Source organism: Eublepharis macularius, chromosome 8 (genome assembly GCF_028583425.1).
Source record: "Eublepharis macularius isolate TG4126 chromosome 8, MPM_Emac_v1.0, whole genome shotgun sequence".
Lineage (NCBI taxonomy): Eukaryota > Metazoa > Chordata > Lepidosauria > Squamata > Eublepharidae > Eublepharis > Eublepharis macularius.
In genome coordinates this window covers 21,654,444-21,798,622 of record NC_072797.1, presented here as the reverse complement: position 1 = coordinate 21,798,622, position 144,179 = coordinate 21,654,444, and the positions used below count along the sequence as shown (strand labels likewise).

The window sequence follows — 144,179 nt, the reverse complement described above, 5'->3', positions numbered from 1 at the left end:
TGCTAGAGTGGGCCAACTGGGTGTGTGTTGGTGTTCATGCATGCTCGGGCTGGCCTGCCTAGGGCATGGAAAGCCCTTGGGCAAGCCCTCAGCATACTATGTTCAGCTGTAGCAACATACATGAGCTGATGAGCGGGGTGGTGGTGGTGGTGGCTTAGCACTGAACTGCTCAAAACACCTGCCAAACAGATCTGCACAGGGTTTTTAAAGAACTGCACATGTGCAAAAACACTGCAAATCTCCTAATGGCAAGAAGACTAATTTATCAGTCACTTTAGACAATTGCCAGCTTAGTGGAGTAGTGCTGTGGCAAGGAATGGAGGCAATAGAACACTAATTGCCTGAGCGAGAAGGTGCATGAGCAAAAAGCCAATTGTGCTGTTAGGAAGGAACAGTTGGAGCAATTTGCCGAACAGCATGGATGGGTTGACAAAAAGGTGGAGAGTCCATCAAAAAATCACCTCCCTATTCCTGACTGACCCGACATGAAATGAACTGGCAGTTGATTGAGCATCCCAGTTTGAAACACTACTGAGAGGTGCCGTGGCCTGGGGGGTGAAAGAGAAAAACAGGATTGCCATGAAGAGGTTAACCTCTTGTTCCCACTGCCTCTCTGTCTCAAGGGGTTTAACAGAGGATTCCAGAAAGGAAGTTGTGGTGTTGTTGCAGATGCCTGCAGCATTAAATGTAATTTGCCTCTTACCTGGCGGGGCTTCTAATTTACCTTTGTGCCCATACAGGATTTGGTGATAGGGACTTCATATGACATATTTTTATAAGTCTACAGCCCTACCAGATGTACTTAAAAGCCATCCCCAATTATTCGGGTGGTATGCTACCTTACACTGGAGGAATATCCCCTTAATGCAATGGAAGACTTGTTTAAATTAGAGGAAGACTCCTGAGATTGGAAGAAGGCTTTGGACTTTGCTTAGATGCAGACTATTATGTCCTAATAGTCTGGGCACTTCAGCGCTTGCCCATCAGATTCCTCAGTCTAACTTTTCTGGGAGACCAATTGTATATATTCATACACACACACACACGGTAGAAAAAATAAAATTGTCCTGATCTGGATAGCCCAGGCTAAACTGATCTTATCAGATCTCAGAAGTTAAGCAGGGTCAGCCCTGGTTAGTATTTGGATGGGAGACCACCAAGGAAAACCAGGGTCATGTGCAGAAACAGGCCATGGCAAATGACCTCTGAACACTTCTTAACAACAACAGCAACATTCAATTTATATACCGCCCTTCAGGACAACTTAACATCCACTCAGAGCGGTTTAAAAAGTATGTCATTATGTCATTATTATCTCCATAACAAACAAACACCCTGTGAGGTGGATGGGGCTGAGAGAGCTCCTAGAAGCTGTGACTGTTCCAAGGTCACCCAGCTGGCTTCAAGTGGAGGGGTGGGGAATCAAACCTGGTTCTTCAGAGTCCCACACTCGTAGCCACGACACCAAACTGGCTCTCCTTGAAACTTGCCTTGAAAACCCTGTGGGGTCTCCATAAGTCAGCTGTTAATTGATGCGGAGGAGGGAAAGTAAAATTATATCGTGGGAAGGACTACAGCTTCTGTGAACTGAAGAACATAGAACTTCCATAACTGACTCACAATCAAGACAGATGCATCGATATACCTAAAACCAAGGATTCTTGAATCACATCCACCATGTTCTCATCAGACGTACGAGTTCTTTCAGGGCTGAATTCAAGCCAAGGTCGGTTCTACAGTATCAAAGTAGATGCCCTCTATGAATAGTGCTGGTGGCTGTGATGGAATGATCCTATCTCCTAGAGCAGTTTTACAACTTAAAAAAATAAAATTACAAAAATGTGTAGCTTTTTAATCATAATAATTTTTATAAGGATGGCCAGAATTCCTGAGGCATGGAGGGAGCAGCAAAACAAACAACTAACTCAGCACTGGAAGCAAAAGTAAGCTGTTAACTGCACCATGAAAACAGGATAGTAAAGCTTGCACACACGCCCTCTCCCCCCACACACACACATACACACACCAGGCCAGTGCCGTTTTTAAGTCTTACCCAAAGTTGCCTGTTAAAGATACAGCATGATGAAGGGAGCTTTAACTCTCAAAAGCTCACGCCCTGGAAATCTAGTTGGTTTCTAAGGTGCTACTGGACCCGAATCTTGCTCTTCTCCAGACCCACACAGCTACTCACCTGAAAACATCCCTTTTATTGTAAAAACACTGTTCTCAACCAGGTGGGAGGCAGCTATCCTATATCCATGTTGGGGAGAGGGGAGTGTCCAAAGAAATAAAAGAACCCGTGGTTTGCCCACACCTCAACAGAAAATTCTTGGTTGCTTATGTTCCTCTTGTGCTAGACATTTTTTGGCTCCAGGGAAGACATTAGACTTGCCTGAGCAGATACGCCTAGTCAAATAGGAAATGCAGGCCGCAGCAGATGACCACATTACAACAAAGAGGAACTGAAATGTAAGAAAGGTATAGGATCCAAGCTGCAATATCACTTACCAAGATATGCCCCTTTTCTCACCTTGCGGTATAGGTTTATTTCCCCACTTTACTTTTAAAAACAAAATACTGTACTTTATTTTTAAAAGATTTGCCTCTCCAAAGTTCTTGTGGGGAGCCATGGGGAGATCTGCTGTAGTGTAGTGGTTGGACTGCAAATCAGTACTCTGCTGGTTTGACTCCCAATAATGCCATGACTTCAGCAGGTGGCCTTGAATAAGCCACTCCTTTCAGCCCAGCTCCCCAGCTGTATTGCAGGGATAATAACAACTCTGACTTTGTTTATTGCTCTGTGCAGGGCACTAATTTGTCTAGAAGTGCAGTATATCTCTTTTTGCTCTTTTGTGATGGATGAGGGCACCAGCTTGGGGAGTTGCCCTATAATCAGCCCGTTTGTCATGATGTCTTGTGTATAGCCATTACTGACATGGTCTGCGATAAAGCTGAATGGAAGAGGCAGCCACACTATACATTAGAGCCAAGCTACAAGTGACGCCTGACACAGGTTGGACACTTGTCAGCTTACCTCAAGTTTTGATGGGAAATGTAAGCGTCCTGGTTTTACAGCTTGGCTCTCCATTACAGCTGCAAGACCAGGATGCCTACATTTCCCATCGAAACTTGAGGGAAGCTGACAAGTGTCCAACCTGTGTCAGGCGTCACTTGGAGCTTGGCTCTTAGTTAGCCTTTTGGAAGCAAGCAGTGTTCGCTCTTTCTCCTGTTTATTTGCAGGCATCGCACTGCCATCTGTTGGTCAAAGAGGCAAACAGGCTTTTAAATATCTAGAAATACGAATTTTTAAAAAATCATTCCTTTTATTGATACATCAGTTTTATCACTACAAGTATCAGGTCCAAAATTATAAATAAATTAAAAAAACCAGGATGCATTTAGCCATCATGGCAAGATGTCCTTAAACGGCAGCGGAGCATAAATTGCTGGCTGCACTCACGGGCTTCCTCTTTATCTCCTGCATGGTGTTCAATTGAACACTTCCTGGTTTAATGAAACTCCAGTCAGCCATGACATTCATATAAAGGTAGCTTGACGAATGAGAATTTGCCTACAGGCCCAGCGCATCCATTAGGCGCACCAAGACAATGGCCTAGAGCCTGGCTGAATATTAGTGGTATTTTATCTCCATCTGCATGTTGGAGGAAATCATTAAAAACACATGCTGGCAGTAGGCATGAGAACCAGACATAGGAAGGAAATCATACATATACCCCCAACATACATTTTAGTTTGCCCTATCGCACTACCATAAAGAGGACATTAGGCTATTTTAATAAGAGTTAGGCGAGTCGATATGGCGTAGTGGATAGAGTGTCAGACTAGGATCGGGTATGACCTGGGTTTAAATCCCCACTCTGCCATGGAAACTTGCTGGGTGACCTTGGGCCTGACCTACCTCACAGGGCTGTTGTGAGAATAAAATGGAGGTGAGGAGAACAATATTCTAAGCAGCTTTGAGTCCCAACTGGGGGGGAAAGCAGGAGCTAGATAAATAAAATACAATGCCATGCATATTTCTACCAAAAAAGTCCTATATGGGTTTCTCACACACTAGAAAATAACCCATGTTTACCCTAAAAGCCACCTTCTTCTCTTGTTCTGACACAGAGCGACCCTTGAATAGGCACTGTGTTGTCACCATGTCTGTGAGGGTCTGAGGACGGAACCACAGGAGGCTGCAGCGGCTTTTGTGTGTGTGAAAATGAAATCCACCCTCCATAATTTACCCCGTTTATGCCTGATCGCTTTCTTCCTTGCCCTCCTCAAGCCCTGCCAAACTCTACAAAACTCCAAATATTGACAGAATTATACAACTACACATAGATCACATAGTTTATCATAATGCTGATTTTTTAAATATTGCTGAAGGGACCAGGCTAAAGGAGCTGTCAATCAAGTACTTTTTCTAGCCCTAGTTATTAGATGTACTATCTTAACGATTTCTCCGATTAAAAGCTTTTCTTCTAAATTGCTAAAGCTGTCAGTACATACACAAAAAGGCTGAAGTCTAACACTGGAACAAGGGTTTGCAAAACTTTTTTTTTGAGTGCTTATGAAAAAGACTAGCATTTCCGTAAACCTGCTTGCCACTTCCAAACTTATGGCAGAAAACCAGCTGAATCACCCTCCCACACCCTGTTCTGCCCACTCAGGACAAGATGCACAACTCCAGTCCCATGTTCCTAACACATGATACATGCATGATTGCTTAAGTCACCAGCCCCAAATGAAGATGGCAAACCCTGGAAAGAAGGGGAAAGTTATAAGGTACTTCACTGTGCCTACATGCTGCACCAACTTTTCCATAGATGCACAGATTATCACACACAGAGAGTGATTTTTTTGTGCCTCCCCGCTCCTGTAGCAGCCCGAAATGCCCTCCCAAAGCCTCTTTCTGAGGGTCTCCAGACAGAAATGGCAGTAATGGAACCACATCCACCTAGAAGAGGACTGGCAGCTAAACACCACTCTAGTCCTGAATACATTACATAGAACTGACTCAGACAATTCCCACCAAAGATGTACAGGATGTCAGAAATCCTAAATTCGTAACTTGAAGTAAAATCAAGTCAATAAAGAGATGGTGACAGCAGTGAAGGTAATGGAATCAAGGGAATAAGAGTGTGCTAGCTTACTGGCAAAATTGTTTAAATTGAATCTTCAAGATATCATTTTCAAACTTTGTCAGCTATGTCTACAAGTAGAGCTTACTTTCAGGCATAAAGGAGAGCAAAGAGGTGGTGCAAATTAGAAGTCTGTTAAGGTTGTCGAGCTGTTTATTTCAAAGTTACTTGTACAGTAAATATTCAGTGTAGTGAAATTGTGTTTGCCTTCCTGAAGTACAGTGCAAGTTGCTTTCTTTAATGATTTTATAGCGTTGCCTTGCAGTACAGTTAGCATAACAAGATAATCTTGCTGGCTATAGGGAGGGCACAGATTTGTGCTTTCACTTCATTCTGTGACTCCTAGAATCTCAGACTCCATATAGTTACATTCTGTATAGCCTAACACCCCAGACTGAAAACTGTAGACCATATGCTGTAGACTCAAATATCACCTCAGCTCCAAACACCCTTATCTGGATTCAGCCATAGTCCCTTATCTGTAATACAGGGATACTAACATTTTACAGAGTTAATGTAAAGAGGTATATAAAGCAGTTAAACACATTACCTACAGATGTACTTAATATGTTATCCCTTCAGCTGCAAAGAAATCATTCTTCATAAAGCAAAGTTCTTTATGAAGCCTCTTATTACAAGTAATGTTTGTTTTGAGAAGTGTCTATGGAGGCTGGTCTTGTTAGATATGCCTCAGGGCTATACTTGACAGATATCAACTATTGTAACTGGAAGAGCCTCAGGAACTTTGGTAATGAACAGCTGCAGGAAAAAGTTGCTCCATGCAGTTGATCCATGACAAAAAAAAACCCAGGAAAAAAGAGGTTTTCTTGCATTTGCACTCGTAATTGCAGGGCAGGAGGCTGGGACAGGGGCAGTCTAATTCCAGGCAATGTAATATAAGGGTGTGCAACAACAACAACAAAAATCCGGGAAATCCAGATCTGGGTTTTAGGGAAACAAAATCCAGGTTCCCTGAAATCCAGGTAGGATTCTTGAATCCAGTTTAGCAAGTTTAGAGAATCCCAGATTTATTTGGCCATTATTTTCTATAGGTAAACCTATCCAGAGTTTATGGGGGGGGGGTCATTTTTCAAGCAAACTCTACCACATTTGCAGGGAACCTACTCCTGACTGTCCTTTAGAGGCCTCCTGAGTTTCAGGAAAACTGGACCCTGAGGTCCAATTCTATGGGCCCATGAACAAGGTGCCCCTAGCCACACGCCACTGTTTCCTATGGGAAAAAAAATCAAAGCTGACTCCCAGTGCAGAAACGCACTGGGGCAAGGCTGCCACGGCCAAGGCGCACTCCTAGATGCAAGCTCAACACACAGGAATCCCAGGAGAGCCAAACTGATGCCACACTCCCCCACCCACCCCCAAAATCAAGCATCACCCGAGCAAGCTAGCCAACTCTGTTGTTTCCTGTGGCAGGAAAGTTTCCAAGCTGGCTCCCAAGGAGAAACAGAGGCAAGACTGCCACTGGCCAGAGGCACACTCCGAAATACAAGCTCAACCCAGAGAAATTCCAACAGAACCAAAGTGAGGCAAGGGAATGGAATCAACCCAGAATCAAAGTGAACCAAGGGGGCCAACATCAAACGAGAGAATCATGTCAAATCAGCAAATTCCAGCCAAGCCAAACTAAAGGGACACTGTTGCAACTTAGTCCAACTGAACGAGTGTCACGCACAGAAGCCGGGCAGACACGAGAGCTCCTGCACAGATGGGCCACTCACCCCCCCCCTTCCTTCCCTCTTGGAAAAAACTGCAGATGCCCAGGAAGGAGCCAGGCTCAGGTTGAAGCTATGTTTACCGGTTTAGTCCATATTTATCCAGGGGTCTGGATCCGGATTCCAGGATCAGATTCGGGATTCTCAGATTTGATTTGGGAAAGCCAGATATAGCCAAATCAGCAAAAATTCAGTTTTTCCTCCAACTCCCAGACTGGGATGACACAGCCCTAATTGCGTAATGGCTAGAACTGGGTAGGGACTGCGGAATAGCTCTGCCCTCTCATGATTCCCCGTACATGCCCAGTTTGATCTAAGAGTCAAAGTGATGGCAGCAATGGAGTCAACTGCAAGAAAGAGGGGGTTCTTCTGCCCACAAGTAGGAAAATCCTATTTTTCAGTGTAATTCACCCTGGAAAGAGGGGCTGGGGAAGTTTTCAAGAACTAAACAAGCACAGACCTGACTCTGTAGTTTAAACAGGCTGAAAGAGAAGCAAACAGATTATCACTTGCCATTTAGCCCACTGGGCACTAGGAGAAATCCCATACGGTTTTGCTTTGGGAGGGCGAGTGTGGTAAGCTCCCTCCGAAGTTCTCCCCAGTCCCTTTACAGTATGAGCACTATGGAGCTACAGGCTTACAAAGACTGGATCAGAACTCAGGAATTCAAGCTCCAAACAAGCCCTTTGAAACTGCCCACACAACACAGGCAGTGGTTATTCCCAGTCTATCAGCTAATTCAATGAACTGCTGTGCTGGCCTGCACTGGCACTCAAAAAAAATTAGGCAGCATGTTGGTCTCCGTGCCCACAAGATCCCATTCCATTGGTGTGATGCCCTGAGACCAATAAATAAGAAATTTGCACTGCCTGTAGATTCAGAAAAAAAACAAGTTAGGACCTACACACTCTAGAGGGGGGGAAAGCAAAGCTAATGAAGAACAAATCCAAATGGATAAAAGACCTGTGTCACAGAAGCTGTTGAGACTAGAAAACAGTCTAGACATAGCCTGGAAAACGTTACTATAAAAGCAGGCAACTCTTATGCTTTGAATGCTCTGAGCCTCCCGCCTCGCTTAAAATAGTACTGGGGAGAGTATTCAATAACCACTTTCAGAACAGCATCTCTACTGACTTTACGAGCACCTGTTGATCGCTTTTCAGCATTTTAAAAAACAAGTGGCGAGCCACAAGAACTTGCAGGGGGCATCCAGTTTTCCCATCACCCCCATAGCCTCTCCCCCCTTTTCTTGTTTCCTTCCCTCCCACTTGTCTGTCTGTCCCATTTTCATCTTTCCCTCCTCCCCCTGGTAGCCTCTCCCTTATGGCCCAGTTGTATGGTGGGGAACCTGAAAGGACCTGCAAGGGGGGGGGGGCGGCGGCGGCAGCGGGGTACTTCACTTTCCCCTGTATCCCATTTCCGATACTACTTCCTCTTTCCCTCCTCCTGGCAGCCTCCATATGCTCACCTTTCCTTATGTCCTTCTCTCCTTCAAACCTAGTAAGCTACTTACCTTTTATCTGCCCCTTATTTTCATTTGTATTCATTAATTTATTCCATTTATATACGGCCTTTCTCCACAGGGGAACCCAAAGCAGCTGACATCATTCTCCTTGCCTCTATATTATCCTCACAACAACCCCAAGAGGTAGGTTAGGTCGAGTGTGTAACTGGATCAAAGTCACCGGTGGTGCTTGAAACCTAGGTCCCCCACATCTGCCTTGTCCCAATGAGTCTTCCTTCAAAGACCAAAACAACCTTGGAAAGTGCTCTTCCCCCTTCTCCTGCTTTTTACTGAAAGACACCAAGCCTTCAACAGTGACTAAAATGTTCGGGTTGCCTAGCAACAGCCACTGAGGGCATCAGGTTAAAGCTACAGCTGATCCCTTTATCATTTGGGTTTTTTTTTTAAAAAAAGCCATTCATTTTATTAGAGTGCAGATTTTTCTGCAAACCTGGGTCATTTTTCAGGTGTGTAGGAAGATCAATCTCCCTTGCTCTTTGTTCAAAACTCCAGATTTAAGTATCCACAGACCAGGGCCACTTGGCTATTAGTATATAAGGTAAAACAATAAAGTCCTCTTTTTCATTTCCCTGCATAATCCTTTTGGTTTTTCCTGACTGATACTTGGCTCACAGCTAAATCACTTCCTAATTCCTCCTCATCTTGTTTTACTTGATTGTAAATCTGTAGGGAGGGCCAATCCCTCTACATTTTCAGACAGTGCCAACATACCAATAATCATGGTATAACAAAAACTGATGCTTTAAAAGCAGTTCCTTTAACAGAGGAATCAAAACCTTAGTATTGCAACTTCTAGAGAGACTGAACTCAAAAACCCAGAACTCTTCATAATCTAACACAGAAGGGGAACCGGGTGTGTGTGTGTGTGTGTGCGTGCGTGCGTGCGCGGGTGCAGAGAAATGTCCAATAAAATAGTCGGGCACTGATAAGCTGAAAAGCAATTCAACAAGGACACAGACATTTAAAAAAAAACTCCATCACATGGTCTTGTTGAAAATTAGGAGATGTGTACAAATTTATTTTCTTAACAGGTAAGAGTGGCTATATTGGTATTTTTAATCCCTGATCATCATTCCACTGTCCCTTTAATCTTCACAACCCTACTGCATGCAGCTTCAACCACTGGCACTCAGGCGTCAAAGCAACTGCACTCTTTGTTCAAAGGAGTCCTTCAAATCCTCTGCTTAATCCCCAAACATACAGAACATACAAAATCCAGTTTCAAACGCAATCACAGTGCAAAGGTGATGTTCAGCAGGGCTAACCTGCTTCAGGAAAGAAAGAAAAACCAGGGCTCTAAACCCAGCTGAAAGCGGCCAAGGAGCTAAAACTCTTCTTCAGAATTTTTGCAACGGGAGGCCTTCAGCTGCAGCAGCCTTTCCACTGTTCCAGCCACCGTGAGTTCACCATGAACCTTGTTGTCTCGGGTGCGAATATTAACATTTCCACTTGCTTTCTCTTTTTCACCAACAACTGCAAGACAAAAATGCATAAAACGTTACAAAATGGGTTTGTAAGAGTTATTCCCCCCTCCCATACACACTAAAAATTAACCAATTATACTGCTTAATATGCAAGAACCATGCAATGATGTCAGCGTAAAGCATCAATAATTTGGGACGCTTGGAGAACTGTGCAGTGTTTTGGGCAGGAAACTTAAAGAAAAACTGACAAATTGGAAAAAAGAATCACATGGATAATGTGGAGTGTGTGGAGAGTGCCCTCAAGTCACAGCTGACTTATGGAAACCCCGGGTGGGGTTTTCATGGCAAGAGACTAACAAAGGTGGTTTGCCATTGCCTGCCTCTGCAATCCTGGTCTTCTTTGGAGGTTTCCCATCCAATTAATACCAGGAAGGAAATGGGCATAACTGCCTAAAGAAACGGAGATTTAAGAAGAAGCTACATTGGGACAGCCAGCTGATAGTCAAAGATCCAAGAGACTCGGGTTAAAGGTTCCACTCTACCACGGAAGCTCACTGGGTGACTCTTATCCTGACCTACCTCACAAGGACGTTGTGTGGATAAAATAGATCAAGAGGGAACCACGTAACCTAATCAAGCTCCTTGGAGGAAAGATAGAAATGTACTAAATACAGTATCAGAAAAATGTTATAGGCTAAATGAGTTATGTTAAATGACTATTTGGTTCAGCGAAAGATTAAATAAAGAATTCAAAGAGTCTTCTATTCCCTGAACATTCTCCCCAAGAACATCGGGGCATCAATGTAACTGGAGATGCTTTAGGCAGAGACCATCCACCAGCAGGCCCCTGGTCAAGGTCACCTGTATTTACAGCCAGTTGCAGGCTAGCACTGAAGGGGAGGGAAGAGCTGGGGGGCAAGGTGACAATACACACCAGACAACCATGATGAAGTTGAAAGAGGCCACAACTTTATTGATTTACAGCTTGTGGAGCATTGGTGCTGCACAGGGCAGAGATCTGAGCATCAGCTGACCTGCTTGCCAGCCAATGACCTCCATGACCCCTCAGACCCTAGCTGAGGCCACAAGGCAAGTGCCAAGGGGAGGGGTGAGCTTCCCCTAGCAAGGGCTGGCGGCAAACGTGAGAGGAGACCATGCCTCCCAGGTCCGCAGCCCTTTCCCCGCCCCGCCCCCCCACTACCACCCAGGCTGGCCAGCTCTGATTGGCCGGCCTCGGCACAGCGTGGGCTGTCCTGCAGAAGCTGCTGGGAGCCCCACCGCCCTTTAAACATGGTGGTTGCCATGTGTCCCCATTCCCCCTGCAACCAGGTCCCCCGGGTGAGTCTGGAGGCCAGCGTTTCTCTGCTCTCGCCTCCGCTTCATTCTAGTCACAATGGCTACACATTTCAGTCAAGTGTGATTAAACCACTCTAGAACCAAAGCATAAGCAACAGTCAGTGGGACTTCAGCCTATCCCAAAAAACACTGGCCATAATGCAGGCTTGTTACAGAAAGGATTTATCGTTCAACTCAATTTCCACATTTGGAAGAGGAGAATAAGTGGCTTGTAAGAGTATAAAAATTATGCCTGCGCTCTTTGCATTTGGGCATATATGAGGAAAAAATACAATACAAGTAGTAATTACATCAAGTATAAATAATCACACCTACACTCTCTCTTTCATCATCCAAAACTATAAAAGCTGCGATGAGGAAGAAATCTGCTCCTCTTGGAGCCTTGCATGGTAAAAAGGATGAATACTACATGCACTGATCTTTGGCATGGTCTGCAGATCTTCTCTCTTCAGGTAGGTACAACAAGTACAACTAACAGCCTAAGAAACGGTCCCAAGTGTTTCCAGGGCAACTGCCTGGTGACACGGAATGAATGTGGCAGAGTCCTCAACATCCTATAGAAAACGGACGAGGAAACGTATCGCGCTGCTGGGAATGGTGACATGTCTCTCAGCCATTCTGTGCTGCTACCAAAGGAGACCTAAGCCAATTTACTGGGTTATTGTTCTTATGAGCAAGAAGACCAAAGATTTTTCCTCAGCTGGCACTGACATGCAACAAAGCAGTCACAGCAGTCACTCCAGCTAATGAGACAGCCCAGACAGGCTCCAGAGGGAACTGCTTTCTCCCCAAGTTGGAAGGCAGCTGGCTGCAGCAGAAAAGTTTTGACTGGTGAGAGATCTGACTTATCTTGTGTTCGTGTCCCCAGAGAAATGTTTTAGGAGTATTTTGCCCGGCACCAAAAATGACATTATTTTTACCTAAAATAAAGTTGTACTGTGCAAGCTGTGCATTTCTTATCTTCTTGTTCAACGTGCAGCCGGGATCCACATCAACATCGGCCATTAACCCGGCATCATGGAATTGTTGCTTCACCTTGGCAAAAGAAACATCAGCATATAAAGCTTGCATTGGGGCTGAAATGCTGGAGAAATTATTCAAAACCTATCTGCGAAATCTGAGTAGCATCAAGAGCAGCATGAGACTCAGTCGCCAATGACATTAACCTGTGAGACGGCACAGAACGATGTGTTTGGAGCATGTAAAAATCATAACAGGGTGGCCAGGAAGAAGTCTCATGGCTCAAGTACAGAAGTATTTTCAGCAGTGCAACAGCATTTTGTTCCATTGAGACTTTCAAGCACACACGCACACAGGCCTGGATACGCTGTTTTTCACAACACACTAGGTGCACGAAGAATGAAAAGTGTTATTGCCTGCGCAGGACCATTTCCATTGTAGGGAGGCAGCAGCAGGAATAATCTTTACTTCAAACATCGGGGCTGAAATATTGTGTGTGGAATGTTTTTTGCTTCGGTTCAGTCAGTTATCATTGCAAAGCAATAACCAGAAGCTCCAGCTGCAATACATCCTACCAGACTGGCATGGGCTGGGTATCCAAGAGGAGGCCGCCCTTAGGGCTCCTCATTGGCTGGGGGCTGCTTTACAATTCCAGATATAACCCCCAAAAGCCTGCCAAACTGCAGCAGTATACAGAATTGCATACATAAGGCAGAGCTTTTTCCCCCAAGGGCAATAAAGCAGGGCAACAGTGTTTTCCTGCCAATTAAAACTAGCACAAAACATTAAGAGCATTGTAAATACTGCAGTAGGTCCACGCACTCAGAGGATTCGGAACGCTGCTTCTTGGACAGGCGGTCCCATCCTAGGCTGCACAGAAAGCCAATTTTGAAACTAAGGGAACCTGGCACTAGCAATCTGAGACGAGGAAGCATCTCCCGTTCAGTGAAGAGGGTCAAAAATCCCACTGGGCCCATGCAAGCCCTTGGGCATGCCTGATTTGACTGACTTGCAGCCAATACAGTGGAGGGGCTACTCTGTTGCCGATGCACGAGCTCAAAAGGATTTCACTGCAATGCTGAGACCTTTCAAAGATATCCTTACCTTTTGTGCATACTCATCACACGTTGGACCAACAGGTATCACCATTACTTGCTGAGGGGACAGCCAGAGAGGCCTGGGGCAAGGAAAGAAACGGTATAAATAGAAGCCACAGTTTTGAATGGTGCTCTGTGCTCGAACCACCAAGGACCATCTAGTGGAAGTTTTGGCCACTCCAAAAGGCTGATTTGAAAGTAAACATGAAGGCAGCAACCCTGCAAGGTTTAGTAGCTGCATGCTTCCTCCCAAGCCACAAAGCTTCCCCCTCCCCCAGTAAAGACTTTATATATCTTCCCACTGTGGCCCGGGCACTACAGGGCAACTACCTCTCAATGTTTTCACCAAATCGTGTATGTGTCATTATCAATTCTATCGAATGGCTTTTTCTATAGTGCGTCAACACACTTTCTGAGATCCATTCTAGTTCATCCCAGGGATTTATTTTTCATTTCCTTCTGCCTCTTGCCCTCTCACACTGTGTCTTTCTCTAGCGTTAGGACGTGTGAACAAGGATTTGTAGCGTGCAAGAAATGGAAGAGTACGACGCTTATGTTGTGATTCAGAAGGAAAAATGCACAATATATTAAAAGCTCTAGAGACAGAACAGAGACGAAAAATGCCACACTAGCTTCATAATGGTTATATTGTCATGGCAGCTCTGGCCGTGAGCCAATTTCTGGCTTCTGGGCACAATCTGCCAAGCAGCATCAAGCAAGATTTTTTTTTCTTTTTCATTGGGTGAATTCCACACCAGTAACGGGCAAAACCAGAAACAAAAAGATGTACGTAATACCATTTGCCTCCATAGTTTTCCGTCAAAATAGCGATCATCCTCTCCACGGATCCCAGGATAGCACGATGAATAATCACGGGCCTGTTCTTGTCATTGCCATCATGGCTAGGTAAACACAAAAAGAATCAGCAAAAGCCATTCTTGTAAAAATGAAACAAAAACTAATCTGAGAATAAGAGGTAAAGTGAAGCATAACGTACTCTCACCTCACATACGTGAGATTAAATCTTATTGGAAGCTGGAAATCTAGCTGGATTGTAGCACACTGGTGGTACCGGCCAATGGCGTCTTTAATCTGAATATCAATCTTTATTACGAGGGCAGGAAACAAGGAGGAGAAGAGACACACACACATGTTAACTGACTTATCAAAGAATTCCTGGACACATGACATCTTAAAGGGCAGCCCACTTCTTCCTTTATTAGATAAATAATAAAAACCCAGAAGGCAACAAGTTTACCATTCTGAGGAGGAGGGAACACCTATGAGTATTTAACTGATTAGCAAACTGCACCTGCCTGTGGCATTTCTATCCCAGCCGTGCCGTTCAGATTTCTCTCTTTACGGCATCTGCATTTATAGCTTCCTGTCATCGGGCCTTTGGCAACCACCAAGCATGTCTTGCACAGCACTGTGATGTGTTTGCTAGCAGTGGAAGAACAGCACAATGCTAGAGTGGTCTGACAACCAATAGATGCTGCTTGGACAACCAGCACCTGCCATTAACACTGCTTATTGCCCTGGATGAGGAATGTCCGCCCTCACTCATCTTTTTCTCCTTTCTGTCACTAAGGCCAGAGTTTAAAGTCTTGACAACTGTCAGCAGAAAGAGAGACAACCTTGTACTAAGAGAAACAGCAGAACATCCAGGTTTTGCAAGGCACGAATGAACCCAGCCCAGGTGCTGAAGTGCAAGGCTGCCTGGCTCTCCCCATCACATCTCGATTCCCCTCGCCGTGGATTATTTTCTGAGCTTGCTCCTCCCGGCTGATCATAAACATTTTCTCTGCAAGCAAATGCTTTTAGCAACCTACTAGATTATGCTGGACAGCTCCTTCCAAGGGGAAGAAACAATCCGCCAATTATCTCAGTGGACATTCAGTTAGGCTCTCCTCTTCTCCTCTTATTCTAGGACCCAGTCCATAGCTTTCACAAGGCCAGCAAACCTCTCCACATGAAGTAAAAGCAGGCAGGCATTTTTCCCTCTCCACCACACAGAGGATCACCAGAATGGGAAGGGGTATGAAGAAGGCAGTTACAAAATAAAAAGGGTTTTTTTATGCAACGCATAACATAATATGGGATCTATCCCTCACCTTTGCTACCCTAAACCTGGATTCAAGTAACTAGGTCTGCCCCTTCAATGTGTCCAGACATCTGCAGTTAACATGAATCAAATACAATCAAGCTGAAGAGAGTCCAGTGTACTCTTTCTCCACAACCAACACTCGTGGGGAAAGGCACGGAGTTGAGTACTTATTGGGGAGAAGGGGGGGGGGCAACCATTCCAGCTCCATTTAAGTGGCAATTTACTAACCTTGGGGCCATAGAAAGCTCCATCTCCGGGGTTCAATTCCCATTTCTCACCAAATTCATTCAGGCTATTTTCAAGTTGCTAGTGCAAAAAGATACACAAGAGATGAGCTATTCTGTGTTGTAAAATACACTTGATGTGTAATTTTCTCTTCCTCGAAATGTTCATGACTGAATCCTGTCCATGCTGTTCTTGATAAATTTGTGCAGAATATCTACCAGTTTTATCATCACAGTCACTTAAGAACTAGATGCACTACCCCAAATATAATCTTGCACTAAGTAGAAAAAGTACACGCTTAACTGCTTTAACAAGGTTTGTCCACTTTTAACTGAAACAGAAATTAAGGAAATTAAAAGACAGCCTACAAAATTATCTTGAAAATGTGCCTTTAGATACCAACTCTAAACTCGTATTTGTAAGCACACCCTCAGTGAAATTATGATCTATTTGCCTTAAGCCCCCATTTCGACTGATGTTAGAAGCGAACCAGCGCCCTTATTTTGATTGGCAACTAATTTCTTTGGGCAGAGGACTCAAATGCAGCAAACAGAATCCCAAGTCTTGGATGGTGGTTTCACGGGACTGTCTCCCTGTCACCCAAAAAACATGCAAAATAGGAAGTTTTACTGTTAGGAGAGAGAAAATGTATACGCTGTCCCCGAATCTCTGGCCTGCTGGTCTGAAATCAGAACCCAAACCAGTTTTCTTTCGACAGATACCAGTTACCTTTTCAGCTTGATTCCACACTTCAATGTCTCCAAGATACTTTTCAGGACGGGTGGAGAGGTGGAGTTTGAAGGAAAAGCCAAACACATCATAAACAGTACGCAAGAACTCCAGACAGTTTTTTATCTCACTTTCAATCTGTATTTGAAACAAAAAAGCCACAGTCAAAAGAAGTGCATTTGCATGAGCTCATTTTCTTTCCGACTGTGCAGTTATCTCGTACCTGCTCCATGGCACAGAATATGTGAGCATCATCCTGCTGAAACCGCCTCACTCTGGTGAGCCCTGTAAGTGTCCCTGACAGTTCATTACGGTGGAGAACTCCAAAGTCAGCCAGCCGCAGTGGCAGCTCCCGCCAGGATCTCGGCCGATGATCAAACATGAGGCTGGAAGAAATACAGCGGTTTTCAGAAAGTCATCCATGACTGCACTGAGAATGTCTCTACAAAGCATTCACAGCTTCCTCGGAAACAGGTTCAGAATATTAGAACAGAATACAGTAGGTTGTTTAGCCTGGAGGGAAGACAACTGAGATGATATGATAGCCATCTTCAAGTATTTGAAGGGCTGTCAGAAAAAGGATGAAGTGTTGTTGTTTTCTGTTGCCCCAGAGGGTTAAAAATTAAACCAAAAGAGTATTGAGCTAAATATCAAGAGATACTTCCTGAAAGTTAAAGTGGTTCTTCAGTTTAACAGACTTCCTCCAGAGGTGGTGAGCTCTCCTCCTTTGGAGGTTTTTAAGCAGAGGCTAGATGGCCATCTGGCAGCAATGATGATTCTCTGACTGAGTATAAATTTAGGCAGACCAGGAGAGGGAAGGCAAGAAGGGATGAGCTGGTACTAGGCTCTTGAGGGCCTTTTTTATATGCCCAGGGTAATGCCAATCACCACTTTGCAGTCAGGAAGGAATGTTCACCGAGGCCAGAGATCCTGAAGTTTTTTGTCTACCTCTGGGCCTTGAGCAGGGGTCACTGGAGGAGTAGCTGTTAATTTCCTGCATTGTGCAGGCAGTTGGACTAGATGACCCTTGAGATCCCTTCCAGCTCTACATTTCTATGAGTGCTGTCCTGTTTCCTAGAAGTGCATTTCAGCCTCCTTTGTGGACTAACATTAAGCCTTGCTGTACCAGCACAAAATCTGCCACCACCACCCCACCCTAAACAGAGACAAGGTAACATGTTTTCTAAGACCATTAGGCGGAATTAAAGAGTGGTTGGCTACAGGCGGCACATCCGTCTGACCTGGCTCAGAGGAACAAGCCCGACACACTCGTGTACATGCCTGGCCCAAGATGCCCAGTTAAGGAACTATTTATCAGATCAATTCAAGCCAAAGAAATCAGAATACACCCCTATCCGGGTTTATAAAACAAAACTTTATCACTGCAGGATATTATAGTGAATATCCTCCTCTGCTCGTTTCTGTTCATTCTCCCAAAATTGCAACACGTGAAACTGATCAATTGTACCTTGAGTGATTCAAACAAGACTTGAGAGGAGGTGGGCGGACAATTCGTAAATCAAAACAGGTCTGAAGTAGGAAACAGGATTCTGAGATATAGACTTAGGATAGGTCAAGACTGTAAAACACAGCTCACAGAGAAGTGGTCCCAGCAGAAACTCTAGGTATGAATCAGGCCAAATGACATTTAAGGAGCAAAATGGAAAGAAGCAATAGCTTGATGTGTCCCCTTTCTTTAGCTCTATTGCATGAAATACCAAAGCACATACAGAAACTCTGTCCCCATTATGTCAGATCACAGAACTGAGTTAAATGGGATGGATGATTAATATAAAGACTCAGACTTCTGCACTGCATGTGTTTGTATAAAAAGAATATTCATCTTCAGCTCTACTTGAATGTTGGTCTTCCAATACTGAGTACGACATAAACATTCAGAAGGATGGGAGCAAATTAAGCTAAGCTAAAGGTTGGCTCTGGCTCATATTAAGGCAGTACCAGTGTCCAGGGCAGTTCATCGGTTTCAGAGCAAAGATTTCTTTTTCAACTTCAAAGGAAAACATGTTGTCACTGTAATGCTGCCAGTGTCCCGAAGTCACCCAGAGCTTGCTGTTGTAGATATTTGGAGACACAACTTCCTGGAATCCCCGTTTTCGATATTCACTCTGGAAGAGGAGAATTCAAAATCAGAAACACACCAGAAAAGATTGAGAATCTGAAGCTTAAATTTCCATGCACGTGTCAAAGTCTACACTACAAGAAAAATGAACAGAGTGTTTAATAAGGGAACTTAAACTGAAGCTATTGAACTGTTTTTTCCCTGTGATAGCAAACGGGAAGAGAAGGGAATATGGAATTGTAGGTAGAAGAAATGCATGCATCAGTAACAAATAGTTTTCTTAAGGGTAGAGGCCCCTAACCCAAATTCTCCAGAGCTTTAGCAAACATACAAAGCTCAGACAGAAATGATAACTGATGTTTATAGGCAGGTGGTTCAAAAGGACCAGAGACTTTGTTAAGAGTGCAAAGTCTAGGCAACAGTGCAAATTCTAGTGGTACTCTCAATGAACTGCAATACAATATTTATGCCTTGACAGGGAGAAACCAAGTTTTACAGCACCTGTCAAAGCCTGTGCTTTTCAAAGCACATCTCAGGAGTGCCTCATTCTGCCCAAAGAGGTAACTACGCCTCCATCTAGGCATCTGTTACAAGGCATTGCCAAGAAGTTCACTGGTGCCAAGGTGCGCATGAATCACAAGTTCGGGTTTTCTTTGTGCGGGAACACTGAGCTTAGTCTGAAGTGCTCTTCTCAGACAGCCTATTGTGTCAAATCATTCACTGATGCTTTCTCTTTCAGCAGTGCACTCCTTTCTCTAGTTCAGAAATAATGAATATGGCAAAACGTTATTCATCTTGGTCCACACAAGAGAAACTGGAAGACAAGCCTCACAGCGACAAATATGCATTGAACCACTGAGTGCATCTGTATTACTCATGAGCCGCTAACTATACGGGACGCTGAGGGTGATCGCTAGCTCTATGTTTCTACTGTTGCAATTAATTATCAAGCAAGCCTGCACAGCCTGCCACCCACCATCTGTGAGCTGTGTCCCCATTTCATTGCTGGGAGGGCAGCCCAAGTAATTTATTAAGCCCTTCATGGGCAGCTGGTACTTGGCTTGCAAGCTGCTGTGTGGTAATGCATTCTAGAACAGGCAGGTGAGCCAAAGGAGCTGGAAACTCCGTGCAAGGGTTGGAAATGCAGTCCGTGTGATTTCTGTAACGGCGTCAGCATTTCCTTGAGCCTCCATCAAAGCTGTCTTAGTAGTGAATATACTCTGTGCAAGCAAGTCAACAGCTACACCACATGCAAAACAATCATACGATGGTGGGAAGTATTAGACGTTATATAGCTAAGCTTCAGAATCATAGAAAGAGGTTTTACTTACCCTGATAAATTCTATCAGCGTATTATAGATGTAAGCCCCCTTTGGTAAGAAAAAACAGCTACCAGGACTGAGTTCATGGAAGAAATATAGTTCTTGATCCTATTTGGAGGGAGGAAATAATACCTTGGTTTTTCCATGCACAACATTTTGCCTGGAAGGTTTCCTTCCTATAGTACAAATGTAACTATCACAAGTGTGTGGTTTTGGGCTAACAATGTAATGAATATTAACATCATCCTAAACGAAGTGGGAGTCAATCATTCCCAACTCAGAAACCACCTCTATTCTTCTATGAACTGCAAGAATGTGCCAGGAAGTCACCTGTCCTCAGTCATAGGACAGGAAGAGGAGGTGCCAGTTATGACCTCAAGGGAGGGGGGGGGTCCTCTCTACACCCAAAGTGCCGTGAGAACTGGAGGACTGACTGGCTGCGGAGGCCAAGCCAGATGGGTAAGGAGCAACGGGAGGGAACAGAGAACTTTTAAAGGTTCAAAATATCACACTGCTCCTCTCAGAACATGTGCGAAGAGAAGCAAGAGGCACAGACCTCTTACTCTCTATGCATGCACACTAACAAGCAGGTCCTTCCAAAAGTGGCAAAGACCCACAGTAGTTATGTGGGGCTCATGACCATTCTGAGCATGGTGGTCAATAAGGTGGAGACCACTGAGCAAAAGAAGACTGCTGTTAAGAAAGAACCCAGAGAAGCATAGAAATAAGGGAGAAAGTTCTGTTTCAATACAGCGTAAAGAAAAAGTATAAAGGAAACAGAAAAACTTCAAAACAATTAGAAATATATCAATTCATCTCCCCCCTGAAGGATCACAGTGCAGTTGTACACATGCAACAGTTTTAATAACACTTTCTTGAGGCAAGTTAGTTTTCATGCACAGTAGTTGCTAACTGCCTCCATAGCGAATCATAAACAGGCCTTGCGAGTTACTTCTGCTAACACTGATAAATACAGCTCAGTAGGGCAGCTACCAAGGGCTAAATCCCAGTAAGTGCACTAACTTTTGACCCAGTAGTTAACATGGAAAGTGGATTCAGAAGTAACGTTTCAGGGCCAATAAATTTTATACTCTGAAGCCAAACTGCCTATACATGTCCTATTAAAGCCAGGCTATGGAGAAGTTAAAGCCTCACCCGTCCAATTTTCCTATGATCTCTGTTCTTTGCTTCCTCTTGGAACTTTTCCCATTCTTTCAGCATTTTTGCATCTGGAAATGAAATTCCATAAATCCTCTGTAGGGTTTCCATATCAGATTTTCCTTCCCAATATGTAGAGGAATTCTGAAGTCACATATAAGGAAATAGTCAGCATTGTGGCAGAACAAATGACAGCAGTTTTGAATCCAATTGGGAGATTCCACTCTCTCTAAAACCTGTCTTTAAAATCCAGTAATAAGATTCGCAGATAATTAAAAACATCCAGTGTAATTAAGCAGTATTTTTATGAAGCACAACTCATTAGGACACACACAAAAGTGTCATTATTAATTTAGTTTTTAACCAAACATTGCAATAAGAATTATACATGCATTAAAAAGACAGCCCCTTCTTTGCACAAGACAGTGGGCACAAAATCAGTGAAGGAGCTCAAATCTTCATGGACATCAATGAAGCTCACTGAGGCTCAAGCACACTTTTCAGTTTCTGGATGGTGTGTGCCAGTCCAGAACACGCAGGCAGCCTCCCATCCTTATTCCTGCATGAACTTCATTTCAGTAAGGGACCCCTGGGTGTTGCTTTAACATCTCTCAACTGCTACCATCACAACCTAGACACGTGTGTGTGTGTGTGCGCGTGTGTCCGTCCGTCCACACACAGTCGTCCCAATGGTACTGCATAGGACAAGCATGAGCCAAACGGCTCCTGCATTGGCTCGACCGCAGCATCCCTCTTTCCCAGTGAAACAGGTTTCATAACCCTAGCACATGTCCCACCACTGAGAACCTGGCCCAACATACATACATGCGTTTGACAAAACATCTGCAGTGTAGAGCTGGCTTACTTTCTTACCTTGTGTATTTTTAAAGCCTTGATTTTACCAGTATGTCTAACGTGAGGTCCCCTGCAGAGATCAATCAATGGGCCACACCTAAAACACAAGGATAATCCTCAGGCCCACAAAATTCTGTGTGTCATGCAGTATGCAAGAGTTGGAGTGTTATAGGCATGCAGGGGGAGAGGGAGTTACCTGTATACAGTAGTAGTTGGAGTGTTGACTTTTTCATTCAAGATCCGACACTTGAACTTATTATACTTTGGAAAAGAGAAAAGAGCACAAGTAAATCCTATGCCACCTCAAGATAAAACTGTCTTCCCATATAAATATTGCTACAAAAATATTTACTTCTCTATCCCAGAGGCAAAAAATCTCAAATGTCGATTCAAGTGGAAAAACAGCAGTTGGCTTTGCAGCCGTATGTTTTATTTTGGGACAGATCTTCAGCTTTAGCTGCATTATCTATTACAGCTGACCTTACGTATAACGGAAGCATAGTGTCCACAGACCCCTCAGACACTGGGTCCCTTCAAGACAGCCTCAGTTATACAGGAATACTACCTCGCAGTAACTGCTAGAATCATGACTTAAGGATCAAACCACCGGTTCTCACAAACCAAGAAATGTCGATATTAGCAAACTAGACCAAGGCGGAAAGGGAGAGAGAACGATCAGGATTCTGCACCACAATTCCCTCTTTAACCTTGCAGCATTCTTGTAGAAGAGGTTCCTGTGCTTTAACTGTTTTCAAACACTGACACTAAGCTATTTAGTTCTGAAATATGATCAATTTGACTTGGAGGGAAGACATGAAGCGCAGTGGGACAGAACACAGTTTGCACACACGGGATCCCCTAGCCAGTCTGCAACATCTCCAATTAAGGGCTTTCAGATAACAGCACAAGAAAATAAAAAGAAGCTTTCTTTCTCTGAAAACATCAAATTGATGTTTCCTAATTATCAAGCACGGCAAAACTGGCCCGGGCAGACAAAATTAACACACCTAGAATGATCAAAGCAAATTATTCTAGGTGATTTGTGCCTATTAAACATGCAACGAGGGCAATGTAGTAATTACAGGCAACATTAAGCAAGTTATTTTAGAACCTACCTTAAACATTTCAAGTAAAGTTTCCTTTTTAACTTCCAGCCGCTCAAAAAGTTGCTTCTCCTTCATTATTTTCTTGCACAGTGCCTCCAAAGCAGGGAAATCATTGCTAGACACACCCCTAGAGCATATGAAGAGAAAATCTGCAGTCTTTTGGAGTAATGCTGGTGCTCTGCTTCGCAACTGTTTGCATGTTTGCAACTGCAAAAAGCCTTAATGTAGACTTATTCGCTCCTCCAGGCCCCGAGTGAACAGATTCTGGCTTAAAGCATTAGACTCCCACAGCATTGAGGATTTATGATTTAAGTCTTGTTTGTACCAAGTTTCAAGATTATATCCCCCACCCCACCAGCCCTCTTAGGCTAAGCTCTAACATGACAACCCAAGTGCCTACATAAAAAAGCAAGGAGAAAAAAGCAAGACCGTACCCGTCTTGAAGGAACATATCATAATAAAATCCATTCTCTATAGGTGGACCATAACACAAGCAGCCACCATATACTCTTTCCATGGCTTCACCCATTATGTGAGCACTGGAATGCCAGTATACCTAGCAAGAAAGGAGAGATCAGATTAATACGTCTGGGCTGCAATTTTCTGCCAGCTTTGTTCTCCATAGTATTCCAGAGTAGTTTGAGAGCTGAAACTAGAGAATGTTATTCAAACCTCCAGAAGTCCATGCTGTGCTGTTAACAATGCAATCCTATGCAGAGTTACTCCTAGGCCCACTGATTTCAACAGGCTTAGACTGGAGTGGCTCTGCACAGGACTGCACTGTAAGTGTAACTTTCCTACACTTTTCATCCAGTCCTAAACTCCATCTTCAGGGGAAAGGAGCTTTAAACAAGCAAAAATGCCCTGCATTTTTTGATCTACCCTTATGCTTCTAGAGTAAGCTGCATAAGAACATGAAGAGGCTTCTTCCAACACAAAGGGATAACCAGAAAACTCATTTGGCTAGCCCTACATACTGGAGCAAGAAGGAATGACTCACTTTCAAGGAAATCCACTACCCACAGATAGACAATCATCTTGTTTCTATAGTCTGTCAGTGGTCAAATGCATTAGGTACTATAGTGATGTGGAAGTTCAAAAACAAATACTGTGCTTGAAACATCAAGACTTGCACCCATTTCTTGCTATACTTACATGAAGTATAAAAATCAATAGAGAAAAATGTGTTTTAAAAAGCATTCCTTGTACATTTAAGGCTACGTTTTTGTCATTTATATTCTTCTAAAGTTACAATTTTTTTAAAAACCCCAAATGCATTTTTCGCCCTATGACAAATGCTTTCATTCTTAAATTTTGCAAGGCTGTTATCCCTTTAGCTAGTTTACCTAAAAAGTGAATCAACGTGTGATACCAAGAATCTCTCCCAATATATGCCGCATATGCCATGCAGAAAAACCAGCCATACGTCAACTGCTCTCAAAAATTTAATCTCAGTTGTAACAGTTAACTAAACCATTCAGTCTGAAAGAGATACCAAAAATAATGGGTAGCTCAAACAACCATTTCCAAATGGAAAGGTAAGCACAATCAGGAAAGGTTTTCACTCAAGTTTAAACAGCTGCTGGGATATTGCTTGCTACATGTGATTAATGCAGACAATGAAATACTAGGTATTTCTGATTTCAACAGCTAATTTCCTCAGAATTATGTGATTACTTCAAATTGCAAACTTATCATGAGTTTAGTTATTTTAAAGTTTCACTTCCCTACTAGGTAGTTCACAAATAAGAGTTTTAGTGATTAATAGATTACCGCTTGCGCTTCTTCCTCATCAAATTTCAGCAGTTCCAAGGCACAGTCACCCTCCAAAGGACGATCTAGATCCCAAACCACTTTGTTCACTCGAGCAATGATAGTGTTGTCAGCCAAACCTTGACTGAAAATGTAAAATCAATAGTCTCGCAAGCCTTTGGTACACAGCAAGAAAAAACATAGCTTGTGCTTTGGCTTTTAACTGCCATTAAACAGTGCTTCACCATTTATTCACGGGCCTGGTACACACATGATGTTTGCCAATTTCTTATTTACAGCCTCTCATGTGCAGCCAGCAGTTTGTAAAATACTATCTCAGGACTCTCAGGATTACTTACAGCGCCACCTTAAGCAGAGTCACACTCTTCTAAATACACCAAAGTCAACAGGTTCAGAAGGGTGTAACTCTGTTTAGGACGGCAGTACTAGAGCTGCAAAGTTAGCCATTTCCGGAGATGCTATCCACATCTGGAAAACTAACTAACTAAAACTAGCATATCACTGTCAGGTTTACTGAATTCTTTTATTTGTGGGGTCAAAGTACAAATAAAGTTTCCTATAAAATATAGATTCTTCTCTTACCCAAATACAAAATTATACTCCAATTATTATCACCAAGGTGCATTAAACTGCACAAACAGCTACGACGCTCATTAAAAATTATCCCTTATTAAATAATTTTGTAAATTGTGTTTGAAGCCATGCTGAAAATTGATGGCATCGTTTCAAGTTTAAAAAGCAGAAGCGCCACAAAGAAACGTAGAAGTTGGAGAGTGGATGCACCCAGTCTTCCTTTGCAACCTGTCGAGGGGTCCTCTAAGAGCAAGCTCACCTGATTCCACAAGCTATTTGGTACGGTGTCGTCTTCCAGGACTCGGCATCAACGACCTTGCCATCAGGTAAGGTAACTTTAATGGGGTGGCTTTCTTTAGCAGCTCGCTCTGCCAGAAGCAAGTCATGTTCTGCTTTAAGTTTATGGTACATCTCTAGACGCTGGTTAATATAGTCAGGCCATGGATTCAGCTGCGTATAAACAAGAATGGTGAAGGGAAAGCGTCCCTCTAGTCCAGATTAAATCAATTACTTCTAAAAACGTTACTTGCAAGATTGATTTACTTCGTTACTTTCTCACCGAGACCCAGCAAATTTGCCGCTGCTCAAGAACCAGCGAAAGCATTCCTGCATGCTAATCGGCACGCACCTCCCAACTAAATCCCAGAACGTTTTCCAGTCCGAGCCTGCGCAGAATCCCTGCAGCCCCATCCACCCGGTTCAAGGAGCCTGGACCGGACTAATTTTTGCACAGGATTGCAGTGTTAATTTCACAGTGAGCAACTAAAGATGCATCAGTGTCTGCATGAACTTGCAGAAGCTGAATCTTGTGGAACAACTTTTTGAGATGCCCTCGCAGTACATTGAAAATCAAGTCAGTAGTCTGTTACGGATGAAAAGGGCATGGCTGGGGTGGGGGAGCTCAGGAAAGACTGGCCACCTGGCTAGCAGCTTGGTCCCTTTGAACTCAGACTGTGGAAAGATCCGGGAGAGAGAAAAATTAACTTCGTTTATACCAATGGGGACACCCAAAGTGGCTCACATCATTTCCCTTTCCTCCATTTTCTCCTCATAACAACCCTGTGAGGTAGGTTAGACTGAGAGTGACCGACCCACGGTCACCCATGGCAGAGTAGGGGGTTTGAACCTGGGTTACCCAGACCCTAATCCAGCACTCAAACCATTACACCTCACTGGCTCTCAGTTAAATGAACACTCCAAACACCTTCAACGGGATGTAAGCGCCACTGAATCTAGGACAACTTTCTTACAAGTAAACTTGCTCAGATTCAAATAAAAGTATCCCCTTGTATAAAAATATACCCCTCCCACTCCCCTTGAATTCCACAAAATATGTAAAACCTAATTATTTTGTACAAGTAATAGGGCCACATTAGAACAGAACAGTACAAATAGATGCATTAATAAAGAGAAAGGAACTGAATACATACTATTACACAGCAGTACCATCCAATGTGCTGCTGTATCTAGTATGTAATTTCTGCAGCATTTAATAACAACAACAGCAACATTATTCAATTTATATACCGCCCTTCAGGATGACTTAATACCCACTCAGAGCAGTCTACAAAGTATATTATTATTATCCCCCCAACAAACACCCTGTGAGGTGGGTGGGGCTGAGATAGCTCTGAAGAGCTGTGACTGACCCAAGGTCACCCAGCTGGTTATTCAAGTGGAGGAGTGGGGAATCAAACCAGGTTCTCCAGATTAGAGTCCCGCTGTTCTTAACCACTACACCAAACGGGTGTACACATCATGTTAATGCTTTCATTTTTGTTTCAGATTTCTGCAGTCCTAATCCTACTGCACTGCTTTCTGGATGTTCCCCCTCTCTCTGTCTTACACTGTATTGACTTACACTGTGTAACCCTCCTCAAGTCCCAATGACAAAGGCAGACTGCATACAATGTAAATAAATATAAAGTGCATATTCATTTTTTTTCTTTTAAATCAAGCAGATACTTACCTCTGTGCAACCACCATCAACAGCTACATCCTTGTTCTTCTTCTTTCCCCCTTCCTTTTGCTTCCCTTCTCCAGCAGCAACCTGAATGATGAAAAGCAAGTCAGTGGGTTCAGTGCCTGGAACTAGAGAAGCCTTATTGTGTCCAGAAAATGAAAGACTTCTGAGCAAGGCCTCAGGTGCTACCTTGCATCAGTGAGACTTGGGCTCACAGTCCTAATACATCATTAGGATAGGCCCACTAAGTGACTTTGGGCAAGTCACCATCTCTCAGCTTCCACTTCCATCACATGGTGGTTGTTAGGTGGATAAAAAGGATATACTTAACTGAGGGAGGTCCGCCTGGCCTCTACCAGAGCCAGGGCCTTTTCGGTCCTGGCTCCGACCTGGTGGAACTCTCTGTCTGAGGAAACTAGGGCCCGGCAGGATTTATCATCTTTCCGCCAGGCATTTAGTGAGGGCTAGGCTGTCCTCTCACCGGCCATACCACTGAAGACCGTCCACCACCCATGCAGGAGCTCATAAGTGTGATGCAGGGCATGATGCAAGAGCCAAGCCCTGCATCTAAAATGCTGTATTTTAATATTTATATCTGCCAATTGAGAAAGTTTAATTGTATATGGAATAGTGTTTTAATGTTTTTTATAATGTTCAAGACAACTCTATAGCAGATTTCTCAGAGCACTTGACAGCATAAGTAAATTAAAACATCCAATGATACAGAAGTAAGTAACACCAGGAAGATGATTCTGGAGATTAAAAAGTTCTCTGGAACTACATTATAAAGCCAACAGGAAAGATTGCCAGGTGAACTTCCCTAAGGCATGAAAGCTGTGGAACAACTTTGACAGACCTATCCTTTTACCTATTCCCCATCTATGCTATCCCCAAATGCCACAAATGAATACAAACGTAATCATTAGGTATCTAAACAAATAGTTTACTTATATACCACTTTTCTTCCAGTGCAGCTTTACTTCATATTCCCCCTCCTCAACAACCACCATGAGAAGTGGATTAGGCTGACAGAGGATGATGGCCCAAAGTCACCTATCAAGCTACCACGTCAAAGTGGCCATGCGAGTCTGAGTCTCCTAGATCCTAGTTTAACAGTCAAACCACTACCACATCGGCTGGAGAGTAAAAACATGACAGAGACAAAAGTTGATTCATGCAAGGAAAAAACCCTTGGCAATTAGGGTGGGGAGGCAGTGACTAAAAGCGAAGTAGCAGTAACAAAAGTTTCTGCCCAGCTGTTAAATCCACACTGGATTTTAAAGATTCCTCTGAAGAAGAAAATTGGATGGCTGAGGGTGAAAGGGACACCTAGAAGTGGGCACTGGTTCCTCCAAAGGGATATTCCAGTCCTGTTTCCTGAATTTTCAGCCATCCCTAAAGGTAAAGGAAAAGGAAGCATATACAGTCCTTTCACTATCTAGTCACCCTAGAAAAATGAAAAGCTTCTCCTGTCAGTATTATTAATGCACAATTAGGTATTCAGAGTTCATCTCTTGCTGTAGCCCTTACACAAACCGCATAAATTAAGCCAGTATTATTATAATACTGCAGATGCCGAGGAGAGGGGAGAACTGTCAAGGCCTGTCAAACATGAGATCTGAACCAGGCAGTTCCTGATTTTTAGTTAATCAGCACAACTAGCAGAACACAACTAGTGTTCTCTTCTCCCCCCACCCCCAAAACAGTAATGTGAACTTCAAATCCAAAACTACAGCCTCCCCAGCTAAACCTGCGAGTTCTGGACTTCCACTTCAAGGCCCAGCGCCAACAGCACTACAGGTGTAACTCTGCGCTTTCTCAGAATTAAACTTCATTTATTCAATAAGGCTTACTTACTAGCATTCAATATGCTAGTTGTGCTAAATATTCTGTAGTGTAAAGAGTTTAAGACTGGGCCAAGGGGGAGGGGGGACTCATATTCAAATCCCAACTCAACCATTTATTTTGTGTTATTACTATTATTATTAAAGCATTTCTACTCCACCTTTCCACATAGTTCAAGGCAGCTTACAAAATGATTTTAAAAACTCCAAATTAAAACCAGTAAAATCTCTTGCTCCTCCTTCTACTCTTTTTTTCAGCATTTCTTAAACTCTGTATTAGATTTCTGCTGGTTTTAAACCTTTGTAAATTTACATTTATAGACCCCATTTACATTGTTTTATTGAAATGTCTTTGAAATTGACTGTACTGAACCCCACTGCGTAATCCTCCTTGAGTCTCAGTGAGAAAGGGGACTATAAATGGCATAAATGAATAAAAAATGCCCGCCCTTCACAACCCCTCCAAAGCCCTTGTATGTTTTCTCTGCCGTGTGAAACAAAACAAGCGGACATAAAGTCTTCTGAGACTCGTATAGTCTCTCTCGCCTCTCCGCCTAGCCTACCTAACAGGGTTGTTGGAAGGACGCAGGAGAGGTAGGAACAAAATGTATCAGAAGCCCCTTATTTCCATTAGCCCACATTGCACGAATCCTGCCCCCACCACAAAGCACCCGAGGTGGCCACAACCGCCGCCGGCCGGGCGCCCCCGACCGAGAGAAGCGGGCTGAGGCCTCACCTGCTCCCCGGGCGACGCCTCCATCCTCTTCTCCCCGCTCAAGCCGAGCCAAACCCGTCTAGTCCCGTCAGGCGACGCAGCGCCAATGGCCGCACCGGCACCCGGAGCAAGCAGAAAGCTGGCGCGAGTGCGGCCAACGCGCAGGCGCAAGCGGCTGATGCAAGGCGACGGCAACGTGTCTCCTGAGTTCCGCCTGGCCATAGAGAGAGAATAGCTAGACCAACCCACACAGAAAGAGACGCGCCGCACGCCGCGACTGGGTGCCTTTATGGTGCAAAGGCGGCCTGCGGGCGAGCCAATAGGAGCGCGCGGAGAGATTGCGTTGGGCGGGGCGTTGAGGCAGGTGGTCCATTCATTCAGTTATCTCTAGGCTGGAATTTGCGGTTAAAGTGTGTGTACATAATTTATTATATTATGTATATTATATTACATATTAACAGTTAATTAAATTATGTACATTATTATACACACATAATTTAACAAATTATGCATATAATATAAAATTTAAACTGTACAATATATGTGATATAAATGACACATTATATATATAAAATGAATGCTATGTAAAACATATGTATTATATATGTGTGATCTGGATAGCCCAGGTGAGCCTGATCTCGTCATATCTCGGAAGCTAAGCAGGGTCAGCCTTGTGGTTAGTAACTGAGTGGGAGACCTCTAGTGAAGACCAGGGCTGCAAAGACAGAGAACGGCAAACCACCTCAGATAGTCTCTTGCCATGAAAACCCCACCAGGGGTCGCTATAAGTCAGCTATGATATGAGAGCAGCATGTACGTGTGTATATGTATGCATATACACATTTATTCATTTATTTACATTATAGTCCACCTTTCTCACTGGAACTCAAGGTGGATTACACAGTATAGTCAGTACAGTCGATTTCAAGGGTGTTTCAGTTAACAACGTATTTGGCAGATATCTAACACAGAGTTGAAGAAATGCTAAAACAGAGCATAAGCCTAAGACTGAAACGTTAAGCAACATAGAACTAACAATATATAATATGTGTGTGTATATATTTTTGCGGGGAATATCTTTTGCTAGAAATTCAAAATAACCAAGAACAAAAAAAGTCTGTGTTTATGTATGTATATTAGGACGGCCAGTACCTGGAGTATGTGTGTGTGTGTCATGTCCCCTTTAATAGAGACTTAATAAGATGTTATGGGCCAGGTGATGTTATTTACTTACCTGCCATGAAAAGGCTTCAGCTATCCATTTTCACGCACTAACAGTCAATGGGCTTAGACTGGTGTAACTGTTTAGGATTGCCCTGTAAGCCTTTCTGTTCAAGGGACATGACATTTTTCCTCTGAGTTATTGGCAGCCCAAGAGTGTGTCTTTTCCACTATTATTATATTTTAAACACAACCCAGGCCTGAATTTGGGTGCAAAGGAATGGCCACAGGATGCATGTTTACTTGTAAGTAAGGCCCATGATGCTCAGCAGGGTCACAGCATGTAGGACTGCAGCCTTATCATAGCTGTGGATGATAATGGACCACAGCGTTGCCAAACTACTCTCCCTTTCTCTGTGCCTGTTTGCAATATGAAAATAATTGTCCTGGACTACATAGCAGGGTTGTTGTAAGCACATTCTTCATTATCACCCCTCCCCTCCAACCTGTGAAGTAGGATTTAGGAACGCTGGACAATGTTGCAAGGTTGTTGTAAACTAGCCAACATGCCCCATCTGAACTGGTAATATGGTAATAATTACTGTGGACTGTGTTAGGATTTGTAACATGATTTTAAGACGTTTGAAAGCTTTTTAAAAATTATATTTCCACACAATATAAAGCATGAGTTAGAAATAAATAAATAAAACTGGCAGGTGTCAAATTCATCGTAGCCAGCAGATGGCAGCAAAGGTACAAATTTCAATCTGTGTCACTGATTTCTGGTTAGATTCACAGGACAATTTTGTCCACTGCAAATTTTTTAAAAAACACTCACATACAGTTATAAGCAAACATTTTTTTAAAAAAACAGTCACATACAAGTAACATACATGTTATGTCCTTTCATAATTGTTTTTGCCTGTATAACCTTTGGGCTGGATCATCTTATATATTAAGGGTTGTCTTCATTATAATCTGATTGCAAAATATCAGCTAGCAACAAAAAAGCCAGTTTTTGAACTGATGTTGTTTATTTTTTGATGACAACATTTAATTGCTTTACTTGATTTACCTTTTGTGGAAGCTGCTATTGCAAATAAGAAAGCCATCTGTGCTGATTTTCTGTGCATTGAGATATTTATTACATACATCCCATTTTACTTCCATTGTGGGACTGAAGGCAATGTACATTTTATTTATAGCCCACCTTTCTCTGAAACCAGACTCCTGGCAGGTTACATATGGTTCCCTGTAAGTCTCCCAGGTGAGCCTGATCTCATCAGATCTCAGAAGCTAAGCAGGGTCGGCCTTGGTTAGTAATTGAGATGGTTAGTGATTGAGACAGAGATGTTCCGCCAGGCATATGGTTGAGGCCAGCACTGGATCCATCTAATTAGCCTCCCTGCCGGTCTCCTGTCAGTGGGGGGGGGGCGGAGCATATGGTCCATCTGCCTCCCCATGCTTGAAGAGTTAGAGGTTCACCAACCCACACCTCCACCCTTTTCTTCCCTTGTGTATGGTGGGCAGGGAAAGGGGGAAGGGTATCCCATTTGGAACGTGGATATCCATGAGATGCTATTTTATTGGTTTTACTTATTGTATCTTATTTATGATTGTGACCCACCCTGAGCCTGCTTGCGGGGAGGGAGGGCTAAAAATCCAATAAATAAATAATAATAATAACAACATTCAATTTATATACCGCCCTTCAGGATGACTTAACACCCACTCAGAGCGGTTTACAAAGTATGTTACTATTATCCCCACAACAAAACACCCTGTGAGATAGGTGAGGCTGAGAGAGCTCCAGAGAGCTGTGACTAGCCCAAGGTCACCCAGCTGGCTTCAAGTGGAGGAGCGGGGAATCAAACCCGGTTCTCCAGATTAGAGTCCCGCACTCTTAGCCACTACATCAAACTGTACATAAATACATAACTAACTAACTAACTAACTAAATTGGATGGGAGACCTCCAAGGAAGACCAGAGCTGCAGAGGCAGGCAATGGCAAATCACCTCTGTTAGCCTCTTGCCATGAAAACCCCACCTGGAGTTGCCATACGTCAGCCATGACTTGAGGGCACTCTCCACCACCTCCAAGTCTCCCAGGCACTGACCAGAGGACGATCTTGGCTTCAGCAAAGTCGCGGCATTGGTGGCTTCAGTACATACGCTGCTCATTTGTATAATCAGCCCTACACTTGGCACCATGGGTGAAAAATCAGGCCCATTAAAGACCATGGCTGCCAAGCACATGAAGTTTGGCAAGCCCAAACCCCTTATGGATAAGAATTTTGGTTGCAGACTGGTGTAAATATTGATTGACATCCATTTCTACTGCTTGAGGATCTGATTTGGTTGGTCTCTCAATCTGCTTGAAACTGTGGTTGGAAAGACTGGCTGGAATTAAAAGAGTTATTGAGTTCACATTCTTCTTAAAACAGACTATAAAGAAAGCAGCCAGGAAAATACAATCCAAGGAAATAACAGTGTGAAAAATGGAAACTAGCATGCCAAACAAATGCTAGGACCTTGCAACAGGACAATAAAACAATGCAGAAATGGGGCAATAAGTCAATATTAAAATCAGGATGACATATATTTAGTGGGGGGGGTTGTACCAGATTTCTATTGATGCTAAGTTTAGCTAAAACTGACCCAGGAAAACTCCCCTTAAGCTACAATGTGAAGTGCCTTTCACTGTTTGTTTTCAATTAACATTTTCTTTGGTAAGGACATCATCAGGAAATTCAGAAATAGAGTTTCTTGATTTCAGTCTGGCTTTTCAAACCCAAGAACTAGTTGGGAAATCTGCAGAACTTCAAAGATCATGAAATTAATTGCCTGTGTTTACCTACAGTTATGAAAGATTTAATCTGAGAGTTATTTTTTCCTGTGGTTTTAAAGTATTATGGTTGGGCTCTAGAAAATGCATCATGAGGTATTTTGGAGAAAATTAGGGTGAATGCAGATGTAACAAAAATAGAAGGGTTTTCTTTTGAGGGGTAAGTCTAGCTTCTGCCCACCTTTTCACTGAAAAGAGAGGTGTGCATACCAATGAAGAGAACACTGAATGAATTAAGGGAATGTAGCATAGTGGTTAAGTGGTTGGGATGTGAATTGACACTCTGCTGGTTTGAATCCCAGCGGGAATCCCATTCCACCCCCACCCCCCAACTTCAGAAAAACCTGACTCCTGAATCAGTTTCCCAGTTTGGTATTATTCGGTATTATTCGGTAAGGTTCAGCCATTGTTTCCAATGGGAAATGCCAGAGAAGGCGCCCTCTGCCACCTCCAATCTCCATTATTCCCTATGGGGAAACTATGGAGGCTATTCAGGGGGATGGGGGTGGCATTTTGCAAAAGAAATCTATACATTTCTACAAATTTCAGATTTTGGACCTTGGGGACCTATTTTATGCCCCCCCCAAAGAAGGTGCTCCCAGCCACCCCATTTGTTTCTATTGTGGAAAAAAACTGACTACCACTACAGAAACACATGAATCATGGTTTCCCCAGGGTCCAGCCTCCCTGAAACTTGAGGGGTCTTTAGAGGACAATTAGGAGTAGATCTCCTGCAAATTTGGTGGATTTGGGACTGTGGGGAGCCATTTTATGGGCCCCCCAAAGAAGGTGCCCCCAGCCACCTCCAATCTCCATTATTCCCTAGAGGGAAGGCTATGGGGGCTATCCAGGGGGATGGGGGTGGCATTTTGCAAAAGAAGCCTACAAATTTTTCAGTGGACATACCCCTGACTGTCTTCTAAAGACCCCCAAGTTTCATGAAAATTGGACTTCAGGGGCCATTTTATGCCTCCCAAAAGTGCCCCCAGCCACCTCCAATCTCCATTATTCCCTACTGAGAAAACTAGGGGAGCTATCTATGGGAGCAATCTAGAAAGCAATCTAGGGGGCTGGGGTGGCATTTTGCAAGCAAAATCCACCAAATTTGCAAGGGACCTAGTACTAACTGTCCTCTAAAGACCCCTGAAGTTTCATGGAGATTGGACCCTGGGGGGGGGGACATGATAGTGCAGTGGGATTCATTATTCCCCACAATAGAAACTAATGAAGAGTGGCTAGTCAGCCTGCTCAGGGGGTCCTAGTTTTTTTGGGGGGGGGCTTTATTTTGGCTCTGTTGGGCTGTCTGGTGTGGAGATTGTAATTGGGAATGTGCCTGTGGCCCTGGCAGCCATGATCTATTTGTTTCTGCAGCTGGAGTCAGTTTTCTCCCACAATAGAAAAAAATGGGGTGCCTGGGGGCACCTTCTTTGCGGGGGCATAAAATGGGCCCCTGAAGTCTAATCTTCATCAATCTGGGGGGGGGGGGCTTTAAGGGTATGTCCACAGAAAGTTTTGCAGATTTCTTTTGCAAAATGCAAAGCCCCTCAAAAAAAACCCCAGCACCCCCTATGCAAGCTGACCAGCCACTCTACATTCGTTTCTATTGTGTGGAAAAATTAATCCTGCTGCAAAATCATATGGATCATGCTCCCCGCAGGGTTCAATGTCCCAGAAACTTGGGTTTAGAGGACAGTTAGGACTAGGTCCCCTGCAAATTGGGTAGATTTTGCTTCAAAATGCCATCCCAACCCCACGTTTAGCTCCCCTAGATACCTCTATTGGTTAGTTTTCTCCATAGGGAATAATGGAGATTGGAGGTGGATAGAGGCACCTTCTTTGGGGGACTATAAAATGGCCCCCCAACGTCCAATCTTCATTAAACTTGGGGGTTGTTAGAGGGCAGTAAGGAGTAGGTCCGCCGAAAATTTGGTAAAATTCGGTCCAAAAATGCCCCCCCCCCGGCCCCTGGAAAGCCCAAATTGTGTTTCCCATTGGAAACAGGCAGGAAGCAGTGATTTTTGCTGCCATGGCTCCTGAAGTTTACTGAAGCTTTCTGAAGTCCTTCGGTAAACTTAAGTTTGGTATTATGTTTTTTTAAAGGGGTATTTTTATTTTATTAATAGAAATAAAAGCACATAGAAAGGCAGAAAACAAGAATAAAGAAAAAGTAGACAGTAACAGAACTTGGCACTTAGAAAGGAAAAAGAACAATAATACATATTTCATTTCCATTCTTCTCAACGACACTTATCTTTTTTTTTAGCAAAATTACAGCCTCTCCAAAATTTTCTTTTCCACTCCTGTCTCCCTTCTACTTGTTTTATATTCCCCCATTTATCTTCTTAATGATCAAAACCACAAATCATCAAATCACTATTCCTCATTTCGTGCAGAAAGTCAATAAAGGTTTTCCAGTTAGCCAAAAAGATAGACAATGTTTTGTCTCTGATCAAAGCTGCCAGTTTCGCCGTCTCCACTAACTCGGTCATTTTCATAGTCCAGTCCTCTATTGAAGGTAATTCCGTATTTTTCCATTTCTGTGCATACAACAGCCTAGCTGCAGTGATCATATATAGAAATAAAATCCCATGCTGATTTTCCAACTGTTTGTCCATTAATCCCAACACAAAGGCTTCTGGTTTAAACTGTATGGTAGTCTTTAGTGTTTTTTTTATGACCATATGAATCTGGGTCCAAAATTTTCTACCTTTACGGAAAGTCCACCAGAGATGATAAAATGTTCCTTCTTGTTTCTCACATTTCCAACACTTATTTGACATACCTTTGCTCATTTTGGCTAATCTATCAGGAGACATAGACCACCGATACATCATTTTATAAAAATTTTCTTTAAGTCTAACACTCAACGTATATTTATGCCCCTTTCCCCCACATATTTTCCCATTGGTCCATCATTATATTATACCCCCTTTTTTTTGCCCATTTTACCATACAGTCTTTCACAGATTCTCCTTCCATTTCAAATTTCAGTAACAACTTATACATTTTGGAAACAACATGTTCATCATTTGAACAAAGCTCTTTTTCAAACTCTGTCTTTTCCTGCTCAAAGCCCCATAGTTTTTAAATCTAATTTAAATCTTTCTAAATGCTGAGCATATGCAAACCATTGACAATTATAACCCTTAGCTACTAACTCCTCCCTAGTCTTCAACTTGCAAGCTTCTTGTGAAAATTCTATTAAATCTCCATAAGTCAACCATCCTTGTTTGAAAGTCATCTCCCTTCTGCAGAACGCTTCCTGTGTCAAAATCCAAAGTGGTGTCTTCTGTGTTAGTCTCAATTGATATTTATTCCAAATTCTCAAAATAGCTCTCCTAATATAATGATTTTTGAAATCTGCATTGACCTTTACTTTGTCATAAATAGGCATGTCATCCAAATCTCAAGTCATATCCTTCCAACATCAAGAGTCTCTCATTTCTCAAAAGCATCCATTCTTTCATCCACGTTAGACATGCAGAGGCATAATACACTTTCAAGTCCGGTAGACCAAGTCAGCTTCTCCGCATCCTGTAGAATTTTATATTTGACCTTGGTTTTTTCCCTTGCCATATAAATGTTGAAATATCCTTTTGCCACTGCTTAAATGGTGCATCTGAAATTAACACAGGTAATGTCTGGAAGAGGAATAACATTCTAAGTAAAACATTCATTTTGATAACTGATATTCTTCCCAGCAAGGATAACTGCACTCCATCCCATCTTAATATATCTTTTAAAATTTCTTTCCATGTCTTAACATAATTGTTTTGTATATTGTAAATATATATATTTTAAAACCTGCCAGAGCACCAAACTCTCTTAATTTCTCCATCAGTATTTCAATTCCATCTAACAGGTCCTCCAGAAACAAAACTAATTGAAGGCTCTTAATTTATATGACTCTTTTTAAATTTTAACAGCCTTGATCCTTTCATCTTGTCTAATATCTCTATTCAAAACCTCCAATACCAAAATAAAAAGGAGCAGAGACAAAGGGCAACCTTGACTTATTCCTTTCTGAATCTTACATGGTTTAGTTAATTCTCCATTTACAATAATTTTGTTGTTCTGTGAAGTATAAATCGATTTCACCCATTTTATAAAATTCTCCTCAAAAAATCATCTTTTCTAAGACTTCAAACAGGAAAACCCAGTTCAACTTGTCAAAGGCCTTTTCAGCATCCCAAAAAATGAGAGCTGCTTGTTTTTCATTATGTTTATCCAGTTCTGACATTGTCTTTCAACTGTCTTTTGAGTAGAAAGCCGCTTTGATCCTCGTGGATAAAGTCTTTAAGCAAGTACTTAAGTCTTTCTGCTAAGATCAAGGTAAATAATTTATCATCATTATTCAGCAGTGATATAGGTCTATAGTTTTTTGTTAATGTCAAATCTTGTCCTCCTTTAGGGCTCAGTGTAATATTTGCGTCTTTCCAGGTCGCTGGCATCTTGCCTCCCAATAAAATTGAATTCATTGTATTTTGCAAGGGTACCCAAAATCTCATCTTCAAAGCATTTACAATACCGACCTGGCAGTCCATCTGGGCCTGGTGTCTTCCCTATTTTCATCTTCTTAATTGCTTCCACCACCTCTTGAATCGTTATTGGGCCATTCATCACTTGATGTTGTTGCTCCATGATTTTAGGGAAATTCTGTTTAATTAAATACTCATTTTCTTTAAGGAAACTTCCTGTCTTCTATACAAATTAGAATAGTATTTAAAAAGAGTCTTTTGGATGGTCCAATTATCTATTAACATAGCATTCCCATCTTGCAATTTTAAAATCAATTTCTTCTCTCCCTCTTTTCTCAGTTTATAAGCTAACCATCTTCCCGGTTTGTTAGATAATTTGAAATTTTTCTGTTTGACCTATTTCAATTTTTTCTCTAAATCTGTTACTGTTATCATTGATAGTTGTTGTTGCAGGTATTTTATCTCCTGTTGCACGTTAACATCCCCTGGCACAGTTCTTAAAACTTCCTCCTTTTTCTTAATTTCTTGCAAAATACCTTGCATTTTTCCTGCCACTTTCTCTTTCATTCTGAATTATGATGTATAAAATGGCCTCTTATAAATGCTTTGCTTGCATCCCAAACCATTCTCAAATCTGTACCCTTGATCAAATTTAATTCAAAAAATTCTTTCAGCCTTTTTTTTTACAGTCCTCAACAATTACCTCTTTATGTAATAAAGATTCATTTAGTTCAAATCAATTACCTTTATTGGCATTAGAAATAATAATAGTCTACAGTCAGAGATAGGAACAAGATTCATTTAGTTGTCACCTGAATGTATTAGATTTGGTCCTGTAATTAACTCTTACAGGGTTATGGTCTGAGAAAGACTTTGGTAATATCTCTACTTTGGTTATTTTGGTCACCAAATTTTTCAACACCCAGACCATATCTATATGTGATAAAGAATTGTGTCTGTCCGAGTAGAATGAATATTCTCTTGAGTTAACATTTTCTGTCTCCAAACATCCACCAGACTCATATTATCAAACATGTCAAAACAAACCTATGATAATTTACCTTGAGTATCTTTTATATTTTTATCAGAGCATCTATCTATTTGTGGAGAAACAACACCATTCCAATCACCTATCAACCAACAACTTTCATAAGGCAGATCAGCCAATTTTTCCTTCTCATTTGCTTCATAGATTCCCATCATCAAGATTTTATAATAATAATAACATAATAACATTTGATTTATATATCGCCCTTCAGGATGACTTAACACCCACTCAGAGCAGTTTACAAAATATGTCATTATTATGCCCACAACAAAACACCCTGTGAGGTGGGTAGGGCTGAGAGAGCTCCAGAGAACTGTGACTAGCCTAAGGTCACCCAGCTGGCTTCAATTGGAGGAGTGGGGAATCAAACCCGTCTCTCCAGATTAGAGTCCCACACTCTTAACCACTACACCAAATTTTACTCCTATTCAATGTAACCTCAACCCCCACAAATCTACCCTGGTTATCAGAAATAACCAGTTCTGGTTTCAATACAGTCTTTAAATACAATACCACCCCATTTTTCTTTTTGTTACCTGTTACAAGTTTCTTGTAAGCAGATGATATCAACTCTCAGCTTTTTCAGATAATGAAATATTTTCTGTCTTTTTTGAGGAGCATTAGCTCCATTTATATTCCACATTATGCATTTGTAATCCATGCTTGAAATGTTAGTTATTGTCTGAGTCCATATCATCTTGTTCTTTCGGATCCGGTACAAGTTGTTTTGAGTCTTCTGGAGATTCTTCTAGGTCTTTCTTGTATCTTTCCATACATTCTCTTGCCTTTGGGATCGAATTCAGCCTAAATCTCTGTTGTTTAAAGGTAAAAATCACTCCTTCCAGCTTGTCCCATCGAAATTGGATTTTCTTCGGTTTCAGCTTTTCAGTTAAAAAGATATAGCCCTTGCGTTTCCTCAGAATTCTGAGTGATATATCCTTTAACACAATGACTGGAACTTCCTGTATGTCAATTTCTTCCTGTAGTGTTATTGTAAAATTTAATTTTTTTATCGACTTTCTGACAAAATGCACCAGGATGTCCTTTGGGAGTTTATTCTGTGTCACATATCTGGTGGGAATTCTATATACTTTATCTAGTTCGATCTCTACTTTTGGGATGTCCCACTGCATAAATTCTGCCAAGGCTTCTACCATCCTGTATTGAACATTTTCATCTCGTGTCTCCTCCACACCTCTCAGGCAGAGCACATATTCTTACTCCCTTAGTTCCAGTAAGGCTAAGTTGTCTTGGTGCTTCTCAAACTCTTTATCAAGCACTGCTGTTTTACAGTCCAAAGTCTGCACCTGATTATTCAGATCTTTTACCTCCTCAGAGGTTTTCTTGACAACACCTTCAATATTTTTAATTTGCTCAGTTAAATCTGCTTTGAATTTTGTAAACTTATCTTCCATTTTCTTCTCAAAAGAATCTAGTTTATCACTTAATTGGTCAAGAAATTTTTGCATTAAATCTGTGGATGAGGAAATTTCAATTGAACGTTTTCTCGTGCCTTGTGACACTGCTCCACTAGATGGTTCTGTAAGACCTTTAGTTAAACTGTTATGCCAAGTATCAGCAGTTGGCAAGTTCTCTTACAGTTCCCTTGTTTTCCTTTTGTTTTCATTTGTTTACATTTCAAGTTTTGAAGGTCATAAATTCAGCCTTAGTTTCTAGTACGGAAGTTTTAATCAGTCCAGCAAATATGGCAAATGTACTCTTCAAATTTCAGTTCAAAAATTACTGAGACAAACCAAAGCTTTTAGATCCCCTTTAGTCCAATAAAAACTTTCCTTCTCATATACACTTCAAAGGCTTCCTGCCGGCACTATACTTCCACCACTCAATTCCAAAGAAAGAAGGAAACATCCAGGAAAGCAGTTTATCCTCTCAACACTCAGTGAGTAATTGCCTCTGAGAGTGGAGGTTCCCTTTAGTCATCATGGCTAGTAGCCCCTGATAGACATACCCTCCATGACTGTCTAGAGATCCCGTTCCCCCAGTGGGGGCAGGGGATCCCCCGTTCCCATCTTTTGCCCCCAACCACCACTTACCTGGCCAGCAGAGTGAAAGGTGGGGAATGGGCCTCCCAGGTGTGCTTCCAGGGCTGATGTGATGATGTCACTGGGCCCGTTTGGGGCCTAAATTGGCCCACTGCGGAGCGCACTTCCTGCCTTGCATGATGACATCACTTTTGGGAAGTGATGTTATCGCACTGGTGCATGAGATGCATGCCAAGGCAGCAGGAAGGTAAGTGCTGGGTCCCCCCTCCCACCGGGAGGTAAGGGGAACTGGGAACCCTGTCTAATCCATTTGCCCGTAGCCATCACTATATCCTCTGGCAGCAAATTCCACATTTTAATCACTCATTGTTCAGCTTTTTGAGTGACAGATGCAAGGCCATACCAACAATCTCCAGATAAGTGGACAGCAAAGAGATGCCGACCTTCCATCCATGAAACCATCAGAGGGAAGGCAAGGCAGGAGCTGCACATCTCTTCCTTGGGCCCAGAACCTGCTCAGCTGGGAATCCTGTTTGTATTTAATTTTATTTGCATTTTTCTCTTATGATCTGTTTTGGGATTGAGTATGGCTGAAAAACAAGATAGAAATGTATGAAATGAATCCCCAAAACTCTTTTGCTGAGGTAAACCTTTGGAGAGATCATGTTTTGCTGTTGCTGTTTGAAGGAGTGACTAGAAAACAATATGCCAAGAAGAAATCTCTGGACCAGCTTTGGTGCAGAGAGACTAGCACTGAAGAGGAGGCTAAATGCTTCACACCTGGAGCTCTTTTGGCATTCTGCTTGCTGGCTGGCCCTACATGGCCACAAAGAACCCTCTATTAACCTTTTTTTAAAAAAGACTTAAGTAATAATCAATAATAAAATAGCAGGAACAGAACTAAATCCCAACGGCGTTCTTATGAATGGTCACATTTCTCTCTCCTTTGTGTATGCTTGATGGAGAAATGGTTGACCCCTGCTCTAAAAAAATAAGAAGAGAAGCTGGCAGAGGGGTAAGGCTTTTCTCCATCACTGCAAGGAGGCCCAGTTCATATTGTAGGAATGGGTGAAAGAGCAAAGAGATACCAAGGAACATCCAAATTTTCCACTTCCCAAACCAGAACTTTGGCCCACAAGAAACTGCGTGCTGGCATTTGCACTTTCTGTTGCAAGCCCCACTGCCCTATGTCATTGGTGACCACAAGGTCCACTATTTGAAAAATTCTTGAGACGGATTTCAGCAAAGTTGGCTAATGCGTGAGATGCTTGTGTAATTCCCAGGGTAGGAGTTGAGGTCTCTTCTGTGTGCCAGCTGTGGGGCTAAGGGAGTCTGGTGGCAGGCAGTCGCATTCCAAAGGCTGCTTTGGCGAGTAGCTGCCTGGCACCCAGTTTTGCTACCTTCGTCTCCCAAACTGCCATCTGAATACTTTGGCCCAAAGAAGGAAATGAACTTTGTGTTCTCTGAGCCCACACAGGTAAGTGCTCAAGTCAGCCATTTCTCACATCAACAAGATTCTCTGTACGCTTGTGATGTGGTACTGGTAACCTTCCTGCGATGTATGCGTGGCCTCGCAAACTAGTTTCTGTTTCCCTGCATCAAGGTATGTGTGGGAGGGACTCACCTGGGTTCAGTTCAGTGTGTATGAGTTAGTTGTAGCAGCCTATGCATGCAAGTGTTCTTCCCTGTTGGGAGCAATAAAGAAGCCTATTGTTGGAACTGCATCTCCTGTGTGCTGATAGTGTGGGGAGGTAAGTCCATTCTTGCATGCTTGAGCCCAGGGAATGCTACACTGCCTATATACCTGTACAGGCAATCTTTCTTCCTCCCTCCCTCTGGAGCTGTGTAGGCTACACAAACAGCCCGTCTGTGAATGGCTGGGCAATCTAATGGATGGGCATAGGTTATGCCCTTATCAAGGACAAGAAGGAGGGGCGTTTCATGCTTTAGAAAAACGCTGAAGCTAGGAAAGGCTTCCAGGTTTGCAGCTGCTGGCACCAGACATGAAAAGAAGCACCATAGATCAGGTTTTCTAGCAAGGAAAGGAGGAGAAAGGAAAGCCTTGGATCAACCTAATTTAAGATGGTCGCTGACCAAGCTAGGATTCTTTCTCCTACAAGGGAGAACATGGCCTGAAACAGACCCTCACCAGTTGTCAGCCAGAGACCCCAGCAAAATCTTCTCTGGCACATCAACAAAGCAGGGCTGGTTAGAAGCAGGGCTGGTTCCTGGTTTTGGGGGGGCCTGGTCAGAGTGCCTGCTACTAGTAGGGTTGCCAGGTCCAGGTTGGAGATATTGGGGGTGGAACCTGGAGAGGGTGGGGTTTGGGGAGGGGAGGGGCCTCAGTGGGGTATGATGCCATAGAGTTTACCCTTCAGAGCAGCCATTATCTCCAGGGGAACTGGTCGCTGTTGCCTGGATATCAGTTGTAATTCCAGGAGATCTTGAGCTACTACCCGGACCCTGGCAACCCTAGCTGCTAGGCTCCCATTCTTGCCCTCCCACCCACTTGCCTGTGCATCCTTCCTTTGCCCACTCACATGGTCTCTTGCCACATGCAGTCCCAGCTGCCCATATTGCCTGCATGCTCTTTCCCCAATTCTGCTGGTGGTGGGTGTAGCTAGGAGTGCTGCTGCCATGGCTTCCAAGAGTGTTGATGCTTTGTGCACCACCTACAGCAGTGCTAGGCAGTAGGGATGTGCGCTTCGGGTATCCGATTCCCAATTCATAAAGATTTGGGGTTCCCAAATCAGGGCTGGCAAACCTCGAATAAAAGCTTCCCAAAGCAATTTGGTTCACTTTGGGAAGCTTCGGGAACCTTTTTAAAGGGACTCCCTCCCACCACCCTACTTACCTGGGCCTTCCCAATGGAGGCAGTGGTGCAGGTGGCAAAGGCGATGGCTCCAGCCTTCCCCGCCACCCAGCTGGCTGCTGTGGCAGCGCAGGCAGAGGAGGCACCAGCTCCGGGCCTTCCCCGCTGCCTTGCTGGCCACCGCTCCAGAGGAGGAGGCAGTACGGGCACTGGCTCCAGGCCTTCCCCGCCACCTTGCTGGCCGCCATAGCAGCAAAGGCAGCGGGAGTGTGCCCTCGTGTTGCCCAACTGGCCATGGAAGTGGCGGCTCCAGGCCTTCCCACCTCCTAGCTGGTTGGCACGGTGGCGGAGGTGGCGGCAGCGTGCCCTTCCACCACCCAGCTGGTAAGTGAGGTAAGTGGGTGGGGGTAAGTGGGGTAGGGGGGGCTAGGTGGGGTGGGGCAAAGCTTCTCCCTCACTTCGGTATGCTCTGAATCTTTACAAAGCATACCAAAGCGATTTAAAGATCCGACCCCCGAAGCAGCTTGTCTCTTCAGGATTCGGGTTATTCTGGACCAGTTTCCCATTTTGGGTAAACTCAAAGCGGGAAACTTGAATTTTTCCCCAGTGCACACCCCTACTAGGCAGCATATACAGCTGGGAGCAGAGGTGATGAAGCACTCACAAGCAGGCAGTGGGAATGTGTGAGTGCAGGAATCAGAGGAGATGCATGAGCAGGGGGTCAGCAGCATCAGGTCCTACCAGAAACGACGAGTCCTGGCAATTCCCCACCTTTCTGCATTCTGATGCTAGCCCATCTCACAAACCATGAGATCTCTGGCTGTCTTTGCTTAGAAACAGGCCCCGACTCACCAGTAGTAATGGACCAGCCAAAGGAGACAATATCCAGGAACTGCGGCCAAGTTTGCCAGTTCGCATCGTTCACCAGCACATCTGATAAGCTGATACTAGCTGCCATTCCCCTTTACAATGGCTCAATTGAATTCAATAGAATAACTTGACACAAATCAGCCATTAGGGATAGAAGTACGTAGAAAGTAGCAGGGAAACATTTCAACCACTTTGGACATTTAACAAAATGTAAAGGTTGGGATAATTCAGCAAAACAAAACAAAAAATGTCAAAGGTAGTTGGAAACTGCTGAGCTGGAATCCATATAGTTCTCAAACTTAAGACATAATAGAGACTGGGAGTGGATAGCTCACGGCAGAAAGTAATTGGTCCTCTGTTTATTTTATTGATTCACTTATCCTGACTTGGATAGCCCATGTGAACCTGATCTTGTCAGATCTCAGAAGCTAAGCAGGGTCAGCCTTGGATAATAACTGGATGGGAGACCTCCAAAGAAGACCAGGGTTGCAGAGGCAAGCAATGGCAAACCACCTCTGTTAGTCTCTTGCCTTGAAAACTGCAGTAGGGGTTGCCATAAGTTAGCTATGACTTGAGGGCACTCTCCAACACTTGGTTTATACTCTGCCTTTCTCCCCAAGGTGACCCAGAAGGGGCTTACATCATTCTCCTACCCTCCATTTTTTTGTCAATATATCAGCATTTGGGAATGTTCCACACGCACTCTGATTGAACCCTTACTCTTTTGACTAGATCCTTTTGCCATCTGTACTCTGCAATGTAAAACACTTATGTCTCGAAATGCCTGGCCTCCTTTGTCTTCTATTTGAAAATCTCTCCACATTTCCACTCTGATTGTACTATTGGGTGTATATAGATATACAGCTGCCACCTGAGCATAATGTTTCATACATCTGATGAAGTAAGCTGTGACTCTTTAAAGCTTATGCCATAATAAATGTGTTCTTCTTTAAGGATGCCGCAAGTCTCTTGGCTGTATTGCCCCATGCAACTGTTTTCCTTAGCATTTTGTGTACAGTTTGCACTGCGATGTTGTATGACCTCTTCTGCAACACATCTACATCATCTAAAAAAGAGCCCAGTAGAACTCACAAACGGGTGGTGTGCTTTTCCCAGCACAAGCCACTCTAGTTAAAAAGGTTTAACCCTCCATACTTGGTAGTAATGCTCCATTCTACAGCGTTCCTGAGACTCCACACCTCTACCACCACTTCCATTTTAGAGCAGCACGTCATCACCACATTTTTCTTTTAATATGTTTGCTTTTCTAACCAGGAACTCCCCCCTCCCCCCCACCGCCAACACATTTTAAATTAAGAAATGAACAATGAAAAAAAGAGAACGGGAAGAAAATATTTGTTTATTGGAAAACATCTGTTTGCTTTTAAAGCAATGTAAAAAGTTTACAGGGGAGCGCTAAGTGGTGCCTTGTGTCTTTACAGCTTTGCTTCGTTTTCCCACACACGGAATTAGAGATTCCGTGACAAACACCACAACTGTGTGTATAGATGACGTTGCTTTTCACCCTGAGCTGAATTTTAGAAAGAATTTTAAACAAAAAAATTAAAGAAGGCATCTGCAGAATGCCACATTTGTAGAAGCAGCCTGAGGAGATGGTGCCTGATAAAGGCCGACATTTTTTCCGGTATGGGAACTATGGCTGTGCCCTTTTTGCCTTGCAGCATCCAGAGTTCTCTTGCAGCTCTTCGTTCTGGCTTTAATTGCTGGGGTTCCCAAGAGGATCAATGGTAATTGGGGGAACTTTTATAGACTAATAATCCTGCATCTGATAGTTGATGGTTGGGGTCTGCCACGCTGCACCTTCCAACACACTTTCCTGGTGGCCACCAAACGTTTTTAGAAAGTGGGTGGGGCCTGGTGGGGCTTTTGCCCACCAAGGATTCTGATTGGCTGTGTAGATTTTTAAAAAGTTGCTTCAGCAGCAGCTGACACTGCAGCACAAAGATCTTCACTGAGTGACTGAAGGGAAAGGAGCATGCATGCAATGTTTTAAAAGTCATTGTGTTACACAGAACCTCTTCGTGAAATGCTAAGAGTGACTATTAGAGTTATGTAGGACCTCACTCCCAGATATTTTGTGGTTGGCTGCACCTCTTGTGGGAACTGTTTTGTAATAGCGCCCACCACCTGTGTCAGAATTTCAAATGTACCTGCAGGATGAAAAAGACTGGGACCCCTGATTTATGGAAAGGTGGTATTCTAACAGTATCCTTACTGAAAGCTCTCCCCACCCACTGGAATGCATGAATTTCAACTAACAGATGGATTCTTTCTAACCTTGGTCAAAGATTAACAAAGATTAACATGGTGTGCAGAGAGAGCATACCCACCATGTGTACCTTTTCATCAAGAAAAAGATTTCTGAAAATTAGTTGCTAATCCATAAAGTGACAATAGATCCAGAGGAGTTAGCCTTGTTAGTCTGTAGTAGCAAAATAGTAAAGAGTCCAGTAGCACCTTAAAGACTAACCAAATTTATTGTAGCATAAGCTTTTGAGAACTGCGTCTGACGAAGAGAGCTGTGGCTCTTGACAGCTTATGCTACAATAAAGTTGGTTAGTCTTAAAGGTGCTACTGTTTATCATAAAGTGACAATGAAATTTAGTATATGCATTTAATACAACTAAAAAGAAAATTACCACTGATGTTTCCTGTCTCACATGTATAAAACAGGAATTGCCATTCAAGATGATCAAATACCTTTTCAAAATCTGAAAAAAAACATTGCAGATCCCTTTTTATTAGTTAAATATTAGATTGGATCCAGCCAGCTTTTTTGCTCATTCTCACCAAGTTCCCCTCCTTCCTACAGCCCCCATGGCTTTTGATTCCCAGAACAGCCTTTTGGGTGGTCAAAAGGACCCCTCACTCTTTTCTTGCCAATGGAAAGGCTGGATAGATCTAGTCCATTAAGTGTTCTTCCCATACCTTCAGCTACTCGGCTTCCAGTAGTAAAGCCTGACCCAAAAAACAGCATCTATATTTAATAACCAAATCAAAGACAAATTCTCTCTCTCATGTGTACGCTGAAATAGAATAAAAGGTATATTTTCCTTGGTATTGTTATTTGTTGTTGAACCTTGTCCAACTATAATCAGAGCTACTGTCAACAAAACAGGGATTGGTGCTGTTCAACAAAAGTTCACCATCAGGAGATATCTTCACCTTGCTGGTCAGCAAATGCTGCTTGACCAAATGGCAAGGGTATCGAGATCTCCGTTTTAGGAGTTCATGCTGATGGACAAACTCAGGACTTCATAGCTGCCCTAACAAACATGAAGCTATCTCAATATGCAAACAAACAACATGAGGCAAGCACTGCTGTCAGTGTGGGTTGACTCCACCTGCATTATCTGGTGATATTTGTGGCCCCTGTAGTGGTGGGGGTCTATTTAGAGCAGTGGTCCCCAACCTTTTTGGCACCAGGGACTGGTTTTGTGGAAGACAATTTTTCCACGGACTGGGGGGGAAGTGGGCTGCCTCACCGCTTGCCTTCCCACCCCTTTGCCGGCACTGCCAGGTGGCCTGGCAGAGCGGCAGGCGGGGAAGTGGGGAGGCAAGTGGGGAAGTGGGCTGCCTCACCGCTCGCCTTCCCACCCCTTCACCGGCACTGGTATGACCCAGTTGCTAAGAGGCCACAGACCAGTACTGGTCTGTGGCCCGAGGGTTGGGGACCACTGATTTAGACAGTCCGTTCTGGTTCTTCGAATTCTCTGAGGGATTCTTCAGCTGATTAAACTGTGTTCTTGTCAAAGCTTTGCTTGTTTGTTGCAAACAGGAGCTGTCCCGGTCAGTTGGGAAAAATTGCTTCAGGGTTTCCCTTTCTGCTGACTAGAGTTCTTTTAGCTTCTTGATATAACAAGGAACTGCAACCAATGGGAGACAATAAAATATAAGTGGAGAAAACTTCAGAAAGTCTTACCAAATATAAGCTGAATTCCATATTAAGGCCAACTATGTGGCAGTGATGGCAGCTAACTATTCTTACCCCACCATCATAATAAAATGAACATAGCCATTCAGAGTGAAGCTGCGTGTGTTCTTTGCAGAATGCAGCTCCTGTAAACATTTTAAAAGTTGCATTTAAAAGTTTCTTTTTCAGCGCTATGATATCTGCCTTTTGAACATTTGTTGTGAATTATATAGGTGGCATGCATTCTGGGAGAGAGAGAGAGAGGCAGAGGAAGGAAGGAAATAAATATTACCCCAATGTAATGCCTAATAACACAGTCCTTGCTAGTGGAGAACTGTGGGGATCTTGAAAGCTTGCATGTTATTATGTGGCATTGGATTGGTCATAATAAAAAGTATTGTATGGATTGTGGTTTGGGATTTTTCTTTTTGACCAACACAGCTGCAAACAACTTGTCTACTTGTATGATACTGGAATTCAGACAAATAAGAAATGTATGCAACATCTGGAATTGAATGGCAATAGTAAGAGTATGTGAATGTGGAAATGCAGCACAAGATAATAACTACCAATTTGGCTTTAATTGGTTATATACCTTGCAACATCATAAATTTACTGCCTAAATTCAATTGCTTTCAAACAATATACAGCTCTCTTTTCTGAAAAAGAGACTGGAGTCTTGTTGGATAACTGGGAAAACAGAAACTGTGGAGTTTAATCGCCTCTTGCTTTTATGGCCCTTCACTTACAGCAACTTGACACCGTAACCTTTGTTGCCTGCCAGAATATCTATCATGCACTGGCAAGAGGAGGTCTTTTTATCAGGATTTCAAAAATATGTTTAAAATCTACTTTGTTTAAAATCTATTTTATTTTAAATATATTTAAAAATATTTTTAAACATATTTTAAATATGTTAAATATGTTTAAAATCTATTTTGCAACATCTGGCCCGATAAAGAGTTCTAGGGAACTCAAAAACTTGCATGTTGCTTTGTATCATTAGGTTATTCCTAATAAAAAGTCTTACACGGATTGTGTTTCTTGCTATTTATGCCTTTCTTCTCATCAGCCGCTAGGTGGAGCTCTGTTTTCAGTAAACCCTTTATAAATTTGGGAATAGATTTTCAAGATTATATGACAGTACAATTTGGAGAAGAAAGGGTACCTGCCATATCTTATTGATGCCAAAGCCAGTTTCAATGCCAATAATAAAACATCTGCATTGCCCTTTAGAACAAAAGCAACACAACCTGATGAAATTTCCTTCTGTTCCTTTACAGCAATTGCAACTAGAGAAAGCTGTTGGGCTAATTCATTCATTCATTTGCTTAGAGAATTTATATGCCACTTCTCCAAAGACTTGCCTGTAATACTTGGCCTTGCCACCTGCTTCGGGCATCTTCTGAAATTGATCCACTAGTATCAACCAGGCGGGAATGTTTCATGAATTACTGGACTTTGATGAAAAAATTAGTTTAAAAAAGATCAGCTTGTTTTCAACAGCAGTTGCTTCTAGGTAAAGGATTACAGCCCAAATAACTGGGGAAAGCATAAAACAGTATTAATCCATACACAAAAACAATTAAACGGCTAAAAAACAACTATTATGCAGAAAAATATTCTAAATAAAACCAAATCTCAGTAAAGTGACTACATAAAGCTTAAGTAATTTACTTTGGGTCTTACATACATAATTATTTTGACAATATTTATACCAGTAGTACTGTCACCTCCTATTGACGGAGAATACAAAAGCAAGTACCACAATGATTATCAACAACGGTTGCACGGGATACCATGTAAACCAAAAGTACTTGCAAAATCCTACCAGTAAGAGAATACTATTATATACATAAGCAAGGATCATTGATCTGACATCGGCTGATTCCGCACACGTTGGATAATGCACTTTCAATGCACTTTGGCAATCGTTTGAAAGTGGATTTTTTGTTTCACATATGAAAAATTCAGTTCCAAATGATCTCTAAAAAGGATTGGAAGTGCATTATCCAACGTGTGCAGAATCAGCCACAATATTGTCTGTTAACTCTTTTAGTATGGATTTGGCATTGCAACATATAGATGCTTTAAATCTTTAAATCACCTTGGAGCTTCTGAAAAGAGGGAGTGGGTAATGAAAATGGCCTCTCCAGTCTGTGCCAGATGCACGTTTTCATTACAAACTGAAATGCAAGAGATGACTGAAGCCTAATATCAGAAAACCCCAGCATCTTTGCTATGTGCTGCTTTGAGTATCTATCACTGCCTAACAAATCTGAAAGTGCCAGAGGGAGAGTCCTGTTAATCTGCGGCAACCAGACTAAGAGAGTTTTGTGGCCCCTTAACGTTGATTGAATTTATTCTGGCATAAGCTGTCGTGAACAAATGCCAATTCAGTTGGTCGTTTTAGGGTGTCATGAAATTGTACTCAAGTTGAAAAGGTGTATATGCTGAACAAAGGAAAAAGGAGGGCTCTGTCTGCTTTCCTTTGAAGTATTGTTACTTGGTTGATGGCAGGCAGCCGAATCGTCCAATGGATCAAGAGCAGCATTCAGGTCCGGTAGCACCTTAAAGACAAACTAGATTACCAGAAGCAGAAAAGAACAAGAGTCCAGTAGCACCTATAAGACTAACAAAATTTGTTGTACCTGGTACTGGTATCTGATGAAGTGAGCTGTGACTCTCACCCTACCACAAATTTTGTTAGTCTTATAGGTGCTACTGGACTCTTGTTCTTTTCTACAGCTACAGACAGACTAACACGGCTACCCATCTTGATAGATTTCCAGAGTATGAGTTTTTGAGAGTCTAAGCTCAGCTATCCACCTGAAAAGATCAGCATATTGTCTACTGTGACTGGCAGGGGCTACCCAGGCTCTCAGGTATGGATTTCCACATCAGCGAATGTCTGCTGGAAATGCCAGGGACTGAACTGGGGACCTTCTGTGTGCAAAGCAGATGCCCTACCACTGTGCTACAGCCCTCTTCCCTTAACAGATGTTGAATGGAGAAGAAGACAGACTCTGGGGCTCCAGATAGAGACACTTCTGTAATAGTTCTTCCCTTCCTTCCAGGGCTTTGCATGTTCCTCCAGTCAACCAGCATTGCCTCTGCTGAGAACAATTTTTGCAACATCTGCTGTGATAGTAGAGCAAGAAAGGGCAATAGAGTGGCAGGGTTGATGGCCATCTGGATTATCTATTTTTGAAGAATGGGCTGGATCTTGTTTTCATCTGTGTTCTCCAATGTAAAGTCCTGTGCCTTGGTGGAGGAGATTCTGCTTTGCATGCAGAAGTTCCCTGGTTCAGTCCCTGGGATCTCCAGTTAAAACAGACTAGCCAGTAGGTGAAGTGGAGGACCTCTGTTTGAGACAATGGAGGGCCACTGCCAGTCTCAGTAGATAAAACCAATCTTGATGGACAAATGGTCTGATTCAGTATAATGCAGCTTCATGAGTGTAAACTGGCTTTTGTGATCTCTATTTGTAATAATTTCCCTTCCTCCCACTTCTGCTGTTTCTAGTTTTGGATCTAAATCTCTCTACTGGCTGAATTTAACATTCAACACAAAAGGTGTTAGTCTAGCTACCTGTAAACCACTTACAGCCAAGAGGAAAGGCAGGGTATGACTATTTTAATAAAGAAATAAGTCTTTAAAATGCCACATACCTCTTGGTTGTAGTGCTTGCAGAAGACTACCATTCATTCATTCATTGGGAATATTTTTATACTTGCCTTTCCAAAATCTTGTTCAAGGCAATTAACGAAACAAAAGCGGTCTGACAGTGGAATAGGTGGTTCTGGGCTCCCTGCCCTGCACAGCTTTCCATGTCCAATATCCCTTCAGATAAGTTATGGGCATAAGCAGAGCTCCCACAACTTGCAAACTCATTCCCCTGATTCTTTTTCCTCCATGGAACAATACCTGCAGAGGGAGAGAAAAATGCAAAATGTGCTTGGATTGTGCATGGAAGATCCATGACGAGAAAGCAGCACTCTGGCCACCTGTTTGCAGTTCTTTCACGCCAAATGCATTGATATTGCATTCTAATGTCACTTTTTTCTTCCACAGAGGAAACAATATAGAAAGTTCACTTTCTCCTAATATGGAGGATTAGGTTCTTGGGTTAATTGAAAACAAACTGTTTTTAATGCCCTAATGGCCAAGTGAGCACAAATTCCTATTAAGTGCTTTAAAACTGTATCTCTCAGCAAGGGTTTTAGATGCTAAATGTTAAATGAAACACAAATCCTGTGGCACTTTAAAGTCTAACAAAAAATTAATCTCTTTATTGCTCTTTTATTAATCCAAACGTCTGTTTAGTTTTGCTACAACAGACTAACAAGTCTGCCCCTCTGGAATTAAATGGAAACCACAGCAGAGCCTTTGGCAATCAACAGTAATTGTCCTACACACCATCTGAAGTTGTTCAATCCATTTGACCCTGGTGTAGCGACATTAAACATTTTTGCCAGAGGAACAAATAATGGTACCACTACAGCTCTTGCATGTTTATATTCTATGTGTTTATATGGTGTTGTGTTGTTTCAAATATTGTCTACGTCTTTGTATTTTAAATGCTTTTTAATGTCTGAAATGTTTAACCACTTTACTGTTCGAAATATTTTAATTTTTTCTGCCTTGGGAACTCTGAACTGGGTGGAAAGGCAGCATAGAAATATTTTAAATAAAGAACGGAAACACATTCCAAAGAAATTAATGCATACCTGTTTTCCTTAGCCCCCTTATCCCACACCGGCTCAAAGTGCCAAGGGGGGTGGCAACGTATGACTTACCATTCGTGGCTGTCGTGCGGCTAAGTGTGTTGGGTTGGGGAAAGCAATGGTGAACTACCCTATAAAAACTTCCCTGGAGACTCTGCGGATCTCTCTCGACGCGCTATAGGACAGAAAGGCCTGGAGGGAGACGATCTACGGAGTAGCCGAGGGTCGGACACGACTGTGTGGCTTGGATCGGATCGGTTTTCCTTAGAATTCTTAGGACTGGGAAACAGGTATTCTTGAAATTAATGGAACAAGGTGTTCTGGATTATTCTGGAGCTTGCATTTGTTTTTGGTGTTGATTGTGATACTTAGTAAGATTTTGCAATGATTTTTTGCACAGTTACTGATTCAGATATAGGCATGCACTTAAGAAGCCCTGAGCATCTAATTAGCTTTCCTGTATTAAATCATTTAATTCCTCGGCAAGGGGTATGCCACAGGTAATGTTTTAGGTTCGTTTCCGAGTATTGTACACAAGTCATACAATTATGGAGTCGCGGCTTCCATTTTAAACCTTTATTATTATGAAATAATTATTCAGTAGTCTTGATATCAACTCAATCAACAGAAAATTATATCGTAGATCATTAAAGGAAAGCAATTACGTGAGTCCAAAAAAGTATCTTACCCAAAAATATGGCATAGTCGATAAGCCTCTTCTAAGAAGCTCTTTCAGATTATTTTGTTATATTTATAAGGTTTCAGAACCTTTTCGTAACAATAGATGCTTCAGAGATTCAAATTCTTGGCTAACTTATTATCTTTATAATTTCATGCACCAAACAAGATTATCCATATTTGAAACATTTTCTTGAAAGATATAATAATAGCCAGTTCATTCTTGCTACTTTTTGTATTAACAAAGTCTATGTAGACTACATAGATGTGGAATACATCTGAATATCCTTTGGCTCTCCACCGAAACTATTCTCAAATAATGTTTCCAGCCTATGATGTTACACATTCCTGCCATTCTCAGATACTCCCTGCACCTGGGTCTTGGTACATTGTATGCATTAGTATGAATTAGATGGCTTTTCTAATCTACACATGGCAATACAATCATGTAACTCTATTGTTTTATATCCCTCTCCAAGTTCATTTTATTCTAGGCCTCTAGACTCCCTTTGTCGCCTATCTAGTTATGGGGCTTGGCTAGCCCTGTTTCTGTGTGTGTAGGTCTCTTGAACAATTTTCTCGGTCATATCCAGCAACCGTTCCCCTATAGTTCTAGCCATATCCATGACAAAGGGCTTTGTTCGTAAAACATGCTAGTGAAAATATACTCAGTTGAAATAGAGAGGATTTATTTCCAGTGTGAGTAGGACAAAAGTGCAAATCCATTTTAGTAATCTATCTTGCTCTTCAAGCAGAAGACTGGATGCAGAAGGCTTGGCTGCTGTTGGCCACAAATGGAAATAAGTAGCAGATCAGTCCCAATCAAACTGACGTAACCTGATTTTAGATTGATTCAAGGCACTTCCTCAGAGATGGTAACAGGCAAACAGGAAGCATCTCACTGAAGATGTACTTCCTATTGCAGGGACACAGAACTACCCTTCATTGTTTGGACCCAATATAAGTTCTGACTACCTTTTTCATCACCCACCGCCACCCCACACACACGGGCGTTTTGGGTGATTGGTTCTTGTCTGATTCGAATCATCCGAACCCATTCATATGAAAATGCCCTTCATCTTATTTAAGACAGATGCAGATGCTGAGAAATGTTTTCCAACTAACATATATTGAATTATATCGGATGATATAAAACGTAAGGCATTCGTATAATGGGGGGGAAATCTGTTTTCTTAGGCTGAAATTCTAAGCACACTTACATCAGAGTATGCACTTTAGAAGACAGTAGGGGTTACATACAAGTAATTGTGCACTGAATCATGCCAAAAATACATCAACAATTTTGTGTGTTCAGTTTTCATTACATTGTGGTATTGATGTAGACATCATATAACTCACGGCAAATTTACAATTGATAATGGGTTTTTTTAGAGAACGGAAAATGAATCATTTTAGGGTGTGTTTTTTAAAATTCCCAGATCATTTCGAATCATTCTGAATATTAAAAACTGAAAACTTCATTTCTCAACTGTTCTTTTGTTCTTTTTATGTTCTATCTTATTACGATGGTTAAAATATTTACGATCTGTTACTCTGCTGGGATTTCATTATGTTCTCTATACACAAAAATAATAACATCTTCAGAATTTGATTTATAACAACATTAAAATGACATTTTTCCTTGGCTTGAATTCTGATTTTTGGCTTGATGTACCAATTTCAGGGGGAGAGAGGGCCTGAAAACACATTTGGACTATCCTTGTTTGTACTATCCTCTCTTTCTTAAGGCCGGAGAATGAAACGGCAATGAGAGCTCTGAAGTGGGGAATGTACCACCTTAAGCTACAGCTGGTGGATTCTATATTCTTTATACAAAAACGCCATTCAAATTATTAGATCAGGAAGAAAGGTTCTACCTCCCCCTCCAATTATCTTCTGTTTGCAGGGATTTTTTTAAAAAACACAGGGGGTCATTCCAAACTGACTCTTCATGGTTCTCCACCTCTACTGTCTCCACCTGTAGACAGGGCCCATTCTATCACTTCAGGTCTCTGTCTTATTCCCCTGCATGCCCGAATGAGGCCAAAGTTAGCTTCACTTTGAACAGCTATGGTGAAGGGCAGACACCTACGGAAGCTGTTATCTACCTGTTTTTTTAAAAAAGCTTCATCATACCTGGGCTGACTTAAATGACTATAGGCTTGTGTCTACTTGTCCTTTTGGGCATCCACAGGACAGCTTCAGAAACTCTTGGAAATGTGGATTTTCTGGGCCTGTAGCAGACAGGATTGAGAGCAAATTTAGGGACTAAAAGTGCAACAGTTGCGGTGGTTTGAACCAGTGTAGTACTCTCTTCTCTTAAGTGTACCTCATACATATTTTGGAATTGCAATATTGTGGAAGGAACTTTTCATTGTATGGTTGCACTTTGTAAGAATTGTATATGCATCTTGCATTTGCACTTTATGTAAGATTTATTGCATTGTTTATTTTGCACTGGATTGAGTTGTAAGTAGTGTTTACATCATACATTGAAATTGCTTATTTGCAACGTGCACTTTAAATACCTTAATTCTTACCGCAGGAGTTTTGTGTTCTTATCACTGTGGTTTGAACCAGGGCAGAGGGAGCGTAATCCCACTCCATTTTCCTAGATCTTTCAGAGGTATTTGATAATGTACTGTCTATGCAGCTCTGCAGAGTTCCTTCCACCTCAGGGGGATAACATTTGGCAGCATGGTGGATACTTGCTCATCAATAGGATGAAACCAGCTGGCTATACTTTGATCATCAAAGGCAGGAGCCACGAGATTCCGTGAACACATGCTCCAGTGCAGGTAGGATCCGAAGGGTTAAACCAACTGCAGTATAATCCAGATGTTATGACCGCGACTTCTGATCTGTGGCTGCAACTTTCAGATAAGACTTTGGCCTGATGTGAGTGACAGCAATGCACTCTGTGGTTGTGCCTTAGAAGATGCTTAGAGGCTGTAATTACTGCCTGATGCTGAGACTCCCCTCTTGAAAGGGGGATGTCACAGACAGCACGCGACTCCTCTGCCCGCTGGCTGACTCTGCATCCAATCCAAAGATGATTTGGAACATCTGACATGTCCCAGAGCGTCCCTAACCCCAGAAGCAGCCCCTACACATTTCTCTCCCCATTCCCTTAGATCTGTCGAGACAAATTTTGTTTCCTTCTTTGTGGAGGCAAAACCACAGATCTGGACTTTCTCCATGGGCAGCAGGAGCCACGGTTCGGAACGTGTTCCAAGCAAGGCTCATCCGGCCCCCACATTGGTAGCCAAGGACATGGTTATTTCAAAAAGCTGGTGACTGCATGTTTAAATTCACTAGCATTTCTGTACCTCTCCTTCTTCTTGATTGTTTTAAGTGATTACTTATTGACTGATAGTTCTAATTGTGTTTATATCAATGTTTGGATATTGATTGTAGCCTCTTTTTCAATGTTGTGTTAGGTATTATTTTTCAGCAGATAATGTGGTCTTCTAGCCCTCACCTGGATAACCCAGGCAAGGCTGAGCAGGTCAAGCAGGGTCAACCTTGGTTAGTAATTGGATGGGAGACCTCCAACAAAGACCAGAGTTGCAGAGGCAGGCAGTGGCAACCCACCTCTGTCAGTCGCTTGTCTTGAAAACCCCACTAGGGGTCGCCATAAGTCAGCTAGGACTTGATGGCACTCTCCATCACCAATATGGTCTACCAATGTTTAAATAAACGAGTAGAAATGCATGCCAATAGAGGTAACCAAACCCCAACTGCCCATTGATTGATTTATTTTACAGAAAAGCCACTTTGGAAGGGAGGTGATTTGTGCTTAGCTGGTTCATTCTGTAACACTTTTCTGCTCCAAATGGCCCCTTCTCAGCCTGGAGTTCGAAACATGTAAATAAATCATATTCTCAGCGTGGAAAAGCTTACAACTGAACAAAAGTGAACTTGGCTTAAGGTGATGCCAAAGGTAAGAAAGATCTGCCTCCGATGTCACATCGGTGAGGGATGTTGTATACTTTCAAGCCATCAGCGAATGCTGATTATTGTGCGATTTCCAGAATGTGTGTACTCATGCTTACATCCTTAGAACATGCCCTGGATTGTGCCTCAAATGCAAAATTCCACGACATGCATATGAAATTCTGAACTAACTTATGCTAACTTAGAAAGTAACGTCCACAGCAGCATTTTTGAAAGTTTAAAACTTTGCATTTAGTAATGCTAGCTACACTGGGATCCTCACTCTCTGCCTGTTCGTTCATTTGGCTAGTTCATTCTTGTCATCTTGGGTAATTTTGCACCAGAAGAACAGTCTCTGCCAGCAAGCGATTGAAAACTGGCCTGTCATCATTTGCTGGCCTCTTAGTATACTCCAAATGGTTTCTTCTATTTTGATCCTCCTAGCTATAACTGTTACAGGAGAATTAACTTACAGCCAATCCAGATTATCAAACTGGTGTGCTGAGAATGTGGGAGTAGACCCCTATGGAATTCAGCACAACTTGGGAGTATGCTCCATCCTCTGCTCTTGGAGCTCTTGGTGTGGAAGACAGAATTGCTACAGCAGAGAGCTGTAGTAACTCCCTTTCTTGGTACCTGTCTTCATCCTTTTGAAAGCCCAGGGAAAATGAAACAGTTTACACACGGATTCTTCATATATGGCAACAGAGTCCTGTAATACCCTGTAAGATGCTGGTGGAATGGACTGCTCGTTCTTGTGAGGAAACAGCAAACCATTTCCAGATTTGCTGTCTTAATGTCTGAAACATAATTTTTTTTTTAACAGAACATGACAACCACACGTGTTCTTATTTACAGGCCAGCCAATGAATTTATTCTGAAGTAGTTCTATTACTTCAAAAGATGCCTGTAGTATTCAATTTTATGAGCCACTTTGGAACTTTTGCACAAACTGGGAAATCAGCTTTGTAAATAGACAAGTCTGCAATAAAATTTCTATTGTCATTTGAGTGATCACAAGAGAAATAATTCATGGTTGGAAAATGGCATCTTGAGTTGCTTAGAGAACTATTGTAAAAAATACTCAAAACCGGATGTTTTTCCATTATGGAAAATATTGTTATAAAATAAAACACAAATGAAAAATCTCAAATTTTGCTGCTTTTAATTAGACAGTTACTTAAATACTGAAAATGTCAAAAAAAAATCCAAAACAAATACCTCATTCATTCTTCATACATTGAATGTGGCAAACATGTTTGGTGCGTCAAATGTGGAGCCAATCACATCTCACACACATCGCAAACTATCATGCATGTGATATTAGTCCATTATCACTACAGCCTCCCCCGCCACTGACATAATTTCAATTGAACCTCTTTTAAATAAAGCACTCAGTTTGAAGTTGTCTCTTCTTTTTGATTTCATACCAGCTTTGTCACACAGCTGAGAGGCCCTAGGATTTCTTTGTTGTTAATTCAACACTTGATGCATAAAGTCAGGACGCTAACTCCTCCCAGCACATCGGTATAGCAGGCTTGCATATTTATAACCCTACTGAAGTACCTGCCATGTAGGAATTTTGTAATATTAGTACTTTACATAACAGTGTACTTTTAAGTAGTGGTGTGCAATTTTGCTGTTTTAGATTCGGATCCGGGGTTTCGAAATGAAGCCACTGCTGTTATTGTTTTGTTTTTGGTGGCCCCGGACCCATTTCGGATTTTGGCTCTTTTCTTAGTGTTATATAACATGAATTTCAGCAGTAGCAATGCATGCACTTTGCTGCTTCCCTGACTGTTCTTGCTCAGGGGGTGGGGGAGGGATGAGACCCACTAAGTTTTCTGTAGAAGCAGAATGGACACCCACCCATTAACAGACCCGCCCCCTTCCCCCGGGAGAGCAAGTGTCAACAGACAGGAGAGCACGCTGATGGGAAAATGGATGATGCTTCCCAGACTGTCCTTCCTGGGGCAGGGGAGAAAGGGAAATGGTGCTCTGCAGCCAGATTTCCTTAGAATGGCCCCCAAATGGCCCCAAACACATTCCTCCTCCTCCTTCTATTAACCCACTAAGTTTTGTGCACAATTACTTCTGCATCCTGCCATGGTACTTCTTGTTACTGCCTGGCAGGGACTCCTGCTTGCTCTACCGCCCCATCTTCCCTCCCCACCCACTCACCCTCCCCCCCCCACCAAAAAGAAAATGTTTGCCTTCCCTCCCTCCTCTCCAAGGTGGCAGGCTGGAAGGAGTAGAGTGGCAGGTCTCCCCTGATTTTCTATTGGCTGAAAGAAAATGCTGTTGCCTTGGAGCCAGCCAAAATTTTAAAAGTTCCCCTTCCCCTCCAACGGGCAACTTTGTTTTAATTGGCTCATTCCCCTTCCCTCCACCATGATGCTGGCCTGCCTGCTGCCCAGCCCGCTGGTAAGCACTGTGCCGAAATGCAGTGTAATAACACACAAAGAGACGAAGGGGCAGTTTCGTTACAACTCATTTCCCCAAATTTGGTTTAACATTCCAGAATCCACTATACCGAGCTGAACCAGCGAAATTCGTTTGCAATTTTGGCTCATTTTTTCTGTTATGCACTCCCCTACTTTTAAGTACACTTCACCATGTAGGATTCAGGTGTATATACTTCTGCTCTACTCTCACATCACACATTCATTGCTGCATGCTCCTTATACAAAAAGTTATTGATACATTTTTAATGCAAGTTTCCAGTCTTTATGAAAAGAAATCTTTACTAAATTTGCGCAAGTTTGGAAGGTAAAGCTACTGCCTCTACAGTTGTTTTGTTCTATTTCTCCATCTCCTTTGTGCTGGATCAGCCACAGTTGAGCTATTTGTTTTTTTATTACAGCTACTCAAGACTTTCTTCCCCAACTCCTGCTCTACAGCCTGTGTCTTCTCACGCCAGCAAACAGGCAATCAGTGGGCCCCAGTGATGCCTGAAGGAAGCAGTTCAAAACGGGACAACTAATGAGACAAGGAAAAACTGATTGCACGGAACATCTCTCTGAACATGGACTTTGCATTCAAGGGTATGAGCAGGGAGGGGAAGTTTTCCATTTCACCGCCCTGCACCTAATTGCATCCATACTGCATTGCAAAGCAAATTATCTGGCTCATGGTTTTCAATAGGGTTGTTATGGGGTGAGGAATTTCTTTTTCCAAAATTCACTTTTTTAGATTCCTCTTACTCCCTTTTTCCTCTTTTAAGAGCAAGATTTCTCTTTCATTTCCCTTTGAAGAGAAACCAAGGCACCTTTTGTATCGTCAGTCCTTGCAGTTGTTTTATGTTATATGTGCCACAGTGGTATTCTAGCAGGAAGACAAGACGGCTGGAGAGGACATTGCCTGTCTCTGAGCATCTACAGAGTGAAATTATGAAATTCTGCATAACTTCCCTTCTTTTCCTTCCTGTCTTCACATCTCTCTTTGATCAAACAGGAATCGATCAGAAACTGACTCCCAGTTCCTAAAAGGAGAAAAGGGTCGTTGGATTTCAGGGAGAAACTGGGTGAAGAGGAACGAGTTCGAAACCACTCTTACAGGCATGCTTCCGAGATAGGCAGCAATGATTTTTCAAAACTGCAAACTCAAACTTAGCCAGAAAGTGAGCCCCACCGCGTTCAAGGGGGTTTGACCACAAACGCACAGACGGCACTCTTAAATCTGCACGGGGCAGAGGCGGAAAGGCAGCCCCGTCTCGTTTCCCAGCCGTGCGCCCGTCGCATCTCCCGGGGAGAAATCCCAGGAGGAAGCGCCGGCTGGGCGAGGGGTCGCGGGAGGCGTAGCCCTGCGAAGGCGCCGGCAGGAGTGGAGGGGCGGGGCCAGCCCGCAGTTAATGAATGGCTCCTCCCCCCGGCATAACCCCGGCCTCGCTAGGCGCACCACGCGTGCGGCGAGCGGGCGCGCGGGCTGCTACCCCACTATTTAAACCGCGGCTATGCGAGCGGGCGCAGGCAGGGAGGCTGGCCAAGCGCGCTTCGGAGGTGGCGAGGCAGCGGACGGGGGAGGGAGATGCTGCAGCAGCGGGAGCGGGGCGGCTCTAGTTGATCTGGAAACATCCACGTTTTAATATATATATATATATATATATATATATAGCTTCCATCTCTTAGTCGGCACCGAGAAACGCTCCTTCTAAGCGGATCCATGCAACTCGGCATGCTTTGAGCGGCTTCTGCCACCGCTTTGGAAGCGAGCGCGGGGCGCCCCCCCCCCCGGCCCGCCGCCTCTCCTGCTCCCAGTCCGGCTTCGCTGCGCCCACCATGCCTGCCCTCCTCTTCCTGAGTTGCCTGACCTGCAGTCTCCTGGCGCGAAGCGTCCGCGGCGGCAGCCCGGGCGCGGCGGCGGAGGCGGACGAGGAGAAGGTGCTGCGGGTGCTGGTGCTGCTGCCCAAGGACGACTCGTACCTGTTCTCGCTGGGCAGGGTGCGGCCGGCCATCGAGTACGCGGTGCGGGGCCTGGAGGCGAACGGCACGCTGCTGCCGGCGGGCTACCGGCTGCGCCTCTTCTACGAGGACTCGGACTGCGGCAACCGGGCCCTGTTCCGCCTGGTGGACATGGTGGCCCTGCAGCGCCAGTGGCCCGACCTGCTGCTGGGGCCCGTCTGCGAGTACGCGGCCGCGCCGGTGGCCCGCCTGGCCTCGCACTGGAACCTGCCCATGATCTCGGCCGGCACGCTGGCCGCCGCCTTCAACGCCAAGACGGGCGAGTACTCGCACCTGACCCGCGTGGCGCCGGGCTACTCCAAGCTGGGCGAGATGTTCCTGGCCCTCTTCCGCCGCCACCAGTGGACGCGGCTGCTGCTCGTCTACCAGGAGGACAAGGAGCAGCGCAACTGCTTCTTCGCCGTCGAGGGCGTCCACGCCGTCTTCCGCGAGGCCGCCCTCCACATCGAAGACTTCGCCTTCGACGAGGGCGCCAAGTACGTCGAGGACGTGGTGCGCGCCGTCCAGGGCGGGGAGAGAGGTGAGCCCGCGCGGCCCCGACACCTGGCCGCGCTCAGGACAAGGGGCACAGAGAGGTTCCGTGGAGTTGGTGCGGGGGTCGGGCTGTGTGTTGGGGGGATCCTATCCCCGTTCCAGGGTTGCTAGCTTCAGTTCCTGGAGGTTTGCGGTGCGATCCTGGGAAGGGACTTCGGCAGGGTATGATGCCATAGAATCCACTCCCCCAAACGGCTCTCTTCTCCAGGGTAGCTGGAGCAGGGTCTCCAGGCCCCACCTGGAGGTTGGCAACTCTGGTGATGCAGTTTGTTCCAGGCTGCGCCGCTTGATTTCAGTGGGCTCTGAGAGGAGGAAATCTGCGTAGACTGCTCTGTGAGTGGCGTTGGGCCAGTCGCTGGGCTACCTCGCAAGATTGTTGGAGGACAGGCACCCTACGTTCCTTGGAGGAAAGGCAGGATAAAATAGCAGTATTTAGTTACTAGGGTGCAGGAATGGTCTGCTGCACCCTTGGACCCGCGGAAAAAATGTGCGCGTTCTTTCCCCGGCCCTAGTGCTTGGATCGTGCAACCACCGCGAATCGTCGCTGCTTCTCTGCTGCGTTGCGCTCCCCGACTGGACTGGCTTTGACCCTCAAGCAATCCCGAATCGGGATTTTTGAGACCTGCTCGAGGCAGGGCTGCGCCCCGGCTGCGCCCCAACGCCATGGGCAAACATCCTGGGGCGGAGGAGAGAAGCATGTTGGCGGGAGCGCTTGCCCTGCCCTGCACCTCTAGCCAGATTCTGGCTTGTTTAGGAGAGACAGTCTGGTTCAGCTGTGGCTCAGACCTCTGTGGTGGTTGACCTCTTTGCATGAAAGTACCGGTTCCATTTTGAACCTAGTGGACTGACCTCTAATTCATTTGCAGGGTTCTTTACTTTGCAATCTCATCCCTTTGTAGTGGGTGGGGGGGAGAGAGAGCAATTTGCCCAATATCAAATAGTGAATCTTTGAAGGTGAAACTTGAACCCAGATCTTCCAGATCCCACCAGTTCCTAAACTACACTGGTTCCTTGTGAGAGGTCCTGAAATTCTTCCCATTCCACTACTGAACTAAAGCTGCTTTACTACCACCTTTTGTTGCTCTAGTGAGTGGGAGAACATTTCCTTTCTGTTTAGCAAATATTCAGTACCTTTGTGTGTGTGTGTGTGTGTGTGTGTGTGTGTGTGTGTGTTTTATGATAAGCAAAGTATACTTTAAAATGGAGAGGGGGGGATTGCAATATAGATGTCTGCCGGGTTTTACTATGACTACAGTGGTCCACCAGGGAGCACTCGATCATTTTTTAAAAAACCATATATAAAATAAGTGAGCGCTTCTACAATGAAGCAGAAGAGAATGAGAGTCAGAATGTTTTCAGTGATGATACAGGCGCTGGCCAATAGGTGCCCCTAACAGACTTGTAGTCACAGTACACATGGCCCTTCCAGCTTCAATAGGCACACCAGGGAAATGTGATTTTCTCACAATAATATTAGCAGGGAGAAAGATGTTTGACTCCAATGTAACAAATATGGGGCAGTAGTGTGTTTATTGTACAGTGAGACAATTGACTAGATGGCTGATACAATCTTGCACTGTGCAGACAGCTGGCAATATAGATTAGAAAGGTATTGGAATAAACTGTAGATATAAAGGGCTCATTTCAATAGGGCATATTCTGGATTGGATTACATTTAACCTTTCCCCCTGCCCATTAACTTCAGTAACCTCTGCAAACCTCTTTCACCAGCATCATCTATACATTTTTGAAGTTCTAATCTTGCAATTTCTAGTTTTGCTCCTAACTTACCGCTTACCTTTCCCTTACTTTTGTTTAGGGAGGATCTTGTTCAAAAACCAGTTTTAAAAATGTGAAGTGTCCACAAACACCAACCTTTTAAGAGTCATTTGTAATGTGTCCTCCCTCATCTTTCCTTTATCACTACCACCCTTGGTCTTCTTGGAATTGACCATCTTCACTTGCTGCTTTTCGTTAGCTGCTGGAGGATTGGCTGTATATTGTTTCTGCCCACACAGTTGCATAGTAATCTGTAATTGGAGTGACTCCGCATGCATTCTTCATTGTTTTTGCGGATGGCTGGTTCCCTGAGATGCCAAGTATGAAAATCAAAAGTGCAGCTGGATAGTGATTTTTCAATGTACCATAGGCTTTCTGGGCCTCTTTCATGTGCGTACACACACACACACACACACACCTGTGCATGACTACCACGAAGCCCCTAGTTTGAATTTTACCCTCTGCTGTAAGTGTACTAAGTGGTCATAAGCAAGGCGCTGTTCTCTTAGCCTCATCATTCCGTCTGCGGCAAGGGTGATTTGCACACTTCTAATACTGATCTCTCCCTTATAGGGCTGTTGTCAAGATTATGATAATATATCTAACCCCTATAAACTATATACGCACCCAGTTTGGTTTTCTCCTGGAGCATTTCTTCCTCCTGCTGTTCATAAAATTAATGGCATAAGAATCATCTGGAATGAAGGCTTAAGGTAGACAGGACTTGTAAAAGGTTAAATAATTTTCAAAAGCAGGTTACAAATTGACATCTCCGGATGAATCACTGTAGTTCAGTAAGATTAACAGCTTGTTGACTCCCTGTCAGTGTGAGAAAGGGAGCCCTTGTTTGGGTACCATTATTTTCCAACACCTGCAGTGAGTGAGCCATCTATTCTCCACTTCGAAGAATATGATACCCATTTTATCTTCCAGTTATTCATGCACATGTACATGAGATAAGTTTGGATTGAGGGGCATGCCCTTCAAAATTGTCCAGATATTCATGTCCACATCTCTTACCTGTGAACCAAGGAGAGAGATCAAGATGGGTAGCCCATGTTAGTCTGTAGCAATAGAAAAGAGCAAGAGTCCAGTAGCACCTATAAGACTAACAAAATCTGTGGTACAGTATAAGTTTTCGTGAGTCATGGCTTCAGATTCTTTCAGGTATCTAAAGAAGTGAACTGTGACTCACGAAAGCTCATACCCTACCACAAATTTAGTCTTAATAGGTGCTACTGGACTCTTGCTCTTTTCTACTGTGAACCAACAAAGGGGAATCAAAAAGTTACAAACCGAAATGTACAGAAACATGCACTGGATAATAGAGCAATGTAGGGCAAGGGTGAGTTAAGTCCAAATATCAATGGTCCTATTTCTGTCCACCTGTGCCACAATCTCTAAATTAATTTTCCTGTTGCTGCTCGCCCTCTTGTTTCCATTCTCTGTTTCATTGTTAGTGTTTCCCAACTGAAGTGTTTGCCAAGATTCCCCCCTGCCCTGAATGTGCCCTCTTTTGTTTTCCTCAAAAATCTGATACGTTCAAAAATATATTACCTGTTCGTATAGATGATAAATGAGAGAGAGCTTTCAGGATCTCCTTTCATTGTTTTTCACTCTAATCTGAATATTTCATGTTTGGGGATTTCAAGCGGACTTCTCTTAGTATCAGCGGAGTCTGTCTTTTGTGGTGTTTCCTGTTTTTATTCAGACTAGGAAGTTGTTCTCCGGCAGGTCATACACTGATGGCTTTTGGACTCATTTAGTCAGCAGGGGTCGTAGAAAGCAGAGACGACAGATTTACAATGAATGGGGGTTGGGATGTACCCAGGGAAGCTTCTGTCCGAGGCTGCCGAATTGTTTGTGGCATGTGCTTGTCATCAGTTACATGAAAGACATTGCGAAAGGCAAGCTGCCCTGTGATGCATATTAAACTCCGTCTCTGTCTTGCTTATTCTTGATTCCTGCCCCCCACCAAACACATACATTGTTTGAGGAATTCCTTTGCCATCTGTTCTGAAAGCACACATAAACATGCTGAAAGCATATGCCAAAAAAGGTTGCTAAGTTTTGGTAAGAAATGCCCTAAATACAAGCTTACAAGAGACTTAAAAGGCTTTTCATCAAATATTTGAATGTAACAACTACTCCAGATGTCACAGAGCTTTAGAGCAAGAATATCCCTGGAAGGAAACTTCCACCGAACAACAAGGAGTGATGGAATTCACAGCCTTTACGATCAATGAAATATTTGCAGTTGATTGCAATGGAATTTACGTTATAGGGGTGGTTCCTTGAAAGCAACATGGAGGCTACAGTTCTCTGTACCCTTACCTTACCTGCAGTATCCCTGACCTGGATAGCCTGATATCGTCGGATCTCAGAAGCTAAGCAGGGTCAGCCCTGGTTACTAATTGGATGGGAGACCTCCAAGGAAGATGGGGCTTGCAGAGGAAGGCAATGGCAAACCACCTCTATTAGGCCCTTGCCGCTAAAGCCCCACGGGGTCACCGTAAGTCAGCTATGCCTTGAGGGCAGGGTTTTCATTCCCCTGACAGTAAATCCCACTGAGGAAGTATGGATTGGTTTGCATTGCTTCAGCAACCAGACGTGTGCCTCCTTATTACTCTAGATTAGCACAAACAGCTGGTGGATGTAGGATATAGCAATAAAGTAATCCTCCTCTATTAGTACTGGTTTTTTGCATAGGAGTAGGTGTTAGAGGCTAAGGAAGTGTTGGTCTTCATTTCCGTGTCTGAATGAAGGCATTCTTCGTAAATTACTCCATCGTGTGGATCAAGGTGCACACTGGTGCAATGTCCGTCTTGATCCGTGAAAGGGAGCGTAATGGCAACATGCAACGGCAGTGCAGGAAACCTAGCTAGAGCAGCCCCCACATTAAAATCTGCACTGAGAAGAACCCTGAGCATCATGTTTGTTCACTTATTTGCGTTAATTATAAGCCACCTTTCTCAGTGAGACTCAAGGCAGATTACACAATGTAAATCAATGGCTGGGACATTTAATGAACAAATCAGCACGGTCTGGATTGCAGAAATCTGATCAGTTGAAACAATGCTGAAATAAAGCATGGACAATTAAATATAATGTGTTAAATGGTTTAGAAATTACCCAGTAGGAGCAGCACAGTAGTGTAGGTTGTTCAAGTGGCACCTTGACTGATCCTTGTGAATAACAGATAAAGATGGACAGTGCACTCAGTTTATACAAATAGTTGACTGTGGGAAGATATTTACATGGGACAACAAAGCTGAGGAACATTTATTATCACCCAGAGCACTTAAAGCCACTGGTGCTATAGTCCACTTCTTAGAACAAACTGTTTTCTACTGTGATAGCCACAGTATTTTAAAAAGTACAATGTACACTACACGTTGGTAGTGAAGGGCAGAAATGGCCGTGACCCTGCCTTTAATGTTTGCACCCAGTTGGTGTGGGGGGGGGGAGGGAGAAATAGGGTGGGGAGAAGGCTGCTTTGTAGGGAAGGGGTTGCTCTCTTTGAAATACCTACTTTCGGCTGAGATTCCCAGACATGTTTCTAAAGTAGGTGGGCAAATGGGGAGCTGCAATAGCTGCAGTAGGAGATAGTGGGGAAAGGGGAAAGCAGCAACTGGAGAAAGGGTTGAGCGTGCTCTCTGCCTTCCGTTTCTCTCCCTAACACGAGAGTTAGGAATCCCATGTTTGCTGGACAAGGGTTTGCTGGGCAAGGGTAGCCAACTGCCTGAAGAAGAAATGTCCTGTCCCTTTAATAGAGACGCACGTGCGCGCGCGTGTGTGTGAGTATGTGTGTGTGTGTGCGTGCGCGTGCGTGCGTGCGTGCCTTCTACTTTTCCTAGCATTACTGACTTTTCCAGAGAATCATGTCTTCTCATGATGTGACCAAAGTACGATAGCCTTAGTTTTGTCATTTTAGCTTCTAGGGAGAGTTCAGGCTTGATTTGATCTAGAAGCCAATTATTTGTCTTTTTAGCTATCCATGGTATCCACAAAATTCTGGTATGTTATTTGTCAAGGGATGTTATTTATCTCCACGCTATGAAAACCTTCAGCTGCCTAATTCCACCCATGAAAAGGGACAGGACATTTTTCTTCAAACCTATTGGCTACCCTAGGTCTGGCCACCAGGTGGTACATTACATGGGGGGAAATACAGTGGATAACTTAATGTTTTTGCTGAATCAGGGAACTTCCTGTTTGACTTAAGATATTCCCCTTTTTGTTGTACAGTATAGTAATCGTCCACAATTAAAAAGAGAAATTGGTGTGCTTTTCAAGATTTTTAGTTCTAAGAATGCAAAATCCCTATGAGCGTACCTAAAAAGAAATGTTGGATGGATGACAAAAACCCTGATACTTAACCTTTCATTCTTGTATAGTGACTTTGCATATGTTATGAGTCAGAGATGTTTTCTTTTGGCCCTGCTGAATAAAGAGTCTCTTCCTCCACAACCTTGGAGAGGTCCCATTGAGCAGTGCATAAATAACAAAGGCATTTTGTGGAAACCCCTGTTAAGGGAGTGCATGAATTCCTAACTCTAGCCACCAGCTTCGCAAAAACAAGCGAGACATAGCTTGTAAGAGACTTTTTAAAAAAACAACTGACAGTTCTGTAATGCCTAGTGTATATTAGAACTAAATTCCCACATCAGTGTAGTTAAGAGAGATACATTACAAAATTAGGCTCAGACTTGATGTGATGCTGGCAAACTTACTGGTTTATACCAGAGTCTTCTGTAGTCACGTATAAAGCCAGTGTGGGCCTTCATTTTAAGAGCAAAGGGGGTGCTTGGGTGAAGAGAGCCAAACCTCCTGACTCGTCCACCTCTCTAGCTTCTCCTCAAGGGCTTCACTTGAGCTATTGGACCTTCTCCAAGTACAGAAGACCAGAATGGGGCCCTTGCAGTGGTTCTAAATTGAGCTTTCACAGGATCTTGCAGCGGGTGTCCTGCTGCAAGTACCTGTGGTAACCACATGGCAGACATAATGTGTAGTTTGGCCCTTAATGTTGGACTAAGGGTGAAATCCTAAGCAGAGTTAAAAGAGTGTAATTCTGTATAGGATTTCAGTTCAAACCTCTAACTAGCCACAGTGTTCAAAGACCATTCAAAATGCTGGTTTGTATCTTTAAGGCCTTAAAGTTCTTGGAGCCAGAATACTTGACAGACTGTCTTTGTGATGGCTCTATGGCAGAGGAATGCCCTGGCCCCTGAGCTTGACCTGGCCTCTACCCTACATTTAGGTGATGTGCTACATTTCTTTTTACCCAGGCTTTTAGTTTTAGGAGCTGATCCTTTCAAATTGCTTTTAAAGTCTACTTCTGGTCAAGTAAGTGTTTTGAGAATCATTCGAGGCTGCCATATGTTTTGTGCTGTTCTGATGGACTGGCTGGGTTTTAGTGGTTTGTTAATAATAATGAACTTTATGCTGCTTTTAAGATGTTATCCTTTGGTTTTTTTAAGCTGCCTTGAGCATATTCTTTGGAGAGGTGGTGTTATCAGTTTTCTAATAAAAATAAGGACTTCCTATTCCCACATATACCTACTCTGAGAGTCCCTGCTGCCATCCACTTCCATAAGGTAAAAGGGATATCAAAGCGAGAACTTTTTCTGTGGTGGTGCCTTGACTATGGACTGCTTTTCCCATGGTGGTTCTCCTAATACCTAGTTAAGTAAGCCTCAGGAACCAAATTAACTGTGCAGTCCTAAACAGAGCATACATCTTTGATGTTTGTGATTGTGAGCAACCTTGATAACTGAATAAGCAGAAAGTATGAGAGATACGTATATTTTTAAATGAGTGATCATCTCAAATAAATGTTATGTAAATGGAAAAATCTTACAGCATTTTAATTCCACCCTTCTTCAGAGAAGTTGAGGGCAGTATACACTGTCTCTCCTTTTCTTCCTCAAAAAATGTAGGTTAGTCCAAGAGAGTCTGACTCAAGGTCACCTAGTGACCTTCATGGTTGAGTGTCCCCAGTCCTAGCTGAATGTTCTAACTACTAGGCCAGCAGATGGCAGGCCTGGTAGAAGGTGGGCCACTAAACAGCTGTCTGAAAGAAGCTACCTTGATCGTAGAGGGCTATGTAGGGACGATTGACTGACATTATGTTCAGAAGCAGGCCACCTTGGAACAACTTGATGCTCTCTGACCAAAATCTTATCCAGGGTTGGTTAGAAGTGAACAAAAACACATACACTTCAAATAGTGGCCTAGTCATCAAGCATTTAGTATTCAACAGTATATATATTTTTTTCAATCTACTGTTGCTCAAATGTTGCTCAGATGCGGACACACGGACTGTGAAAAGACATGCTTTGTGTGGTCCATGCTGGGAACTTAATTCCCTGGTGTGTGGGAGTCAGTTTGGGTAGAGCAGGACCTCAGAGTGTGAAGGAAAAGGGCTTCAGCTATCTCCCTCATTCCATCATCGATATAATTTTGGTTTAAATTGCACAAAATTTAACAGGCCTAAGCTATGTAGAGTTCTGTGATACAGGCCAGAAACTGGATGGCCTTGAGTGGATTGACTTTAAATCATGATTTAATCATCTGGGGTGGCTGATTCAGAAGTTCAAATTGAAAATTTCCATGTATTTCCATGTATATGCTTCTGTGTAGTGTATGCCATATGGTAATTGGTTACCATAACCATAAAACATACTTAATGAAAACTAAAATCTTTATATAGTTCAGAGGGTATACTTGAAGGTTCTTAAATGCTTATGTTTACTATTTTTGAAAATTATATACCCAATTATATACCCAGTTGCTCATCCTACTATATAAAAGGCAAGCTGACTCACTTTTTATCCTCGCGTGGGCACATTGCCGATGACTCTGGCCTCGAGGCCATTGTAAAGCACCTGCTTTCCACCGGGAGGGGGCCGCTCTGAATCAACGACCTGAGTGCTCCTCCCTGCACCTCACCACCCTCCCGCTCTGGCCTCCAAGTTACTGTGAAGCACCCACTTGCCACCGGGAAGGCGCCTACCAAATCAGTATTTTGTATTTTTTCACACAACAGGTGTTGTTACTAGTTTTTACATAAAAGCTCTACAAAATCTCAAGTGGAGAAAGACCATTCTTACCACCTACTACCTGATGGGGCCGATTCATACATTACGCAGTCCACGCGGAGGACATGTGGTCCATCAGCAGACATGTTATGTGTGGGGTGTTCTGGGCACTTAATTCCCAGAGGTGTGGAGGTCCACTTTGCATTGATCGGGGCCATAGCATCCAAGGAGAAGAGGCTTCAATCTTCTCCTTGTAAGGTTTTCCTGACCTGAAATGCTCTGTTGGGAAAAACTTATATGTGTAAGTTTCTGTCAAGGAGATAAATTGCTGCTCCCCGGAGGTGATTCAGGTCATGAAAAAGGCACAGAGAAGGAAGTCTAAATCTCCTCCTCCTCGTGTTCCATGGCCCGCGTCCAAACCCAGAAAAGAATTATACTACTAGTTAGGGAACGAAATAAAGCTGTGGTCTTTAGCACTAGTGCACTGATAAGCAATTGCAAAATGCAAGCTTATTTTCTGGTAGTTCATGATAACACGCTAGAAGCATGTGTTTTTTTTTCCTTTTGCCCCTTGAACATAGGGTCCGTACTGTGCTTTCTTAGACTGCCTTTTGGGGAAGAAAGAAATCCAAGATCTTCATCCCCTTAACTTCAGCTATGGATCCCTGTGGTCAAAGAGGGCCTTGCTTGGCTGGACTGGGGAAAGATCTTTGCATGCAACGTGCATCGGGAGCTTTGAACGGGGGTCCGCCCCTTGGCTGTTTAATCTAAGTGGGTTTTCTCCCCCTTGCAAGCCTCACTTCTTCATAGAAGCCTGTTTCTGCATGCAAATTGCACTTGGCAGTTTTGTGGAGCCTGTCTAAGCATAATTTATGTATGTTTAGGTTCCTTTAAACGGGTGGATTTTTTATTGTTTCTGTATAAACTGTACAGTAATATAATCTTCACTCTGACATTTTCCTGCTGTGTGCAGCCTTCACTCAGGCAGTTAATGATACCATACTCATCCTCCTTCTCATGTACATTTTTAAACAGATGTCAAAGTGACTTATCAACTTGTACCTGAAAAAGAAATTGTTCCAGGTTTCTTCATTCTTTTTAGTATTGTGTTACTTGGTGCCTGAGGAATTACTTTGATTTCACTTAGAGAAGAATGATTGGGGGGGCGGGGGGAGAGATTACAGATATGTTGAGTAGAAAATGGAAGAGGCCGCTCCGTTGACCAAACAAGCCAGAGAGTTTTCCTTTGGAAGTAGAAAGTCTCACCCATCCCTTCAGCACGGAGAGGGCTGAATTCCTCATCTCAGTCCAGAGTAGGCCTGGGTCTGTCTTCATTGTTTTAGGATTCTTGGGAGATGGGCAGAGCCAGCCTTTCCCCAAGAGTTCTCTGAAATCTCCAAGAAATCTGACCCAGTCCAAATGCTTCCATGCCAATCCTTCACTTTCTGCAGCCTTCCCAGGTGTGAGCTTCCCTCTTTGCCTCAGACAAGACTTGAACCTCCTTCAGTAGGCCCAGATATAATGTCACTCCCAAGCTACAAACCTGCTTTTTGAGAGGAATGTGAGCAATTCTGTCAGGACAGGCAAACTCTTCACCCGGGTTAGCTACACTGAGAATACTGTGTGCATCAGAATACAGTATTGTTTATGCTTGTGACTTCCCATTGATAAGACTGTCAGGCCTAACGAAGGCCCAAGGATCAAGCTTCCCTTTGGATCACCACTCTTCTCTTTTACTGCTGTGGGGGCCAAATTGGAATGGGCTGAGCTTATTATTAGCCAGTCTGTAGTTCAAAGGATTTTGACTCTGATTATACAAATCTTGTTATTTGTTTGTAGAGGGAGGAGGTGTTTCCAAAACTTCTTAGTTCCAGAAGCTCAGTGGTAGGAAGACCAAAGTGGCAGCAATATGCCTGAACTTGCTTATCGAATGCATCAGCTTGTTTGTCTGCTTCCTTGCCCCCCTCCCCAACATGTTGGCTTTTCCCTGCCCAAGTCGGTTGCAGCTGTGCTTCCAGGCATCCAGTCCTGATAACTTCTTTTTGGTGGAAAGTGCTGTCAAGGGACTTGTTATCAGGAAATTGTGTTACACTGCTAAATCTCTGTGTTAACTTAAAAAAAAAAGTAGTAGTAATCAGTTTGTGTGTTGTGAAATTGAATTAATCAGCTATGATATCTGGCTTCATTACTTTCAAAACATCGTGGTAATTTATCTCAATCATTTTGACAGCTCTCTTCCATGGGTTCCTATTTGGGGTTGATTTGTAATCTCTGGGTCAGAACATCCAGTTAACGCAGGGTGGTTTTCTAACTTTTAAAAAAAACATTAACATGTTTCAAAGAAAGCAACCATTTCTATGGAGGAACTGGAGTTACTAACTGATCTTTTTTGTTTGATTAAGAGAATTGGGGCAGTTGTATATGAGCCTCTATATAAGTTGTGGTTACAGTGGGAGACTCCCATGACTGCCAATTCTTGATACAAGTATAGCGCACACACTACATATACAAATGAAAAGTCTTGCAATGAGGCCCAAGTCCTCTGCGGTTTATACTCATTATTATTACAAGGTGTAGCTATTGACTGTCATGATTTATAAATTAGTTTTATGGGATATTTTCAAAGGAACCTAATAGAATTAGAAATTGGACTTTTACAGACTCTCAGTGAAAGCAGCTTACACTTTTTGGAAGAATGGGGGGGGGTCAGGGGAAATGGGACAGTCCCATTGCTTATGCAGTACTGTAATGCTGTTGGCTACATGAATACCTTCCTATTTACTTAGCCCTACATCTCAGAAGTTTAGCAGTGTAACACAATTAACTGATAACAAGTCCCAAATGTGTGCAGCTTCTCATAGAAGGCAGTTATGTTTGCATCTCTTTCCCTATGCTGTTTGGGGGTAGGCCTGTGTCCTCTGACCAGTTTCACTCCCAGATCCAGAATACACTAAGCCATTAGGGGGTCTGACCCTTTTGCCACTAAAAGAATCCAGTATGTACAGTTAAGATCAGAGGAGCATTTTCCCTCATTCCACTTTTCCTCTCAAGTATGCTACTGGCTTCAGTGTAGTTAGAGACCTTAAATGTTTGTAGCATTCTGAGCCCAGTGTTATGGGCTCAGTGATTTTCTCCGCCCAGATTTTCTCCTTTTCCCTGACTGACTCTCTGCTGTCATGAACTTTCTGTATCTCCTGGATGGCCGTGAGCATGTTCAGTCCTTATCATGACTGGAGATTCTTCACAGGACTGCCAAGCTCATCATTAGAAGAACACTTGGCGGGCTTGAGGAATAGCTTCTTATCTACGTTTTCCCTTTATTTTTCCCCAGTTGTGATCATGTGCGCCAGCAGTGACGCAATAAGGAACATCATGTTGGCTGCACATCGGCAAGGAATGACCAACGGAGACTATGCTTTCTTCAACATCGAACTCTTCAACAGTTCGTCATATGGTAAAGTTTTTTTTCCTCCAGGATGTTAAATGACTTTAATAAACATAACATTTTAGAGATAATATTCTAGACCTGCTTCCTTGTGTTTGGCTTCCTTCAACGTTAAGGCCTTTGCACGCGACAAAGTGGTTGGCGTTGCATCAGATGACAGAATTGTTGGCTGCCTCAACTTTTGGAAGCTAGCATCATTCACCTGAGCTGACGTGACAATGCCATGGTGCAAGTTTGAGCTGAGATCTAGGGCAGTAATGGATTTAACTTTAGCTGGAATAGCAAATGGGAAAGTAGTCCTTGGTCCAGCATGTTTCAGTGCTGAAACAAATGGCCGCTGAGCAAATGTGTGTGGTTTGTGGCTCGTGTAAGCTAATTTAATGCACAATTTTCAGGGCTTGAATTTATTTAGCCGATGCCAAAGCAGTGAGTTGACCTAAATCTGTTTCTTTTTCAGCTGAACTGGCTAGTGAATCACAGCCAGAATGACCAAATAAAAAGTTAGGGTGTGTGTGTACAAGACTGAGGGAGAAACTATACCTTCTGTGAAGTCCCATGTTCATTTTCCCACAGCATTTGAAAAACACATTGGGGGGCTTTACTTTAAAGGGAAAAACAAATACAGGGAACAGCACCTGATTATCTTTCCTTTTGTACAATTTTTCATCCTGAAAATTGTCCCTTGCCTATAAATATGTTCACTCCATGGGGGGAAAAGCAGCTTGGGGTAGAAGTCTTCCAGCTGGTGCACGTCTCATCAAGTTGCTGAAGAGGAGTTTATAACAGTTGTGCCCTGGCATTCTGCTGCCTATAAAGCCAAGACAACATTTTAATTGCCATGGGGGCAACTCTTCCTGAACTGCCTGCCTGTTGTGGAGCCTTTCAGGAGCTTACAGTGGGGGTGGGGATGTTTTGGAAAAAATACATGTGTGTGTTGGTCTAGAGTCATCCTATATTTACAGAGAGTTTTTAAAACCCAATTTATGCTAGAATAGTGGCTAGGGAAAGAAGATCCTTTTTTAAAAAAGCCCCCTCCCCTTTTAGTGAGACTTTGCCATGGAGCAATTGGGAGGGGGAAAGCCACTTCAAAAAGAAAGAAAAGTGCATGTTTCAATCCCTTCTGTGAACCCAGACACTTACAAACAAATTGAGCAATTGTTATCATGAGGAATGCTGAGAACTTCTGAGCAATCGTGTTGGCCGGCTGAACATACTATTTGTGACTGTTGTGCTCACATATGAGCCAAGCCCCAGATCTGTTCACCTTGGCATTGAAGGACTCAAGCAGCTGCCGAAGAGGTTTGTGGCTGCAAAACTTGCTATCTTTTGTTTCTTCATGAACTGTTGCTTTGTTTGGCACCTGGGCAATAGCTATGGTCATTTGCCAACTTTGATGCCCTAGCCTTTGGAGTAACTCCTGGCTGTTTAAGTTTTTTTTTCTTTTTTGCAACCAGATCTTAAAGCACATGAAAGCAGCCAGTCACAGCAGCCTTTGCACATACTGCAGTTGGTTGCAAAGAAAATGCACGGAGAGACTTTTTCAGGGCGGTCAGTCTACAGAGAACTTGGTCATGTGGCAGATCTTTGACCACATTTGGGGGACTGAAGTTGCTTTAGAAATGTTCTTTTTCCTTGTTTGGATCCCTCTCTGTGTGGAATGATGAACTTTCAGTATAGAAAGCAACTTGGAAAAAAGAAAAAAAAGTTCGTGGGAGGTAAGCTACAACTCCTACTGGGCTTTGCGAAACCATGCACACATGAAATGCTGCTGATCAGGGCATCTTAGCAGTCATTATCTTCTTTATCATTAAAGACTTAGACAAACACTGATCAGTTTTTTTTTTTCAAGACTGTGTCTGGTGTCATTTATAAGTCTGGATCCTTTGTAGCAGCATGCAGCGATGACAAGGTGGAATGAGAACTGTCAGGTTGTGTATGAGAAAAGTGCATAATAAGAAGCCAGATATACTGTGCTGCAGTATTAGGGATATATTTGAGTGAGGGAACACCAAATGAAATAAAGTCTTCACCCACCAACGAAGGGCAATGATTGAGAAGCACTATCTAATCTTTGTGTGGACGGAGCTAGATAATTTTGGTGCCATGGCTGAGAAAGCCCTTTCTCTAGTTGCCACCCATCTAACCTCAAATGGTGAGGGCAGCCAAAGAGGATTGGGAAGGTTCATATGGGAGTAGGTGGTCCTTAATATATATTTGTCCCAAGTTGTATAGGGATGTGCACTAAAAACAAACAGTATTTTTCAGATTTGGGTATTGGGAAGGCCATCAATCTTGGTATTCCTGATATTCAGGTCCTCCCATACTGATTTTGTATTAAGACCTGGGGGGTTTTCCCTTGATGATTCTGAAATTATTCAGCGCTATTATTCTCTATGGGAACTCTTTCCAGGGGGCTGGAAGTGCTGTTTTTTAATGCAAATTACATCAAAATTGCAGTGGAACAAGGGCTGCCTGCCTTTTAAAGATGCCCTCTCCCTAGTTTCAAGTAAATTAGGTCAACGGGTCCAATTCTATGGGTTCCAGAACAAGGTGCCCCCAGTTACTTTCCATTGGTTCCTATGGGGGGGGTGGAATCCAGTGTTTTCTCCAGGACACAGAAGCCTCAACCAAAAACACAAGAGCAGCCATGGACCAAAATCCTCCAAATGCAAAAAGAACCAACAAAGCCCAACAGAACCAAGGCTGAACCAAAAAATCCCAGCAGAACCAACCTGGTAGCAGACAGCAGAACATAAGTAAGACACAGACAGGCCAGAGCAGCCAAAAGCATGCACTCCTAAACATATTGTCCTGAACTTGTAGCCAGAGGGTCAGCTTGTAGGCTATGAGAGAATCACTGTGATCGGACAGACAGCTGAGCTCCCCCTAATATGTGATGCCATATGTGATGTCCTCCCTCCCTACTTTTGCCAGCAAAATCTGCAAAAGGAGGAAAGCAAGCTGCTGTAATCTTTAAAATGGTGGCCTGGGTTACTCCCAAATATTTCTAGGATTATTCAGGACTGCTAATATCAGTATGTCCAAGAATCTTGGATATGACTGGGGTTCCCAGATATACCAAAAAATACCAGTAAGTGAATACCAACTTGCACACGCCTAGTATAGGGCTTTAAAGATCAATACCAGCACCTTGAATTGGGCCCAGAAGCCAACTGGGAGCCAGTGTGGGTGGAATGAGATTTAAGTTACATGGTTTCTTACAACACAGTCCAGTAAGCATTCTGGCTGCAGCATTCTGTTTCAGTTGTAGCTTCTGAACACACTTCAAGGGCAGCCCCAAGCAGAGTGCATTGTAGTTGTCTAATCTGTTGGAAAAATCAGCCACCAAACAAATATGTCTCAAGTGGCTGAGCAAACCACTGATTCCCTGATCGCAACTGGTGATAATCATGTGAGCTGACCTGTCAGTTGCTTGACCATCCCTAGTTATCATATGCTGATCCTTTTGAGTTCTGTGCTGCCTGAGCTGTTCTACTTTTGGCTGGCCCTGAGAAATGTGCATGATATGTAGACGGGTCTTCTCTTCCATCATTGCCACATTCCTATGTTGTTCTCTTGAAAATTACACTCTTGAGTTGCTTCCACACTATCCATTTGGTCTGAGATAGGCATCATTAATTTACACAGAGAAACCACCATATGACATCATTACCAACCTGTTTCCTTCCAGTGTTGTCTTTGTTGATTGAAGAGAGATGGAAACCCTTATTTGTGGCAATTTTTTTTTAAATTGCAGAGCCAGTCTGGACTAGGAAATACATCTTGGTCATCCTTTTGATTTTTCTCTATGCCCTTTTGTTTACAGAGGCTTCTTAACTACTCGCTTTCTGTTAATTCCTGAATCAGTCCTTAATTGGTCAGTTCCTGCTCCTTTCTGGGAAAGGACTGATGGCTTGATTACTCTTTTCAGCCAAAATAAATGCTCATTAGTGCTTGTTTTAGTATTTTAATTATGCAGTTGCAATTCAAAAAATTACGAGCAATTAATCTAGCTGTAACAAGTAATTGAAGCCTTACTCACACCCACTAGAACAGAAATTGACTAACCACTGATCGCTTGCGAGAATGGGTAGATGGCAAATATCAGTCAAAAAGACAATAATGCTACGAAAGGGGGAAGGCAGCAAGAAACGAGGAAGACCCAAACTGAGAGGCCCTGACTCAGTAAAGAAAGCCATACCCTCCAGTTTGCATGATCTGAGCAATGCTGTTAATGATAGGATATTTTGAAGGTTATTTATTCATAAGGTCACCGTAAGTCAAAAACGATTTGACTGCATATAACACACACACATGGGGCTATATAAAGTTCCCTGAGGGATCCACCTTGTTAATTCCACTACCAGCTGATTGTGGAAAATGAATGCTTCAGTTCTGTTTTGCCAGTTTAGCCTTTGTATTTTTATCTATGACTGGCTTTTTATTTCCAAGTGAATAAAAATGAGAGTTTCACTGGTAGTGTCTTTATAGCATTCCTAAACTAACTGTTTAAGGTCACAATCTTCTGTATTTGTTTGACAAATAAACACTTTCCAGTAAAATCTTCTGATCAAGCTAGCCTTTTAATGTCTCCCCCTCTCAGGGTGGCAACCTCAGAGGACGGGGGCATTTGAAGCACGGCCTCAGAAGATGACTATAGTAGTTGAGTAGGTTTGTATGGAAGTAGGCAGTTCTTAAGGTGTGCTGTTATCAAACTGGATGACCTAGATCTAACCTGATTGGATGGAAGAGATAAAAATCTGTTTCTGTTCCTTTCCCCCCGCTTACTTCTTTAATTTTTCTTATTAATGAATTGTAAAATGCTCAATGTAAAAACTCAGATTACTGCTTATGTTGAAAATGCTTTCATGGACCCAAGACACATGCATATTTTCATTTCATTTTTGTCCAAAACTTCCCACCAAAGAATTTCAGGCATTTGTCACACACCTGATCCTCCAAGGCAGAATGTTTGCTTTTTTAAAAGATAATACCTATTCATTTTTTAAAAAATATTCTTCATTAATTACATAGTTTGCATTCCAGTCACAGCTAAGCATTTAATTTCTTGTTAATTAATGTTCTCCTGAATTCAAGGGAAGAGGTTTGAGCATGTGCTTAGTTTCAATCAATCAGTCTTTCAGGTAAGACTTAAAAGTCCTTAAACATGGATGGATTGTGTTTCTGGTATGTGTATGTTGTGTTATCAGGAAACAGTACTTTATAATGCTGACTATCCCTAGCAACATATCAGGAATACAGCTGCTGAAAAGGGGAAAATGAGCTCTTTATGGTGACTGGCACAGAATTGTAAATATTTTTATTTCTCCCTTAGGAAATGGTTCATGGAAGAGAGGAGACAAATACGACCTTGAGGCAAAGCAAGCATACTCATCCCTCCAGACAGTCACACTACTGAGGACAGTGAAACCAGAGTTTGAGACGTTTGCCATGGAGGTTAAAAGATCTGCTCAGAAACAAGGAATCCATGATGAGGATTATGTAAGTAACATCTTTAAAATGCTCTTCTTGTTAAATCAGAGGTGACAATGTGGCCTTTTCTGAACTAGACTAAAATGTCTGGGTGTTCACAGTTGCTTTCTGAAAACTCTTTTTAGTAGCCTTTAAATAAAAAAAACTTGCAAATGAAAACTTGTTCTGTCCATTCACAGTCATCTGGAACAGAGTTCTTGTTGTTTTTATTCTTGCCCATCATGGAGTGCCTAAGTTGTGAAGTACTGAAGGCATGGACGCAATAACCAGTCCTTTCCAAGGTCCTCCAAGTGATACCAAAAACCACTTCGTAGTGATGAATAAAGTATCCACTTCCTGTTTATCACCATCAGATTAACTAATTATGGCTAATCAACAAAGAGAGTTTTTGTTTAGCTGTGTTGATGGAGAATATTGGCAACCAGAACTAATGCTACGAACCATGGGAAACTGTATGTAGCTCCTTACATACAGATCAGTCTGGGTCCTGGTGAAAGTGAGTTTTATTGGTTGTCTTCACTTGAACAGGTAAAATTTATAATCTGCAACACTACAATCTTCTAGGGAAATAAAGGAAAGATGTAACAATGCAGACTTTATTTTGAAAAAGCTATTATCAACAATTGATGGCGGTGGAAAGTGCTGTCAAGTCGTAGTCGACTTATGGCAACTCCTGCTGGTGTTTTCAAGGCAAGAGTCTAATAGAGGTGGTTTGTCATTGCCTGCTTCTCCAGAGGGACCCTGATCTTCCTTGGTGGTCTCTCATCCAATTGCTAACCAAGACCAACCCTGCCTAGCAACTGAGATCTGATGAGTTCAGACTAGCCTGGACTAGGGCTTCTTAAATTTTGGATCTACACTTACTTCTTTAAGCATAATTTTCTTAATATATCAGAATATCAGGATGAAAATCCTCTACTGCACTGCACTTCTGAACCTGGAAACATTTGCAGTAGAGCTAAAAAGCCCAGAACCCAGACTCTCAACTTGTTCATCAGAGGGTGAGCTCTGGGACATCCTAGACCTAAGAAGCAGGGATACTCTTTTCCTTGGAACTGTCAGGAAGGGGCCACTAAGGTAACTGTTCTGGCAGAGATTTCCTGAGAATGTTTATTTGTTAGTATCTTTAGTTGATGACTCGTTCTTGCAAAGGGGAAATATACCAGCTTCACTGTATTCCTGTCTCAAAAACAGGGCACTTCTTTAACTGAGAATTGATCATCCCTAGGGAAGTGGGGCCTTGAATGCATGCCTTCCTACAGAAATATTTCAGTCCTCTGTGGGCTTCACGCAAGGTGCTGGAACAACCTTCTGCATTACCTAGGCCCTACTCTAATTTTGGATCTGGCTTCCACAGTGTGCTGTCCCAGATTCTGATAAAAGAGGCTAAGAATGCAGGCAAGTACTCCATACTCTTGCCACTAGTCACAAATGAGAATTTCAAGAAGACCATCTCAGTAGTTTGTTGGATTCACGGGAGTTAAATAGGTCACTAGTGGAGAGACCAACATCTGAGATAATGCAGTATAAATGATTACGGGGGAATGGATTAAAGAATATTCAGCATAATCTGGTCCATAGTTCAGAGCAGAGCATGTACTTTATATGTAGATGGTCCTATGTTCAGCCACTGGCAGCTCCTGTTAAAGCATTTCAATAGCAGCTGTTGGGAAAGATTTGAGATTTGAGATCCTGGAAAGCCACAGCTAGTCGGGCATGGGACAATTTATGACGCATTGTAAAGGCTGTTTCATGTTGATACATTACATAGTCCAGAACATGGTAAATTTCAATTGAGGGCTGTGACACGGTGGGCATAGAACTTGTATGCCTCAGCAGCTCCAGAGAGGGTGCTGCCATGGGGCAGAGAAGAAAGAAACAGCCACGATCACAGGTCAGTGTTATTTAGGAACATCTTTGCTCTGGATCATCTCTGGTAGTAACTACTATTGTTGCACCTTTCTATTCAAAGCTTTTTCGTTCTGTTTCAGTGATGGAATTGTGTCAAAATTTCCAGTCTCAGAATTAGAATGAAAGTACCACTTGCTTTTGACAGATGAAAAAGTAATAGTGGTGAAATTATCCTCCTTGAGAAATTCAGATTATGTTATGCATCTTTATAGAACATGGAAAGCAGTATAATGTAAATGTAAAAAAAACATAATGGCGTAAAACAAATGCAAACTGATAGAAGTGCAAAGTTCTTTCTTCAGAGCAATGAGCGGAATGCAGTATTGCACAGTGTCAAGTGCTGCTTCTCAGATGTTTTTATGGAATCTTTTGATCAGTCTCAAATGTTAGATATTTGGAGTTAAATTCAGTCAGTTGAGGGGCTGCTATTGTTCGAGCAAAACAATTACACTCTTGCAGTTGGCATAGTCTGCTTTGGCTTTGTATCTAAGCTGCTGAATATACCATTTGATAGACAGGATGTCAGAAGATAGAGAACACCCCCATCAAAGTCTTTTGCTGTTCAGGGGCACTGAACTGTAATCTCGGCTGTTTCTCCTTCTCTTCCTCATGAGAAAACGCTCTATGGAGCTGTTGTAGGAATAAAAGTTCTGTGTCAGCCAATGGCACAGCTCTCATTGAAAGTCTACCAAGTTCTTGTAGTTGAAGATAGTGGGCGCAGTCACTTGGAACTAAAAGCTATTTTATACAGACCTCCACAAAAGGTTAATAGGACATAGTACGTCTAGTAATTTCTGATGCTCCCCCAAATGCAAATCAGTCAGGACCCTCGCAAACTGGTTTAGTGAAGTGAAATGTAACAGAAAAATCGGGGCTTAAAAGGACTGCTGTAATCAGGAGAGAATATAAGAGTTACTGAACAGTCAAGATTTTTTTCTCATCAGAAAGAAACTGCTTTTTGTTTTATCCTGGAAGCCATGGACAGTGGCAATTGCCTGGGAACATTTAGGAGGGGCGTATAAAGAAATTGCTTGCTAAAAATATTGCTTTGATCAATAGCTGTCCTAGCATTTACAGCCAAATAGCTACAAAAGCTAGTTACCCAAACTGTAAGAGAACCTAGGAGCTCAGCCACAGTGTTCACAAAATGAGTCTGAAGGAGAACAAAGAACAGAAAGGGGGAAGGTTGCCTTCTGGGGTCCCATAAGCAAGAGGCATAGTCTGAAAAGGGAAGGCCACCTATACAACTGCTGGGAACTGCCCTGAATTATTTTATTGGGGAGTTCCGGAATAAATAGGAGGACCTGCATAATTATAGGATGGGGGAGACTTGTCTTGGCAGTAGTATGTGCGAAAAGGATTTAGGGGTCTTAGTAGACCATATACTGAACATGAGTCAGCAGCGTGATGTGGTAGCTAAAAAGGCAAATGCAATTTTGGGCTGTATCAACAGAAGCATACTGTCCAGATCACGCAAAGTGATGGTATCGCTCTACTCTGCTCTGGTTAGACCTCACCTAGAGTATTGTGTTCAGTTTTGGGGACATCAGTGCTTAGTTCTTGTGGCCCCTTAAACGCCCAGGGTAAGGGCGATCGCCACCTTGGGGTCAGGTAGCAATTTTCCCCAGGCCAGTTTGGCTAGGGATCCTGACAGTGTTTTGCCATCTTCTGGGCATGGAGTAAGGGTTACTGGGTGTGTGTGTAGGGAAGGAGGTATTTGTGAATTTCCTGCATTGTGCAGGAGACTGGACTAGATGACCCTATAGGTCCCTTCCAACGCTATGATCCTATAATTCTATATTATAACAGCACTAGTACAGTACATATAACTAACCAAGAACATGGTTTCTACTGGCAAAATGAATTGGTTTATTTAAAATATAACTAGGTTTGTATTCTACCCAACAATTTCATACCCTAGTTAGAGCAGTCAACCTACCTTGAGTCGGTAGATAAATGGTGTGGTAAATGTGTTTCAGATACATTTAAAAACTATGAGCGAAAGGCAATGCCAGGAACATAAAAACAGATTCCATTAGAATTCTCTTCTGTTTTTCCAGCAAAAAATCCGAAATACGTTTAATCTTTTGGCACTTAAATTCTATACCACATTAGATATACTGATTTTAATAGAACTTAACTCCAAGTACAGAGGCTTAAAAACTGGTGTTTCTTTAGAGTACTTGACTGGAAGTAATCAAATAGATTTTGCTGAGAAAACCAAGAAAAAAATGGCTTGAGGATCACAGTAGAACTTTCCAAATAGGAGCCAGTTTCTTTCAAAAACAATGTGCTATAGATCAGTTCACTTCCTATATGGTAAGATGTAGAGAAAGATAGCAGTGTTTCTCACCACTGCAAAACCTTCAAGATGTTCTTTTTGTGCAATGTTGTGATAGCTTGAAGCAAATGTAGACTATAAATGAAAATACAGTATGTATCTGTTTTTATGTGATTTTAGTTTTACAAATATATCAGTTTCCTTGTGTTGTCTCTGCTCCATCCTCGACTTTTCAGATTAGGAAATAGTATGAGGAGGGGGATACAGGAAAAAGTAAGGTGTTTCCTAAAAGTCTTTGCAGGTTCCGTACCATGCAAATGAAACAGCTGGAATTGCACAGAGTTTTGTCAAGGAGAGGCTGTTAGGAGGATGGAAGGAGTGCAACAGCCAGTGCAAGGATGCTGTAATTATTGATTCAACATGCCAAGATAGTAAGAAATGTCACAAGCAAGCAGGCTTTCTGATACAATAGAAACATTCTTTGGATCTGCTGATACCCCACCTATTCACATTTGCACATCAGCATCCCAAAGTAGTAAGAAACTGCAGCTGCAGGCCTAAGAACACTTACCTGGGAGGAATCACAGCTCAATTAAATTTGACGTACTTTTTAGTAGACCTCCTTAGGATTGTTCCCTTTATGTATCATCTGGTTCTGATGGCAGTTTTCATTGTAGAGTTCCCTTAAATATAACACATTTTTCCCCAGAGTGGGGGATCACCTCATAAAAGCTTAGAAACTTGCTTAATTTATTGATTCAAAAGCCACAATCCAGTCCTTGTGCAGTACCTATAACCTGGAAGAAAATCCTTTATTAATATATCATGTGAGTGCTGAAAAGAAGTGTCTTTAAAAGCAGGAATGTGCATAACAAAATGATGCACCAGCATATCTGCACGTTTTATAGTGTAAGCAGTAAGCCTACAGCAAACCCAGGGTAAAAATATCCTGACATACATCTTAGTTAACCAGAAAATTGTTTTTCGGTAAAAGTTAATCACAGTCTACTTCTTATTAAATCATTCTTAACTTTTACAAGAATTTGGCTTAGGGGTTTGCTTTTCAAAATTTCTAATGCTACCTCTGTTCCTGGTATGAGGGTTAAAATTTAATAAATGCTGGTTTCTTTTTCTTTCTTTCTTTCTTTCTTTCTTTCTTTCTTTCTTTCTTTCTTTCTTTCTTTCTTTCTTTCTTTCTTTCTTTCTTTCTTTCTTTCTTTCTTTCTTTCTTTCTTTTTTGGTTTTATATTTTTTATCAAAGTCAAAACAACTATTTACATACAATATATAAGATATTCCACAGTTAATGTCATGGCAATGATCCGTATATAGGACTCTGAATACATAGACATATAGTAATACAGAAGAAGATGAGTCACTTGCTTACCATGAGGAATTCTCTGAAGATGATATATAAATGTAACATAACACTATACATAAGCTGTTGCATAAGCTTTTATGAGTTGGATATTTTGTATACAGAATTTTGCTAAAATGTACTTGCAAGGCCATAGTCTAGATTAGTACATTTTCTGGCAGCTGTGAAATGTTTTTAGATATATATTGAAGTATTGGATCCCATTTTATTGCAAAATCTGTTTCACTTGGGAAATGCTTCGCTCTAAAGATGTTGTCATAATTTTTTCCTGTATATAATGATCCCAAGTCCTAGCCATCCAATTATCAATTGATGGTAAATGCTGGTTTATTTCTGACCCAATATTCTGTGCGGGGATGCTTTTATAACCCTGTCTGTTTAAGGTTAAGGTTAGCAAGACCACTCATAACTTACTTCTTCTAATTAAAAAGCAAGGTGTGCAGTTAACTAATTTAATTCACATTCCAGCAGCATTGGCTGGATACATTCTTTGGGATCCAGATTGCTTAGCACTCTGCAGTAGAAGATCAAACAACCGGTTATCTTACTTTTGTGACTTGTCTTGCTCAAAGAATGTGAAGTGATGTATTAGGCAAATGGATTATGTAGAATTGGATAGACACAGGTGTTGGTGCCCTTTTTAAAAGGTGAGGGGCATCAGTTATGTACAATGTTTGTAAGAGAGGTAGAGACATTAGCAGACCTCCGAAGCAACCTTTTTCGCATCCAGCAAGAATTGGAATGTTTGTCAATTGATGTATAATATCAGTGCCAGACTCTCCCACTTTTTGTGCCTTCTGTTTCTTCTAGCCAGACACCCAACCTGATATGACCCATTAATTAGGACTGCATGGTCTCAGAATTGGTGTGGGTGTGGGTTAAGCACATCAGTAAAATCACTGAAAGAGAAGGCAAGAATGTTCAGTGGTGTGTGCCCCACTCATCTTTCTCCAAACCAGCTAAGTAGGATTAATGACAGGCAAGCTTTTGTGTCCTCTTAAATGCACCAGAAGAGAAAATAAAAAGGCTGCTGCCAGGGAATAATTTGTACAGATGAATAGACCTATTCAGTGGCTGGAGTGCTTTGCTAATTGTCTTTGAAAGAATGAAAGCAACCCACAAGTTGGCTTTTTGAAATAAGAAAAAAAAATGAATTCACATGTCAGCTTATGTTTTGTTGTCAGAATTGATCCACTATTAATTAGAAGTTTGGAGCGCAACTCTACAGCCACCAAAGACAGCAGCAGCAATTGTGCTCTCATCTATAGGAGGATCGACAGTGCAATCCTAAACAAAGTTGCATCCTTACCCTTCTGAGTCCCCTGAAGTCAAGGGGTTTAGAAGAGTGTAACTGCTGAGGATCATACTGTAAAATGCAGAGTCTCCATTTTTCTCAGTCTAAAAGAAAGTAGGCCCCCCTTCCCCCCTTTTTATATCTTAAAGTCACAATTTATCACTCCATGTTTCCACAGTTTTATGGATATTTTCAAATAGACCGTATCTGTCCAGGTCAGATTAGTTTAACATCAGGAGACCAGCTAGGGAGACAGTTGGCCTTTGGATGACAAAGGAGTGGGTCACTTGCCCAACCATCGTTGTGTGGAAGATGGATGCACAAGTGTCAACACCAATCACAGGCAGCCCCACCTTCTCTGCCAAGATCATTTTGGAATATCTTTTCCTTTACTACTTCACAGAATGTCTTCTTTTCATAAGATATTCAACTCCCTCTTTCCTACTTTAGGATAAAACATAAATACAATAGAAATCTAGCTATGCATACACCAGCAAGGCTATCTTTCTCCCATCCCTATTCATTGGAGACAAGACATAGAGGCACTGGTGCTGGAGACTCCTTGGTTCTTGGGAGTGTAATTACCATTTGGAAAATGGAAAAAATTGGGTGATATCTGAGGGATTTCTAATATATCACTTTAAGGAAGGTAATGGATATTAAGTGGATTCACATGTCAATAATAATAACAACAACAACAACAACAACAACCGATTATTATTCGATGTTGCTGGCCTAATCAACCTCATACATAATGGTGCAACTGCATTTACTTGCTTTTCTAGCAGCAGTAATGGATCCAGTATAGCCCGCAGGTTCTTAATGGAGTCAGCAACAGTACACCAAACCCAATGAAAGTGGGAAGCACAGCGTGCTTCAAGATTTCTGCCTTCCCAACCAGTGTCACTTCCATCTTGTCTAGCTTCCATTTCAGTTTGTTTGCTTTCAGCTATTTGACCATAGCTGTTGGGTAGTAACTCAGTACCACAGGGGATTTGGATAGCGAGAGCAGGGTATAGTATATATTGATTGCATCCAATTCCATAGCTATGAATGAATGAATAACATGGGTGATAAGATTGCACCTTGTAGAACCCTGCAAGATAATTCCTGCACTGAAAATAGCTGGTCACAATAGCAACCATTTGAGTCTGTTCCATGAGAAATGATTTAAACCAGTACAAAGAACATCCCCTGATACCTACTTCTGCTTCCCAATGCTTCAGCCGGATGGCGTGGCCCACTGTATCAAAGGCTGCAGATAGATTCAGGAGGAGCAACAAAGAAGCATGGCCTTTGTCTACATTCAGATGGAGGCCATCAACTAAAGCCACCAGAGCTTCTTCCATCCCGTTGCCCCGGGATGACTGAACAGCATCCAGAGCACAAGAATGATCTAAGAAGATTTGGAGCTGGTCTGCCTCTTCTCTGTCAACTGCTTTGCCCAGAAAGGGCAGATGAGAGACTGGGCAATAGTTGGCCACATCATTTTTGTCTAGGGATGGTGACTGTCTCTTTGAGTGGCTAAGGGAAGGTGCTCTGAATTAGTTAATGGTCTTTACAAGATTTCAGCAGCCAAGATGGGTAAGGATTCAGTGCACAAGTTGACGCCTTCACAGATGCCAGGATCCTGTCAATATCTATCATTGTAAATGGGTCAAAAATGGTTCATAAGCAGACCAGATGGTGAATTAAGTGTTTTCTTCCTCCTTGTCTGTATTACAGCTAGTACCCTGATATGGGTGCTCTTATGCTATTTTACCAGCAAAAGAATGTTGCAAAGGTGTCACAGCTAATTGTCTGTTCTTGAGCTAGTAAAGCTTCAGATTTAGGAGTCAGAAGGTTGAGATACCTTAAACAACTGGGATGGGCGTGAACCAGCTGATGCAACAGTTGCAGAGAAATAATGTTTCTTTGCCACTCTGACAGCTGCTTCCTAGGTCTTCCAGTGGGCTCTGTAGCACACTTTGTCAGATTCAACCTAGTTTTCTGCCAGCATCTTTCCAGACATTTTTCAGCCTTCTTTAGATCACCCAGCTCTATGGTAAATGATGGCAGGGAAATGGGACGAGGGCGGGAAATGATGAGGAGGAGCAGTCTTGTCAGTGACTTCAAGGAGCTTCATAGCCCAGGCTCCCACCACAGCCTCAACAGAACATGCGTTTGGAATTTTAAAATCCATTTTTGATTTTGAAATCTAGAAGCATCCATGAGCCTCCGTGGGTGCACCGTTGTAACAGATCCTCCCTTTTTATGTGGTGTAGGAGGCATAGTCTCCCTTGCCTTGAGTAGGTAATGGCCAGACCATGGTTCAGGCCACATCTTCAATCCTGAAAGAAGACCTCAAAGACTCAGTGCAAAAGATTAAGTCCAAGGTTTGGCCTTTTCATGTGTGGGGCCTGTCATTATTTGAGAAAGGCCCAGGGCTGCCAAGGGAACTATGAAAACCTGGGCTGGTCCTGACATGGAACATTCAGCTGAAGTCACCCAGAACAATCCTTCTAGTTGTTTCCAACAGCACATCTAAGAGCACTTCTGCCAACTCAGAAAGGGTGTTTACCAGCCACCTAGGTGCTGGTAAACAAGCAGAATACCTAATCTATCCTTAATCTATCCTTAGCTCCCTAAATAATGAGCCTACAGTCTATGCCAGCTATAGTTTGTACTGGGAATCTGCAGAAGTTGAAAGATTCATGCAATGTAATAGCGACCTCTTCTCGCCAGACACCTGTTTAGGGTTGGTGGAGGACCGCATAGCCCGGCAGTTAGATGGGACAGACACATCATGTCATTTTCTTCCAACCACATCTCTGTTATGCAAGCCAGGTCAATTTCTTCATTGTGCAACAAGTCAGTGAAGGGTGCAGTTGTGTGGCTCACCAATACAGCATTGCATAGAATTAGCAAAGAGGTGATGGAAGTTGGGGGCCCTGCATTATTAACTCTCAAGATGTTACAAAGATTAGGTAGGCAGTAAACAACCTTGCCTGACACTGGCCACCTTTGATAAATCACACCTCCATATGTACCAGCTCACATCTGCACTTGAATAGTGCATTCACCATGCATCCTAACTTCATGGAAGATTACTCTACAACCACAAAAATACGCCACAGATACCTCACATTAACATGCTAGTGTCCAGGTCTACAGTTGTGATGTATTGATGTTAGCATTGTCCAGCAGGTGGTGTTTCTATGCCTACAGTTCACGGGCTCCTCAATGGAGCTTTTCTTTAATGAGGGGGACCTTGTTGTAGTAGGTGTGTAGAATGGCTGGACACTAGTTGAACACCCCAAGTGAAGAGCCATGGGTGAAGAACCCTTGTGCTCTTGCCCTTCCATTTGTGCCTCTTGTGAGAGGCTGGCCCTTTGAAGCTGAGAGAGGCTCGTCTTTTGCAAAATGAAAAAGCAGGGAACCAGTAGGAATGCCCCCTTCTCGCTCCCACTGCCCCAGTATGGCTCAGCTGTGCTCCGTCTTCCATTCTCTCTGAATGCACAGCAAGTGATATGGCCCAAATGAAATAAAATTAAGTGTTGGGGACAACAAATGTATGTGACATGTATTATTCATATCTACTAAAATCAATGATAATTAGCTGTTTTAAAAAAGAAGCTTGAACCAAAAAGGAAAATGTTCTTAAAGATAACACCAAACTGTTCTTTGGTATCTTCAGAGGGATAGCTGTGTTAATCTGTTGGAGCAAAACAAAACAAGTCCAGGCCCCTCAAAGACTTATCAGCATTTATTCCAGCATAAATATGATATACGCCTTGCTCATGGTGTGCATGTAAAATGAAAACATGCCAACTAGAACTGGTCTCCCATTTATGGCACAGTTAAGATGTAGCCTTTTAATGCCGAACAAGTTGTACCCCACATAAAGCAACCTATATTTCAGCATGTGCTGTGGTCTAATTCTTTTTAATGAAAAGCTCTGTGTTTTAGAGTTCCCTGTTTCCACTAGATGCTAAGAAAGTCTGTTCCAAGGAGAAATCTCCCGAGGGCAATGAGACCTTCCCAGTACCGGGAACTTTTAGAGCAGAGATGAAACTTGTATTTAGGGAGGTTCGGTATGTAGGAACATTTGCACTGTGTTGTAGTAATGTCTTCATGCTCCCTGCATCATCCACTAAACATTTTTTCCAGATTGTTTTAATTTCTGAAAATTTAGCTTGAAATTTAATACTGCTTTGTTTAAATATATGATGGCTCTCCTTTAAAAATTAATGAGTTGGGTTTTTTAAAAAAAAAAAAAAAGCTGGCAGTGCTCTATCATGAACACTTAAGGCTATGCTGCTAGCTCCCAAACAGCACAGATGTCTATAACTATGATAACTGCACACATATTTTCAATACTAAGTCAAAGATGTCTTGCTTTGGTAAATTGTAATTGGTTGGTGGGGGGATGAGTGGGGAGGAGTTGGATAGCATCTTAAGCTCTTAACAAAACTGAATGTTTTTGTCAAGAAATACACGTCTTAGCCCACAGCTCAGGACTGGATAAACATTCATCTAGCCTGATCCTGGGAAGGTTTAATCAGAAGTAGGTCTTTCACTGAGATTTGCTTCTGTTGGATGGCATAGGATTTATTTATTTAAAGTATTTTTATGCTGTCTTTCCACCCAAATCAAGGCATGTATGTGTATGTATATTTGTGTATGCATTTTAATAAAATGTAGAAACACATTAAAAACATACAGATAGGAAGAGAGCTAATAAGAGTAAGTGAGGAAACACCAAACAAAACAGCCTTCACCTGCTGCGAGAAGCAACGAGAGAGGAAGATAGATAAGTCTCCCTGGGGAAGGAGTTCCAAAGTTTTGGAGTTACAACTGAGAAGGCCCTTTCTGGCCCCAGCTGGAGGGGGCACCTGAAGTGTAGGGTCTCTGAGGATGACCAGAGTGGTTGGGTAGGTTCATTCTGAAAAACTCTAAAGATAACAGATTCTAATGATTTATATTCATAAAGCCAGAAGATGCCTGCTCCCCTACAAAAATGAAATTTCAATCTGGCTATCAGGTTTACTCCATCTACTGAAAACCACTTCAAACTAGGAAGTTTTATACTAGTTAGTTACATTCACATTCTGTCCTTGCTACAGGGAACTCAGTCCCATACTCCCATCTGTTCAGCCACAGAGATGGAGTTGCATTAATGCCTTCAAACAGTTTTCTGAGCCCTGCACGCATACAAGGCAAAATACCTGTGGCCTGCCAGTCACCTACTCATGTTCACCATACATGAGTGTCATGCTTGTACTCAACAGTGCCTCAGGGCAGGTGCACCTGTCACTTGGTGGTCCTCAACATCAGACGCCATTAACCATTTATTTACTCTCCTTTACACATAGCTAAGGAGCATTGTCCTTTAATTGGAGTCCTCAGTCACTTCCCTAGGTTTGGAGCCTGTATGCTGGTCCGCCTCACCTAGGGAGTGGTTCTGCCTGGTGCTGCTTTTTGCTGCCTAGTCCCTTTCGCCTCCAGTCCCAGAGCTGCTTCTTTTCTTGGCAGCCATTTCCACTCCTTCAAGTTAGCCCCCTGCAGGTAAGCTCTCCCTTGACCTGCCCTCAGCAGCTTCCAGTCCTTCCTCTCTCTCAGCTGGGCCTGCCTCTTTGTCAGGTTCCAGCCTCGAGGAGGAGAGGCTGCCCCGACCACTACTGCCCCACCCCAGTGGGTTTTTTTAAAAAGTCAGCCAGGGCAGCAGCAGTGCAGGACCCATGCATGTTTCCCATGCATGTAGGTGATTTACATACAGCCATGTTTATGCCCACAATGGGCTGAAAACTCAAGTACTGCACTTTCTAAAACCTACTCTGTTAGGCTGGGTGGAGTAGTGACAAAGCAACCCCATGCATGGCTGAACACAGCTTCCTGCTTTATTTTGTATTGAGTGCAAGAGACATCAGCTACGATCCTGTTCTCCTTGCCAAAGGAAAGAGGAACGTGCCTGTGGATGAACATAGATTATGTTTATCATTGCGTAAAAGAGCATCACACTTTTGATTAACAAATGGTTGGCATTGGTAAAAGATCACACCCCAATTATGAACTTTGCTGAGTTTCTGACTGGCTACTGTTGATACCTTTTATAAATGGAAGAAACTTGCTTTTGCTTCCAGTGGGCAGCAAAAATGACGTCATTTTAATTCCAGCAGCTTGGGGGGGGGTGGGGGGTGCGGAGGTAATGGGATGTCTGATCTGGAGCCAAGGCTCTTGTTTCTGTTAGAGCTTGATTCAAAGCCTTTTGAAGTCCATGGAAAAACCTCCCATTGACTTTGTATCTCACCCTAAATCTAATGAAGTGGCGGAACTGTTTTCACTGGTAAGGAAGGCAATTTCAGGAATCTTTGTACGGGGATTATTTATGGGGTTTGTTGTTTGGTAAGTTGGCAAGCAAACACTTGCCAGACGCTTAAAGCCATTTTTAAAGGGTATGGCAGTAAAAAAGGATACAATGGGAAACCCTAATAAGAGGCACTGTGTATAGAGAAGGGAATTTGCCTTCTTATTTGTAAGCCATTTATCTCTGTGATATATCCCCCATTTTACTATAGTGCTGCTCTGCTGATCAGAGGCAGGAGATACAATTTTCAGCTATGTCAAAAAAGGGGAACATGGGACTGACCTGAACTGAGCATATTTTGAAATCTGAAATGTGTAAAAAAGAAATGAATCAAGGCACAGGATTTTTTCCCTTACAAAGAAAGAAGATAAGACATAACTCTTGGTGCTTTGCCAGTCTGAACCTACATAATACAGTTATTCCTTGAATGAGTTAGGAATCCCAAAGAGGGATCTCAGCACCCTTCCAAAACTAAACTCCCAGTGAAAAGTGAATACATCTGAAGATTGATATGGTAAAGGTATATCTTTAGTAAGTACTTTCTGAAACTTTCCACATACATTAATGTTCAACAATATTAATACAATAATCTTAACAGCTTTACAACAACTATACATAAAGTACAAAATCAGACTTCTCAGGCGCAGAATTTATGGGTTAGGTCCAGATGTTTGGTATAACCCAGAGAAATCTGTATGAGGCTACCCCAAAACAACCATGTGCTTTCTGATTAGTCAATAGATGCAGTGCCCCCATTTTTATTGATCTCCTTCATTAAAGACAGAGAAGAATATAATGGGGGTAGCAAAGCGCAGACCTGGGAAATGCCCTCACTGCAGCCACCCATTCTCAGTATTCTTCAAACTGCAACTGAACTTGTCAAAAACCTCAGACCTCAGGGAAGGTTGCACAGCCTACAATCCCCTAATGTTATATCTACTAATAACGTAGCCATATGGGTATATTTCAGTTGTATATTCTTGCTAGCTGAAGTGCCCATCCTAAGATGGATGGAATATTTTTGTCATGAGCATTCCACCATGCAAGCCCCCACTTGCAGCCTGAAGTGGTGCAGTTGAGAAACAGGCTTCTTGCTTTCCTGCTTTATTTTAAACAATTCTGCCTTGCCTTTTGGTCTAGTGGCATACAGAACAGCCAATGACAAAAACTGAAGAAACAAAAATCAGTACTGTCAGATCAGAAATGAACCATGTCACACTAGCAAGCCCAAGAGAGAACATGCAGCGCCATCACTCTTGATGCAGTTGGCATTTGGGACTGATTAATATTGTTTACTTTTTTCCCTACTGGTTGCCAGTAGTTGAAAAAAAGTAATTAATCAACCTCAACTGCTGAATACTAATCAGTCCGGAATGCCAAGCCAGCTAAACACGGAGAAGGATGAAAGTGAATGGACTTCACTGGGATTGTGGAGTTTCACAATCTTTGCACTGCCACAAAAAATGCTCTGCCCAATAATTACACTTCTGAGTAGGAAAACGTGAAACGGCATTTGCAGATGATCTAAGCGAATATGTAGGGTATTGCAGGAAGTTTATCGCCTTAGTAAAACTTGGTAAAACTTAGTAAAACTTGACTTTCACCTTTTTAAAAAAATCCATGTTTAATGTATTGGGGAGGGATATGAGAATGGCTTCCTGTTTTTTTTCTGAAAAGAGAAAGAATTTAGCACAAGGGAAAGGGGGGAGGGTTCCTGTAACACCTGTGTGTGTGTCAGTCAGTACTTTTAAGCCTGTTAAGTTGAAGGAAGGCAGTCAAGAGTAGCATGCAACAGAATGATACCTCCTCTACTTTGCTTCTCTTTTTCAGTCCTTAGTACCGTTTTTCTTCAGCACAGGGAGTACAGGATCTGTTTTGTAAACTTTTTATGCTGTCAGAATCCAGCAAATAGGATAAGAATTTTGTGCATTTAACCTGTGTGTGCCTTTTTCCAGATGTGCCAATATAGTCATTTTCTGAAGGCCAAGCCACCTATTGGTTTGATTTCTGTGCATGCCAGATCTCATAATGCTGAGACTGCTAGCTGAAATTTGTAAAAGTTTTCACTGCTGGCTAATTAAGCAAATAATAGTTAAATAGATAATAATTGTTTTTCATCGAAAGCATTCAATTTTGCTTCTGATTTATCATTTTTCCTAAAGTATTGTGATGTTCCTTTCCTCAAGCCAATTGCATGTTGGAGTATATTCATGAAGGTGATACACAGAGGGTTGGTTTTTTTTTTAATTTGAACTGTTTCTCCAACATCTGGCTAAAACCTTCATATGGTTCTATTTTCCACCCGTGTTTTGTTTAAACATAGTACTGCATCAAACATTTGGGAGATGCAGCCAGAACTGAAGAATGATCAAATAGTTCGTGCTTATGGCACAGAGGAAAACTATACAAAAATGTAAAGAAAAAGAACCAGGAGGATCAGAAGAGGTATAAAAGGTGAGAAAGGTGAAGTAATTTCTGTCGGCCAAGAAAGAAAGTGCATATGCGGCAGTAGTAGGTCAGTAATTTTAACAAATAAAGGAGGGGGTTGAATTTAAGATTGAGAGATGACTAGGAAAACAATTGCCTGCCTGTAGTTCATACTATGTTGAAATGGTTCACAGTTCCCTACCCTTTTACTGTACTATGAGGTCATCTGGTCGGAGTGAAGGCTTCTTGCTCCTATAGGAGGTCACTCACCTCAATTAGGAGGCGACATCTTCCACCCTGTGACTCTCTCCTTCCCTCCGCCACATGTCACATAACTTTGTTTATCCTACTGGCCAAATACTCTGTGGAACAGATGGGGTTCCCAGCCCAAAGTCCTGCCTCATCCCACCCCCAATCTGCCTCAGACTCAACCAAGGCCCCCACCCCATTAGGCCACTGAGGCTGGCTTAACCTTCCTTTTTAATAGCATGAGGGAAGCTGGGTTAAAGGTTAGTCATTGCTTTGATTAAAGAACAAGGTAGACCAAGTCACATTGATTGGTCTGACAGGAAGGAAGCAGGACTGAGCACTTCCAAACATTCACATTTCTAGCTTGACATATGGGGGAAGTAACTAGAGGCTTCTGCTGTGAGTGACAGACACAAAGGAAATTTCACGTTCACCTGTTGGCAAAAGGCAGTCCGAGAATTGGGTTATATTGGCCCTAGAAATATGGACAAAGAGCCTAAGCTCAAGGAGGCAAAAGAAGGGAGTTGTAATTAAACACCTTCTACCTTATAAAGATAGACAATTTTATATATATTTTTAGTCAAATTAACCAGAAAAGTCAAGTCCAATTACAGCAGAACTGGCCTGTTGAATTTTAAAGTTTGGTCAACTTAGACTGTTCTCCATATTTCTAGGCCAAAATGTGAGGGAAACCTCCTATTAATCAGACAAAGCACTAAGAGCCTAAGCTCAAGGAGGCAAAAGAAGGGAGTTGTAATTAAACACCTTCTACCTTATAAAGATAGACAATTTTATATATAGTTTTAGTCAAATTAACCAGAAAAGTCAAGTCCAATGTCAATAGCATACAAAGTCCCATTCACAAAAATACATCATTTGTTCTCTTGTTCCCTTGTTTTTAAAGGTTGCCTTTTGCAGAGCATACACGGTTCTTCAGCATGCAGTCTATGGGAGCCGCTTGTTCTCCTTGTCGGGGGGTAGAACAGAGGCAGTGCTCCCAAGAAGATGGCTACGAGCTTCGCTGGCCACATCTCTTTTGGCTCGTTTCGAGAACAGTCTTCTTCCAGCCAATATTTCTATAATTAACCACAGCATATTTACTCCAAGGCCATCTTCTTGGGAGCACCGCCTCTGTTGTACCCCCCAACAAGGAGAACAAGCGGCTCCCATAGACTGCATGCTGAAGAACCGTGTATGCTCCGCAAAAGGCAACTTTTGAAAACAAGGGAACAAGAGAACAAAAGATATGTTTTTGTGAATGGGACTTTGTATGCTATTGACATTGGACTTGACTTTTCTGGTTAATTTGACTAAAACTATATATAAAGTTGTCTATCTTTATAAGGTAGAAGGTGTTTAATTACAACTCCCTTCTTTTGCCTCCTTGAGCTTAGGCTCTTAGTGCTTTGTCTGATTAATAGGAGGTTTCCCTCACATTTTGGCCTAGAAATATGGAGAACAGTCTAAGTTGACCAAACTTTAAAATTCAACAGGCCAGTTCTGCTGTAATTGCAAGCATTTCTGAACAGGCTCACATGACACACTATGGAGCTGTGTGATTCTTCTAATCATAAGCAGCCTGAGCAGGCTGTGAGTCTTGAGTGGAGGAAGGGTGTGCAAGGAAAGGATGTTTCTCCTTTGCTCCTTTTTCAGCAGTGTTTTTCCTTAGTACAACAGAAAAGAAGAAATACATTTGCATAAGGACTCCAACTTTAACCTGTACTGAAGACTGTACTTGCACTTTTTCTCATACAGAGAGTTGCACATTCCATATTCATGAATGCATGCTTTCCTTCCTGTCTTCCTTCAGTACCAGCTTGTTGGGCCCTTTGCTAACAAATGTCTGAAAACACTACTTGAAATGGAAGGGAGGGGGAACTCTTTCATAATGCTTCCATCTGCCATACAAAGTGAAAGGTCTGTCTATCTGGTTAGTATAGCTGAGAGGAAGATATGCAGACCAAAGGGCAGATTAGTCAAAGATTTAAATGGGCCTTGTCAAAAGATGTTTGATCTGGCTCATAGGCCTGAGACTTCTCGTTTCTCAAACTTATGCTTTACTTTTCTCTGTTGCTAACTCTATATCAAGTCACCTTCCATTGTTTGCTGGAATGTTGTGTTTTGGACTGTCTTTTAATCATTTTATACCGCTTTCGTATTTTTTTTGAGTCACTGTAGGCAGTTTTTGAGGCAGTAAACTGCCTTTAAGGTATTCCTCTATAAGCAGTAAGTGAACATACATTTCAGCCCTCTTTTGGATTACACGCATTCAGAGTTGCTTTGATGGAACACAAAATGGTACAATTAGCCTGCATTTACACTGGTATTCTTCAAGTACTCTTTTAAGATAATGGCTTGGATCCAGCCAGCTTTCCCAGTCAGCCTCATCCCTTAAATGAGAAAGTAGTTCTAGTGGTTGATATGTGTAAATATGTAACTCAAGCTGAATAACTGTTGTGAATCTGGATTATGAACCTTTTCTTCCTCTCCCATAATCGTAGAACTCAGGGATACTCAATAGTTGGGCAAAGGTGATGGACAATAGATTCAGGGTGGACAAAAGGAAATACTTCTTTGCTTAACAAGCAATTAAAATGTAGACTTTACTGCCAGTGAAAATGGTGATGACCACGAGCATAGATGGCCTTTGACTTGACAAATTCATGGAGGATTCATAGAGAATAGGTCCATCAGTGGCTAGTACTAGCCATGGTGATTCAAGGGAACTTCTGGATTCAGAGCAGTAAGCTTCTGAATACCAGTGCTAGGAGGCAATATCTGTGTACAGCCTTGGCCTCTATGCCCTGTTTGTTGGCCCTCCAGGCCAGCTGACTAGCTGTTGTCTGAAACAGGATGCTGGACTATATGGACCGCTGGTCTTATTCAGTAGGGCTCTTATTTTCTTAAAAGAACACCTCAGTGAGGTATTCTGTCATTCTATTGTCTGCTAATAACTAGAGATGGGCACGAACCCAAATACAAACCAAAAAAACCCTATGAACCAGTGGTTTGTGGAAGCACGTTTCCACAAACTGGTCTACCAGTTCGTTTGGTTCGTATTAAAGGGGCGTATAAACTTTTCCTGCTGCTTGCAAGTGTCAGGTCCCTTTAAACTATCAGCTGGCAGGCAGCAGGGGGATCCCCCACCCTCGCTGCCTCCAGCTGATAGTTTAAAGGGACCTGATGCTTGCAAGCGGCAGGGCCCTTTAAACATCCCAAACCCCAGCCCCCACCCCCCAGCCCCACACTTACCTTGCCCAGCCGCCCTGCGGGCCCATGGCCTCCTCCCCCTCCTCCCACAAGGGATGGGAACGCCGTTTTTGGCCTCTTCTGCCACTGCGCTGGCCCGTGCAGCAGCAGAGGAGGCCAAAAATGGCCTTCCCACCCCTCAAATGGCAGGGGCAGGAAGGCTGTTTGGGGCCTCCTCTGCCACCCTGCAGGCCCATGCAGTAGCAGAAGAGGCCAAAAATGGCCTTTCCGCCCCTTGTGGGAGGAGAGGGGATGCCGCAGGCCCATAGGGTGGCTGGGCAAGGTAAGTGTGGGGCTGGAGCTGCAAGTGGGGGCTGAGGTTTGGGCCATTTAAAGGGCCCTGCTGCTTGCAAACGGCAGGTCCCTTTAAACTGTCATCTGGCAGGTGGGGGGATAATTAAGCTGATAGTTTAAAGGGACCTGCCCCTTGCAAGGTGGGAAAGGGCCCTTTAAACTGTCAAATGCCCCTTTCCCTGCCACTGCTAAGCTGCCGGAAAGGGGCATTTAAACCCCATGAACCACAAACTGGTTTGTGAACTTGCCCCACTTTGTGCCAGTTCGTGGTTCCTGATTTGTGAAAATTCACGAACCTCGTGGTTCTTTTTTTTGTGGTTCGTGCCCATGTCTACTAATAACTAGCTGCCTACAGTTAACAGCTATTATAAAAGTTGTTACTGTATTAACTGACAAAAATGTACTCCATCTTTGCCATCAGTGCCATACCAGTTGCTCTGTGAGTTTTATACTTGCTTTGCTTGACTGTAATGGGAACCAACAGAGTAGTTTTTGTAGGCCATAAACTTCCCAAGGACTCACTTTGCTAGTCAGTGCTTCCTTTTCATTTGGTAGATAATGTCTACTTCTGGCTCCAAACTGAAACAAGAGTCGTCTGTGGCTGTCAGACAGAAAGGAAACATTAGGATACTTTAGGATGGCTCCAGGTGTACTTGCTTGATCTTAGGACATATCAGAGAGTGGCAATAAAACCCTTGTCTTGTTAAAATAAAAGCCACAGAAATCATTAACTTCTCTTCCACATGTTTTCAGATATCTTTGGTAAGTTCACATACTGACTGGTTTTATCCTGTTATGCAGAGTTTGCAATAATTGGCACAAAATTAACCAATTCTGAGCTAAACTTCAGTATTGTTTAGTTTTATCTTGTTTTGTAATGGTTGTCTGATGTTAATCCAATTTCATCGGAATGGGGTTTTGCTGAGCATTAACCTTTCTGATATCACAACAGTAGCCTGATGCAGTAACAAAGTTTTGCTCTGCTTCTAGGTTAATATGTTTGTGGAAGGATTCCATGATGCTATTATCCTCTACATTCTGGCTTTACGAGAAGTTCTGAAGAATGGCTTCACTAAGAAAGATGGAGAAAAGATTGTCCATCAGACATGGAACAGAACGTACGAAGGTATGAACAGCTGAGGAGTATTCCATTTGATTTGGGTTAAGCACCAAAAGTTGTATCTGTTTACCTGTAGGAATAATAATCAGTGGTCTAGTTCCCTGATACTCGTCACACTTTCTGGCTTTTGTAGTGAATATCCCATGCCTTCTGCTGATGCCATGCTATGAAAATGTGGGTGTGGCTTACTTCTCCTTAATAGAAGATTTTTCCCACTTTAGGACTGTACACCACAAGAAGGAAAATTAAAGAAAAATCTGGACAGTGTGATATTTTGCAAGCAGGAAGTATATCCGAGTGACCTTTAACTCCCAGAGTATAATTCTTCAACAAAAAACAAGGAGGTGGCTTATAAGATAGAGATATGAAGCTCCCCTGATGCAGAGAAAGTTTTTCTCTTGATTCATCCCCTGAATTTACCCCTTGTGCTAATTGTTTTGTGTTTCAAAACCTCCCTTCTGCCTCTGGCTATCTCCACAGATAAAAGGGGCAACGTAGACAAAAGTGAAAGTGATTGACATGATTGGTTGAAATAGGGTGTGTAGATAACATGTACACTCTGCATGTTTTAAAAAAATCTACTCTGGACATTTTGTAGCCTCACTTTTATTTTCTGCATTTTAAAAATAGTTCAGCAAGCATGAGGGTTCTTGACCCATTCCTGGTTTTTTAGAGATTGCAGCCATCCGTCTTTTTCATGTGCATCTCTTAGCTTGCCTTATTACATTGCTTCATTTTTTGCCCATTAAGCTTTTTGTGTCTGTGATGCTGCATTTGATAAAATGCACAAATGCCCATTTTCTTCCCTTTCTTGCCAGTGCTGTGTTAGGTTTTTTCATCCTAACATTTGGCATTGGCTTAGAAGAAAGTCATCCCTTATATAACAAGCCAGAATCTTCCACTCGTTAGCCCAGCAAATTAAGCCACATAATCCAGACTTCCAAGATCTGCAAGTAAATTAAACTTCCCCTTGTTTTTTAATTCTATTTCAACTCAGGTGTGGTGGTTCTGGAATAGGACTTGAATTTTGTCACCCAAACCCTCTATTGTCTGTTTATCTACTGAGGAATGTTAAGAATGCAGAACTGACCATTTCTTTTGGAATGCCAGAAGTTCTAGAAGACTGGTGACATTTCTCGCTATATCAAGTCCATAGAATTCTGCTTTCTCCTGTTCTTGTTTTCCTTGGAAGTATTCTGTGTTTTCATGTCATTCATTTTCTAATTCTTCATGTGCCATTCTCTAGGCATTGCAGGGCCAGTATCCATAGATGCCAATGGAGATAGATATGGGGATTTCTCTATAATTGCAATGACTGATCCAGAAACTGGGACACAGCAGGTAAATTTAATTTAAAATAAACAATTTTAAAAGTTAGCAGCATGTCAAAGAATAATTGAATAAACTCTGTAGTCTCAGCCTTAGTTCATAAAAATATTGTGCAAGGATTACCTAGGTCAGTTTCAGAATAACTAGCTATTATTTTAGTTGATTATTAGATAATTGGAATAGAAGAAGACTGAAGATCTGCGAATATCTGAATATATACCTGAAAAATAACTATTTGGAATTATTCATGTATATATGGATATACATGGTATATTCGAATATATTCAGATAAAGCGTCGTTTACATTACCAAATTATCTGGATATATTTGGGAATATCTAGGAATTACATTTTAAAGGTTGCAGCAGCTTGTTTCCCTGCCTTGTCCCCCATTTGCAGGCTTCCTAGGCAATAGGAGGAAGGCAGCATTACTGTGTCTGTGTGTGTGTCAGTGTTACTTGCTTACCATATGTTATTGCCAGGTGTTGCTGCTGTCTTGGTATTACTGGCTTGCTAGGTTAGATGCTGTATTCTGTGGGTTGACATTGGTTCTGGTGGGATTCTCTGATTTGGCATTTGTAGTGTTTGGGCTTGCATTGGCCCTGTGTTCTGCTTTGCATCTTTGAGTGACACTGGTTCTGTTGAACTTATAACAATGCCCCTTGCTTCAGTTTGCTTCTTCTGGGATTCTTTGGTTTGACATTGGTTCTGGTAGGATTTTCTGGTTGACATTAGTTCAATTGGGCTTTGTTGGTTCTGTTTGCATTCTGAGGCTTTTGGTCAATGGTTACTGTTGTGTGCTGACTAAGGTTTCCTGTGTGCTGGAAAAAGGCTTGGATTTTCCCCCCATAGGAACCAATGGAGAATGACGGGGGGCAGCTTGTTCAGGGGCCTATAGAATTGGGCCATTTGGCCCAGTTTGCTTAAAACATGGATCCCTTGCTTCAGTGTCCCTTGCTTCAGTTTGGTTCTGGGGGGATTCCATTCCTATGCTTCAGTTTGGTTCTATTGGGCTTTCTTTGGGATGAGCTCAGGTTGCATTTGGGAGCATGCCTTGGCCATGGTAGCCTTGCCCCAGTGTGTTTCTGCAATGGGAATCAGCTGTGACTTTTTTCCTATAGGAAACAATGGAGTTGTTGGGGTACCTTGTTCAGGGGCTCATAGAATTGACCTCCAGGGTCCAATCTGCCTGGAGCTTGGCAGGTATTTAGAGAACAGTCAGGTCCCCTGAAAATTCAGTGGAGTTTGCCTGAAAAATGCTACCACCAGCCCCCTGGACAGTTCCTCGATAGTTTTCCCCACATGGACTAATGGCAAATGAGTGGGGACATCATTTGGGGGGGGCATAAAATTGGCCCCCTGGTTCTCATCTCCATGAACCTGGGGTGTCATTATAGAACAGTCAGGAGTACGTTCGCATCGGAGTGATTTTGCCATAGAAAACAATGACTGAATTTTATTGAATTTTTATTTTAAAATTTGGTAAAAATTCAGGATACCTGATTTTTGATTTGGAATACCCAGATTTTACTGAATCAGCCAAAATTCAGTATTTTAATCCAAATTCTGAACTGAACTTCACACTGAACATACTATCTTTTATACCCGTCTCTCCCCAGAGAAAGGTCGTTGGAAATATATTGTCATTTTACTACAATGTTTCTATGCATAGGTTATTGGGAACTATTATGGAAAGCAAGGGCGGCTTGAAATGCTTCCAAATGTAAATTACTTCTGGGAACCAAAACTGAGAATAGATGATAACCGAGGTATGGAGCATCCAAGCAATACACCCTGCAAATCATGTAAGTTCAGCTTCTTCTTTTTGCCTGTAACAGACATTCTGTGCTGGGGAATGTACTTACTCTTACACTTTTGTATCTTGATAGTATTATAATGTGTGCCCACACAACTTGCTTACAGAGCAATGCATTGAGCATTTGTTAAATTCCATGGGATCTAAATCATGGGGGCTGGATCCAGAGTATCCTTCCAGTCATGGAGGGAGTTCTTCTACCCAGAAAAGCAGGCTTAAGTTCACGGAATAGCTCTTTGCAGCAACATAGAGACACACTGAATCCAACACCATGGTTTGATCCATTTAATTGTTTCCAAACCTAGGCTTGTGGGATACCAGCAAAGTGGCTATGTTCAAATGCTGTTGCATGTTTTAGTGGGAATAGCTTCAAGATCTTCCAGAGAATGAGTTGTGATCTCACTGATGTCACTACAAGAGGGGAGTGAAGACATAGGTACCTGGCAATGGATACATTGTTCATCTTGAGCTGTTCATGGAGTAAAGGAAGAACAATAGGCCAGGTAGAAGGATGCACTGAGGTGTATAGGACCATCCAGCCGAGTGCATTAGTATATGTATCCTACAAGTGGTGAAAAAGCAACACGAGATGATTAGGAGCTGGGCTGGTAGGCTGAGGCCCAGCAATGATCAAAGGGGGAAGTGTGAATGCTGAAAAAACTAGTTAGAGGTGCATTTTCATACATTTGAGAAACAGTGACCTCTGAAGTGTTTATTTACCCATTTGGATAAAAAAATCTTGGAAATCATCCTGAATTAGTATCATTGACTTTCTAAGGTCTTTCTTAAGTTGCAATCCTGTGCAATCTCATTTTGGTAGTAACTCCCGCTGAACTCGTGGGGCATCCTGAGTAAAATATGCTTAAGATCAAACCGTCAAGACAACAATTCTGTGCTAGGCTTGAAGAATATCATATAACATGAATAAACATGCCTTTCTCTTAAAAACTCTGTAATGTAGCCCATCTGTTACATTGTGGAAAATAAGCATTCAGTCCACGTTAAAAGAAGCTAAAACGCTTTATTTAAGCAACTGCTGTTCTATCAAAATGGAGACCTACAGTTTTGGTGCAGTTATGTTTTATACGTTACAGAACAAAGAAGTTAGTATTAATTGATTTATCAAAGTAGAAAGGCACATCTTGTTAATTCATGTTTGGTTTATTCATAGTCAAGTAAACTTCATTGGCAGCATACAATTTTCTCTGTGAACTGCTGTTTATTTATTTCTTAATTTTTCAAGCAGGTGGCCTAGGAGAGTCAGCAGTTACCGGAATTGTTGTGGGTGCCTTGCTAGGAGCAGGATTGTTGATGGCCTTCTACTTTTTCAGGTTAGTTCAGTTTTGAGAAAAATAATGTCTGTGTGCATCCCCTATAACCTTTAAAATAATTTTGGGCATGCAAAGAAAAGGAATCAAGAAGGGCTGGTATCAAAATGAGAGCCTCTGCTGTGTGTTCATGCCCACCAGATTTCTATAATGGCCTGCCCATATTTTGTGTTCTCCATGAGATCAGCCTTTCCTGAATCCATGCTGCATGAATCAAACTATCCCTAGTAGCTCTAGCAGCTCCTATGATTATGGCAGGTGCCAAAGGCACAGCCATGATCATTAAAATTGCTATTGGCTTTACTTATAGGTGTATAACTGAAATTTTGCAGCAGGATTTGAGTCCAGTGGCACCTTAGAGACCAACAAGATTTTCAGAGTATGAGCTTTTGAGAGTCAGAGCTCCCAACTTCAGACTAGAGATGGGCACGAACAGCAATACGAACTTTAAAAAGCCACGAACAGCCCAATCAGCTGTTCGAGATCAAGCTGTTCCTGAGGCCCCATTCTAAACAAACAGGTGATCATTGCAAGCCTCATTTGTTGCTGTTCCTCAAGCCAGACAATCTGGCACCTGCAATCAATTCCCTTGGCAACTGGAGGCAGGGACTGCCTGAACTCTGTCTGAACTCCTGCTGTTGCCCTGGAAACCCCAATCTAAGCCCAATTTAGCTTGATAGGCAGGTCTTCCTTTCAAGTGTGGAGCTCCAAATTTGTTACAAGGAAGCAAACAGCAGGGCTTGAGGGGGGCTCCCAGCTCTGGTTTTGCAGACAGTGAGGGAGAGACAGTTGCTGTTGGCATTTTGAGAGAGAGACGGGGAGAGTGCATTGGAGCTTGAATTTTCTTTGTATGTGGTGGGATATGGAGATCTACCTCTTCAAGTTCCAGGGCTGCTGCCAGGCTCTGGACCAAGCTATTATTTATTACTGGTACCTTTCCTGCTGCCTGCTCAGGTAAGGTTTCTGGGAGTGGTGCAGTAGGGATCTACCCTTTCAGGTTCCAAGGCTGATGCTAGGCTCTGGGGCCAAGCTATTATTTATTATTGGTACATTTCCTGCTGCCTGCTCAGGTAGGGTTTCTGGGAGTAGCGTGGTAGGGATCTTGATGGCTGGAGGAGGGCCTGCTGGCCCCCACGAACAACGAACAACAAACATGTTCGTGAACAGGTCATGTTTGTCAGTGTTCGTTGTTTATTGTTCGTGGATGGCAACGAACAACGAACACCATGTTTGGGTTTTTTTCTGTTCATGCCCATGTCTACTTCAGACACCTTCAGAAGTTTTGCAATGGATCATATGGTGAAGGACTGGCCAGGGTGATAGTATAGACATTACAAGCCCTTAATGTGAATAAATAAATACATATTGCACTTAGTCACCCATCCTTTCAGCTTAATACTGTGGCAGCTCCCCCTTTCCAGTTGTTTCATTATAAAAATGGCTTTTGAAATGTCCACTCTAAATTACATTTACAGGTTTGCTTTACAGCAAATTGATTTTTCTCAGCGTGGAAAATTTGCACATGTTCAGAACCATTTTATATTATTATATCAAACCATGAGGAAGTGCTGGTGGGTCAGACCAGGAAGAAAATGTTCTGCTGCACATCACTAATACCGTACAGGCTTAAAACTGAAGAAGCGAGCTCTGACTCTCAAAAGCTTATACTATGAAAACTATTTTGGTCTCTAAGGTGTCACTGGACTCAAATCAGGCTTAAAACAAAGCCTTCTTTTATACAGTGTGGGCCATTCCTTATGATCCCAATTTGTGGGAAGTTTGTCAGTATGTGTTATGAAGAAAAAAATTATACTAATGTGCCCATTTACTGCCTATTGGCACATACACATCTTTTACATCTTTCATACTTCACAAACCAAGCTTAGATTTAGGGGGAGGGATTAAATGTAGATAACTATTACTAAAACATGAACAAACTTGTTTCTACCTTTGATAACTGGGGTCTGTTTATATACTACTAAGAAGGACAATGCTAGTGTCTGTGGTACTGCAAACCACAAGAGTAACCTACTACATCTCATTTATTTATGGTACTTATGGAACCATACAACTAAGCCTATTTAAATATTTAAGAGCATGAACAATTAACTGTTTTTATGAGTTTCAGCCATAACTTCAACCATATTACTGGGTTTTGACTGCTTAGTTTCATATCTGTGGAAGAAGGGGCAGTTTGTCTGTTAGGCTAGGTGAAAATGCTCCAAGGCACACACCCCTTTAATCTTTCGGCAGTAGTGTTCATTCATTTGATTTATCATTAGAGACCCATTTGCCCTTCATAGGCATTCTTTTGTGAAGGGAATTATATTGCTTTTCCTAAACAGAAGCAGGAGATTTTCCTATTATGTGCCATTCATTCCTTTTGTTGCAGAAAAAAATACAAAATAACTATTGAGAGGCGAAGTCAACTGGAAGAATACAATATCGGCAAGCACCGGCAATTACGAGAAGACTCTATCAGATCTCACTTTTCGGCTGCATGAACTGGAGAGAAAGAAATTGTGGGGAAAATCTATCGAAAAATGGGTCCTACCAAAGATGGCAACAGAAAAGAAGAGGCTCATTAAGGACTCGGCATTTTAAAAGTAGAGTAATTTTGTCTTAATTTCTTTCAGAAACTCAGGAATGATTTACTAGCCACATTATGCCGCATGGCCTTTTTCTCTTGTGGAAAGGATAATTACAAAAACAAAGTGGAGTTTTTTTCACTGTGCATGATACTCCTAATGCTCTTTGTATATTCTAAATCAGGCTGCTTTGGCCAGCCATTTGTTTCTTGGAGATGTGAACGGTTCTTCCTGATGCCTTTTTTTTGAACTTCAGGTGGTCCTCCTTTAGCTGTATCTCACACCAGAGTAATTGTAAAAGAAATGGGATCTCAGAGATAAAACAGCTACTTTCATAGCAGGAGCAGAAATATGTTTAGTTTTTGGGGGCAGCAGTGTAAGGAAGGGAGTGTGTTAGTAGTACAATACACACACTGTAATTTATGGAAAGAAAATAGACAAAGATTGGTTTTGAAGATCCTTGAAGATTTTGTTTTGTTAGTGTCGATAAGACAACTGTATGCCAGTGTTTCTGGAGAAGAAAAAAAACTTGGGTTTAAGCAAATTACCATTTATTTCTACAAAGTTCTCACATGTGCAACATATCCATAATATAAATAGGGACTATAAAGATCCCTGCAAAATACCAAACTGACTGGCGCGGCTTTCCTATTTTAGAACCGTTTTTTGCAAACGGTTGCAAAAAAACAACAGCAGCAGCAGAGAGGGTGGAAATACAAACTCCCTGAAAGTAAACCATTAAAACATTGGAGGGAAAGGTTCTAGGGAATCCTGTCATTGCTAGGCTTCCAATTGAAGTAGTAGATAGGGTAGTACCCCAGTCTATTCTGTCACCTCAAGACCTTATTCCCATCTCAGTCTGTTGCATGTGGCCTAACTGCCACCAGTTACTGTAATTAAGCTTCCTGCCACTGCCAAAGTTTTTTATGGTAATCTCTCTACAGAGGCACATGCACAGACAGCTGGACATTCAGTTCTGATTCTTCATTTGTTCTTCTCCTTTCCTACCAGCTTACCCATTTCCTTCAGCCCTTGGTTGCTAGCACAGGCTTTAAATACAATAAAGGAGGTGAGAATGTTGATCTGTGCAGGAAAACCATGGCAATGGAGGAATCTGGGTTCCTGCATAATGCATCTGTTTTTGAAAACCAGGCTGTTACTCAGCAGTATGTTCCATTGAAACCTGTGGTACTTACTTGCGAGTAAATGAATATTGTATTAGGATGCGATATAGCATCCCTACTCTGGAATGCTTCAGTAGGAAGCCAAAGCCCCACTTGTCACCTTTGAGACCCGAGTGTGGCCCAAACTATGTAAATATTACTTATTTGAATTTTGTATAGTAAAGATAACACAAAACCTATTTGTTGTTGTATAAAAGATGACATTCCGGGTTACCATTTTATTTTTAGGTATTCTTATCTTATATTTTTCTATTAGAAAAAGGTCTATTTTTTTTTATTTCACTTTGAAAAGTCAAGGTGAGAATACATTTGAAGAACTATTTTTTTTAAAAAAACGTGAATAGTAATGAGCACAGAACTTCTTAGATGTAAATAAAAGTCGTATCTTTAACTTTTGAATATTGGCCAGTCTTTCCCCTTATGTTCCCAGGCATTGCTGTTTTATATAGTGGCAAGATTCATATTAATATTGTCATCCGTTGTCTAGCAGAACTTTATCTTAGCACAGCTTTCTCTATTACTGAAAGGGTGCATGGATCTTTTTAACTACCCCACCCCATACACACCTTTTAATTTATGTCGGTTTGAAAAATGCTTTTAGATCAGGTTCATTTTTTTAAAGACTTTCAGCCTTCAGGGTCCTTTTCATATTGACTTATCAGCTGAGAAACCCCAACATACCTGCCAATGGAAACCAACTGAGGTGGGCACTGGGAAGTAAAAAACAGGAAGATGCCAGCTCCTGTGAGTGGCAAAACACTGGGCACTCCTAGCCAGTCAGCACCTGTACACTGTGCATGGTGTTGACTCATTAAACAACGTATAAAGTTGCCTTATATCAGGTTTGATTATTGGGCATCCATCTCTGTATAGTCTGCCCTGGTTGCCAGTAGCTCCTTGTGGTTTCCTATAGAAAGACGTGTTTCCCAACACCTGCCACCTTAGATCCTTTAATTGCAGGTGACAGAGAGTAAATATAGAATCTTCAGCATGCAAAATGTGCATTATGCCACTGAACCACACATCCTCTTCTCCAGCTCTCTCTGCCACTATCACTGTCCATGTTGCTTCAGCACACTACCTCATTGGCCACCATTGAACACAGCACATTGTAGAATATTCTAGGGCATGTTTTAAAGTATGCATTCAGTTTGTGGAGGACATTTATTTGACAGGGCTTTACTGTTGCCCTCTACGAAATTGTGTACAGAAACTTTAAAACACATACAGCCTTTTTCCTGTGGCTACACAGTACAGAGGAAGACTTAGTAATGGAGGACCAGCTGCCTTCAGGGAACTTTGCCTGTCATTGCTAATCTTTTCACTGAGGAATCCCTGATAATGTCTAAGAAATTGCAGGATTCTTCAGAAACCAGTTTGAAAGCCACCTGTTTAGATGGTTCAGTCTCAAGGGACTTGAATGTGATCTGTTCTGTAATAACTTGCTGCTCTATATATAAATCAGTGTGTGCTTTAAAAAAAGTTTTTACTGCATTCTCTTCAGCTTTTACAATTTTTCAATTGTAAGACTGCGAACTGTTCAAGGAAATAAAAATTGCCAGCAAAAACAGGTGAAAGCCACCTTTTTAGATGATTTGATCTAAAGTGGACTGAACAGGTAGACACATACACAATAAATAAGATAGTATAGCACAGGGTTAGCTATAAAGTCCAACAGAAATCAAAGAAATAATTGTGTACTGTATTGTTGCCGAAATCTACAAATAGTACACAAAAGAATGTGCTGATGTTTAATCATAAGTACAAGAATCTAAATGTTCACTCTGAGCCAGCTGAAAGATAGTAAGTAATACTAAATATACATTTTACTGAACCGTCCCCCTTGAAAGGAATATGCAAGCTTTCCAACTTTGTCCAACCCTTCATGATATTCAGAGTTTTACATGTACCAACAGAAGCATGACCGATAAAAAGAAAAATAAACTTCCTCTCTTTCCTTCTTTGTTTCGTTTGAAGTCAGATTAGCACAAGCTTAGTAAATCAAAAGAGCCATATTTCAGCTGTTGCTCATAATTCATGCTTCTGAACTGATAGACATCTGGTTTGCAAATAGGAATCTTCCTATGAAATAAGGCTTCTGTTTAAAAATAAAATTACCATTTTTACTTTGAAAGGACAAAATTAGAGATTTCATTAAAATCTGAGGCTTATTCAGATTTTAATTACTATCTTCATTAGAATTTTAAATGAAGAAAGAAGAGACTCAAAAATTGGATTCAGTGGCTTTGGCTTTCTAGGCCGCTTACATTCTGCCATTAGCTTAAAAATGACGTCACAAATTGATTTCAGCTTATAATTCCAGAATCAGTTATGTGTCAGAAGTCATTTTAAAGTACTTGCTACTTCACTAGACTGGAGGAACTGATTAGGATTTTACTGTGGCTGAACTAATGCTCTAATATTCAAATCTGTTGATTTTGGAGTACTTCCATGGGATCAAGCAATTTAAGGGACAGAGGCATTTTTTTTATTTTCACAGTTTGGTAACAATTCTTTATCTTGTTTTTTAGCATGTTTATTATTACACAAAAGATATACAGGGACAGACCACAGAATAGTGCTCTTCTAAATGTAAGACATCTAACTCCCAAACTCATTCATACTTAGGATCTAACTGTGCAAACACTCAATCCACCAAGTTCAATTAAAATCACAATTGCACTTATGATTATATATAAGGGATATGTGAAAATTTCTCAGCCTATATAAAATAAAGTTGAGGTTAGACTTTATATTTGCCAGGACTAAGCCTTAGAAAATTCAGCCCAAAAGATGAATAGTTAGATAGTTGGACTCACCATGAGTTTCACTCTGGTCATGGAGGAGGAAAAAGGGAGGAAAGTGTTTAACCCCGTCCTTCAGACAAAGAAGACTGACGTCTCAACTGTGGAGGAGGACTCTTTCATCTTAAAAGTGTCTAAGAGGAATCACGTTATGGCTGGCTGTTGTGACAGAATAATTTCATGCTTCAAAATGTTGCCTAGGCCACAAGTTGATTTTTGAAGGTAACATTTGATTTTGATAACATTCGATTTATATACCATCCTTCAGGGCAACTTAACACCCACTCAGAGCGGTTTACAAAGTATGTTATTATTATCCCCCCAACAATCACCCTGTGAGGTGGGTGGGGCTGAGAGAGCTCTGGAAGAGCTGTGACTGACCCAGGGTCACCCACCTGGCTTCAAGCGGAGGAGTGGGCAATCAAACCCAGTTCTCCAGATTAGAATCCTACCACTCTTCACCAAACTGGCTATTTGGTATTTGGAGCCAGCTTTTCATCTGTCCTGGTTTGAAGAAATGCCAGAATATCAAGTACCATGACTACAGATGGAGACAGTCTTGTATCTGTATCACCTCTATAAGGTTCTCTATGATGTTGTACATTCTAGTTATACAGAGTTTTCAGGATGCCAAAAGATTCCATTTATTTGGAAAATATGTATGCCACCATGCCAAACCTAGGAATTTCCATGGGTAGAGATGAAATCATGATGGATCCTGATGAAACACTGAACACTGAGACAGGAAAACTAGCTCATCTGGGAGAGGCCATGGCACCTGACTCTTTAAATTTAGTAAATATGATGATCACTGTCTTCCTCATCTGCTTTCTTGCTCAAGCAGTCTGCCTCAATTTTCTGAAAGCCCTGGACATACTCTGCTGAGATGGATGTAAGAGCCCAAGTAAACAGAAGATGGCATGAGACAACTGAACCTTGTGTCACTTGATAATGTACTTGGATAGTAATGTCTGTGCAGACTAGAAAGTGGTTGTCTTGAAGAATGTGTCTTGGTCTTCCTGCCCTGAGCTCAAGCCAGTTGATTTGGCAAGAAGCATGAGCTGCTGATTGCTGACTGCTGGCCCTGTACCATTTCATCCCAGCAGTCAGCTCTTCAACTAGATAGGCTCACATGGTTGGTGACTTAAATACAACCACAATCTCAGAGACACAAATCCTTGTGAAGCAACGGCTCCGAGACTCAACTGCTGGGCCGGTTTGCGGGTGGGGCGGGGGAGGCAAGTGGGGGAGATGGCATGGTGGCCACCCTGTGGTAAGGGGCGGGGGAATGGCCAGGGGTGCACGCCCAGGACATCCGGCGTGAGCCCCTGGTCTAGAGGCCTGCTCCCGCACCTTGGCACTTGGCTCGTGGTGGCATCCCACCCAACCTTCCTTTTCATCACAACTTTGGAGTTAGTAGGCTGCGGATTGGCATTGGGCACCGATCCATTTGGGGGGAAACAGGGCCCTCAGGCTCAGTTTCCCTATTATGGGGGTCCCCCATAAGGGGTCTGGGGAGTGAGGAATGGCCAATGCATTCCCAGTTGGGGGCTGTCAGTCCACCTTACTCCCAAGTGTATCCCCATGTGATATCCCACTGGCTGTCATCCCATGGTTCCCCCCTTCAGCAGAGGTCTTGAGGGGGCATGTGGGTCATCAGCTTGGCAGGTGGGTCAGCCGATACTCAGATCTGTGCCCTATGTGCGCCTTCACTCCCTGAGCTGTAATCTTAATAAAGTTGTGGCCTTCTTTACCTCCAGCATTGTGTCTGTGTGTTTTTGTTGCCGTGCCCTCTCCCCGCTCTCCTCCCCCACTTAGCACTCGCCTACAAGGTATTCCGTCTCCATTCAGCAGTGCCAAGATGTTCAAACTGAGTGATTCCAATCTTGAGCAAGTGTTTCAAGGGTTTTTTGGCATTGACAAGAGAGCAGAAACTTTTGGAGTACCTGAGGATTATATCTTGTCCGTTTGTTGAAGCTGGGCAATGTTTTATTTTTATTTATTCCTTCTTTCTCACTGAGACTTAAGGCAGATTACACAGTGTAAGTCAGTACAGTCAATTTCAAAGACATTTCAATAAGCAATGTAATAGGACAAATTTGCAAAGATTTAAAGCCAACAGAAACCTAATACAGGGTTGAAGAAATGCTGAAACAGAGCATAAGCAATTCTAAGGCTGACATCTTAAGTGAAGCGAGTGACTACCAGTTGTGTCAGTGAAAGATCTTTCTTTCCTTTAAGAAAAGAAAGACCCTCTGGCAGATCATACCCATTATGACTACAAGATGACATAGCCTCTGCAGGAATAAGGAAACTTTTCCTAATTGATCAAGAAGCTGTGATTATCCAGAGAGGTCCAGATCCCTGAAACATCCTTCTCCTGCAGTGCACAATGGAGATGCTCCAAATATGGTTAGCTGCATATACCCATGTGAGAAAATGCAGCATTATCTTTGAAAAGGATCACTTTCTTCTTCCCTGAAGAAGCTGTGGAACTCTTTCTCTCACCTGCCCATACTAACTCAGAAGATAAAAGGAATTTACAGGGGTGATAAGTCGAGAGACAAAAAAGAAACAGACCACTCCTGGGCAGGGGCTCAGGATTCTGTTTGGGTTCTTGTTACTCAGACAAAAGCGGATCCAACAACAGAAAATGGGAGGTTTCTCCTTCTTAGTTGCAAGATCAGTCTTCTAAGGTGACACTACTTGCCTGCTCTTTTGTCCTAACATCAAGAATGTAATTTTATGGTGTGTGCCTGTGACTATGCTGTTAATGACAAGTTGGTCCTAAATACTGCAACGTATTACCAAAAACAAATAATGCTAAGGATCTTTCCCCAATTATGTTGGGGAAATTGTTGCTTCCAGATATGTACCTACATACTTTGGCCATAACACTCAAAGGGCACATGCACAACCATCACAAGTTCTCAGAAGAACCTTTGGACTAGGGATGCCTCCAAAATTCTATTCCTCAAAATGTCACTGGATTTTGGAGTTCTGAACTACTGATGTATTAGGAATCTTCCTTTGTTCCGTTTCATTTCCAATTTAAAGCACTGCACAAGTGCAGTTCATCACAGTGTTCAGTTCCTACAGTTGATTTGTATCTTTTTCCTTCTCTACATTACCAATAAGCACATGCAAATTGATTACAAAAGCATGAACTTGATGCGACTGTACATGTAATATTCTTTTTGTGTGGTGACATCAAGATTGCTTTTTGTGCACTGTTTTATCAATATGCACAAATACATAAGTAGCATGAAAGAGAAAGAAATATACAGATAAATGAAGAAATTGAAAAACTCTAGTAGACCTTGCATACTTTAATTCCAGAATTAATTTTTGGAGCAGTGAAAAGCAACACAAAGTAATATTGCCAAAGAATAAATAAATGTCCCTACTACAGGTGGACACAAACCAAAATATGAACCAGAGTTTGTCACGAACCGGGCCAGTTCGTGGTTCATGAACCAACGATTTGTTAGAGGGCATTTCTGATGAACCACGACAATTTTTAGGGCGGTTCATTTGGTTCATTTTTCGGTTAGTCACTGCAGACAGCCTGGCGCAAATCAATCAGTTTCCTAGGCAATGAGGGGATGGGCTTTCTGCAGACCTTCTGCTGTCCCAGAAGTGACATATTCATGTACCAAACAAACTGGTTCACAAACTGGACAATTTCATGCTGGTTTGTGGTTCATGAAACACGATGAACCATGACAAGCCGGCGTTTCCCGGTTCACGCCCATCTCTAGTCCCTACTTTGGACCTGTACGTTTGTAAGTATGTTAAAGATTCAATGTTAAATGTGCTCACAGAACTAAAATCTCCAGATGCTATTTAAAAAACAGGGTTGTACTTGCCTGTAATTGCTATTCAAAGATGAATATTTGTATCTGCTCAGTAATATTTGGAAATAAGCAGTGTCAGTGATTTATAACCACTTTCAATAATAATGGAAAGAAAGATGAAACATCTTTTAAACTGACCTGCATTCTGCATGATTTTATCAAGCAAATATTTTGTTAAAGCAGAAAAAATTTGGTTAGTAGAGGTCCCTAGAAAAAAGACCTTGGAAAGTGTTAGCCAATAATAATTCTTTAAACTATTATGATGTCACTGCTTCTTAAGACTAAATTTTGCAAATAACCTTCGGCCCAGCATGAAGGTAGAATAGTGAGATCATCTTTCTGGATTTAGCTTTAAGAAGATTAAGTGGGAAGGCCTTTTGTTTTGCATTAGAATCCCTTGCATTGAATTTTGAAAATAAAGTAAAAATTCAGGCTTTCTAAAGTCAATGTATCATGTTGTGGATATATTTTAAATATATATTAATTTCTTTCCAAAAGCACCTAGCGAATGCAAACATCTTAAAGCATATAAGCGATTGTTTATGAAAGGTGCTTCGTTCAAGTTTCTCATTAACCACTAACATTAACATTCTATATATCGCAGACAAAATATTCTAGTGACTGTGATACTGCCAAGGTTCATATGTTAAGCTACAGTACTTATATTATGAGGATTTACTAAATACATTAAAGAAATTTGTCTGGTGTTTCTTCTGTGTGATACTTGTTAGAAGACACTTGACCAAGTAAAGCAAATGTAACCAGTAGGGTATTTTTAAAGTGACTTTTAAAATCTGAACTGGAATGCACAAAGGCTTATATTCATATCAAACCATGGATGAGATCCTTGGCACACTTCTTCAGCAGAAAGTCATTACTTTATCTAACTAAAGAATATGTTACTTGTGGATTTTAGACCTCATGATCAAGACTTAGATATATATCTAGTGTGACCAAATAGTAACATATATGCTAGAATAGTCATACTAGCTGACTCTTGTTACAGAACAGTCCCTTGGGAAGTCATCGGGGGCTGTTCCAGGGAAAGCTGTTAAGGACTGCAGGATTTTATAAGACTTACAGTGAAATTCTAAGCATAGTTACTCCCGTCTAAGCCCATTAGGATTTCACTGTTACACACTTTTGTGTACCTGGGACAGTGTTGTGGCAACAACTGGAAAATATTGGCTTACATTTTAGTAATGATGACTTTAAGAATTAAGAATGGTCTCCCTTAAGAATTCTGTTACAATTTTTGGTGTTTGTACCCTGCTTTGAGTGCCTTTTTTTCCTTTTTGGCAGAACTGCAATTTATAAATTCTTAAACAAATAAGAACATAAAAATTTCCTGTGACATTCTTTAAAAGCTTATGCTTTAATAAACTGGAATTGGAATTTTGCCACTAACTTCAGTGAAAGGTGAGTGTAAACATTCTGATTTCAGTAGCATTCCTCTAGCCACAGTCAATGGAAGTCATATTTGTATACCCAAGCAGTTGGCATTTACACCTCTGGCATTCTGCTTTTGAATTCCTCGTGTTGAACCACTAAATGACTTTTTGCCTCCCATCCCAAACATAAAAAAAGTTTGGCACACCTGCTGCTGCTGAACAAAACAAAGACGAAAAAATCCACACCAACATGATGATTATCACCACTGCCATCTCTCACCAGCATGTTTCAACAGATCGCTTTTATATTTCATGCATTAAAAATTAGATAAGGATAGCAAAATGTCACAGGCTAAAAGGTGGCTCAAGCTTTTTTTCACATTTCAGTTGTAGTCAGGGAAGCATTTCTGTTGAGAATTGTACTATTGGATGCAACCCTCAGAATGTAGCACACAACCACATACTGCCTTTGTCATCTCATCTGGCAATAAGACAACAGAACATAGTCATCTTTTCAAGTGCTTATAATCCCACTGTGCTTCTGTGTATATAACAAACTAGGCAGACCAATTTGAGCACTACTTGACTGCTTCCTCACAACAGATCTCCATTTTGGATTTTATATATATATTCAAAGCATATTTAGAGGACAATTTGATCAGTCAAACTGCTTCTTTCCTGATAGCGATACTGGATTAATACTTCCATCTTTTTGAAAACAACATAACAGTCTCTCACCAAACAGTTCTGTCATCCAAACTATAGATAGGCAGAGATTCCTGTTGGAGGTGAAAACTAAGGTAAACTCTGTTTTGTTCCTTGTGCAGAATATGTAGTTATTACAAAACTATGAGGACTCAGGTTAGAAATTGTGGGGGTTTAACTTTGTCTTCCCCATTCTGGGTAACATTACTAAGATTGTAGAGAAATATACTGGTCTAGAAATGTAATTTTGGTCTGGTAGAAAATGAGTGGAGCGCTGATGTAAGTAGAACTATTTGCATATGATGTGATTTTATTTATTGTATTTCTGTAGAAAATGAGAATTCATGACTGTGGATATAACCTCTGTGATGTTATTTTTATTACTTTTACAAGATGCTTATTTAGAATATCATTTGTTCATTGGCTATTAATTGTGTACATTGTCTTGTAAACATTTCAGATAATTGTTATATTCTCATGTTATAACAAAAAATCCCATTAAAGACCCAAATTTATACACACTACTATTAATGTGTTGTAATGATCTGTTAAGAGTATACTCAGTGACTTGTTACTGTCCAAAACTTTGGTATAGAAAAGAACCTACAACACAACATTCGATTTATATACCGCCCTTCAAGATGACTTAACACCCACTCAGAGTGGATTACAAAGTATGCCATTATTATCCCCACAACAAAACACCCTGTGAGGTGGGTGGGGCTGAGAGAGCTCTGAGAGAGCTGTGACTAACCCAAGGCCACCCAGCTGGCTTCAAGTGGAGGAGTGGGGAATCAAACCCGGCTCTCCAAATTAGAGTCTTGTACTCTTAACCACTACATCAAACTGGCTTTCATTAATTTGTCATCAGATGGTGGTATTTGCGCCCCATTTTAATGGGCGCTGGCAAAAGGTCTTTCAGCTGAAAGACAGCCACTTCTACAACATGAGAAATCCATGAGTAACAATACTATCCAAAGCAAAGTTATACCCTTCTAAGATCTTTTGAATTCAATGGACTTATACAGGTGTAACTGCTTGGGATTGCACTGTAAGAGTTCCATCCATAGAGTTGCACCTTTCTAAGCCTACTGGTTTAGAAGGTTGTAACTCAGTTTAGAATTGCACTATAAGTCAGAATTTTAAATCAGATCCAAGTCAACATCAACTAGACTATATTGACCATTATTATTTAATAGCATGAACTATGCATAACTCTACAACTGTTCATTTTATGGCGAGAAAGGCAGGGTATAAGCATAAATAAATATTGCGGTAGTAGAAAGGAACCTTCCCTTAGGCATCTTAAGCAACTGCCAACAGTAACAGTGTGGTGACAAAACCCATTCCAATGCATCAGACTACCTTTCCCTATAAGGGAATGAATCTGTAACTCTTTATGAATAATTAAATGATCTGAATGATTCCTTTTAATAAGAAAATTCATATGAGTGTATAGAAAGCTTAAATGTATTGCTGTTGCCTTTGTATTCCTTTGATGTATCTCTTTATTCAATTGTGCAGCAAATCTTGATTGATGAGGAGGACTCATAGCTGGGAGAACAAACCATAAAATCTGAAGGAAGTGCCCCATATGGCCCATTATCCTCCTGACGTGTTTATCACATCTCGTGAATTCCCCTTGCAGAGAAGCAGAGATCTCTTACTATCCATTGGTTTGTACTGACCAGAGGACATGACTGGTTGCATGGCCATATCTCCTCACATTTTTTCACCCCTGTTCTCTAGAATAAAAATGTTGATATGTAGGCAGGCCTCCACTGCACAGGTATTATCATGAAATACTTGACAGATCAGAGCAACCTAGAGACTGAACTCGTCTCTGTGTGTGTGTGTGTGTGTGTGTGTGTGTGTGTGTGTGTGAGAGAGAGAGAGAGAGAGAGAGAGAGAGAGAGAGAGAGAGAGAGCAAAAACCAGTGTTACATGCAACGTCAGCAGGAATAGTCGCTTAAATGGTTTTGCAGATCTCACTCAGATCAATGTAATACTTTTAATTCTCCTGATGTGGAGTACTTGAGGTCTAATCATTACAAATGTCAGACTTAGTTGGCGTCATGACTAATCCTCAAGTATTCCCACATTTTGGATTTTCTATCTTGTATTGATGCTTCCAACATTTTCTTCATTCAAAGTTTAGCGTTCCAAATTACTCGCTCTCTGTTCAAAATAAAACCAATTTGTTAGGAATCCTCCACTGAGGGTTTTTTAAATTTCTGAATTATGTACAAATGCACATCTTGTGGCAACTTTCAGTTCCTTCAAGTGCTTTCCCCTTCTACATTACTGATAATGCACTTTTATTCACTGGTAAAGCAGTGCAAAAATGCAGTGTGGCTGTACATATAGTTGCATCAAGAGTAGGACAGGGAAAAGGGAGCTTATTTGAACAAATTGAAAAGAAAAAAAAAAGCTAAACTGTATGGACTCCAGTTTCAGAATCAGTTTTAGAAACAATTGTAGCTAGGTTGGAATTATGGAACAGTAGAATCAGGTGCCTTACAGGCAATGCTGATATGGGCAGCAAGTGTTGAAAAGTATGCTGGTTTTTCAATGAGACCCAAATTTTATTTCTCACAATGAGAAAAGGAGTCCCTCTGAGTTTACACGGTTAATCCTTCATGAGCAATAACATGACTAGTTAATTTCTCTACATCTGCCTTGGATAAATTTTTTTTAGTCAACAAAAAAATTAAGGACCATCAGCTGAACACTTGAGTGCATAGCAGCATGTTACATAGTTCATAAAAACCTTTCCTGTTCGTTCTTTTTTTCATGGATTTGGCTCCCACAACGAAGACCCATAACTCCTTTTAATAACATCATCATTTCAAAAATATGGTGGTCTCCAATGGGACTGCCAAATGCCTGAAGTCAGACTTCATAGCAAATTGGTACAGAATACAAAATGCAGCTCCAGAAATAAACCAAGGATATATTTAATGTTGGTGCCAAATAAAAAGAGGATTTAAAAAAAAAAACACCTTGTGTATGCATATTGTGCTCATTTTCTCATCTAATAGAAAAGCATATTCAGTTGCACTACTGTACTGTTCTATTCCATGCAAGTCTCTGAGGGATATGACAACTAGGAGCTCCCTAAATAGTTTTCATTATTTAATTTAAAGATTCTTACTGATGAATCATAAGCAGTACATTCCATTTCTTAGATATGCTTCAAAGATACGGAGACTGAGAAGCTTATAATGTAATGGTCAAGGAACTCAGAATCCTTATTCCAGTTCTAAGGTCTCTAAACAGTGTGTAGACCAGATTCCCAGCTATTAGATCCAGCTTCTATGGAAGGAACCAACGATGGGGCAAAGAAAAAGGAGAGAGAGCAGGGGCTCAGGGATGGGGAAGAGCTAGGCAAAATAGCCTTCTAAGTCTGCCATCTTGAAGGAGGGAGAAGAATGCAACTGGGAAGACAGGCAAGAGAGAAGTGCTGTGGTGAGCCCCTTCTTGGACACAATGTCACAGGGGTATCTAAGACCACTCTACAATTTCTAGCAGTGACAGTTACCCAGAAAAGGAACCAAGAAGGTCTGTCTTGCACTTCTTAGGCACCTGTCAGTCTTTGCTGGAAAAGTTTAAAGACATGGTGCTCAGCTCCTTCCCTGGGAGGCCCCCCACCTCTGCAGCTGAAAATTAGAGATTACCCAAGAGACCTGATGGAGTAACCAGCCATAAAGAACTATTGTATTCATATCCTATTTGTGGGGCTTCCCAAGTTTCCCTCTATGGGGAATGCAGTCTGATCCAAGACGCAAATGTTGGTCTTCCGGTGTACTTCCAGTGAAAGTACAGGGGGAGAGAGTCCTGTATATATGCAGGTCTCAGGCTGCTAAGGGCCATGAACTTTAACACTAACACCTTGAACTTGACTCGGAATTCAACTGGAAGCCAGTGCAGCTGGTGGAATATGTGTCCTAAAGGGAAGCAGAGCAGGAAGCCCCAGCACAACCTTCTAAGTCCGATCTCCCAGACTGGACTTGAACCACTGTAACTGGAGGCCCTTTAGTCCCAGAGTCAAGAGACAATTCAGGAGGATAGCATGGTCAATGGTATCAAAAGCCACTGAGAGGTCCAGCAGGACTAGCAGGTCACATTCCCTCTGTCTAGTTCTCAGTAAAGGTCATCAACCAAGTTGATAAGTGCAGTCTTTGTTCCAAATCCCAACCAGAGGCCAGATTGAAATGGATAAAGAAAATCAGAAAATCTTCCAAGAACTCCAGTAGCTGAGGAAAAAAACCACCCTGAGGGCAGTTTCTGCTAAACGTGTAGAAATTTGATATAATCTTTGTGAGGCTTGTCCGGGGTCTGAGCCCCAGCCCCCAGACTTGACAAGAGGGAGCCAGCAGGTCAACCGGTCAGCCAGCAGGCAGTAGGTCAACCGGTCTGACTGGCAAGCAGAGGGGGCAGCCTGGGGACAGCAGGTCATCCCCTCCCACGGGCAAATGGAGCCAGAACCTGCCGGCGCCAGGGGCAAGAGGCAAAGGCCCAGGGCTTCAGGAGTCAGGGGGAGACAGAGAGAAGCCAGCGAGTCCCACTCCCCTGGGGAAGGAAAGGGGACTAAGCAAGGCAGAAGGGGGCAAGGGCAGAGGGATTGGGGGCCCAGCAGTCACCCACCCAAAGACCTTACCTAAGGAGGAGAAGCAGCAGCAGCCCCAACAGCCCAAAGCCACGCCCCAGCTAGAAAATAGTAGCCTGGCCCAGGAGTTGCCAAAAGCCAAGCTACTCCAGGTGGGGCTATTGGAGGCACTCTGCAGGAAGCCCTGGGCAACCAGCCAAGGAGCCGCAGCTGGACCCACCTTCAGCCATCAGCTCAGCCAAGGAGGCCGGGCTGCTAGCCAGGGGACTGCAGCTGGACAGGCCTTCAGCAATCAGCCAAGGCAGGGAGGCTGGGCAGCCAGGGAACAAGGCACAGCTGGTGCTGGTCAGTGGGGCCAGATCAGCTACCCCAGCTGCAACTGCTTGGTGCAGCCCAAGACTGGGCTGGAAGAGGGGTGGGGCAGTAGAAGGAAGCCCTATAAAAGCTGGCTGGGAAGAGCCCTGTGGTGGTGGATGTGAGTAAGGAGTGATAATGTGGAGTGAGAGTGGTGCAGTGCAAGAGTGGAGGTTTGGAGGAGAGTTCTGGAAGGAGGGGATGAAGAAGGACACAGGGGGCAAGCAGGCCAGGTTGAGCAGGCCAGCGAGTGGACTGCGAGGGAGTCTGGGTGAGGTATACCGCCCCTCCTTTCACAGAGCAGGGTCCTGCAGCATCCCTGGCCCCCCTCTGACGTCAGGAGCAGACCGCCCAATGCCACGCCCAGCGGCAGCGGCGGCAAGCCCTGACAAGTTGGTGGCCCGTACGGGGAAAGCCGTTCCGACGCAGGCGCCAGTCGAAGGGATGTATCCCAATGCCGTAGCCCCAGCAGACCTCAGACTGTGGCTGGAGGAATGCTTGGACAGGATGTGGAGGGAGTTGGAGGCGGCCTTCCAAACAGCTCAGGCAGAGCTAATGCAGGCCGTGGAGCAGCGGATGCAAGCCTGCACACCCACAGCCTCCTCGCCAGTGGTATGTGCGTTGGCTTGGGAAAGTAACCCACCACCTGGCAAGCAGGTGCTGAGTCTATGCGCCACCGTGAGGATAGGCCAGCTGATCCTACAAGCCCTGTTGGACTCCGGGAGTGCAGTCTCAGCAATTCGGCCCCAACTCCTCCCAGCTGCCACCCCAGTGCACCGCTGGATCCCGGTGATGGATGTGATGGGCCGCACCCAGCCGTACCCTACGGCCCTAATCACGGTAGAGTACCTAGGGGTCTGCCACCAAATGGAAGTTGCCCAGGTAGCTCACCTACCCGTGCCAATGCTGCTGGGAAGAGATGCCCCGGGGTTCTTCAGGCTCCTCCAGCAGGCAGCGAAGAAATCGGGAAGAGACGCCCCAGAGATTGCCAGGCCTCGGCGGGAGGCGGCACGGGAATTGACAGACCCACAAGTTGCCACCACTCTGCAAGTGGAGGAGGCCAACGACCCGGGAGAGGGTCCCTCCACCAGACCAGGGGCAGAACCACGGACTGAAGACCCAGCTGGACCCCCAGCAGATCGCCCATTCTGTGATGCCCAAGGGGCAGATGAGTCCTTGCAGCGCTTGCGAGAGACAGCCGCTCGTGAGGAGGAGCAGGTGCGGGATGAACGGAGGTCCCAACGGCTCCCTCGCATTGAGAAGCAAGGAGGGGTTTGGGTTCGCATAGCTCGTGCCCCGAATGGCCAGGGAGAGGTCCGCCAACTACTTGTGCCAGCAGGCTATCGGCCGGAGGTCCTCCGCATCGCCCATGAGCATGCTTGGGCCGGGCACCTGGGGCACCACAAGACCCTGAGGAAGATCCTCGAGCGTTTCTTCTGGCCCTCGGTGAATGCGGACGTGAAGGCATACTGCCGCTCATGCCCCACCTGCCAGAGGGTGGCAGCGAGACGCCCGCCAAAGGCCCCTCTTTCCCCGCTGCCAGTGATGGGGGTGCCCTTCCAGCGGATAGCGATGGACTTTATCGGCCCACTGCCACGCACACCCCGGGGCTACCGTTTTGCCCTGGTGATCGTGGACTACGCCACACGTTTCCCAGAGGTCATTCCTTTGAAAACTATGCAGACCCCGGGGGTGGTCCGGGCGTTGTCCAAGCTGTTCGCAATGGTGGGGCTGCCCAGCGAAATCTTGACAGACCGGGGAGGGCCCTTCCGAGCAAAGGCCATGCGTCAGCTCTGTCAGAACTTGGGGATCCGGCAGGTGTTCACCTCTGCCTACCACCCCCAAACAGATGGATTGGCAGAGCGCCTGAATCAGACTGTTAAGGAGGCCCTGAAAAAGATGACGCATGACAAACCTCACCAGTGGGACCTGTATATCGACCCCCTGATGTTTGCCCTCCGAGAGACCACCCAGGCCTCCACTGGCTTTAGCCCATTTGAACTGCTGTATGGGCGAAAGCCACGAGGAATGCTCTCCCGCCTGGTGGAGCAATGGGGCCCCCAAGCCAGCCCCCCAGCCCCCCCAGTCCAGGAGTACGTGAGCCAACTCCGCGAGCGGGTGCAGCAGTTCCAAGCCGAAGCAGGCCGACAGCTGGCCCACGCCCAGACACACCAGAAGGCCGCGTACGACCGGGGTACGCGACAGAGAACCTTCCAGCTGGGGGAGAAGGTCCTCGTCCACCGCACAGTTTTTCCCAGGGAGGAGGGGGACCCCTGGCGAGGCCCCTATGTGGTGACAAAGGTACTAGGACCTACCACCTATGAGGTCCAGTGTGGGCCTCGTCGACGCCAGAGGAAGACGCTCCACGTGAACCTGCTGAAGAAGTGGTACGAGCGGGACAGCGAGGAGTGCCAGCTGGCGGAGGACCCCCTGGAACTCCCGTCCAGTGAGCTGCCGTGGACCACAGAAGGCCCAGAATTCGAGGAGCCCAAGGTGGACCCCCAGCTTGACCCAACTCAGCGGGCCCAGCTACAGGCTCTATGGGCCCGGGTACCAGGCGTCTTCTCCCGCAGACCAGGTAGCACCAGCCTGATACAGCATGCCATCCCAACCGAGCCAGGGCAGGCGGCTCGGGCTACGTGGCGACCCATCCCTAGAAAGCGGTGGGAGGCGGTGGAAAAGGAGACGGACGAGATGCTCCAGTTGGGGGTGATTGAGCCCTCACAGAGTGCCTGGAGGAGTCCAATAGTCTTGGTGCCCAAGCCGGACGGGACCACCCGCTTCTGCGTCGATTACCGAGAGCTGAATAAGGTGGCCAAGTTCGACGCCTATCCCATGCCCCGAGCAGATGTGCTGGTGGATCACCTGGGGTCCGCTCGCTACCTGTCAGCTCTCGATTTAACCAAGGGGTACTGGCAGGTGCCCGTGCGACCTGAAGATCGGGAGAAAACAGCCTTCGCCACTCCCCAAGGTCTTTTTCAATTTAAGAAAATGCCTTTCGGGCTCCATGGTGCAGCAGCCACGTTCCAGCGACTAGTGGACCAGGTGCTGGGCAAGTGCCGGGCATATGCTATGGCCTACATTGACGACATCATTGTCTTTAGCCCGGACTGGCCCACCCATCTCCAGCACCTGGAGTCAGTCTTGAGAGCCCTTCAACAGGCCGGACTGCGGGCCAACCCAAAGAAAAGCCACCTGGGGTTCCGGGAACTCCAATACCTGGGCTTTGTGGTCGGGGGAGGACGAGTCAGGCCACCACCGGACAAGGTGGCCTCAATAGCCGACGCCCCACAGCCCAAGACCAAGAAGCAGGTTCGGCGATTCCTAGGACTGCTGGGGTATTACGGGCGGTTCATCCCCCACTTTGCCTCCCGAGCGGCCCCCCTGACAGACAGCTTGAGGAAGGGGCTGCCCAACCAAGTCCGGTGGACCCCAGAACTAGAGGCAGCTTTTAAGGACCTGCGGTCAGCCCTCTCCAATGCCACTGCCCTATGGAACCCAGACTTTGACCGGCCCTTCACACTGGCCACGGACGCCTCGGACACCGGCCTCGGGGCCGTGCTGACCCAGGAGCGGGATGGCGTGGATGTCCCAATTCTATTCCTAAGCCGGAAGCTCCAGCCCGCCGAGAAGCGCTACGCCACGGTGGAGCGGGAGGCCCTAGCGGTCAAGTGGGCGGTTGGGGCCCTGCAGTACTACCTGGCCAACAACCCCTTTGTACTGCTGACAGACCATGCGCCCCTGCAGTGGCTCCATCGCATGAAGGCGCACAACCCCAGGGTGCTGCGGTGGTACCTCTCCCTCCTACCCTTCCAATTCACCGTCAAATACCGCCAGGGGGCGCGGCATGTGGATGCGGACTTCATGTCCCGCATGTTCGAGGCTGAACCGGACCCCCACAACTCAAAGCCAAGCGGGGAGGTGTGTCCGGGGTCTGAGCCCCAGCCCCCAGACTTGACAAGAGGGAGCCAGCAGGTCAACCGGTCAGCCAGCAGGCAGTAGGTCAACCGGTCTGACTGGCAAGCAGAGGGGGCAGCCTGGGGACAGCAGGTCATCCCCTCCCACGGGCAAATGGAGCCAGAACCTGCCGGCGCCAGGGGCAAGAGGCAAAGGCCCAGGGCTTCAGGAGTCAGGGGGAGACAGAGAGAAGCCAGCGAGTCCCACTCCCCTGGGGAAGGAAAGGGGACTAAGCAAGGCAGAAGGGGGCAAGGGCAGAGGGATTGGGGGCCCAGCAGTCACCCACCCAAAGACCTTACCTAAGGAGGAGAAGCAGCAGCAGCCCCAACAGCCCAAAGCCACGCCCCAGCTAGAAAATAGTAGCCTGGCCCAGGAGTTGCCAAAAGCCAAGCTACTCCAGGTGGGGCTATTGGAGGCACTCTGCAGGAAGCCCTGGGCAACCAGCCAAGGAGCCGCAGCTGGACCCACCTTCAGCCATCAGCTCAGCCAGGGAGGCCGGGCTGCTAGCCAGGGGACTGCAGCTGGACAGGCCTTCAGCAATCAGCCAAGGCAGGGAGGCTGGGCAGCCAGGGAACAAGGCACAGCTGGTGCTGGTCAGTGGGGCCAGATCAGCTACCCCAGCTGCAACTGCTTGGTGCAGCCCAAGACTGGGCTGGAAGAGGGGTGGGGCAGTAGAAGGAAGCCCTATAAAAGCTGGCTGGGAAGAGCCCTGTGGTGGTGGATGTGAGTAAGGAGTGATAATGTGGAGTGAGAGTGGTGCAGTGCAAGAGTGGAGGTTTGGAGGAGAGTTCTGGAAGGAGGGGATGAAGAAGGACACAGGGGGCAAGCAGGCCAGGTTGAGCAGGCCAGCGAGTGGACTGAGAGGGAGTCTGGGTGAGGTATACCGCCCCTCCTTTCACAGAGCAGGGTCCTGCAGCATCCCTGGCCCCCCTCTGACGTCAGGAGCAGACCACCCAATGCCACGCCCAGCGGCAGCGGCGGCAAGCCCTGACAAGGCTTACTTTTTAGCATGTGAATTGTCATGGCGTTCACCCCCATCCCTTTCTTACCAGTTGGCCCGCAGGGTTTATGGCTCAACTCACCACATGCAGTCCATTAAACAGTTATGTTTATACGTGCCTCATTTGTTTATTTCATTTGAACTAATATGGGGGTGAGGATTGTTGCAGAATTGAGTTGAAGCTGGGAGGCTTTCACCCAAGAGTTCTTAAAGAAGTCAGATCGCCAGTACATTGATGAAAAATATATTGCCTCACAAAAGTGATTATTAAAATCAACTTCACTGCTGTACTACTAGCCACAGAAACACCAATGTTTAAAATAAATCCAGGAACATACAGGCTTATCAGCCTAATGAATGTGAGGAAAGTATAGTCATAGCTAGAATTGTTTAATATACAGAAGATCCAAGACAGTGAGATGATGGAAAGCTGCTAGGTTGCCAACTACAGGTTGGGAAATTCCTAGAGATTTGGAGGTGGAACCTAGGGAGGGTGAGGTTTGGGAAAGGGATGAGGGATGAGGGATCTCAGTAGAGTATAATACTGTAGAGTCCAACCTCCAAAGCAACCATTTTCTCAGAAGAAATTGATCTCTGTAATCTGGAAATCATTTGTGATTCCAGGAGATCGCCAGGCCCCACCTGAAGGCTGGCAACCCTGCATGCCACTTCAGGAAGTTTTCAGGAGTAACCCCCAGCAACATAAAGAAGGTGACTATTGATATTTCCCCATAAATATTGTCCTGAAAGACAAGGGAGAAAAAAAGAACTTCATGTACAAAACAGAGTGAAATGCCAGGTGTAAATTAAATTGAAGAGTTTTGGGCAGAAGGAAATCAAACAGCTCAAATGATCCATTTAGTTCAGAAATGTGCAGTGATTGAGATTCTTGCTAAGGGCCTGTGGGTTCACAAAATTCTTCCCAGAAAGCCTGCCATTCCTTTGAACGTTTATAGGGAGATAGGAATGTCACCATGCAGGAGCAAATATATTAAAGGCTTCATTAATAATCTTCTTCGCAGTGAGGAACCAGGAGCTGAAAGATACCCAGAAGCACCAACACCTCCAGGGCAGGACTGAGGCTGACAGAGGCACCGGAATGCTCCTTTCTGCCTAGATCAGGAACGAATGAAAAATTCCTTTAAAACTGAAGAAAGTAATTCTCTGATGATCATTTTCAATTAAAACTTAAATTTTCCCTAGCTACTTCTTCCATGGGCTATCAAGGAAGCAAAATACTGGGGGCGGGGGGTGCATATGTGCTTTGTGCTCCTACACGGACAAGCAAGACAGGGCTTAGTTTCACAGTTCCAATTCTCTCGTTGAGTACTTTCATCTAGTATTGCTTTCTTCTTTCCTTCTTGCTTCAATCTTGTCTGACAACTAATTCACATGAGCGCTCAGGACGGAGTCCGGGGTCTTGTTTTTCTATTCATCACAGACCGTCTGGAGCAAACAGTTGCTTGAATCTGCACTCAGTGATGACAGAAGCTGATAATATGGCTGAAACAAACTGTAAAAGGGGGGCTTGTCATTTATCACATTTTTATCCTGCCTTTCCTCCAAAGAGGAGGCAACTCGAATGACTCTGCCTTCTTCATTTTACTTTGAACTCAAGATTTCCCAGTCCTCATCTGATACACAAACCATTACAGCACATATACTCTGAAAAGCTGTTGTATGATAGCTGTATGATCCTTTTCTGCAATCCTTCCAGCTATCTTGCTACCCATCCTGCATTTTTCCTACCTTGCTGTTATATTGCAGCTTAAAATCTGAAATACAAATATAATAAAATAGCTATCTCGTACATGATGAAGTTCACCATACAATGCACAATCACATGCACTTAAATTTCACTTAATCCATTTGTCGTAAGTGCACTTAACTTGGTGCTATACTGTGGCCAGTGCACATCCTCCTTCCATGTAATAGTATCAGTAATGATCTGTATACAAATAACATACCTATTTATTTAGATGGCTGCTTATCAAATTGTTTTGGATCTCTTCACTGCCGCCACTGCTGCTACCATCACTACCACCAAATATGGAATATTATACTTCATCTAAAATAGAATCAGCATTTGCCACTTTTCATTTAAAAGAATCTTAGATCAGCAGCTGTTTAGTTTTTTTAAAATACCATTTACCAAAAGGCCTTTATAGACGTTACAAACATCATTTGGGATTTGGGCCATCAGACACAGGACTCAGGGCCAAGCTACACATGACGAATGACACTTGAACGGCAAGTGGATTGAGTGGAGGGCAAGTGAACAGGGAGAAATACACTTGCTGTTCAAGTGTCATTCGTCATGTGTAGCTTGGCCCTCTGAGAGACATATCTACACAGCATCTTTACACACAGACAACCCAAGAGCAAATTTTAGTGACATCTGTTTGAATTAATTGCCTTCACTGCATTCCAACCTTGACCTTGGACTGAGCAGCAATTCTGGTGTGCTCCAAATTACTTGCACAGAAATAAACAGTGATAATATTAGTGTGGAGATATTCTAGGTTCTTGTGGAGAATTTCCTTCATAGGGTCGCCATAGGTCAGAGGCGACTTGATGGCACATAACACACACATACACACTCCTGTATTTAGGCCTTGGATTCTACTTTGAATACTAGAGAAGAAAATCGCTGTACTATCTATCCATCAAAATATGATCAGGGATAGTATGAGTTAGAGAGATGCTGTCACAAGTCTAGAGTATGTCCAGCTTAGAACACACACTAGCAGTTTTGGCTTCAAAAAACAGGACTTTGTAATCCCAGAGGAAAGAAGACAGCTGTATATATGCAAATACTCAGATTGCTGTCAGTGGAGTTCTGACTGTTTTATGGCTATACATCCTGCTATCATGCCCCAGTTATTTTTATCATGACTTAAACAGCAAGTTGTAAGCTATTTTTTTTAAAAATGCCACAACATACACTACTGAAGAAAAACATTATATAATGACAATAGTTATTTGTGTTTACTGTTTTAGTTTCCTGCCCATAGGGCATTTAATACTTTAAAAATACGACTTCCTGTTTGGGATCCATGGAGGTCTAACGCAGCTCCACTTGCGGAGCTGACCGGACTGCCGTTTTAACCGGCCAGCGGGGTGAAAATAGCCCGCGGCCGACTGCTCTCAGGCGGGGAGCAGGCAAAGAACGCTCAAGACCCTAGGGTGAGCTAGATCTCGGACGAGGGGGGGCTCTACACAACGAGTCTCCCCCCGATCCTTGAGGTCCCACCTTGCGACGGGTCGGCTATAATCTCTGCGGCAGTTTTGGGGCCAATTCGGCTGGCATAAGACCTACATACCCAAGCATCGATTGGGGGAAGAAGCTGAGAGGAGAACTTAAAATCGAAACAGCGATTACAACCCGAGAAAAGTGAAGAGAAGGTAAAGATCATTATCTTCTGAGACGGGACAGATTGATAAAAACAGAGAGGAAAAAAAGTAGATTTTTAAACTGCAACAGACTAGTGAAAAGGAGGGGAAGACTCGGCAGGAATCGAATTTAAAAAGAGACTAAGTTTAAAGAAGTTATTAAAGAAATGGGACTATTGTTTTGAATACCTGTGGCTTTGGAGCTGTGAGAAAAAGACACCATCGCGAGATCTGCTGTGGGAAGACGGGAGACAGGAAGTGCGTAATAACAATAGAGTGGCTGGAGAGAAGCGGCCCTTGCTGGAGGGCAGGAAGTAGGGAATCGCCATTTTTGAAAGGGGAAGGGTCGCGGCTTCAGCGGAAGAGGAAGTAGGCCATCTTGGATTACAAAATCATAGAGAAACCATAGAGAAAAGACGCCCGACATTTTGGACTCTTTAAAATTTAATTTCTATAAGAAGACCGGGACATTTAAAATAGAAAAACGTTAAATTTTACGCCACGGAGTTAAGGAAGAGAGCGGATTCGTGGGAGCGAGCTAAAGCAAGCCCCACGATGTCAAAAAAAGAGTGGCAATCGGCAATAGAAAACCTGGATAAAAACCTGGACAAAAAACTTTTAGATATGATTAAAGAATTTAAGGACACGAAATTGGAGCTGATAAAAGAGGTTAAAGAGGTTACACAGACAGTAAAATCGGAGCTGTCAGAAGTGAAAAAAGGTATGGAAACAATACGAAGTGAATTACAAGGAACGCAGCAGAGAGTTAAAACAGTAGAAGACGCGATGGAGAATTTAGCAGACACGCAACAAACAGAGATGAGATTGGTGAAGGGGAGAATGTCAGTTGCAGAAACTAAACATATGGAGAAGCAGCTACGTTTTCGTGGCTTGCCAGAAGTGGAAGGAAAGTCAGCGCAAGAACAGATGACTGAGGTGTTGGCTGAGTACCTGGGGAAGGAGGAGGAGGAAGTTGTGGCTATCCTAGATGTGGCATACCGTGTGAATTCGAGAATAGCAACCCAGAGGAAACTACCAAGAGATGTGATTGTGCAGTTTACAACACGAAATATGAAAGAGAGGATTGTGACAAAACAGTTTCAAGATCCATTGGAGATTGATGGCAAGACGATTATTATAATGAAGGAACTGCCCAGATCAGTGTTACTGGACCGGAAAAAATATAAAGTGCTAATTCAGATTTTGAAGGACATGAAAATCAGGTACAGATGGGAGTTACCGGAAGGAGTGTCCTTTGAGTTTGGAGGGGCCAAAAAACGCATCAGATCTGAGCGAGAGATGGAGCGATTTATTAAGGACAATGAAAAAGACTTACCAACAAGATCATGAGTATGGAGTGTAAAGTATTATCTTGGAATGTAAATGGACTAAACTCACCGAATAAGAGGAAAAATACTTTTCACTGGCTACTAAAACAAAAATGTGACATTGTTTGTTTGCAAGAGACCCATATCAGAAAGCAGGATGTAAAATATTTAAAATCTGGAAAATTGGGCAAAGAATATGTAGCGGCCTCCAACAAGAAAAAAAGAGGAGTGGTGTTGTACATAAAAGAGGAGCTACAGCCAAAATTTGTTATGAGAGATGTGGAAGCTAGATTTGTAGCAGTGGAATGTATTTGGAATTTAAAGAGAGTGTTGGTAGTCGGACTTTATGCACCTAACGGTGCAAAAGAAAGCTTCTTTGAGGATTTAAGGAAGCATTTAGACGATCTTGTATACGACCAGATAATTCTTGCTGGAGACTTCAATGGAGTGACAGACTTGGAACTAGACAAAAAGACTACAACGGCACAAAAGAAAAGAGGACTATTACCAAAGCTTTTTTTTGAGTTGATTCAACAAGAGACTCTTGAAGATGTATGGAGGAGAGAATATCCTAAAAGCAGACAGTTTACTTTTTATTCTGCAAGGCATTCTACATTATCAAGAATTGATATGATCTGGGCCTCAAAAGACTTAGCATTATGGACTAAGGAGGTAGAAATAATGCCTATGGTAGGCTCAGATCACAACCCAATTATGTGGAAATTTGGAAAAAAGAGAAAAAGGAAAGCATGGAGAATAAATGAGGACTTGTTACAGGAAAGAGAGAATATGGAAATACTGAGAAGAGAGACAAAGTTTTTTATACAATACAACGTGAATAAAGAAGTACCAACCAATAAAGTTTGGGATGCTTACAAGGCGGTTGTAAGGGGCATACTAATGGACTTAAATGGTAGAGCAAGAAAGAAGAAAGAGGAGAAAAGACAAGAGATTGAGGAGAAAATAAAAGCCAAAGAAATACAGCTAAAAAAGAGACCAGGGAAAAAGAAGGTATACCAGGAAATTAAAATACTTCAAGAACAGCTAACAGCAATGAGCAATAAAGAATTGGAGTGGAATCTCAAAAGACTGAATCAAAAAGCGTTTGAGGGTGCTAATAAACCTGGGAAGTACCTGGCATGGCAATTGAAGAAGAAAAGGGAAAAGAAGATAATAAATAAAATTTGCGAAGATAACAAAACGTATTTGGAGCAGGCTACCATTAGTAGAGCCTTTTATAAATTTTACGCTAAGCTGTATAATAAAAAAGAAGTAAACAAAGAATCAATAGCGTCATATTTGGAGAAAACCAAACTTCCAGAAATCTCGGAAGCTTGGAGAAATAAGTTGAATAGTGAAGTAACTGACGAGGAAATAAGTAAGGCAATACAATCTGCAAATCTAGGAAAGGCGCCAGGGCCAGATGGACTTACGGCTAAATTCTATAAGACAATGGCTAATGAACTGGCACCATTCCTAAAAGAGGTGATGAATGGGGTTTTAAGGGATCAAAGGACTCCAGAAACTTGGAGTGAAGCGAATATATCATTGATCCCAAAAGAGGGCCAAGACCTGACTAATGTGAAAAATTATAGACCTATATCGCTACTCAACAATGACTATAAAATTTTTGCGAAGATATTGGCGGAGAGATTGAAGGGGTGGCTCTCGGAAGTCATAGAGGAGGAACAAGCAGGCTTTTTGCCAGACAGACAAATAAGAGACAACTTAAGGACAGTGATCAATGCTATTGAATATTATGACAAGCGTTGTGACAAAGAGGTTGGTTTCTTCTTTGTTGACGCTGAAAAAGCGTTTGACAATTTAAACTGGGACTTTATGTTTGCCACTATGGAAAAGCTACAATTGGGAGAAAGATTCATCAGAGCAATTAAGGAAATTTATAGAGACCAGACTGCAGCAATTGTGGTGAATGATGAATTGACCAAGAAATTGACGATAAGTAAAGGAACAAGACAAGGTTGCCCGTTATCTCCATTGTTGTTCATTTTAGTATTGGAGATTCTGATGATACAAATACGTCAAGATGATGAAATTCGTGGAATAAAAATAAAGGACTATTCATACAAGGTCAGAGCATTTGCGGATGACATAATGTTAATTGTAGAGGACCCATTGGAGAACATGCCAAGAGTGATAGATAAGATCAAGGAGTTTGGAGACTTGGCAGGTTTCTTCATTAACAAAAAGAAGTCAAAGATATTATGCAAAAATATGACTAAGCAGAAACAACAATTGTTAATGGAAACAACGGATTGTGAAGTAACAAGTAAAGTGAAATATTTGGGAGTCGAATTAACTGCAAAGAACATAGATCTATTCAAAAACAATTATGAAAAACTATCGACTCAGATAGAGAGAGACTTGATTAAATGGAATAGATTGAATTTGTCATGGTTGGGCAGGATTGCAGCAGTTAAGATGAATGTGTTACCAAGAGTAATGTTTTTGCTACAGACAATACCAATCATCAGAGACTCCAAACAATTTGAAAAATGGCAGAGGAAAATATCAGATTTTGTTTGGGCAGGCAAGAAGCCTCGAGTGAAAGTGAAAGTTTTACAAGATGCAAAGGAAAGAGGCGGAATGCAACTGCCCAATCTGAGACTTTATCATGATGCAATCTGCCTAGTTTGGTTGAAAGAATGGATGACATTAAAGAACAAGAAACTATTAGCCCTAGAGGGATATAAAAAAATATTTGGATGGCATGCATATTTATGGCATGACAAAGTAAAGGTCAACTCGATGTTCCTGCATCACTTTGTTCGGAGAAGTTTATACATAATCTGGAAGAAGTACAGAATTTATCTACAAGAAGGAACCCCTTTGTGGGTGGTTCCATATGAGGTGATAGACCCGAGAGCTGTTGATAATGAACAACAATGTTTAACGTATAAAGAAATAACTAAAACTGAAGCATCCAAACTTAGAATAAAGACACAAGAGGAACTATCACCTAACTACGATTGGTTCCAGTATAGACAGATCAGAGACTTATATAACTCGGACTCTGTAAAGGGAGGTATACGAATAGAGAATTCGGAACTAGAGCAGACCCTTCTTAAAGAAGATAAGAAATGAATATCCAAGGTATACCAAGTACTGTTGAAGTGGTATACCGAGGATGAGATAGTTAAAACACAAATGGTGAAATGGGCTATAAACTTTAATAAAGAAATAACAATGGAGGCATGGGAATACTTGTGGAAAACTACAATGAAGACAACGACATGTATTAATATCAAAGAGAACATTTATAAAATGATCTATCGTTGGTACATGACACCAAAGAAGATTGCGCTAGGGAATTTGAATACTTCTAATAAATGCTGGAAATGTAAGAAGCATGAGGGCTCCCTCTATCATATGTGGTGGTCGTGTGAGGTAGCCAGGCAGTACTGGGGTGAAATAATAAGAGAAATGAGTGAAATTTTACAATTTCAAATTAATAAGAACCCAGAACTCCTGCTACTGAACTTGGGAATGGAGGGAATTCCAGCCCAACACAGGACGTTGATATTTTATATGACAGCAGCAGCTAGACTTTTGTATGCGCAAAAATGGAAAGTACAAGAAGTGCCAACTATTGAAGATTGGACTTACAAATTGCTGTATATGGCTGAAATGGACAAGATGACAAGAAAATTGAGAGATCTGGACTCAGGGCAGTTCAACACAGACTGGGAGAAGCTGAAACAATACCTGGAGAAGAAATGGGAGGTGGGAGGAAAACTGTGGCAGTTTGAGAACTACTGAAGTATTGAAGTAGAGGGGGGAGACTTTACCGGGGGGAGAAGAGATAAATGTGAATTAATAAGCAGTCAGATTAATAGATTGACATATATATAGATATATATAGGTTAACAAACAGAACATAGAGAAAATAATTAATTATAAGGACTAAATATAAGGAGCGATTAACTAACAATATTTTCTTTTTTTTCTGACAAGTTTTGTACCAAACTGAATGTCTGAAGATATAGATGGGTCAAATTGATTGACTACGTGAGGAGAGATATATAGAACTATTATAAAAAGATAGAATGAGTAATATATATAGAGAATAAGTCAAATTGTTTGACATAAACGAATGTATGATCTATATGGTTTATGATATATAGAAATACCTGAAATTGAAAAATTGGGATAAATTGTTTATCTAAGATGGAAACAAAGGCTTACAGTTTGGGCATATAATGTTAAAAATAGTTAAGGATGTACTGCTTAGAATAATGGAGAATATATATTTGTTTTAGATAGAGGAAGCTAATAAAAGTAAGGGAAAGGGGACAAAGGGTTGGAAAGCTGTTGGAAGTCAACAAAAAGGGGGGGGAAAGGGAGGGGGTTAGAGATGAAAAAATTGGGGAAAATTGAATGTAAATGTGGAAATAATGGATTCTAACCCAATAAAAATTTTTCAAAAAAAAAAAAAATACTTTAAAAATACATCATACATATGTAGATGTGTTATATATGAAGAGGTACACGTGGCAGAGCTCTGTGGTGCTTTTAACCCTCTCCAGTTGCCCATGCTGCAGACCAACACAAAAGAGGCACCTGTGCGGCAACCTCCATCAGGACATCACTGTTAAGGCTGTATAGAGCAAGGGTAGGAGGAGAACTAAGACAGTCCAGCACTTACCACAGTACATCTACCCTCTTAAGTTTGATTTATGGATAAGAAACAAGTTCACTAATAGAAAACTGAACTCTGCAATGAACGTTCATATATGTGCTAACCATTCCATTCTCAGCTGCTGATTATGGTGCAATCACAATTTTCTGAAAACAAACCAAAAAAATTGCAACCCCCCCGCCCCAAACAAGCAAACCTAACATAAACTCTGTCCAAGAACAATAATATACAGCTCAACAAATCCCCAAGATGAGGCGGGAGAGGAAAAGGCCATCGTTTGACAGATGTTAGTGATATTGCTTAATGGAAGATGGCAAAATAAAAATAGTGACAATGGGTAACCGTAAATTATCTGAATAAAAACTATTTATAATGAAAAGGAGAAAAACTTTGGAGTGCCTAGTTTTAAGAACTGCTCTATTAAATTTTTGTTTCGCATAACTTGCTTAAAAGGTTCTTCTTTTTCATTACTGACTTCAGGAAAGTTGGTGGGGGGAGAGACACATGCAACAAACCCAGAAAGACTGAAACCAAAATGAAGCTGTTCATAAGCATGGTACTATAAATTCAATAAATTATAATTTAAGTACATAAATGTCTTGTAATAACTAAGTATAGCAAGATAATCATAATCAATATTCTCAATGTGGACCATGGACAGGCAAGGCAAATCTTTCCACAAATGTGAAAAAAGCCGAGGTGTGCAAAAGAGGGCAGATAAAGGTAGGTTGGCAAATCAATGGGAAGGAGAAAAGGAAGCAAAAAATGGGGAATTTTACTTTGTTTTTATGTCCCTGGCTATTAATTACTTTTTTGTTTTTATGTTGATAATTAATTATGATTTTATGGTATTGTTTTTACTTGTAAAGCCAGGTCTGGTAGATTCTGGAAAGGCAGCATAAAAGTTCCCTATATAAATAAATGGTCCTACTCTATTTGCATCCAAAATTATTTGGAGTTTTCCACAGTGACTCTATCCTAGTATAGAAATGTCCATTTGGACTATATACATTATTCTTTGAGATTTATGAGCTTTGTATTAAAGAGTAGCTTTAATAACCTTTGATAGCAGTGGGAGATGTACCATACCATCCTGGACAAATAATTGGAGAAAGGACAATTAACAGCAAATATTTTAGAATGCAGATGATAGACTGTAGCGTGCGGGGAACCAGAATTTGCTAACATCTTAACTCATGGTAATTGACTCACACTAGGCAACACAGACAAGGATATGCTTGATCAGAAACTAGATCAGCTTCCTCATCGTCAGCGGCAACTTCTGATACTTTGTTAACTGTAGATTTACAAACTGAAGCAAAATATCCTTTTTATTGCATTTCTTGCAAATTGCTGCCTCTGAAAGACACCGTGTAAAATCTGCTTTATAGCAAGAATTGCTTCACTGATAGCAGCGATAGGTATGCTGTGGTTGCAAAGGGAAGGCATTCACTGGTATTTCCTTTGAGGGCTTGAAGCTAATAGCTCTGTACTGTACAGCTTGAACTACTACCAGTTCAAGAATATCTGGTCTGGAAGACAATGATTTAGCAGGCATTCTACTCTTTGTGCAATTTCTATAGTAATTGCCCCTCGTCATGAGAAATTTTTCTCAGATTTTTAAATCATCTTTATAACTTCCTGGTCTCTGGACACCTCATCTGTACAATGATTAAATTCACAAGTCTCATTTCATACAATGTTGCTATCTATTGATTAGTGGGCTCATGATGTAACTCTAAACACAATGTTCCAATACAATATTTAATATTGGGTTAAAAGGGTTATCTAGAGCAGAGAAGCAGAGAGAGCTGCATCATGTGTTTTGTAACAGTTCAATAACTGGAGCAAGATGCCTGAAGATCAGGCATCAGGATATATTCAGAGCAGTGCCTGGCCTTCTTCTTTTCTATGGTAAGGTCAGACTCAATTAGATTTCTTTACCCATTACGTGGTACACAGACTGGATAACAATTTTAGCTTTGTCCAGTTTGGGTATCATTTTAAAAGTTGAAATATCTTTCATATTTTTCACCAAAGGATCCAAGACATTTTCTATAGAATTCCAATGAAAACCCTGAACTTGGGGATTTTAAAACATTCTTTATTACCAATTCTACTTCCGCTCACGTAGTATCAACTTTTAGTACATTTGAGAAAATTTTATAATGTTTAATTTTGTTAACAATTCCATAGTCAATGCTGTGTCCTGCTTCCAGGATATAGCTCTGTATAATAATTTTAAAATTGTTCTGAAACTTCCCGTGGGGTTTTGCCCATCCATCCTTTGACCCAATTACTAGAATTGGGTTGTTGTTGTTATTCACATGTTAATAGTTTTTCAAGTAAGTGTGAAAGCTTGCTTTCAGACTTACATTTCTCTCCAGCATAGAAACAACAGTGTTTCAAGCAAGGAAGATATTAGGAATATTTTTAAAAACATTCAGCTGAACCAATCATAAAGCTGTAAGACTTATGCACACGCACTTGGAAGTTCTAGACATCAATGGGACTTGCTTCCAAAAAGTGTTAAGGAGAAGGGTGTAAATGCTGATACACAAGCATTAAGATACACAAACTCCCTCAATTTTCAATTTTTTAATATTTTTTAATTTTTAATTATTTTATTAGTGGAAAACAGAAAAAAAAGCAAAGTCCCTCAGATTTAAACTACCAAACGCAAACAACCAAATCAGAGACTCATGCATCCCACTTCCCAGGCTTCACTTCCCTCTTCAGGTTTACTGCAGCTGTCCTGGATAGAAATCTCTCTGGTTGCCACAGGGAAAAACAGGGTTTCTCACCTGTAACTGTTGATCGTCGAGTCTCTTCTGTGCAGACACACATTGGGACTGCGCAGGCGCAGGCCAGCCGCGGAGAAGATTCTTTTAGCTTCTAGAAATGTGACGGGGACGTTCGGGCCCACCGCGCATGCGCGTCGGTGTTCCCGCCAATTTTGAAGTACAAGTACCCGAACGTCCCCGGCATTCCCTCAGTTCACCTGAGCCGCCGGAGAAACAATGGAGTAAACCAAGCACTCACAGCGGGGCAGGCGGGAGGGAATGTGTGTCTGCACAGAAGAGACTCGACGATCAACAGTTACAGGTGAGAAACCCTGTTTATCGTCGTCGTCCTTCTGTGCAGCCCCACATTGGGAGAATAGCTAGCATCTCACCAATGGGGGCGGGTGTGAGTGTCTATGTGAACAAAGAATGCAGAACAGCCGTGCCAACAGCGGATTCACGGCGTGCATTCACGTCTACAGAATAATGTTTAATGAAAGTGTCAGCGGTAGACCACGTTGCAGCTTGGCAGACGTCCTGGAGTGGCACTCCTCGCAGGAAGGCAGCAGAGGCAGCTTGTGCTCGAGTAGAATGAGCAGTAATCAACAACGGGCACCGGACTCCAGCTTGCTGATAACAAAGTTTAATTGCAGACACAATCCAGCGAGAGATGGACTGGGCAGAAGCTGGCGAGCCCTTGCGAGGGCCAGAGTAACACAAGAACAGGGCAGGAGACTTCCTGAAACACTTGGTGCGATGTAAATAAAACAATAAAGCACGTTTCACATCCAATGTGTGTAGAGTACGTTCCTCTGGGGAAGAGGGTGTAGGAAAAAAGGAAGGAAGGACCACCTTTTGACGCAGGTGAAATTTGGAAACCACCTTGGGCAGGAACTGCATACTAGTGTGGAGCATGACCGTACCGGGGAAGAACTGCAGGAAGGGGGGGTCACACCTTAGAGCAGACAACTCCCCAACCCGCCTGGAGGAAGTGACTGCAACCAAAAAGGCCACCTTCTGCGTGAGCAGAGGCAAGGGACAGGTAGACAGGGGCTCAAAAGGGGAGAGCATCAGACGGGAGAGCACCAGGGTCAGGCTCCACTGAGGAATAGGATGGGCCCTAGGAGGAAAGGACTTTAGTAGGCCCTTCAGGAACTGTTTGGACAGCCAATGTGCAAACACAGTCCTCCCATCAATCTGCTCATGGAAGGCAGAGATAGCAGCCATGTGCACCTTAACACTGGAGAACGCCAGGCCTTGGGAGCACAGGTCCAGGAGGTAGTCCAGAATGACAGGCAGCGGGCAAGTGAAAGGGGAAACCCCTTTGGGGGCTAACCACCTAGAGAAACGTGACCACTTCCTCTGGTAGGACAACCTGGTAGACGGTTTTCGGGCATTCAAGATCACGTTAAGCACCCTAGCAGAGAGGCCTAGTCTGGGGCGCAGAGGAGCCAGGCAGTCAGATTTAGCACTGCCACATCGTGATGCCACACCCCGTCCCTGAGTAGCAGGTCTGGGGCGTGTGGAAGCGGGAGACACCGCCCCTGTGACAGGGAGAGTAAAAGGGGGAACCAATCCTGGCGAGGCCACCGAGGGGCAATCAGGATACAATGGGTCCGGAAGGCTCTGATCCTGGACAGGACCTTGTGAAGGAGTGGGAAGGGCGGGAAGGCATAAAAGAGCCCTGGAGACCAGGGTATCTGGAAGGCATCCCCCAGTGAACGATGGCCAATCCCGGCCCGGGAGCAGAACAGGGGAACCTGTGTGTTGTGGGCTGTGGCGAAGAGGTCGATGAGCGGGGTGCCCCACATGCGGAAAACCACATGGAGGTAAGCCCTGTTGAGGGACCACTCGTGTTGGGGCAAAAACACTCTGCTCAGCGCGTCTGCTGCTGTGTTGCTCTCCCCCGCAATATGAACGGCCTTGGGCAGGACGTTGTTGGTAATAGCCCAGTTCCAGAGCGTAGTCGCTTCCCTGCAGAGCTTGAGCGAGACCGTTCCTCCCTGCTTGTTGAGATAGTAACAGGCTGTGGTATTGTCCGACAGGACCTGCACCCTCTTGTTCCGAATGACATCTGCAAAAGAAGCAAGGGAGTAACGGATCGCTCTAAGCTCTAAGAGGTTAATGTGCATGTTTACCTCAAGGGAGGACCAAACACCCTGAGCAGACAGGCGCCCACAACGCCCTCCCCAGCCTAGATTGGAAGCGTCCGTAAAGACGGTGACCTCCGGCAGGAAGGGACCAAAAGGACAACCCTTGGACAAATTCTCAGGGACAGTCCACCACACCAAGGACCGCTGTATCACCCTCGGGATGGAAAACCCACGGTGTTGACTCATAGCGAGAGGGTTGAAAACCCGAACAAACCAGTTTTGCAGAGGCCGCATGTGCAGGCGAGCAAAACACACCACCCCTGTGGAGGAGGCCATGAGGCCCAACAAGGTTTGAATCAGGAGGGCAGTTTGGAACCGGTTATGCACGAAGTGGCGGGCCAGGCAGGACAGCCTGCTCAAGCGGTCCGGGGGTAGATAAGCCCGGCCCAGCAGAGAGTCAAAGTGGACCCCGATGAACCTAATGCTCGTACCTGGGGACAACACAGACTTCCCCAAATTGACCACTAGCCCCAGGCCGTCTAGCACGGACAAGGTGAGGGCGATAGAGGCCCGGAGGGAATCAGAGGAGGGACCCACCAGGAGCCAATCATCCAAATATGGATAGACAAAACAGCCACTAGACCGTAAATGTGCCACCACGGTGGCCATACATTTAGTGAACACCCTGGGCGCCGAGGCCAGGCCAAAGGGCAAGGCTGTGTACTCATAGACAGCGCCTCCACAGGTAAAACGGAGATATTTTCTGTGGCCCTCAAAGATGGAAATGTGGAAGTAGGCGTCTTTGAGATCCAAAATGGCCATCCAGACGCCTGACTCCAAGAGTTCCAATACTCGTGACAGAGTAAGCATCCTAAACTTTTCCACCCTCAAGTAAGTATTAAGGGCCCGAAGGTCCAAAATGGGACGAGACCCCCCATCTTTCTTATCCACAAGAAAGTATCTTGAATAAAATCCCCAAGGGGAAGCAGAGACATCGACCACCCGGACAGCACCTTTGTTAACCAACTCCAAAACATTATTTTGTAACACAACATTACAACAAGAAGCACAACGAGGGGGGTGCGAAAGAGGGGGTGCAGTGGTAAACGATAACTTATAACCACGGGCCACAATAGAGAGGACCCAGCTATCAGTAGTAATGAGTCGCCAATGGGGCAAGAAAGGCCGTAGCCTGTCCAAGAACAAGATATTAACAGTGTCCTTGCAGGCCAACTGGGAAGCGTCCTGGTCTAGTCAAAAGACCGTGGGCTTTTGCGCCGAAGTCGAGGGCTTGGGCGAGGGAGGCTGCTGTCGTCCCTTGGACCGGCCGGAGCGTCTCGAAGAGTGGCGCTGCTGGCCAGAGTAGGAACGGTGGCCATAGGATTGACCGGAGGAGAACCTTCCTTGGCGCTGTTGGAACTGCTGGTAGGGTGACTGATAGGACCGGAACCTGCCGTACCGATATCTCGGACCCGTCTGCGGAACCGAAGGCGCAACCCCGAGGGACTTGGCCGTCTGC

General features: G+C 43.0%; 2 protein-coding genes across 3 annotated transcripts; one reads left to right on the top strand and one right to left on the bottom strand.

The window, feature by feature from the left end:
* Positions 1–9,387: 9,387 nt before the first annotated feature.
* Positions 9,388–29,825, bottom strand: TARS1 (threonyl-tRNA synthetase 1). The gene is made up of 19 exons (XM_054986894.1): positions 29,711–29,825; positions 27,137–27,217; positions 25,427–25,617; positions 24,595–24,718; positions 23,256–23,377; positions 22,831–22,948; positions 21,912–21,976; positions 21,734–21,812; positions 20,858–21,004; positions 19,712–19,810; positions 18,260–18,426; positions 16,524–16,686; positions 16,301–16,438; positions 15,575–15,652; positions 14,243–14,343; positions 14,037–14,141; positions 13,247–13,319; positions 12,103–12,217; positions 9,388–9,875 (listed from the first exon to the last, which is right to left on the bottom strand). The coding sequence occupies exons 1-19, from the start codon at positions 29,732–29,734 to the stop codon at positions 9,727–9,729; spliced, it is 2,139 nt and encodes a 712-aa protein (XP_054842869.1). The 5' UTR covers positions 29,735–29,825; the 3' UTR covers positions 9,388–9,726.
* A 32,365-nt stretch (positions 29,826–62,190) lies between these two features.
* NPR3 (natriuretic peptide receptor 3) lies at positions 62,191–114,289 on the top strand. 2 transcript variants are annotated; one of them, XM_054986756.1, is made up of 8 exons: positions 62,191–63,162; positions 75,327–75,449; positions 80,776–80,942; positions 101,353–101,488; positions 102,729–102,823; positions 104,483–104,615; positions 105,873–105,957; positions 108,347–114,289. In XM_054986756.1, exons 1-8 carry the CDS (start codon positions 62,460–62,462, stop codon positions 108,456–108,458), a joined length of 1,554 nt encoding a protein of 517 aa, XP_054842731.1. In that variant the 5' UTR covers positions 62,191–62,459; the 3' UTR covers positions 108,459–114,289. The 2 variants fall into 2 exon arrangements, with proteins under 2 accessions (XP_054842731.1, XP_054842730.1); XM_054986755.1 differs by having other exon boundaries at positions 105,870–105,957.
* Positions 114,290–144,179: the final 29,890 nt, after the last annotated feature.

Coding starts and splice junctions, on each gene's coding strand:
- NPR3 (XM_054986755.1), top strand. CDS start 62,460: ATGCCTGCCCTCCTCTTCCTGAGTTGCCTGACCTGCAGTCTCCTGGCG. Junction 104,616..105,869: donor CAATACACCCTGCAAATCAT/GTAAGTTCAGCT, acceptor TAATTTTTCAAG/CAGGTGGCCTAGGAGAGTCA. Junction 105,958..108,346: donor ATGGCCTTCTACTTTTTCAG/GTTAGTTCAGTT, acceptor CTTTTGTTGCAG/AAAAAAATACAAAATAACTA.
- TARS1 (XM_054986894.1), bottom strand. CDS start 29,734: ATGGAGGCGTCGCCCGGGGAGCAG. Junction 25,618..27,136: donor TTGATGGTGGTTGCACAGAG/GTAAGTATCTGC, acceptor GTTTATACGCAG/CTGAATCCATGGCCTGACTA. Junction 9,876..12,102: donor ACAGTACAACTTTATTTTAG/GTAAAAATAATG, acceptor TTTGTCTTGCAG/TTGTTGGTGAAAAAGAGAAA.